The sequence below is a fragment of the Cataglyphis hispanica genome, chromosome 13, assembly GCF_021464435.1.
Source record: "Cataglyphis hispanica isolate Lineage 1 chromosome 13, ULB_Chis1_1.0, whole genome shotgun sequence".
Taxonomy (NCBI): domain Eukaryota; kingdom Metazoa; phylum Arthropoda; class Insecta; order Hymenoptera; family Formicidae; genus Cataglyphis; species Cataglyphis hispanica.
Genome location: NC_065966.1, coordinates 3,526,062 through 3,647,844, shown reverse-complemented (window position 1 = coordinate 3,647,844; position 121,783 = coordinate 3,526,062). Strand labels below are relative to the sequence as shown.

Here is a 121,783-nt window from a genome sequence, read left to right as displayed (position 1 = left end):
TATATATATATATATATATATATATATATATATATATTTTTTTTAAATCCTAACAGATAAATTATTATATGCAGCTTTATGCAAAAGCGTTAATATATAAAATGAGTTTTTACTATATTGTTAGATAAAATCCATTGGAGTCAACATCAATGACTTCCCTACGCGATGCGGCTAGTGTCGCAGAAATAGACAGTGAATGTGATCCGTCTTCTTAAAATACTATTCGTCAGGAAATAATTCGACAACCCTCCTTCATATTTTACATGCGGACAAAACATCTATTTCGTGTGAGAGTCTTCGACACAACGGAGCGACCGAGAACGTAGTTCTATCCCGGATTTAGCTGGGTAGCCCTCTCGACTTCAAAGGATTAGGCGAAGGCGATAGCAGGAAGCCGAGATGTTTCTCGTCCAGTTGCTTTCTCTCTCTCTTTTTCTCTCCCGCGTGTAGTTTTACATTTCGTCACATTGTTGCGCCGACATTTATAAATGCTGGTCCAGCGGCGGCCGATTATGATGACGAGCGGGAAGCGAAGAAAAGAGCACGGGGGACCGGAGATGACGTTAGTATGAATCGTAATGCGGTGGGACGAGTGTGATTCAGCGAAATCAATGCGTCTTCAGGAATACTGAAACGTTTATTAGTGCCGCTTCATCATTTCGCGATAATATTCGCGGTCACCTCGCCGATTAATGAGCCAGGGGCTCATCATCGTTTTGAATACGGTGGTATCCTTTGCAGAAGTCTCTAATAGCCGTACATCCTTCTTTAAAAACGTATTATAGAGCGCGAATCATCCGCGTCGAATAATATTTTAATGAAATACGAATTGAGTTGGTTGGTATCACGTTTTCATTTCATAAACAACGCGCGTCGGCTGCGAGATAAGCTAACACCGATACGGAAGATCGCTTTATATTGCATTATATAAAGATTTAAAAAATTTTGCAGTATAAAAAGACATATTGTTCAATACGCGAATACATGATAAAACCGAGAAAGAGATTTCCAAAGCTTTTCTGTATGTAAATTTTGTACAGATATAACGCGTATATGAATACAAACATATTATGTAATTAATTCAACTGATAGAGTTAATGTAGTTAACTATTTGTATTTGTAACTATTTATATATATATATATGCTTCAATGAGTAAACAATTAATATGTACAATTAACATATAGATTATTATGCGGCTAATCGCTGTTGAATTTTAAATGCAATCCGCTATTCATTGGTATTGATTTGCTTGTCAATTCTGTAAAGGATTACTAAAAAACATATTTGTTTTATTTGCAATTTGCATAACTTTATATTATTATCTTTTTAAAATATGTCCTCAATAGCGTAAAAATCTATTGAAAATTATTACAAATATAACGAGAATATTTTTTGCTACACTCATACTACAGATACCTTTTCATTAATTACATAATAAAGTCAAATCTAAAATGCTCATTCATTTTGTTTGAAAAAAAATAAGATATTTTTTAGTTATTTATAAATTATACATTAAGTAAATGGTGACGATAAATATCTTTTTATTTTAGGCAAGAAACGCGTGTCTCGGACACCTGTTATCTTTTTATTATAAATTTGAATTAAATCACTTTCGCTAAAACCGAAGAAAAACTCCGATGAAAACGTATAATGGCGCGCAAATATCAAATTGAAAAGAGCAATTGTAAAAAAGTGCATTCCGGTAATCGAACGTTCGATTCCAAGTGCGGATAATCGACGCTCCGCAACATCGTAGCGCCATTAATGGCCTTCCGCTGATCAGTGCTTCTTTTCTAAGGCCACTTTATATCCATGGCTATAAAACGCTTATACGATCCACCATAAAAGATCGAAACGCATATATTACGCGAACAGGGTGTATCGTATACATCGCGATACACAAAACACACACATGACGTTGAAGACCGTACGGTATCACCGGGACGTCGTTTTTATGATCAAATGCCATAACTACATTCGTCAGAATTATTGAAATTTCCCCACGTTTCAAGATATTAAAACCGGGATATAATACGGCCGTATTAATCATTCGTTCGCGTCAAATCTGTTGAAGCTTGAACGCGCATATTCACGCAGATCGATTTACGATTTATCGATGCATCAATATTCGCATCATTTCGGCATTAACAGATAATCGAGGCGAATCAATTATATTTTCGGGAGATTAACAGCGCGATCATACATTTCTATTTTTTTTTTTTTTTTTTATGATACAAAATATTTAATGTGCTAGAAGGATGCGAATAAGAATACTTTATTCATTGTTTCTTTTGCTATAATGTAAACTTACATAATACATAATTTTAATCTTATTTTCATTTCATTTATTTATAACTTTACTACAAAACTATACATAATAAAATTTACAATACAAAATTTTGATAACTCGTGTTATGTGTGAATTAACATCAGTCATGTATCATCGGAATCATATGATTCCGATAAATAGCCGTTATAATTGAAATTAACTCTTTTAATTGTATTTTTGATTGCTCGTTTTTACAGTGAGCAAAAAAAAATTATTAAAAATTACGGATAGATTTATCATATGAGTTTAGCTTCGATTTATATAGCATTCTCGGCTTTTACGCCGTGCGATCGCAACCCGTTTTTTTTTTTTTTACTTCGTGCAACACGCGCCCGACGATGCGATTCACGTTGCACCCAAGTTAGGTGTAAAAGCGAGACTTCCAGCAGCGTGCGTGTCGCCACCGGCCATCAGATACCCTATGAATGGACCTATATAACGCTCGGATGCTTTCTCCGTACGCTCACGATGACTGATAGACCGAGGAAGGACACTGACTTAAGCCTGTTTGTCGGCCCTTACCAGCCTCGGAGCAGCAGCTGTATCCCCTCTCCCCCTCTCCCTCGTTCTCGTTCGGGGCACCGGATCTTTTCAGGGGGCTCCCAACAAAAGCGGCTGTCGTATTTGGACAGTATTAGCGTTAAATTTGGTCAATGAAATGGTTTAACAGGAGACTGCCGTAGAATATGGTGCTGGGTAGAATCTACCTTTGATCCGAGAGAATTTCTCGTCGCCGATACGTGATTGGCACAATTGTGTTATAACAATGGAAAAGTGAAGCGCAGTAGTGACTCTTTTAACTCTAAAATACGATTAACATTATATTAAAATTAATTATATGAATACCAAGGAAAATTCTCGTAACGATAGTTTATTTTAAGAAGGAATGCAAAGAACCATATACTGTATGCACATTATCGCTATAAAGCGCAGCACAAGTGCAAAGATGAATCCGATACGACCGATGAAAGCGAGCTAATTAATCATGCAAATACTTCCGGCTTGAACACAAGAATAATTGGTTCGTTCAAGAAACATGATACGCGCCTTGCCTTCAAACAATTAAGAGCTCGTTACTTTATTCGGTTATTTCAATTAACTATTTTTTTCAGCCACAATCGTTATCGGTTATTTACAAAGTAAGAGATTTAAAAGAGTTACAATAAAAACATCAACTGTGTAATTGTAAATTTTTTATTAGCCTCTTTAAGCATGCGAGTAGATTTTTAGTTAGTTTACAACAGATTTTTCATATATAAGTTATAAGCAAAATCGTTCTAAAATTATATTCATTAACACGGATCTTTTTTTTTTTTGTAAGATCAAATAAATTATCCTCTAAAATGATGCAATTGATCTCTCTCGCTGCTATGTGGTGTAATTTTTTTTAGGAAATTATTTTGTCTCCAAGAGAAAAAAATATTTTTACATGAAAAAGCATTAGCATTAAAAATAAAAGTTTAAGAAAAGCAAATTACACCAAAATAAAATTTGACACGATATATGAATCATCTTTATTTTTTAACATTATGCTAATATGTACGAGAATTTGAATATAATATAATAAATTAATAATAATAATACAGTTAGGAGTAATTGAAGTTATCTGATAATCCTGACGCTATTGTATCGCCATGTTTTATTGTTATTACCGAGCGTTGTCTACGGATCGAGGGGACGGCGGACAGTAAAGGGCGCGGGGGCTGCGACACTTAAAAACAAAATTCACGCCGTTAAATCGAGCTGTACGATCGCTATCTACCCATCCAGCAGCAAATCTCGCACCCGCCGTAGCATCCCTTCCGACATGGGAGAACATTTGAATTCTCCTCTCTGCCTCCGCTCTTCTCTCTCACGCTGCTGTTCATATCGCGGATTTCTGACAAGGGTGCCAGAAACATCCGCCTCAACCAAATTATCCTAAACAAATTCTCCGTTACCTTGTCGCACAAATTTAATTCGTTTGTACATCGATGCATATATTATTATACTGGGAATAATAGAAGAAGATAAAGTAGCTCTTAATCAATTGTTATTAATTATAATGAATATATAATATAAAATTTTTATATCTTATGTTTTTGTTTATTTAGTGAAATATATAAAGATACTTGTTAAAAATAATGAAAGTTGAGCTTAAATTATTCTAAAAAAATTGTTTTTATAACAGAAAATATTGATATTTACATTTTCCTTTTTTTAAATTTTAGATTAATTAGAAATATTTTGGGAAAAAATTTATATACGTATATATATTATAGTTTTTTTTTTATATATATTCAATTTTTATTTAATTAATTAGAAAAAAATGTATTTGATTTTTATAAATATTTTAGTTACATGCTTTTGAAGTATTGTTTTAAAGTCGGTGAATATGTTTGTGTGGTTGATTACTTATAGAAAGAATGTACGTAACAATATACATATACTTTTTATATAGAGATTCAATTATTATGGATGAGCAATCATTCATCGGTTTTTTCCCTGACCGAGACGTGGATTTGTTACGGGCGACGCCATCGCCGTTATTATTATTTATCCAGTTTATTAATTCCTTAATTCCTCAGGCATGCCAGGGGGTGCGGCGTCGTACGCGCCGCGGAATAAAGACGGGGCCCTAATGCATCAATGTCATCGCGAGCAACATTGTTCCCGGCGCAACGACTCGCGCTCCTAACGACGTATTTATGACGTCACGTTGCGGCTTAAATAATAACCAGTCGGTGATGGATGGCCGCGGTGCGGTGCGGTGCGGTGGCCGCGTAGAAAACCGACATCATTATTGTGATCGGAGATGAGAAGAGAGAGAGAGAGAGAGAGACTCCTCCCCTCCCCCCCCCCGACTACGTCGAGAGTTCTACGGCGGATTCCTCGCGAGCGAGTATACAATGCGTTGCACGGCTAACAGATGCAACTAATCTCTCCGTATTAGCGAGAGCTCGATCACGTCCATCTCCCGCCGATCGCGCTGTCCTTCGTCCTTCTGGTAGCTCGCAGGACACGCCTCTGATCGCGCGATCTGGTCCTACACAGGGTGTTCCTGATCTAGCGATTTACCTTTCACACATGGACTAATTTGATCAATCTGGAATCGTTCTTGCCTTGACAAAAACGCAGAGGGATGAATAGCTCCTGCATTATAAGCGATTTCTCTGTATATTGTGTGTGAAAATTGTATTTTCTAAGGGAGAAAAAAGATGAAGATGTTTGCATATATATTTTTTAGTATATATGTGTACCGATTAAGTAGCCAATAATAAGATTTTGATTTTTAATAATCTTTCTATTTATAAAGTTACGTGAATTTTTAAATTAAGCATAAATTATATAACAATCTGCATCTGTATTACATATATATTTTCTTATTAACTCTAAATCAACTAAAGCAACCCTCCGCGACAGGAACCACTAGAAAATATGATGTACACTCGTGAAATCCAACGACAGGGCCCTGTGGGCGGGACCCTGGACAAAGCATAGTCGGCCGCAGGTTCATTACGATCTCGACAAATCGTATATATATACCAGGAGCTCGGGAATTCCCCGTATGATTTATAGCGCGCGTTCTCGGCCAAGGAGAGAACGAAGTGTCGAATAATCTGGTTTGCGCGGATGTGCCACGACCGAAAAGAGAGAGAGAGAGAGAGAGAGAGAGGAAATGACTCCCGCATTGACTACTCGTGGGAGGGAGCGAGGGACGAAGGGCTTTCGTTCGCGCTCTCTTTCTTCGCTCTGGCATTTATGTGCCGTGCGCCTTTTTTCGGGAGGCATCCGGACAAACGATTCCGGAGCTGCACTTTTTCAGTCACGGCATAGAAACGCATCTCACACACGGGCACAATGGCCGGGAGCGTCAAATTAGACGGCGCAGGTCAACTGCATGGGCGTCTCTCGGTCCCCTCGTCTGGTTCGTGACTTTTGGCCGAACTCACTGCGGGCCGAAACACATCGGTGGTGGCGATGACGGTCCTCCTCGGCGCGGGGCCCAAAATCAGGGTTCCTGGTGTTCCTCCCCCCCCCCCATCTCCCCCCTCCGGATATAGGGTTGCCCTCTATAATGCCATAATACAAATAAGCAGTCAGTCGAAGTCAGTCGCTACTATGCACCCCAGCCACGTATTGCCGCGCGTCGGTCTATTATATCGGTTCTTGATCTCTCTCCGGCCATTATGGCGTTCTGCCTCTCTTTCTGCAGTTCGTCCTCCTCCTCTTCTCCGGATAATACCCTTCTCTACTGAATCGCGTTGCAAAGTCACTCGCAGCGAGCTGTACTATTACGGTGTGCTGTGTAACAGTCGCTCCCTGCCTCTTTTCATCCCTCGCATAAATGTACACGGTGGATATACTTGGTGTTCCGTATATTCCGTTCTTCAAATTTAATGCTCGCTTCTCCGATGAATTTGCAAATCGTAAATACTTTTTGTGGTTGACATCTGAAGGAATCGTTATTTTTATAAATCTTAAATTAAAATTCTACTGATTGCAAAGTTTATTTAACTTAATATAATTCCTTTATTAATTATTTATCATTAAAGCTGAATCGCTTAATCTTGTAGAAGTTATTTTTCATTAAAAAAAAAAAAAAAAATTGTCGAAAAAATTTCATAAATTAGAGAAGCGAAACACCCTGTATATGCACGGACACGAGCGCAATCGCACCCATGCTGTACGTTCTCTTTGTGTGTTGAACAGGCTGCAGAGTCCCTTCGCTGCGCTTTCGGATCATCGTCGGTGGTTTCGCATTGATGTCCCTGCTCGAGAGCATTGCGATCAGAACTGCGACATGCTTAAAGACCCCCTTGTTTCTTCAACATCCCGATTCTCACGTTGCTCTTTGTAATAATGATTCGAGAGAGATTTCTCTGATTTGAGTATCATTGAGACATTATTAGCTTTTTACAAATATTTTTACACTCGGAATTTCATGTCATATTTTTTAGAGATTTGTATTTAGCAATTATTCTTAGACTTCAGATAATGCGTATAAAATGTTTAAACAAGATATTGTGAGAGTTCTGTTATATAATTTTATATTATATATTAAAAATCTTGAGGAAAAAAGAGAGAGACGAAATTTTATACCTGCATAATATTCAAATTCTTACTATTTCATATTCAATATAACACGACTTTTTTTAAGCTGATGATTATAGTTCTGAAATACAGGAATTGTTATTACAACTGCGTATTCGAAAAAATGCGATAATGTCTTTACGCTGTCGCTGTCGCGATCGTACGACGTAATTAACATGCCGTAAAGTTTCGAAAAGATCGGAAATCGAATGTTTGCTCAGCTCAGATCGAGCGAGCGCGCGAGCGGAGGGGATTAAATGAAAATTCATGCCTTAAAGTTTATAATGGAATTTACCTACCCATTTCGCCTTTTTTAACGAGAAACTTTACAAGCCACGGCTGCTCAACACGGTAATGCCCCGGCGGAAACTTATTTAAAACTCCTCATATTTCGATATGCCCTTCGCTCCTCCCCTGTACCTTTTTCTAATATCCTGAAATATACGCGTGACATGGCGTTAACTAGAGAATCTCGTTTTTTGCGAAGTAGGATATAAAAGATGTCTCAGATTCAGTCGCGCAATACGAATAAATTTCTCAATGATAGATTTTTCATGATAAATTTTTGTCATTAAAAAAAAAAATCAGACGTGAATTTTTAAAGTAAATTTTCATTTTTTTTACTTTTTTTTAGAAAAAAATCAGACTTAAATTTTTAAATTAAATTTCCACTTTCTTTACTTTTTTTAAATTTATCTTAAATAAGCTTTAAACTTTAAGCTCGAAAACTTTATCTTGCATCTTTAATGAAAAAGGAGATATTTTGAGAATTATGGGAATTTGATTAAATCTTAATTAGTATTTGTATTGTATGATATAGATTATGGATCTATCGATTGAGATGTTTTCAAATATATGTATACAGAATGTCAAATTGTATCCTTTTTGTGTGAGAAATGCGATAGATCATTTCACTAACAATTTTTCATCGCACAATTCACGACACAAAACCTCCAATTTCCGCAATACATTAGCTTTGCGTCGCAAAACGCATCCACTTACGCAAGAGACGCACCCCTTCCCTGTCCTTTCGTCGTGACAGACGGGGATAGAGACGGAGTAGGCAGAGATCTATCGGAGAATTAGTGAGATCTACAAGTTGCATCCCCGCGAGAGTGAGAGAGAGAGAGAGAGAGAAAGTGTATGTGGGAGCGGACTTAACTACCGAGCTCCGAGTGCGGATTTTCCCCCCATCTTCGCCCCGGTTTCACGGACGCATCCCGCGCCTCCCTCTTCAGGAACTCTCCCTCTCGCCATTTACCCTCCCCCTCCCCTTGATACCCTTGTTTCTCTCTCGCCGATTTAATCCGGGATTCAGCACTCAATTTGGTGCGTTACACGGCGGTTTGTATGCCTCAGCTCGCCTTACCAGCCACATCCGCTACATACACACATATACATATACATTTTCTCACCCTCTTCTCTCTTCCTATGCTTCCCTCCCGCGCGTATTACCTACCTATCTATCCTTCTCACACACGGGGACGTATACGCAAAGCACACATACATATATATATATATACGGCAACCCGCCCATATCCCGGATCGTCTCGCCTCTTGTTTCTACTCTGTTCGTCCTCGTTCTCTCGCGAGCAAAGACCGTCTACCCTCTTTTTCCCTGTTCCTCCTATCCTCTTTCTCCCTCCTTTTACTCTCCCCCTTATTCTGTCCTCGATCTCTCTATCTCTTTCTCCCTATCTTTCTGTCTTTGTCCTTTATCAACGTTTCTATATTTCCGTCTTTCTCTTTACCCTTAGTAGTCATCTCTATCCTCGAGAGCAAGCACCTCCCCCGTCCTCAAGCGCTCTTTCTATTCCTCTCTTGTTGTCCCGAGAGAGAACACTTGCCAACGCTCCTGATGTTTCCACTGTCCGTCTCCTCCTCCCCTCTCTATTGCCACCGACGCAAACGGCGTCGTCACCACCGCCGATGTCGCCTTCCCACCCCTTTCTTCAACGGCACTTGAATCCGACCTACGTTTTTCATCCCCCTATCCTCCGCTCCTCCTCTCCTCGGAACCGAGCGAGCGCAAGGCGTCGTCGTCGTCCCCTCGTTCGCATTTAAATTAGATTAGATAAGTTAATCAATGCGGTATTCAAAGTAAAACCCGGGATTTCGTGTCGGCCGGCGGACTAGCAGATGAGGGTGAAAGGAAGGAAGAGGGGAGAAATTATTGGCAGTTAGGAACGCGATCGCTCAATCTTTCGCGGGGGAAGGGGAGGAGAGCGAGAGAAGAAACAAGAGTAAATGGGGGTGTGGAGGGGAGGGTTAGTCGACCGATGCATGCTTTTACTTTTTCGCGTATCGAATCGAGAAAGACCGTAGAAATCCTGACTCGCAGTTGTCACGCGCTCGCTTATCGGAGTTTACTAGTGATCGAATCTTATCGCGATGATGAAGATTATAATAATCATTGTGATTCTCGGCTGAATTCGTTGCGTTTTTTTTTTGTGAATAATTTTTTGAACACTGGAGCGATATTAGCGGTTATTGTTGTCGAGATAATCATAATTTTGGGGGATGTTGCGGTTGTTAGAGATGTTCGATCGGCCGGATAATTAGGATGAGAAAATAGTGTACGTTATATTATTTGGCACATATATATTGAAGAGGGAAGAGTATGCATAATCGCATTATTATAATATCATAAAATCTCAATGATTTGTCACAGTAATTAAAAAAATCTTATTTTTATTATACATATACATGTACGCGCAGAATTTGTAATTAGATAAGTTAAATAATATTTCTTATTGAAATGAGATGATAAAAAATTGTTGGTATGCTACGGGACATTTAATGCATTTTTGAAATATAAATACGATCTGTTAAATATTATTATTTAATATATTTGAAAATTTTAGATGTAATTTAATATTAAGACTTTGATTTGATTTATCAATTTGAAATAATCAGAAATCCATTTTTTTGTAATATATTGTAATAGATTCTTTTATTAATTCTTTATAGGTGTATAAAATATTATTTTAATAATTTCTTAATTATCAATAATTTTATGTAAATTGATTTATGTGCATCTTATGTGATGCACAATATTATTGTTAATTAATTTTATAAAAGCTAAGAGCTATTATATTTTCTATATATTAAATATATTCATATGCGTAGAATGTATACGTAATAGAAGTAATAACTTGCATTTAAACTTGAGATTTATTTTTTGTCGCGTGAAACGAAGTTGGAATACAATCAGAATTTCTGATAAAGGCGAAAAGAAATCCGATTCATTTGGCCAGGAAACGCTTGGCCGGTTGCCCTAACGCGACACCCCTTTTAATCACCAGAAATGTCTACTAAAAGCACTCGAAGCCGCTCGAAAACATCGGGACGACCCACAACTTTAATCTTTCCTCGTTGTTAGTGCTCTACGAGTGTCTGAATGTTCGTTCTGTTTAAAAGTCATATTTGTTTCATAAAAGGAATGCGCTACGAATGAAAACCACACACTCTCTACCCCGATTTACGCATGCATCTCCGAGACGAGGGCGAGACTCCCCTAAATTTTTTCTACGCATGTATTTGCTGTGGATTTATAGAAAATACGCAGGTTATTCTTGTACTGTCAATCTTGCATTATAAATAATCCTCGAGCTTTAAAAAAATTGATAAAGATTTGTAGAATAATTTTAAGATTATTTATTATATTATAGATTCAATTTAATTCACTTTAATAAAATATTTATGTCGAAAAGATAATGGAAAATTTTGTTAAGGAAAAAACAGTGAATTTTTATTTTTCTGATTATTCTTTTTTTAATTATGTTGCAATTCGTATAAAATTTTCCTTTCTCAACAATTTTTTATTCTAGACACAACTTATTTCTCTTGTAATTATAAAGTTTACAAGTAAGACTTTGATTTAATTGTAGAATCGCATTTTCTCGCTGAATTAACTTACTGATGCGAGTTTAAGCGTGACGTTTGATCAAACTATGATTAAAGTTCTTTCATAAGAGAATTATATTTAATAACATTGTCGCAATCTCTTTAAATCAAGAATAAAATGCACACAATATTTCATCTGTTTTCTTTTTTAATAATATACTTTTTAAAAGAACATTGCGTGAGATATTTCGTTATAACAAATTTCGTTAAAAAACTACTATTTTCTTAACTAATAATATAATTGAACGCATCTATTTATGCGTCTTTCTGAATAAATAGCATAGTATATCTTCGAGATATATGCGAGGAACATGTGATTATTAAAATATCCGTTAATTTTCGAAATTTTATTGGCAAATGGGCAAAATCCGACAGGGTGCACGTGCTCGCGCGTCAGATCGCGTCTACTTTTGAGAAATATCGGTGGCAGATTGCGTGAAGTTTATCCATTGCGGTGGAAGACAAATCGACGCAGGAGGAAAAGGACCCTCTTAGGTACATCGGTGGCTGACAAACTGACCAAAGCCATCCTCCCGCGACCCTCTCGACCGCCACATTATCGGAAGCTTGTGGACAGCGGGACCATTTATACTGTTAAAAGTCCGACGATAGAATGGGGAAAGAGACCGTGAGACAAAGAGAGGCTAAAACGAGATGAAATCGTTCTCCATTTCGTAGCGATACGAGCGCAGTTTATTGCGCGTTTGCACAATGGCTGGCTTCCAAATCGCCAATAGCAATATTATCTATCCGTATGCGTTAGCTGTAATTCGTTTCATTTCAATCCGTTGAAAACTTACAAGTAATTTAAACAAGCGGGCTGTCTGTATAAAACTCTTTCACAATAATATCTTCTTTATTATATTACTATTAACGAGAAGAAATTCTTTATTCGTTAATGACATTTATTAATTATATTCAAAATTATCTAGAAATATCACCAATAATAATAATAGCAAAAGATGTTGTTGTGTGACAATGGTATTACAAATATGAAAAATTTGATTTAGACATTTTAAATTACATTATTTATTGTGTTTGAAGAACAAAGTATCATCAGTATAGCATATCAATGAATGTCAATCATTCATACTTCTCGTTACAATTTGCGCGGATAGTTTTATAACTTCGGAATGAGGCTTAGATTTTACAAAGGACTTTGCAAAGGTGATTCGCTTGAGATAATCAGCGAACAGAATGTATCCCAGGCAGTCCGCTTTAACCCGGCGGCAATATGGCTGAATGAAATGGAGTGGAATGCCTGCCTGGGTGCCGGATGGAGTGAGTACGGTCGGCGTAGTAGTTGGTGGGCTATAATAACGTATAAAGTAATTAAGGACATCGGGCGACAGCGGGCGGAGGTGGAGGACGACACCAGAGAGGACGACGAGGATCCGGACGCGGAGGGGGAGGGGCAGGCAAGGCAGGCAGGCAGGCAGGAAAACGGACAGGTTAGGGAATGCGACATTTACATAGTAATTAAATCGCGGGAGCAAGTGGGGCCGTTGGGGGAGATACCGGTGCTCGAGCAATTACAGACGCATTAGATTGCGGTAAGCACTTGTTTATGGCCCGCCCTGCCTCTCTCCGCTCTCTTCGCTCTCCGCACTCGATTCTGCTCGGTCGTTTCTATTGTCTAAAGCTGCTCTCTTTTCCTCCTCCTCCTCCTCTTCTCTTGCTCTTTTTTTTTTTTCGAGTCAACCGCTACCGCGATGCACTAGTTTTGCACTTTATAGCGAAAACACGTTTTACTTTTTTTTTTTTTTTCAAGTATTAAACGAACGCGGATTTTTAGAGAGTGAAAAGAACTTGAGGAAGGAACCGAAAATATACATCAGGCTGTTATGAAATTACAAGAATTGTCTTATCAATTTGTAAATAAAGAATATGTCAGTGAGGAGATAACATTTCTTAAGATTTGCTTTATAAAACTATCCATTATTAATCACATGTTATGATTAATATACAAATTTTTAGTTATTTTTCTTATTGATTTTATTGAAAATAATAATAGCTAATTGTTGATTTTAATTTTAAATAAAATAATGTAATTATAATAAAATAATATAAAATAATAAATAATATAAAATATAATAAAATAATATAAATAATATAATTTGTTGATATCTTAATTTTATATTAAAATAATTATCCTAAGATAAAAATTAAATTGCACCAGCAAGCGCTACTCTATTATTATCTCATTTTATTCTTTATTCTATTCTAATGTTTCGTTAATCGTTATGTATTCCGCTTGAACGATTTTATTCTCGAGAATCCCCGCCAGAATATATACTGATAGATACTGATACCTACTGATGTACGCACGTGTTAATTCACCGTCCCATGATGGCCGACACGGTCAGTCGCTGTATCCCCTATAACCCACCCTATTGCTGGCTCATGTTCTCCTTAATCCTGTGTTCTCGAATCAAATCGTTTGATCCTAGTTCGGCCACAAATCCCTCCTCGTGTCATTTAAGATTCAGACTTCGCTGCGGATTCAAATTTGATTTCAGATCCCGGCTTACTTTGAGTACGAATATCATTTGAATCTCAAAGTGCTACTCGGGAATCCGTTCTTGATATGGCAAAAGAATACCTTGAAAAAGATGTCGTCTTCTCTATAACAAAAGAGATAATGTCGAAATAAAGAAAATTGTACAAATAATGAAATTCCGAGTAAATAATCCCAATATTCTAATGTTAGAAAATTAGCATGCCTTGTTAATCCACGTGTATGTTATTGGGAGACATTTCTAATTAGACACTTGAATTTTTTTGGAAAAAATATGAAATTTAATAAAAATGAAAAACCTCGAGTGTTCTTTGTGAAATTAAATAAATTTTTCTTTGTTTTTTTTATAACAAGTCTCTAATTTATCTTTTCGTCTCGATTCGCGAAATTGCTTCCCCATCTCGTTTTAATGCTATCGATATGTACTGATGATGCGAAGTGGCGCTTAATATAAAAGCGCGCCGGGTGAGAGATGCCTGAATTATTAATTATAATGAACAACAATCGAGTGACGCCAGGCCACGGGCGGCGGTGGCGGTCGGCGGGTCGCATTTATCTTAATGACATCACGGCGTGATGCACGAGCGGTTGAAATGTTAAGTAACGATATTAATAAATAGTAGAGTCAGTGCGTGCAACGCGCGCGGCACAAATGGAGACGGGGAGGAGGAGGAGGAGGAGGAGGAGGACGAGGAGGAGGGGGGGGGGGCTCTGCAACCCCTCGCAACCGCGAATCCCGGGCGCGGAATCACGCACGCACTTACTCACGCACGCGCGTTCCGTGTGTATGCGCGCACCCCCGGGTGCGAGAGGGTGTCGTGAGTTATGAGCGCTCTGTGATATCGATGCATCAATTTGACTAAACGAAGGATTAATTTAATAACAAGTCAGCGGATGAGTCGTCGGATGATGTATAGAAGGAGGGATGAAAGAGACGTGTTTCGAGAGGGCGAGGGAGAAAGGGGGGGGGGATATATGGACCCACGACGTGGTCCTTTGTACCGCCCACTTATGGTGGGTGCTTGATACTATGTAAACACGCGTCTCATCCGATGTAGAAAAAAAGAGAAAGAGAGAGAGAGAAAGAGAGGAGAAGCGCGGATGGCTCATATGGCGAGATTTCACGCCCTCCCCCTCTTCAATGAGATTTTTGACGTTATTCTATTCACGTCCTGTGATTTAGTATCATAATACTAAACGTAGCATTGCGTTAGTCAAATATGTTATTATTTGATATGAACAGAGACTCGAATTAAACGAAGATATGAGTTATTTAACCGTATTAATGAGAGGGAAAAAAAGAGAAAAAAGATTTTAATGTTCTTTTATAATAATGTTTTCCTGTAACTTGGATACAAAAAAAATTAATACGTCCTATGTCTGAAGCAAAAATCTTTAATTTGTCGAAGAAAATTTCACAATTCTTTAAGAGGTTCGTCAAAAAAGAAAAAAATCTATAAAACACTTTTCATCTTCTTCATAGCAATCTATATAACATTTTTTTTTTTAAATAGAATAACGATTAATTAATTGTGTACATCTCACCGAGATACTTACACCATCTGCAATCTGCTTATTTTCTTTACCGCGGAAAATCGAGCATATTTTTGCACAACTCTTTTAAGAACTTTCGTGCTCTTTATGAAACTCGAAAGTACTGTCTTATCGAGGTGAACAGGATATTCCGTGTATACGATACGATAATATATAGAATGAAAAGTTTCCCCCTCTCCCCGGAACTGTTCTCTAATAATACAAGGAATCGAGCGTTCGTGCAATCCACTCTAAAACGTTTCGCCAATACGCGGAACAGCGGGTGGCGCAGAGAAGTAGCGACAGCGGCGGCATGAGAGGGAGGGTTGGAAATCACTTTCATCGCGACGTAATGTTACTAAGCGACAACTTCTCTCGCACCCTCTATCTGTCATGCCAATTAACCAGCCCTCCTCTCCAGCCGTCGTTTCCTATGGGCCTCTTTCTCTGTCTCTCTCTCTCTCTCTCTCTCTCTCTCTTTCTCTCCCTGTCTTTCTCTTCGGGAAAAGCTATCGGCTAGGATTTATGCGACCCTTCAGAGCGATATATTTTTCACGATTACGATACTTCTCGGGTCAATGGATTATATGATATTCCGAGTACGGGGTGCATCTCAAGGTGCAGCGGGAGAAACTTTTAATGAAGGGCATTAGTCGTCGAGATCCGTTCAAAATGGTGCAAAACTTGCGAGTGAGAAGAACGGATAAGAGGATAAGAGTGCCTCTTACATTTAAAATGGAAAAATGAGCCATACAGTTGCCTAAGTGTGTTAAATATGTTATTGCGAGAAAAATTAGCCTGCATATTTTATCTTTAAAAAGTTTGTCCTTCGGAAATGTATATTTGCATTTTTCCATTCTACAATTTTTTCAACTTTTTACAAAATTGTCATAGATAAATATTACTTCAGATCATATCAACATTATCCATTATTGTTTGGAATATTTGAAGCGACAGATACCTCATAAAAATATTAAATATTATAAATAAAGATTAAAAATATTAATTTTTTTAGAATGAAAATTTTCTTCATCCATAATAAATTTCAAAGATTGTACCATATAATTATATAGAAAAAGATAATATCATCGCTAAGAACGATCTCTAGTGGCAGGGAAGAAGGGGGGCCTAAAGTGTGACGGATTAATCGCCAAAGAATCTCTTCTTAGTCGCCATAAGGTGCGGGATAAAACACACGCGCACTCTCGCATCCCGACGATGACGCAGGGAAAAAAGATACAGGAAGCCATGATAGCGAAGATAAAGAAGCAAAGGGGAATAAGAGTGAGTGCCAAGAATGAGCGGAGAGAAGGAAAGCGAGTTGGCGGTTCGAGAAAGCAGGAGAGTGATATCGTAAAGTAAGTTCGTGACGTGGATGGCCACCTCGGGCTCTCCTAATGGACAATAACCGCGATATATCATCTCATCCCGCAGGATTCTCCTTTACTTCTCTCCCTTCTTTCCGCGTAACTGAGTGGCTATTTCCGTTTCTGTATCGCGATTTTCAGCATAATTATAAATACGCTGTTATATTTGTTCGACCTTTATTTTGTAGACAATCAGCGAATTAAAAAAAATCCAGAATTTGGAGTGTATTTTGCAAAGTTATGAATTTTTTTATTTTCGAAGTCAGGGATTATTTAAAAAATTTTAAAAATCTTCTATCGTCTTATGTATGTGTTCTTTTCTATATTATTTTTTATTTTTCTATTAAGTTCAAAATATAATAACGCAATCATATGTTCAATCTTGAGATTTATTACGAAATATTTGCTTTTTCCTATTATCATTACTTTTCATCAAGTTTTGTTATTACTAATACGCCTCTTTATTTATTAAGAGATAATCTAATATCAAGATCCATAAGATGATAGAGAAGCTTCTCGTTTCACGGTTTTTACTTCAGAAGAATGAAATTGCGTTAAATGGGATGCGTGCAGCGGTTTCATGAACGTTGGTGGAAGACGTCGCGACGCTCTCGCGCAATCGCAAACGCAACGCTAACAATGCGATCGTTTGAAATTCAGTTAAAGGGCGTCCCTTCAATTACGGGCGTCGGACGCCGGCGCCAGCACCGGCCGCATCAATAAAAGATAGACACGGCATATACGAGACTGCATCTCCCGCCGACGCTGCATTATCAGCGAACGTCAAATCGATTAGCGCGATTAATAACAGCAAGCTGCGGCACTCTTGGGGATGCGCGCCCTGTGCTCTCTCTTTCATTATTAAATCTCTTCGTAACCAGATGTGAAATTTCTAAGCCGTTTTGCCGTATCTTAAAGAGCGAAAACTTAATGTTTATATTTCTTTAAACAAACAGATTGTTTGCCTACAAATAAAAAGATATATTTAATAGATAAGATTATCATCGCGAAATAAGATGAGAAATATTCTTTGTTCATGCGTATAACGATTCGTACGAGATATCTGTTATTTTAATTTAAGCAATCCTCGTTCATTACGTTACATTAACAGATTAATGAGTAAAAATCTCGAAAGGAAATTCCTCTCGCGATATCCGCAGATGGAATTGCGCATTTAGTTTCAAGAAACGAGACAGAACGGTATCGACAGAGAACGTAGGATCCATCCATCGCCTTCGGCACTGACATACGACGAAAAAAGGCTCGTAAAAAAGGCGAATCAATCATAAAGTTAGCCTTTTATTCCGCAAGAGATCGAATAGAACGGCGCGCTCGCGCGCGCCACGGGCGGGTAGGGGGGGAGGGGGGAGGGAGGGGGAAGAGAAACGGAATATAAAGTTACGTCACACGTTTATTTCATTCCCGTTGATCCAATAAAAGTCCCAATAATAATTTCGGATGTTTTCCGATGCAACATGTTTGATTTAGTGTCGGACATTTTGTGATCGCATATCTGCCTCGTAAATCTCGTCGCGGTGGCGCCACTGCATAAAAATATCAAACGTCGATGTGTCCCGCGTTCAACCCCAATCCCGGGGCGGTAAAATATTGCCCGCGATTCCGCGCGACGGAAATAGCCTTTCATGCCCCGCCGCCTGATAATTCCAGAATTTCGCAGATTTATATCCCGGAAAGGTTATAGAAGATACGCGCTCGCTCGCGCCCCCGATCGCGCCCGTTATTATTAATCGCCACGCGTAACGATAAAGTGGGACGTTTAATTTTTAAAAATTGCCCACCCCTAACGAATATCTCTGGCCGTGCCGGCCAGCATCCACCATGGCTCGCAGCTCGCGCTGTCCGGAAAAATATACGTCAAGATTATGCCGGCCGATTCGAGTACAATGTCGCGATCGAACGGTCGATCGGGTCCGCGCTGCGTGATTGAAAATAAAAAGAGTAGAGAGAAAAAAAAAAGAAAGAAAGAAATTGAGAGAAAAATACAATCGCGCCACTTTGTGGCACGTGATTTTGATGGCGGGCGTATATCAGTGCTCTGATGGTTGCGATCGTTTACTCCCGATATGCCCATAATGGCAGCTGTGCAGTAGCTGTAGTTATGTTGTAGAATACGTTCAGGGAAGGGTAATTACAACATATCGTTTTTGGCATAATCTCTTAGAAGTAATGCGAAAGCTAATTTATAACGTAAATCGTTGCGAGTGTTGTACAATTGATATTTCATAATAAACGCATTTTTTTTTTTTTTTTAAATATATATTGTTTCATTGTTTGGCAACAGCGTCTTCTTCGGTAGACTCTCAGTTTTGCCAAATGGATCGAAATAATCCAATAAGAGCAAGAATAAAAAGATAAGCGCCTTTCTTCTCGATTCACGCAATGATACTCCGAAATGAAACGATATCGTGTACGGACTAATGCCAAGAAGAAAATTATCCCGATGTGCATCTGCGATTTTTACTTATTCTGAAGAATTATTATTCGCTTTTGTTCAAGCACGCTATATATCGTACACGACGATAAATTTCTTTTTCACATTTTTCGCCATTGCCAAATAATTAGAATTAAACTGTGTATTGATTAAAATTGTACACTGCGAATGAATCAATGTAATCGTGTAATGGAACGAGTATAATACTATTGCGTCTCTCGATGATAAATATTTCACGGCTGTTCTTTTTTAATAATTCTACGATTAACGAATTTGATTAATAGTCGTGATTTCTTAACGACTTCATGATGACTATTGATTTTATCATTAGACGATACTGCAACTCATTTATCCCGCTGTTAATTATTGCCGTTTATCTTATGTTCTCTAATATATCTTTTATTATCCAATCTTTATTATTCTATAACACTCATACGAAACGCTATTTTCTTATGCTTTTATTTTTCACGTAACGTAAAGACAGAGGAAAATGTAGAAGTTAGTAATAGAACATGTTAATAATGAAGAGTAAAATATAATAACCGTATTGATTGAGTCGATTACTCAGATATCACTGTTTTGGCAGCAACACTTACAGCTTTCGTAAGCCAACAGATGCGTTATATCCGTTGTATTCCCGACAAAAATTTAGCTCGAGCTACTTCGAACTCAAATAAACGGAGCACTCTTTTCCTGGCAGAATTCGTCGATGTTACACATATTGGCTTATATCCACATCGCACACTTAACGCTATATTTGAGGCATGAATGCAGATTCGAATAAGTAAAGTACGAGAGTCGAATTTCGCGATTCGAGATGGGAGATTCTGTTATTTAAACATCAATGATTTTCGTATACGTCTTGGCAAATCTATGTATTTCTTATTCATGTGTTAGACATCAACGAAAGGAACAAAGTGACAGCGTTTCGAAATAATGACAGCGACAAGGGTTGCTTAGATGCCAACTCTTAGGTGAAGATTATTGAATTGCACGAGACAATGCGAATGGAGCGCACTCCCATCGGAATATTAAAATAATCTGCCATTACTTTAATAAATCTGTCCCTCCGCGTTTTCCAGTACTCGAGTTACCTCTCCTTCTGCCTCATCTTCTTTTCCTTTTCTGTTCACCCTATCGCTCTCCTCGACCCGCCTTCTCGAGCTCCTTCGCGCGAGGCAGGCAGTCGCAGATGTCACTGTACCCCTAATGAGCGCGCTATTTTTCACGAGTATTTTTATCCCGTTTATTGGCTGCCCGCTTCACAAACTGTCGGCTGGATATTAATCATCCGGCTCTTACAACTCTGGTTTTATTTCCTCTAAGGATAAAGAATGGTAGAGGAGCGGCGAGGAAAATCAAGGGGACGAGAACACTCTCCCCCTCGTCTCCACCTTCTCTCCCGACCCCTTTCTGTCTTGCTCTTTTTCGCGAGCTGCTCCTTCATTAATGTTATTAAACCGGCCTCTACAGACGCTGCCTCGCTTGCCGTGACTTCATCTCGCGACTTACGACCGACCTTTCGCCGATTTTGGTGAATCGTAAACGATCAGAGCTTCGTGTGAATTATGAACGATGCAGTATATTTCGCTTTTACTTCCTACAAATTGCATCGACACGTCTAACATAAACGAGGTTTTCAATAATGCAGACGAAATATCGTATATATTTCGTATATTTTTTGTTTATTATATCTACATACACTTATCTATATTTTGCAACTAAATACATTTTTCTTGTTTATATAAAGAAGAATTTTCAACGTGGCATTGAAAACAAGATTATTATCTTGTTTCATAGATTAACATAGATTATAGATTAAAAGGCTTTTACATTATTTCTATATCTGTCATTGATAAAACTATCCTCAGATTTGTGTTTGATAAACTTATAATTTGAGATAACTCTTTGAAGTATCTTAAGAAAATGAATTCTTGATTCTTGATTCTCATAATTACATAATTTACGCATATTGATTAGGGTGTATTTTTTCTTATCAATTTGACAAGGAGATAAAACTAAGCAGTCAAGATAATCACAGTAAAGTGTCGCTTAATTATTAACAACAATAATTTTGACTCCAAAACAATTGCATGATAGTAATCGTAATGAATCTAATAAATGCAATTTGAAAGTGCTTATCATGATTATATAATTCGCAAGAAATGATGCCTTAGATTAAAAATGATTTACGATAAATTAATTTTTTACATTTATCTTTATAAATAACAATGGAAAAGTAAATGTATTATTCACCGTAAATTTTTTATGGCTATATATTCGTTGCTGATAATGAAGAAAATACGATAGTTTCGTAGTATCATGTGCGGGAATATATTCGCGATTTTATAGGTGAAAATAGACGCATCTCTTGCGGGTAAAGCAAAGTTTAACATTTTTCTTACCAAAATAATGAAGTATCCATAATGTTGTGGTTTCAGCACATGCTCGTACATAATTTTGATTTCATTCGTATTTTTTTGCAACGCCTAATCGTTCCACATATATTCCAATAGTTTCCTAAGTTGAAAAAATAAAATCGTAAGCAATAAATGATGTATTAATTAAAAAATATAATAAGAAAAATAAATCTAGATTAATCTGTGCGTTTTTTTTTATTAGTCTCTATCGATTAATATGCCAGTATTCACAACAATCGAGCATTTGTATTTTTAAGAATCTAAAATTTTATTATGACATATTGGTAATACAAGTGATAATAGATATCGTAACAATGAATGATTTAATTGCAAATTTGATAAACGCGCGCACGTACACATCTATTTATGAACAAAATTTGTATTTATTATTAATATTGTTTAAAAATTCTTTATGTCAGTATTTATACTGACAATAAAATAAAAAATCCTGTTAAATGTTAAATATTAGGAACGTGAATAATAAAAAAAAACATTTTCATCAATATTTATAAACAAATTATATGATAATATTACATTATATAATACTGTGTATAATAAAGAAAATATATATGATTATGAAATATACGTACTTTTACAATTACAATTACGTGAACAAATGCAGATGCTAAAATTAACGATTCTCATCAAACGAGCACTCCATTCGCTTTGATAAGGCCACAATAGAAGACAGAAACCGATAGAAGAAATCGATTCAACTAGTAATATTCTCTACGAGATGTTCCATTTATTTCGATGGATATAAATGGATTGATTGTCGAAATGAAAGTCCATCATTGATTGTCACTTTGTTGCTGCAGCAGTTTCACTCCTTTTTCCAGGTTTACTCAATTATTTTTATCATTCATTTCGTTCACTTTTGCGACATTATTAAGTGAATTATTTATAAGAAAAGTACACGGATTTGTTACAAAGCAAAAATTTTTCAGAAGCGTTCAGATAATCGATTGATAGTACATGTACAATATTTGAATAATATTATGATAAATATATGTGTGTGTATATATACACTACGATGTCGCGTTTTGTTAATCGCGCTATTAACACAATTATTAATAAATGCGATATACACAATTTTTTTTCCATTTTCGCAATAGAAAATATAAGAATGTAGCATATGCCGTCATTTAAATATTAATATTAAAAATTATTCTTTAAGATAAATTGCAAATATATATATATATATATATATATATATATATATATATATATTCACAAATAAATAACACTAACTTAAACTCATAGTATTCTAAGATAGGTTAATAAATCTTTAAATAAATGATGAGAAAATTATGCTTAAGATATATATGATAATTATTTTTTTTATTTTTATTATTAGAATACAAATAGGGACCGCATAATATATTTTAATTATTTGATTATTGTATTACTTTATTCTTATTTTTAATTTTTAATATTGTTTTATATTCTAAAATACTATTTTTCTAAAGAAGATTAACATAAGTTTCATCAACATAGTTGCAAATTTATTTTACTTATAATGTTACATTTATCTCATGTACACTTATTTACCTGCAGAAATGGCACTAATATTCTTTTCCTTTCACAAAGAAGAATTTTTGATTCGATATTAAAATAAGATTAACACATATTTTACATAATATCTTTGACATGAGTATTTTCTACGTTACAATTAGCAAAGATACTTTTATAATCGTTTAATAAACATGCAATAAGAGATCGCCATTTGAATTCCCTTCAGAAAACGCACATTATTTATTTTTTGTTTTTATTTGCATGTGTCGAATATATTAATATCTTACCATTCCAAAATTTTGTAAAGACATCACGTAAAATTTGCAGGCAGTCAGAACAAGCGGGTGAAGGCATCGTCTCATTATTAATAATAACGAGTTCTGCTCCGAAATAACTGCGTCATACCATGCAGAATTATATCTGCAAGATCAATTTTGAAATCATTATAACTATGTAATTGTCAAATAATAAAATAACGAAGACATTTCATTTAAAATAAATTTTAAATGAGTAAAAGTTTTTTTACATTTTACTAAAGAGAGAAATGTTATAATTTATATATATTCATGTATATATATTTTTGTAGATCTTGTGCAAATAATATATTTAATAGATGCATTTATCTTGCACATATATTTTTCATTTTTAATAAATTTTATTAATATCAATTTTTTTCTTAAATAGATGAATTTTATAATCAATTCACTATAAATATCATGTCAAATATCAAAAATACTTAAAAAAACGTTAATTATATATTATTGAAGAAGTAAATTATACTTACAATTTCTCACATATATTTGAGCTCATATCTGTTATCCTTTGTCCCATGTAATTAAATATGAATAAATAACACAACGTTGAAGTAACCAAACCGATAGATCTAAGAGCTACTTCCATGTTGCCGATAATGCTTGATAACTGAAAGATTTCATTTTAGCACTGTGAGATAACAATTCACGGTATAAATCATCTAATATATTTTTTTCTAATATATTTTACCAATCCATTTTCACTGTCAACATACCTGCGTTAACGTAAAGCTTAACACACTCACACATCCTATGAGATCTATTAGCAATGGTATTGTGTAACAAGTCTCGATTACATCAGTGAATCTTGTAAAAAGAATTTCTTATAGAAAAATTATATATGTACATATATAATATTTGTATTATATGATATAAATATTAAAATTATAATTTTAAAAGTTCTATTTGCATATAAAAATAAATGTTGCTGACTTTATACAATAATTTTTTTAATTATAAAATTAATACATGAATAATAATTATAATTTCTTTGTTTTTATATTATTATACTGTGTGTGAATCATAACTTATAAATAATATTTTTTAATATATTTAAAGAAATAATTTTAATATTATCTAATTTAATATCTAACGGATTTTTTTGTTGTTTGAAATCGTATAAAACGGACAAATACAAATAAAAGTATCATTATTCAATTATTTTTCAATTATTTTTCTTGTTTGCAAATCACAATAAAAATTTCTTCTGCATTACACTTATGAAAAATCAAATTACGCTTATACATTAAATAAGGCGTTAAATAAAAGTACGAACTGTATGATGTAGTAATGTAGCCGTATAAAAATTGCCAGGTTTCCACATCTTACTCTTCTATGATTTAAATCATTTTCTGCTGCATTTCCAATAACGTAAAATAAGTGCTCCGCGCGATGCCTATCAAAATAATCCCAATATTACTTCTATACTCTATTATTATATCCAAATTTGTTCATATAATATTTTTCTCACAAAATAAAGGATGAAATGATTAATTACTATCTATGAAAAAAAAGTAAAAAATAAATTTAAAAAAGATAAGAATGGATTCATGGACATTTATATAGAAAGTAGAAAGAAATGATATTTTTATCTACATGTATTTAAAAATTAATAAACAAATTGCATGATTTCTTTTTATATAAACTACTTATTTTTTCAAAATAAGAATTAATTTCTTACCCTAATAACTTGTACATTGCACAAACATGCTGCGTGAGAATTAGAAACAGAGTGGAATTGCCAACGAAAACTAATGGTGAGATCATTAGCATAATGGATATGTAGAATCGAATTAAGTAAAAATACCGCTCCTCATCGATAAAGAAATTATAATTAAAGGGGTCTCTTCGCGGTCGAGACTCATTCATTGGCGATATAACATCGAGAATTTCTGGCACAAACATCCACACGAAATACATCATCTGAAGTCCGTATACAGAAACTGAAAAAGTTGATAATTATAAATCTTTTAATATAATCATTATATAATATATAATCATGTGTATACAAGATATAAATTTTGGTTTTGAGATCACATTAATATTTGATTTCTCCATTTGAGAATCTTTGTTAAAGTGATATAAGGTTCAAGTGAATTAAAATGCAAAGCATAAGTGATATTTAAAGTATGATTAATTTTGAATAGTTACGAACATCATTTCTCTTATTATATTCAACTACAAATCTTTTTCTCTTTCTTGAGAATGTTCGATTTAATTATAATTCGATACAGAAAAAAATGTAAAAAGAATGATTGCCACAATCAACATATACAGAAACATAGTTTAAAATTCACCAGCAGAAATTTTTTAATAATAAACTAACTTAATATTTTTCTTACGTGCATAATAGAATGTAAATAATTTCGTCATTTCTGCATGTTGGTGCATAATCCTGATTTCATCGTCTGTTTTTTGCAAAGTCCAGTCTTGCCACATACAGTCGAATAATTTTTTAAACTAAAAAGCAAATAAAGCACTATAAATGGAAAGCATTATATTATAAAATGGTAATAAGAAAAGATGCAAGGAGATAATATATATATTTGATCTATTTAGGCATTTTGAACGTTAGTGTGAACATAATAATGAAATTTTAAAATTATACAATATTTAAAATTTTATCGATACTTAAAATTTATATATTGTTTATTTTTATTGTATGACTTTTTTTTTATTTTACGAATATTGTTCATAATATTGAATAATACGAAGAATAGTGTGATAAAAGCATAATTAGAATCAGACTAGTTATTTGTTTTAACAAAACATACATATCTAATAAAAACACACACGTACACTTGGCAATAGGAATGCCTGAACACATAAATTTAAATGCACGTTAAGACGTATATGGAAAATGCATATAAACTCCGAGATGTGCAAATTTATGTGTTAAAATGTTCCGTGTATATGTACATACACATGTAAAATTTATAAAAATTATATATTTAAAAAAAAATGTTATGTAATATAAGTTTTATATATTAACATAAAATAATGTCAAAAAATGCAAATAATTAATTCTTATTGAACTTTATTAAGGGTACAAATAATAATGACCAAGCTTACTTTGTCTAAATGTCCGATATGTGCATATATGTGGTATAAGATCCCCATTGTAATTATCAATGTTTGCATCATAAGCACCATGAATTCCCTTGTCATATTAGAGGTGAAAATGCTATTTAGCTGGAAATGTCATTAGTTTTTAATAAGAATGAAGGAATGAAGATATAATGATTTTTCAAGAGACATTTATCAAAATATGTTTAACTAAATTTCTCGCATAATTAAACGTTATTTTAAATTCAATAACAAAAAAAGAGGCTCCAATATATCAAATATTAAAAAAGTTCAAATAGTAATAAAATGGACTAATAAGAGCCGAGCGTCCAATTTATTTTAATGAACAGTAATATTTAATTATAAAATCTTAATTCTGTTGTATACTATTATTTAAAAACTTATTTGAAATTTATTAATTTGTAATATTTAATAAAAAATATAACGCTCTGTAATTATACCTGAACACATGCAATTGATAATGCAATGACAGTAGTAATGCCTCTAATTAAGCGAGCGCTCCACACGCTTTGATAAGGCCATAATCCATTGGCCAATAATAAAAATCGATTCAATTTGTAGTAACGCTTTTCAGGATGTTCCATCTATTTGAATGAACTCAAAAAGATCATTGAGGATGAGAATTCATATTTCCTCATTATTTTGTTATAATTGTTCCACTACTTTTTTTAAAGATTGCATTTGATCATATACTTTTATTTTTTCCGGTTTTCACTTATCGAAAGAATGTCATATTATATTAAAAAAATATGAAAAGTTTTTGGAGGTGTTAAAAATTAACAGTATATGTGTACATTTAGCTAGTAGAATGGAAAAAAACATAATATGCGTGAAAATGAAAGTCATAGTTAATTTAATTATAAAGTTTTAATTCTATGTGCATCATAAATTTTGTTAATTCTCTAATTTACTCTTTAATTTATATAATATTCAAAATAAAATTAAAATATCGTCAAAATCGGCAACTACCTGAACACAAATGATAGCATGATGACAGTGATAATGTAACCCTTATGAAACGAGCGTACCATTCGCTTTGATAAAGCCATAGTCCAGTAGTTGATAAGAGAAATCAGTTTAAATTGTAGCGCTCTTCGAGATGTTCCATTTGCTTCGAAGGATACAGGAGAACTGATTGTTAAGGGCGAGCTCATCATCGATCGTTACTTTATTACTATTATCGTTTTACCTCTTTTAGGATACACTCGATTATTTTCAGCTTTTATTTTTTTACTTTTTTTTTCTTTTTCATTCTACGACATTATCGGACGTATATTTATGAAAAATGCACGCATATGACATAAAAGCGAGATGTCTAGAGTATTGATTGGCAGCATGCATGTAATATTCGGCTAATAACATGAGAAGGAAAACACCAGTTTGCAAACGAAAATTGCCTTCATACAGTTAGTTTTTTGCATCCGCGATTATCCCATGCACGATGCATAGCGGGTAGCAGTATCGCTGCAGATATTCTTGGACTATTACAGAATAAGAAGAGCAAATAATGAAAAGGAAATATAATGTAAAGAATATACGAAATAGAAGAAAATATTAGTGGTATATTTTACACAATATACGGCGATAAAAAGCCAGACAAATTCCTCTCATAATAGAAAATGCAGAAACGAAATTCTTATTGTAGTGATAGATATATTCTTTAATATATTTTTAGTATATTTCTTAAAAATAATTCAAAATTGAGATATACCCTAGCAAATATTTTTTCCGAAAAAATAAATGAACAGATGAATTGATGTTTATCTATAACATTTATCTTTAAATTATAAAGGACTGACACATCGGAAGAAATTTTGCGTAAGACAAGTTAAAGTATGAGAATCTTGATTTAATGAAACTCTTTAAAACAAAAGTTATTTTCTGAAAGTTCTATTATATTTCTGAGACAACAAACAGATCGGACGCGAGATATTTTATTATTTCATAAGTAGCTCGTGCAATGAGATCTTTGCATACAGGTATATCAGTTTCATGTATAGCTTCTACGAATAGATGAATTTACTATGAGGATAAAAAAATGTGTGTGGCAAAAGAAAAAGAAAGACAAGAAAGATTTCCCTATCATCTCTTTCTTGTAATCTTTGTTTCGTGCGAGTTGCTACTTCATTAATATTTAATTAAATTGACTTCCATGCTACTGCGTGACTCGGCTTCACAATTTATAATCAATTTTAAAATGGCCATTCACGATGCGTGATTACTTCGCATGACAAAATTTTTTATTCCGCTATTGTGAAATACATGTTTCGCGCGAAAATCGTATTTTATATTCGATGTAACTTCGAGAAAGAGTTATAAACGCGAAGAGGAATATAAAATTAATGGATGAGGTCGATGCAAATCGTATTCGTCCTAACTCTTATTTCAGAGTATATATGTATATGTCTTTAAACTGTAGTGAAAAAGGAGATCGCGTGCTCAGCTATCTACATGTGCAGACATGATATGGCTACATCATATATGTTGCATATCAGATAATATTTGATATATTAAAATACTCAAGCCATATATTTTATAATACATAATAAAATAACGACAAAACTATCGACTAGATACATTCCTATGTAAAAATGTGTCAGGAATATTCTTAATTCTCATAACAGAAATTCTTTGATTCTTATAATATATTTTTTTTAAATCTTGGATAGAGAGAGGAAAGAGGGAGGAATCATAGTTAAAAACAATTTTCTATGGATTGATAGATATTTGGATACTTATATATTTATAGATTATAAAAAAATAAAGACGACTTCTTGCGAAAAATAAATCAACTTCAGATTCATCAAAGAAGCTGTCATCGAAATAAAATCCTAAATGGGTGTCGTGAAACATCTATGTATTTTTAAAATTAAAACAATGAACACTTCACGCTCGAAGCCATGAAAATGTTTTTTAATAATTCTGTAACAGTTCCTGAATGCGTTGGCACAGAGTAGAGAATGACGGCCTTTCATGACTGTCTTTATTCCAACATGGATATATTATCTGCCTATACACTTCTAGCGCAAGTCCGTCCGGACAAGGAAGGCGAATGCCGTGTTCCAGCGCTTTTATCAGATCATTTAAATTGTCGCCATAAAGTGTACCTATCTTAACAGCCTGTAGATTATCCGTAACATTAACCTTCAGATTCGGTTGCTGACCGAGACTGAAGATCTCGTACATCGTCACGCCAAACGACCATACGTCCGTGTGTGATGAGAATAAATTCTCCTTCATGCTCTCTAGTGCATACCTAAAAAAATCGTCCATTCTACAATTGAGCATACTACAGAAATTGGCACTCGAAAGAATAACTCGGTCTTAAAATCAGTATCTTTTATTCGCGGCGAAAAAATATCATGTTTGAAAAATTACATTATTTGAATATTGAAAAACATCGAAAAATATGAGCATAGTGAAGATTAATATATTTTCTTTTTTATTAAACTTACCATCTCATTGGAAGATGGCGGGAGGGCGTCTTGAGTTTATAATAATCGTTCTCTTTTTCTTGTGCAAGACCGAAGTCACTGATCTTCACTTGAGTTTCGCTAGCCACCAGGATGTTTCTCGCTGCTAAGTCCCGATGAACAATATTCTTGGAACTAAGATAATCCATACCAGTTGCAATATCTAATGCGTAAAATAGCAATTTTCGTGTGATCTTCGATACATTATTATAGTATTTCCTTTGATCGTGTAAAAGTTTTAGCAACGAACCAAACTCGACAAATTCCATGATCAGACATTTGTATTCCCATATACAGCCTAGAATTTGCACAATGTTTGGATGCTCGAGAGTCTGTAAAATAAAAAAACATTTTAGAATGTTTTCCATAATTGATTAATTATTTTATCATTCATATATATATAGAATTAAAAATTAAAATAATATTAAATATCGTTTCTCCAAAAATTGCATTATGCAAACACTCTCTTAGTTTTCAAAATTTTTTCATAAAATATTTCTATGCTAAGATATATAGAAATATTTTATTCTTCTTAAATTTGTTACTGTATGTATTAATTATTAATATATAACATGTAGAATGCAGTTTCAGTATTATAATGATGTATTACAATGTATGTTTGCATTTTGCATAATGCAAACTCTCTTGGAGAAATGATATTTAATTCTTAAGGCTTATGTGATTTACCTTCATAATGTTAAATTCTCTTTTAAAGTCTTTCACAAAGCACTTATATGGATTCGTATTTTCATTTTCATATATTTCGTCTTTGCTCGGTATTTTGTTCGGTATTTTGATGGCTATCCGCTGTATGTTCTTAGTCTTAACATGTATACGCGTACCTATGAATACTTTACCATAGAAACCTGAACCTATAGCATAATTTTTATGCACGAACCAACATTTGTTCTGGGAAATATCGTCCATCAGACCGAGACACGCTTCGCATTGCTTTTTACAGCACTGTATTTTATTATCTTTTAAATATACCATCTTATCACCACAGTTTTTGCAGATTAAGTAAGAACTGCCATCAGCTTCTTCATCATTATCATCGTGTGTTAAGTTTATGTGATCAAAGACTAAATTGCCATCAGATTTATTATCGTTATTATCCTTCAAAGTTACGTTCGTGCAATCAGTGTCAGTCAAACTGCTCTCGCACGATTCATTGTTCAATTTTTTCTCCTCTAAATCGTTGTTTTCATCAACATCAAAGAATTTTTTTTTTAATGTTATTTCCTCAACATCAAAGTATAATTTTTTAATCGTTGTTTCATCAACATCAAATACTTTAGGATATGGTGTAGCATAAGGACGACACCGATTATATGTTGCGTACATAATTTGATTCATATCTCGCGCCAAGGCCTGAGGTTGTTTCCTTGTGTTTTTTTCATTCCAACATTCCTTCATCAAAGTATAGATTGCATTAGGGCAATTAATAGGTCGCGGTAAATACTTTCTCTCCTTAAAAATCTGTAAAAAAATATCTTACTCAAATATTCATGCTGCAATTTGATTTATTTATACGAAAAATTCATCAGGTATAAATTAAATTAAAATAAATAATATAATGATTTGTATCAAATCGAAATATAAGATATAGAAAAACAATAAAAGTGAATAGAAAATTTTATAGAAAAATTTAGATCATAATATGTAAAAGCAATTTTATTTAAATAGATTATTTCTAATACAAAATAATAGTATAATAATTAAATTTTTATTTAGAATAAATGTACCTCCTTGACCATATCAATATTAGTATGTGCGATTAGGGAAATTCCTTTGGAGAATATCTCCCACATGGTTGTAGCCAGTGCCCATATATCTGCTTGAAAGCTTTTTTTTGCAGATGCTAAATCCGAGTAAAATTCTGGTGGTATCCAAGGTAGGCTGTATAAAATAAAAAAAAATCATAAAGAGTTAAAAGAATTATATTAAACATAATCAACAAGACTTTTATCTTTCGACTTACTCGGTGTCACTGTAAGTGAAAAGACCAGGATCCCCCAACTTAACAGTGAATCTATTATCTGTATGTTCATGTACAAAAACACTTGCACATCTTATCCTTCCATGAACTATATGATTCTCCTCCTATATCATAATTATGCTAAATCTTATTTAAAATATTAAATTATATATATCTTAACCAGATTATATAATCCGTCGTTTTATAAAACTAGGCAGTCTTAAATCATGGTTGAAAATGAAATATTTTACTATCTAGAATCTAAGAATTTTAGTCTTTTTATAAAACACTAACACGCGACTCGCCATATTATCAAACGCAACGATTTGTTTTAGATTCTAATTTGTTCATTTTTGGCATTTTATAAATTGTTTTTAGAACACCCATTTATAGAAAATTAATAGATAATTATGTAATATTAATGCATAACTCTGTATTTCTAAATGAGAAAAAGCTTGTATAAATACTTATTGTATTTATGAATATTTGTTGTATTTATTATAATTAAGGTCATTCATTCCGAATATATTCTCTTACCAAGTGCCATAAGGCTGTTGCCAGACTGGTGGAAGCTTCGACCATATCGTGTCCTGATATAACTTGAGAGTTACTGCGCAAATACTCGTCTAATGGACCTAACTTTACCAATTCGAATAACATCCCGACTGATGGAGCTACAGTTATACCGTATAATCTAAAAATGAAATACAAATGTTATATTTATTTTCTCTCAATATTGTTTTAAAATTTTACCTGATCAGAGTTTCCGATCGTAATTTGCCCCATTTGTCAGTTAGCTCTAGAAATTCTTTTGTATAACTACTATTCCTGAGTATTTTCATTACAATTTCGAGTTTTTTGTCTTTAGCGATTTGCCATATCGCTCGATGTACGGTCGTCGCTATAGTAGGAGTTAAATCTTTATTGTTTTTGCAGAACGCTTTGCATATCTGCAATTGATTCTGCGACACACATCGCGGTCCACCTTTCAATAAAGCGATTACTTCTTCATTCGCTGCTAGTTCGCTTGCAATGTTTTCCGAAGCGCAAATTAACAACGGTGACATATCTAAAGAAAAAACAAAATAATATATATAGAAAAAATTAAAATTTCGACTTTTTTCCTCTATAGCGTATGTTCAATTCATATAATTCAATCTATATTATCATGTACCATATTCTGAAGGTGGCAAGCATTCTACCAAATACCATGAACTGATGGGATCATGCAGTGAAGAAATTAAGTCGCCCAAAGAAGTATAGCTTTGTGTACATGAATCTAATCGAAAATCGTTTGGTCCAATCTGCTTCACTTTTGCCGATTGTGGTTTTCCAGCTATATTGCAAACATCTATATAGTAAACATCGTATTCAGTTTCACTCTCTCGAAGTATATAAGTTCCTGGTTTATTGGCACGTTTTTCCCTGAGTTTCGCATATGCAAACTCTTTTCTGAAATATTTTTGAAATGATTTTTTACTATATTATACATCACATATACAGAATTATAGCTCTGCACTAGTTTGTGGAAATTATCTTACCCAACTGGACCATGGCATTTTAACTTATATAATCTTGTCAGAGTAGGTGTGACAACATTTGTACAAAGATTGAAAGTCCACTTAATGGATAAACGATAATATCCATCCAACGCAGATACAAAAGACATTAACATCTTATTTGTACGTCCCTTAAATTTTAAATATGATGGTATGCCAGTCTTTCTTGAAATTTCCACAGTGTTATCCTCTCTAAAAAATTAAGAAAAAAAGTTAACTCATTGAAAATTTTTTATTACATATATAATCTTATAGAAATGAGAATTCAACATATATATATATATATATATATATATATATATATATATATATATATACCTTATAGAAATAAAACAAAGATCTTCTATAGTGCAAAGTGTTTTCCAATCATCAATGTCAGTCTCGCTGTATTTTAATCCCTCTCTGTTAACTCTAAGTAAAACTTGAGTTGGTGAATTAGGAATTTTATTCATGATTACTTTATATTCTTCAGACAGATAATTTGGTGCCATATTTTCAAATTGCTGCAAATATTGCTGCTTAACATATGAAGCATCAAGCTGCTCTTTAGATATTCCTGCCAGTGCATTATAAATAGGTTTCTTAACAAAAAAAGCATGCCTTTTAATACATTCTTTGGGAATATACTTCTTGTATTCTAATTCTACAACTTCTCGTGGTAATTGTTTCTCGAGCATTTCTCTGTAATAAAAATATTGCTATAGATCATTTCATTTATGCAACTATATGAAACAAAATCTAAAAGTTTGCAAAAAATTATTTATAAACTGAAATATGAAATTAGATTATATTCTCTTTAATTAAATGACTATTACCTATACATATCACTAACTCCCAAGCCAATTAGTTCATCTTTATGCTTTTCGTAGACAATATCAGATACTTTATTATTCATTATATCTGCACGAACTTGCTGAAAATAATAATTATAAGCCTGTTCATCTATCTGTTTCAGTTTCTTTATGCTATATGGTTTGAACCTCAAGCGAAACTCGAATTTATTCTTCTCTCTGCCTGTGAACTCATACCCATACGGAAACCACAGTTTTGAATAATAATTTTGCAATGCAAACAGATGTCTTGCCAATGGATTTATCTTCAAGAGTTTGCATATCTAAAAATTAAATTTTTTATTTATTGAAAAATCTAGAATATTTAAAATTCTGTGGAAGTATAATAAAAAATTAATATATTCAAGTATCAATAAAATATATGTATAATAATTATTAAAAGAATAATTAATATAAATTGAGATAAATATGTAATATTACATTTTTTAACAGTATAATATATTTAATATGTAAGAGATATAATGATTTCTGATAAATCTATTTTATTTTAGATGTCACTTTACAAGTTAATTTAATGATTATAACACTTATCATGTATTGTTGTTAACGGAATAATGCCATGATATAATTAATGATACAAAACACAACGTTTCGCCATTGGAAACCAGAAAAATTATTTTTTGTTACAAAAATGATGAAATTTATCTTTATCTAACAATAAAAGAAGAAACCATACATATACATACTTTGATACATAAATCTTCAATAGTCTCACCGACGAAAAACGAAATATTTAGTTGTTTTTCATCGGTGGCAACATAAATTATTGCTGATCGCTCGTTGCCCTTCATATTAATTAATAAAATATATCTTATAGATACATAACGCTCGCTTCTCCTTCGTTTGCACGACAATATCACAATGTAAAGTGGAAACAAATCAAAACGAATGAATCAGAGCTTCCATGAAATATCTCATATTCCACTGTTCAACCTCACAACCTCCTGTATGTGATCACATTTTCATTTAAGAGAAAAAATTAAATATAGGGAATTTCATCTTTGTTCAGAATAAAAAATTTCAATTGTATTTAAATATCATGCCTAGTCTTTGGAATATAGAACTAATATTTTTATTTATGTAATCCAACCAATTAGTCTAACAAGATTGTTTATCAAATGAAATATGAGTTTATTAGATTAACGTTTCTTCTTTTTTTTTTTTTTATAAATTTCCGTTCTTCGTGAGATGAAATATGAATCCGATTGAATGATCAGTACGCATTATTTATTAAAGGCCTATCCAAACGGATTTAAATAATTTTATATATATATATATAAAAGGAAATTGATTGATTCATTTTCTTATGTATTTACTTCTGGACCAATCAATTTCTTTATTCACTGTTTATATTTTATACGATTACGCAAATTTCTTTGGACAAGCCCTTAAAGGTTGTTTTCGAAAATTTACTCATCAGGTATAGTATTTTTTGATTGACCAACCAGGATAAAGAAATCTCTGGTTCTTCTGTCTAATTGGTCAATCAAACACTACTATATACTTCGATTGAATTAGTTTTGGAACACAACTCAGGAGAGAATATTTCAGATTATCCCTTCTTCCTTTTTCGTCTTTATCTGCGACGATCTTATCGAGTACCGTTGTGAACTTTGAGAAAGTCGTTTGTCTCGATCGTTTATCTGCGTTTCTTTTATCAAGAGGAGTGATCTCGATTGCGAATCGGTAGCTGTTAATCATCTCGATATCAGGTAAGCGTTTGGCGAACATCCGTTTCGAGGATAACACGCGAAAATCCGTCGCTGTTGGACCGGTTGGAAATTTCTTTCTTCGTCGAGGCACCGCCCTCCATTTTCTCGAGTCACGATTCCTTTCGTACCGCATCGATCGATTGTCCGTTTATACATATATTAGGTTCGTAATTGCAAGCCTCGAATTCTTTCTTTGTCATAAATATTATGACAATAACGCAATCTATAGCGTTAAATTTTATTTTATATCACATGTACGCGAGAATTCAAGAAAGATTAAAGATTTTTTATTTTTACGTCGTATAATTATGACGCATTTTGTATAAAATGTATTCAAGATATAAATTATACAAAACTTATTATACATAATTTATAAGATTTATATTAAGTAATTATAGCCGATTGTACTATTGTTTTTCTTCAAATCAATATTTTAGTTTGAATTGTGTAACTTGATACATAAATACTTTTTATTCTGCTAATCGTATAATGATTGAAAAAAATAACGTTTCTAATAAATTTACAATAGTACAAAATCTAATTTGTCTAAACTAAACCTATATATTTTCAAATATTTGTAACATGCAATGATTTTAATATGTAATTATTAGTTTTTCACTAATAGTAATACATAGATTGCCATCTGAAATTTAGATTGATGTTAATAAGATATAAATCTAATAAACCTAAAAAAATTAACTTTTTTTATAAGTTAGATATGTTTCTTTTATTCTAGATTCATCATGCAAATCTTTGTGAAAACTCTCACTGGGAAAACCATTACCCTTGAGGTAGAAGCTTCTGACACTATAGAAAATGTCAAAGCCAAGATTCAAGATAAAGAAGGCATTCCTCCTGATCAACAGCGCTTGATCTTTGCTGGAAAACAACTAGAAGATGGTAGAACTCTTTCCGACTACAATATTCAGAAAGAATCCACGCTCCATCTGGTTCTACGTCTTCGTGGAGGAATGCAGATATTTGTAAAGACTCTTACAGGCAAAACCATCACTCTTGAAGTCGAAGCTTCAGATACCATAGAAAATGTAAAGGCCAAAATCCAGGACAAAGAAGGAATTCCACCGGATCAACAGCGTCTGATTTTTGCTGGCAAGCAACTTGAAGATGGCAGAACTCTTTCTGATTATAATATTCAAAAAGAATCTACACTTCATTTGGTTCTGCGTCTTCGAGGAGGAATGCAAATCTTTGTAAAGACACTCACAGGCAAAACTATCACACTCGAAGTCGAAGCTTCTGACACAATAGAAAACGTAAAAGCTAAAATTCAGGACAAAGAGGGAATTCCTCCAGATCAGCAGCGTTTAATTTTTGCTGGCAAACAACTTGAAGATGGCAGAACTCTTTCTGATTATAACATCCAGAAAGAATCAACGCTTCATTTAGTTCTGCGTCTTCGAGGAGGAATGCAGATTTTTGTGAAGACACTCACAGGCAAAACTATCACTCTTGAAGTTGAAGCTTCTGACACAATAGAAAACGTAAAAGCGAAAATCCAGGATAAAGAGGGTATTCCTCCCGATCAACAGCGTTTAATTTTTGCTGGAAAACAATTGGAAGATGGACGAACACTTTCGGATTACAACATTCAAAAAGAATCCACTCTTCATCTGGTCTTGCGTCTTCGAGGTGGAATGCAAATCTTTGTAAAGACGCTTACTGGGAAAACCATCACCCTGGAAGTAGAAGCTTCAGACACTATAGAGAATGTCAAAGCTAAGATTCAAGACAAAGAAGGCATTCCTCCTGATCAACAGCGTCTAATCTTTGCCGGAAAACAACTGGAAGATGGCAGAACACTTTCCGACTACAATATCCAGAAGGAATCTACGCTTCATCTGGTCCTGCGTCTTCGTGGAGGAATGCAGATTTTTGTGAAAACTCTTACAGGAAAAACCATTACTCTTGAAGTCGAAGCTTCAGACACCATAGAGAACGTAAAAGCAAAAATTCAGGATAAAGAAGGAATTCCTCCCGATCAGCAACGTCTCATTTTTGCTGGTAAGCAGCTGGAAGATGGCAGAACTCTTTCCGACTATAATATTCAAAAGGAATCTACACTTCACTTAGTCTTGCGACTTCGTGGAGGCACACGCCTTTGAAGCTGCAAATAAAGAGAAATACCACTAGTCGCAAATTGCGTAGTAGTAGTATCAGTAGTGCGTCAATCTTTTTTTATTTACGCTTCAAGTCTATACTCGCGTGCGTGCGATTTTTATATTATTTTTCAAAAATTATTATTTGAGTCAAAATGCGCGACAAGAATAAATTGTAATCTATCTAAATAGATACATTCTCATACAATTTAAGCATTAAATTACGTTCAGAATTGATTCATCTTGAATGATTTTTTCCTGACCTTTTTACAGAATGATTGCTTTAAAACGCAATCAGAATTTAACTTCATAAGATTTATGTATAATTTTATAAATATCATAGTTCACACGATATTATAATATTACGAATAATATATCATAATATTACGAAATAAAATACTGAGTGCGTTTTAAATATTTGTATTTTACTTACTCTTACATACTGATCACATGATATTTAATCTGGTAATGGATGAAAAATAAATATCAAGATATATATTTTATACCAATATTATTTTTAAATGGTATATATTACTATAAATTATTTGAATTCAGCTATTGATTTTTCATCAAATATAAATATCAATATTTTTTAATTTTTAGTACCAAAAAAGTATAGTATGTAATATGTAGAGAGAGAGACTTTCTTTTTACCAAGAAAAATTTATGAAAATTATATTTCGTAGATATAATGAGTAAATAAAAGATTTGATGAAAAATTGCGTTTTGATTCGCGGTGATCACAACCATACAGTATGATAGTCACATTGATTCATGCATAGAGAACTATGTATTCAGTCTAACACAATATCGCATATATTAAAAAATATATAAGTGTAATAATAAGTTCAAATTCTTTTCATAGACTTATAATTACGATATAATTTACGTGCACTACTTATGCTGCTAATAAAATATCTAGATCAATGCACGTGACGAGTTACTTGGGATGATCTTTTAATTTCCATGCATTCTTGCACTGTTATTTCTCACAGGTCCTATAATAATTATCATATAACTAAATGTAAAAAAATGTATATAATAATTTTAAATGACTGGATTTATATATATATATATATATATATATATATATATATATATATATATATTTTACTCACCAATAAAACTTAATAATACCGGTAAAAATATTAAACCGTGCGCTGCGCCAAATAAAACGATTCCTAGATACATTCTGAAATAAAACACTCGAAAAATCTGCGATTTCGCAAATGCCAACACGATGATTCCCGCGAATTTGGTCAAAGTGATCCCTGAGAATACCTATGAAATGAGAATATACGAATAAGTTTGATATATTTCATTTATCTAAAAAATGAACTTTTTACAAATTTTGATATTACGAAATATATATCGCTTTCATTTCTCACGACATTTAATCGTACTTACAGAACTTCCCGTAACAGAAAGTACTTCCGATGTTTTAGCTATCCTCGTTCCGGCTGTAGAAGTAACGTAGGCGTGTACTATATGACTGCAAAATTCTACAGAGATACCAGCCGCCTGTAAATATTTTTTTTATATTTTAGCCTCCAACCAATATTATATAAAAAATTAATTATTTTAATAAATGAAAATATATATTTATATGGCATTTATATATTATATAATTATATTATTTAACATTAATATAATGATAAAATTGTTATTCAATTATAATATGACAGAGATTTTCTCACTAAAAAATAGGAAAAAAAAACACAAATTTTACAATTTAACACGAACCATGACTAGATTTACGAGAGAAACCGCGTTCAAACTGATGTTCCACCAGTACATTAGGCCTGCTAAATTGACTATCGTCATCAATACAGTAACAAGAACAATCACAGCGGAGAAAAATGATAATCCTGTGAGAAAAAATGTTACTACAAAAATCACGACGAGGGACAATCCTATTGACGACAGTGTTTCCCTCCAGATGGTTAAATATTGTTCGTAGTACACGTAGAAAATACTAAAAACACAGTGAAAAATTTAATTAATAATATATAATATTAAAAAATATAAATTAAAAAGGTATTATAATAATTTATTTTGTGAGATTTGGTATTTGTTTTATAAATTTTGAATTTCTTCTTATAGCTCTCATCTATATTGAATGATATTATACTTACCTGTATGGAAATACTTCGACTTTTTGTTCGGATACGTTGGCATTGTTAATCATATTTGTAATATTTTCAGATATTATCCTGGCAGCACGCAACGATTCGTACCAATCTGATGATTTTTTTAGAGGAGCATGATAACCCATAAAGTACGAATCGCCCGCATTGGTCAGATTAACATCGACAAAATTTATTGCCTATTTAAAAATAAGAATTTTAATAATTAAATTTTTTATATTTTTAATATTTTTAATATTTTTAATACTTTTAATATTTTTAATTTTTGCATTTTATGATTTTTCATAAATTATGAAAATTGACAAGAATTTATTTGGGCGGAACAAATGTTCTCTTCATAATTTATTGAAATAAATTTGTTTTTAATAATATTAACTCACGTCGAAATAAGCAGCTTTTCCGGCTTTGGCACACATGGCGTCTGGAATATCATTTATGAAATAAGAAATATATTTTCTAAAGTCTTGTTCACTTGGACGAGAGGTAATATTGTCAACAGGAATCTTGCATTTCTTGCATTGTCCTGCATAAATAATATTATTTTCAGGGAATCGTGTATTTAATATATTATTAATGCAATATAATTGATAAAAGACAAATAAAAATTTAACAGACAAAGGTTTCTCAAAAGTTGAAATTATTATATATTATTGTGTATTTATATTAATTACTTACTATTAATATGTGGACAAAATGATTGATTGTTAGCATAATATGTGCAACAACTACTAATTGTCGACCAATCGAGATAATCATCTATCCAAGACGAAGCTGCTTTAGATAAATACGACCTGCAATTATATATATTTAAAATTTTTCCCGTGAATGTATGTTGAGCAATTCTCTATTGGAAAGAATTTCCGGAAAAGATCTTATAATCTTCAAAAATTGACTAGCAATTATATTCCAATAAAACATAAAAGTGAAATAATAAACAAAATATTTCGCATTAAAATACAAAAAAAAATTAGATATAAAGAATTACTTTATTAATTTTACATGTAACTTGCAAAAATATTTTTTCGAAATTTCTAAAAATATACGAATTGAGAAATACAAACACGGAGGACTGTTTAGCAGCTGAATATATTTGCGTGTATAAAGAATCTGTGTTGCATCCTTGCCCGCCACATATGATATTTTGCACTTCCGTTTTGCTATAATCTAGACCTTTTTTTAATACGAAATATACTGGTGGACCCATCGATAAAAGATCGTCCATGTACTATGCAAATAAAATATAGCATTTAAAGTTAGATAATACATATTATAGTATTGTATTGATTGCTCAATATTTATTAATTCCTTTAGTTCCTTTAATTATAATTAAATATATATATTTTTCTGATATTAAAATATCACAAATACAAAAAAAGATCCGAAAGCTCTAATTTTAAAATAAAAATCCTTAAAATTTCTTCATTAGTTTATTTTTAAATAACGTATAAATGATTAATAAATGATTAATTAATTGTATCTTTTAATTCGATAATCACAAGATATAGATGAATTTCACTTTTTTTTCTTTTTTTTTTTACCTTAAAGTATTTCAGAACATAAGAGTCTTCAGGCATCGAGAGCTTTTGATCCAGTCCGATCTCGATTTGCGGTGTGACTACAACGTGCGTAGTAAGAGCGGCAACGAAAATTACTAAAATAATAATTCGAACCGGCATCTTCATAAGAAACGGTGTGTAGACCCGTTCGAAAATCGTGTGAATCAAACCCTTGTAATTGTCGGTTTCTGAATTTTCCTTAGTAGAAATGCAGCAGAAAACATCCAGGCGATTGTTCTAGGAATGCATATCAGTCATTATATTAATTATTTTCAGAATGTTATGCGAGAGAGTCAAATTCCTGTTAAAGTTCCAGTATTAATCGTAACATAAGATAAATAATAATAAATTGATATAATTATAATTTGCAGTTGTGCATTATATGTACATGAACTGTTATGTTAGCTTCCTTCATAGAAAATTTCTCGTAATCTTTATCTTAATATTCATATTAAATTTGTGTAAGTTACCTCAATCCTTCGCGAGTCGAGAGATAATAAAGCGACAAAAGCCGTTGTCTGGAGGAGAAAATTAATTAAGATTGATAACGAGGCGTACATCGCGAAAGTGTTAACAGCCGGCATTGAGGAAAATGCTCCTAAAATTTTCATTTCTCATTATTAAGATATTAATTTTTTATATTAATTTTTTATTTATATTAAAAATTTTTGATATCTTGTACTCGTACCTATAAGAAAACAAAAACACTCGGACATGCTAGTGAGTAACATCGAGGGTCCCACCGTAGCCATAATTGTACCAATGTGCTCGGCGATCGATTGATTGCCGCGTCGAGGATTCCTTTGATAGCTTTGTACCAAGATGAAAATGTTATCAACTCCTACAGCCAGCACTAAGAAAGGTATTACCTAGATAATGATTTGCTATATTGTAGATTATTATTTTTGTATAATATTTTTTAAATATGAGCTTTTAGATCACACTTATATTTGTGTACATATAATTGTTTTTATATAATAATTTTTTTATTTAAATATTAGAGACAATTGTTGAATTTAGCTATTTTAATTTTGCGAAATTACACGCTTTACTTATATATATATATATATATATATATATATATATATATATATATATATATATATTCAAATTTTTTAATATACTTTTTTAATAAATATAATTTTAATATACTTGCGAAATTTAAATAGATTTTATACGATGGTGTAAATGTTAACATGATTTATATAAAGTTCCAAATTAATAATATTACCTCGATTGTAAGCAGAGTAGTTGGTACGCCAGCATAGCCGAAAACCCCGAGAGAACAAGCAACCGATGCTATAACTACAATGATGCCACCGACGCTCAATACGATTCTGCTTTCTCTCTGAAATATTATAATTGAATTTCTTAAGATTCATTATACGTTTATTTATAATTTTGTGATATTGATAATATAAAACTTACAAAACAACTGACGAGAGAAACTTTGATTTTTCCTAAAGCGAGAGCGATATAAACGAACATGACCAGATAACTGATGACCATCGTTATCACTTCCGCTTTCGAAGTTCTATCTAGTTCATCCTGTATCGATTTCTCTGTCGTCCATGCGACATCCATGAAGCTTGGCCGATCATCTTGGTCCCATTTTGCCATAAAATCAAGAAAGCTAAAATTTAAATAAATCATTGCTTAACAGATTGGACATACATCTATAACGTATTAATAATTATTTTTAATGGATTATTCGGTTTTAGTTTTCCTTTCCTCTTGACTCTTGCGTACCGTTGTTCCCATTTTATAACTGGCACGAGATCCTCCTCCTTGAGTGAATTTCTCACCAAAAATGTTAAAATTAATCCTGTCGCTTTACTATAATCCGTAGAATCATATTCAAATTCGCCTTCTCTCAGAAAACCTCCGGTGGCTAAGGCAGGTATTATGGGTCCTTTATACGGCGCCATACAATTCTCATTAAATGGATTTCTGAAAATTCAATTTATTATATAAAAAAACTATTATATTATATATAACTAGAATTTAGAATAAAATTTTTATTAATCCTTATTATGTAAAACATATTTAAATTATTTATATTTATTTATCTATATTTAATTATAACAATTTATAAACTATATATATATATATATATATATATATATATATATATATATATAGAATTATTATTTATTAAGAAAATTATTATTATATGATTTATTAAACAATTGAACAAAACAGAAATTTATAAAGTTTTCTATTACTTACTGCATACATTTATACAAGCGATCTAGATAGTTACTTTCATATTCCTCAAAGATCTCTGTCTTATTAAATTCTTCGATGCTGTTTTGAAAGTACCCCCATACACTTTGCACCGTGCAAAGATCAAGGGTAACTGGCCCAATGAATTCATTTTGTACAGGGGCATAGCAGATCTTTTCCAATCCTTCGTCGGTTTCTTGACCTAACTGTGAATATTAATTGGCACTATCTTTAATTATATCCCGCGTATTTGATGAAATTATATACTGACGTACCTGAAGAATTTGTTGCTGTAGATCGTATACAGCTAGTAGGAAGTCCTTATTAAACACAGGTCCGAAATCTATAATTCCGTTTGGAGTTTTATGCTTTATCTATCATATAGGGAAGTTTATATCAGAAATTTATATATTAAAAATCTCTATTAAATATTTTTACTTTAAATATTTTGGATATTATCTATTCAGATGCAAACATTAGAACTATCTGATCTATATATATATAATATTGTACTAATTACTACCATAATTATTACAATAAATATCTTACGTTGTCGAGATCAACGGATTTGATAAAAATCTGCTCGGTCCGATAAAATGGCTGGAAGTTATTATCGAAATAATCCTTTTCTATTCTCGATCTACTGTTTGGCGCCGCCCATATTTCTATAGGGTTTACTGTCACCGATAGATAATGAATTCCATAACTGAGACCGAGAACGATGTACGAGATCACAAACAAGTTGATGTCAGGATGCTTGGCGAATGCTATCGATAATATTAAAGAGAAACTTTTTATTTATAAACATCGATTTTTTGTATATTATTTTAACATATAATTTTGTGTAATAATATGACAAAAAGATATAATTATTTTAATCTTTAATATTAAAGATGATAATTTTGGCTTAAATATAATTGTAGCTATTCGACTGTACGATGTAATCTAATTTTAAAAATTACACTATAAAAGAGAAAGATTATGTCGTAAAATTTTATTATTAAATTATATAATATTTTAGATAATAAATTATATCATATTTTTGAAAGAGAATTATATTTATATAAAAAACATGTAATTACCTTTACCCCATGCGGCGAAAGCTTTTTCAAGAATTTTTTGGTACTTCTGACTACAATTTCGTTTTTTTTCCGGTGGCACTTCAGAGGAACCTAGAAGCTCAAATATATTGCAATAATGAGCAACACAAATATGAAACAAAATTCGCAAAAATCCCAACATTAATAAAAAATCGATTTCTCGAAAAAAATTATTTATACCTTTCTTACAACAGCTCATTAATAAGCCATATAAGCAGTATACAAAACTCGCTAAAATTGTGAGTACAACGATAAGTATAGCCGCTATAATGCCGTAACCATTAAATTCGCCGATCATAAAGGTATTGTCCGAATCAATTTTTAATTCCACAAAGGGACACGCGGTAGGACAATCGACGCAGCTGCAGGCTCTGGATGAATTCTGATAAAACATAAAGATGATTTCAAATTTAAGATGAATAAGAATAACAAAAAGAATACTTATGACTATTCAGGCGAACTATTTAAAGAGCTTATTTTTCTTGAACTTACATCATAAGCTTCGCTGCATTTTTTTGTTTTTGGATTCCATGGCTTATCCCCCCATTGATCAGGTATGTCATAAACGTAGTTCATTTGTAATGGTACGTAATCGTTTCCGGCATCTCCCATGAATTCGTACCACCTTTTACGAATTTTTATGAAATGCATACATCAAATTATATTAACTTCACGATTTACTATATCTCTCATATAATTATATACGTGCACATTTTCATTACTTACAATTTAGGAGAACATTTACTGGCTTCAAGCGAGCCACAAGCCAAGTCCATCGCCAAATTTCCACTGCTAGGAGAGACAACATTTTTACAGGAATCGTATGTCTCATTTATAAATTCTTCCGTTACGTGAACCTGAAAAATGCCCCAAAAAATTTAAACTCTCTTTTGTTATAATTTTTAATTAATTTATTTTTATTTTCTCGAAGCAATTTTCATAAAAATTTTATAGTTACCATAACAAGGAAAGAAAGAAAGAAAATACAAACATATATAAAAAAGCGTTTTTATAGCATATACATTATTTAATATATATATATATATATATATATATATATATATATATATATTAACAATATTTCCTTTTAATTATTTTTTTCTTTTATTAAATAATCTTTTAAAATTTTTTAAAACACTTGATTTTAATTTTATGTGAGTCATATATGTTACTTTATTTAAATTTTATTATTTTCTTATGCTGCTTTATCATTTTCTCGCAAAAACAATTATATAATTAATTATAAATTATGTTTATATTTATAAATAAATATTTTCTTCATTAGCTTTTAACAATTTATTTTTATTAAAATTTAATTTTTCACAGAAATTATAAGATCTGCGTAAAAATAAAAAAAATGCACTTAAATTACCTCACATTCATCGACATACTCGATGTCATTCTTTATGGCGCTCTTGGTGACCTTTACGAATTGACTTTGTTTGGGACTGCAGGTGATGTCGCAAATCAATCGAAACATATTTCTTATGCAAGTCGTGCATCTACTGAAAATACCCTCGGCGGAGACCATACTTTGGTCCATCGTACTGATTTGCTCGGCTGAGCAGCATGTTTCTGGCGACTCTACTAGAGTTGTCACATTTCAATTAGCGTTTGAGCGTTAATTTTTAATCGCGGAAGAGCGATTAAAAATTAACGCTAAAAATTATTTAGCGATTGAAAAATTGCTTCGCCGAACACAAATGCAAAAAAATTCCTTAAATGAATAATCAAGATACAAACCATCGTTTTCGAAAAAATGCGGACATCTCTTTTGTAGAATAGCTTCGGCCTCCGTGTTATTAATCGGCTGGGCGGTAATATTTATTGCCACACGAGGCCGTGGAGGGCTCATATCTGATATTTGATCATACCAGGCACAATATTGCTCCTCTGCCGAGATTAAAACGCCACATAGCACAAACAAAAGGCTGAACACTTCCGGTCGCTTCATTTTACAAGTGCAATTAAGGATGGCTATTAGTTGAGAGATTTATTCTAAAAAGGATGCTCACAGTCTTCCAATAACAAGTCAATATTTTGTGACAAGGCGAGAATTGGATTCAGATTGTTATTTATTATGTTACACACTTTACAGATGATAGAGACATTTAATAAATGCTATCTCTCAACAATACACTTCCTCGGGTAAATCTTTATATAATGTTTGTATTTTTTCTTACTTATATACAGTAAATCTCTTAAACTCGATTACATTAACTGTTTCAGTATAACGAATAATGCAATTTCTTTGTTGTAATTTCGCTCGATTTTATCTTCGGACATCATTTCCACGCGCATTTCGTCAAAAATATATCACAATAAACATATAAACACGATACAAAATAATCTATGTAGTTTTATATTAATTAATGTAGCTGCCTGCGAATAACATACGATCTCGCTTTTCTTCACAAATACGTTGTTCTTCTTGTCACTTCCCAGATTTATTTGCGATCAATCTCTCGAAGTGTTGGTTATATTAATTTTGAAATATTTAAAATTTATTGGATATGACAAAATAAAATAATTTATCGTTTGTATCATGTGACGATTATTTCGAGCCGTCACTATTCGCTCCCCGAGATCGAATAAACGACTATGAATCCGGAATGATCGACTAACATACCAAAGCAAATCAGTCATATCAGGCCATCTGATGTCCAGGTGGCTTATCGTACAGGTGAGAATTTGAAGAGTTCTCTTATCGATGACAAAAGGTAGTTTAGACAATAAATATGTGATGTTGTGAAATCCTTTTAATCATTTAATCAAGATGAAATTAGAGAAATAGATACCGAGAAAATTCGTCAAAATAGAACGCTGAATAACACAAGTTTTTTTTACATTTCTTTTATATTTCAGGAATATACAGGATGTCTCAGGATTAAACATCTTAATTTAAAATATACGAAAATTTTAACCCCAAAATAAATAAATATTTTTCTAAAATAAATATTTTTCTAAAAATATATCCGCAAATGTCTTTGTTTAAGACATATTGATATCTGTTTTTTATATGTTGAATTTTCTTATTTATTTCCTAAATTTTTATATCTTAAGTTGTATTATTTTTAAAGCCGTTTAATTCTAAAATTTCCTGTATATAACATAAGATTATTGCGATATTCATTCATTTTATTCTAAATTAAATTAACGTTATAAATCTTTGCAAAATTAAGATCTTCTTTAAACACTCGAGAGATAAAGTAAAATTTTTCAATATATGTAGAAGATTTACGAAATATTATTTAAGAATTAATTCTTGTATTTAACTAGCTTAATCATTTAGCTTACTCACCTGCAGTATTTTTACTTATCACGATTCAATCAGGGATTATCGAACACCTGCGAGCTATCGATATCTCATGGTTTATATTTATATTAAACAAGGAGATAAAATGTTTTTAGATCTGTTGCATGTCTTGGGTAATATTTGCTTCGAGAAACGAGACGGAAGTAAAATATTGTAATCCATGCGGGAAATATCTGTTAATAAATATCTAGTATAAGTTTTATCGATTTTTTAAGATTTTTCTGTTATTTTATAAAAAACGCAATATTTATTATTAAAAATTTAACATTTGTCAACATTGAAAAATATGTTTATAATGATAACAATAATATAGCTTCATACAGCAGCGCTGTAACGCAAAACAAATTAAATTCTCTTACAATGTTAATTGAAAATTTGCTCGTGCATTTAAGCTATTCCAATGAATTATTTGATAATTGATAATACATTGCATAGATAATGTCAGCGCGATAATTCCATACGAGATAATAAGAAATTCCGAAAAATTAATTTTTATGTTGTCGATGTAATGGAGGTAACAGGAAAAAAGGGAGCGAAAAATAAAGAAAACCAACGCGACCGCTTCCATAATGAATAATCATATTTTAATGACTCAATGATTGTACAAATGGATCACTCTTAAACTTCTCCGCATACAACCGAGGAACAATAACAAGAAATAGAGCAATCATCGTAATCATAATATACATATCCATTATTAACGTATATCGTTTACGTAATAAGTGAGAAAACGTAAAGGGTTTTTCTTTTTTCTTTTTTTTTATACTCTCTTGCTTACCATATATTTCCGCTCGCATACATACAATATTTAATCTAATTCTTGGTTCTCCCTTGGTTTTTACGATTTCACAATGCAAGGAAGAGATTCTTTTCTCTCTCTTTTTCTTATTTTATATCTCTGCCCTCTCTTCTTTTCTTTTCTTTCCTGGAAAGACTCGTTACATCATTATACACTATCTTTTTTTATTTTATCATCCGCCCCCGCTCTTTCCCTTGACTGTGTGTACCCCTCTATAACTCCCCCTTTCTTATATATATATATATATATATATATATATATTTCTATCAATCCCGTTATTGTTTTTTTCAATCTCCCTTTTATCTTTTTCCTTACTCTTCCTTTTTTCTCTCTCGATTTAGTTTTCTTGGTGTCCCCAATAAATACCGAAGGTATCGCCCTAATCATATATCCCCAAATATTATTATGTTCAACGGTAGCGATAAAGTTTATATATCTATTTATCAATAAAATTTCTGGAAGAATGTCAATAATCATACAATAGACGATCAATCGTTCGACGATTCACTGCATACCCGGGGTGGGGGAGGGGGCGAAAAATATGAAACTTGATACTAGGCCAACTATTGGGATACGTCTCCGAGCTAGAGTGTCTCGACCCTGTTCGATCTTTTATTCTCTGCTACAATTCATCAAGAAAGTGCGTAAATGGAGATAAATCGTTAAAATCCTAAATAATTTGACAGTTTACTTAGCGTTTTTAGATCCGCTTTCAGTACTTATTGAATAATGCAATTTACTAATAAGAGGACCATTTAATTTTTCGATCAAATTTGCTCGAATTGATATCTGGTATTACAAAAATTTTAAGTATTTTGTGATTTCTAGATAATTATGTAATCGTTCCTTTTTTGTGGAGTATGACATTATTATTTTTTTATATTGCCTGAAAAAAAGGTTTATAAAAGAATACACATGAAAGATACGATAAAATATAACATGGTCTACATGTCTTCAGCGTTCTCTTGTTTAAAGCATTCCTTATTTAATTTTTAAATATATATGTAATATATTAAATAAATTTGGGAAACTATTTTTTATGCAAAATATTTTACTTGTTTTTCTAAAAATAGCAATTGAGTGAACCTGTATTCTATCCTGTTTTTAAAATTTATATTTCTTAAGAGATAAGATAAAAAATATGAGACGCATTATCAGCTTAAACTCGATTAAACTCCAACTAGATAACACTTGATCGCGATAAAGTGATGATGACGAAACACTTTTCGGCACATACACATGTATACGTGTATAAATAAAAGCGCTTACATTTCAAGAGATAATCGTACAAGAAGCGATCATACCTCCTACATTGTCTTCCATTTGTATCTGGGCGTTAATTTACCAGAAGTTTAACAGAGATTATTTAACAGAGAGACAAGATAAAGATAAATCGATTTATTTGTATCGCATTTGTTGCAGAATCTGAATGAGAGGGCATTCGCGATGATCCTAAGACATAATAGAGAATCTTTGTAGAATTATATGAGAAGCGATTTGATATTGTGATAGTAGCTCAATTATACGCGCAAAAATGCATTCCTCAGTTACGCACTTTCCTCTATCTATTTGTGTTGTGTATCTCTCTCTTTCGAATATTCTCGTAAATCCAGGAAGGTATGAAGGTCGAGGAGAAAAAGAAACATCTACTCTCGCTCGGAGACGCGCCTCGACAGAATTTATATAATAAAATTTATATTTAGTAGACAATGCAATAATTCGAGCAACAGAAGGTCCTCCATAAATTCTTAAATCTGCACGTGTGTGTTCTCGCCTATAATAATTAGTAAGTAGGTATCTTATTATTTTTTTTCGCTGTCAGATCTTAACCGATGTCTTATTAGATATATTTTGTGTCTTTGTGTATATGTGCGCGTGACTGTATGTGACTGTATCTATGTATATATGTATATGTATACATGTATGTATGTATCTGATTATTCCTGCCATTCTCTTTAACGAGATTTGTCATGTCAACGAGATTCCAAGCAATTAAAATAAAGTCAAACTTTAAAATTACTGAAACAATTTGTTTTCCCTCATGAATGAATCGTAGAAAACGTAATTTTTTGCGTAAGAAAGATTATCATCCCGATATAGCTTTTCGTATCATTATTAAAAATAATTATAATCTTTTCTATATGTTCTGATTCTTTCCATTCAGACATTAATTTCACGTTCCAAAGAACTTCTTTGATACAATAAACAAAATTGTAAAATTTGCGTCTTATCATAAATAATCACTCGCAGAAATTTAATAATAAGTGCAAAGTCACAGAGTTAAACTGCTCAAATCACTCAAGATAAAAATTTTATCGCTCTCTTTTTTTATATATAATTTTAAAGTAATTTACCATCCGTATAAATATATTCATCGTTTATGTATTCTAGCGCAGTAATTTTCGGAATTTGTATGTGCATAAATTGTGCTTTCCTTGGTGTTGAGTATAATATCATGATCAACAATTATATATCGTTTATTATTAATTGCAAACACGCGATAATCAATCGTGATATTCCAGCGATAAATCTTTCATTGATATTTCACTTTTCGATAAACTCTTGAACACTTTATTATAAGTCAGTCTGATATTAATCCTACTAATTATTGCTATACGACAATTTTGGCACCATATTCGTCATGCTTTTCCGACACATATTCTCGATAAATAAGAGAAAAAGGAGATATCCGATTTTCTTCCAAGGAAAACTTTTCTTCGAAGAAATTCTTTTGCTCGAGATAAATTAACGTCTATAAATATAGCAAATTACAGTTCAATTCTCGTTGACATTTTCATCTTTTGAAAGATTCTTAGGATGGCAGATCTTTCGCATATTCGATTTCAAGTGGACAAAAAAGAAAGAGCTCATTTTTGGACGACTCATCACATTCGTAGTTTAAGTTAAATCTGTCAAGATTGATCGACTTTTCAGCATAAAAAAAATTTCAGCAATAAAAAAAGACAAAATAAATTTTCATATTCTTGACTGCCTGTAGTATTTTTTCTTTTGATAATATAGTACTTTCAGAGATAATATATCTTCAATTTTTTGTATTTTATTGTGTAATAAGGAGATAATTTGTAAAATGTGTAAAATAAACAATTTTTAAAAATCTATCGATTATTACTAAAATTATTTAAAAAAATTAATATTGTATAAGTTTATTTAATTTAAATAAAGATACACTCGACAAAAAAGATTATTATTGAGAATTTAATCAATAATATAAAAAACGTAAAAAAAAAACATTTTAAAATTATGTCGATTGACAGTCAAGAATCAAGTGTTAATGAATTTTACCACTTAATGCAATTTCAGAATTTTGTATATATGTATCGCGGAGATCATAAGAAATTTGTTAAAGCACGCGCGATTATATACGTGAAATGCGTATATCGAAAGATGGAAGCAATATTACAGCATAAAACATTCGTAAATATTATGGATAAAATTCACGCGATTCGTACAGTCTGTTACAAAAAAGAAAGAAAAGCTTACCCGTTCTTATTTACCAACTATATAAACACTGTACAATGCGTATAAATTTTCATTGGAAATATATTAATAATTGACGTGATTCTCTCACGAATGTCAACACGAAGATCAACACGACTTTTTGTTGTTGACTATCGATGTGATTGTTTTTCTCGACGAGCATTAACGTGGAAAATTCTTTGTTTTTTACGTTAATATATGAAATAGTCGATCGATTTCAGATTTTCAATATGATCTCTTTCTTTCTTTTTTAGATGTTACGCGTAACATTTGTGGCACGATATCTCTCATTCGTCGATCATCTTATTATATAAATATCATCGTGTATAATATTTTATATCATTGTAATAGTATAATATTGTAGTATATTACGCTATTATGATATTAAAATATTATATTATGTCAGATGTTTTTTCGCTTTAAAAACGGAAACGCATGTGTTCGAACCGTAGATCGACACACCGGACGACAACGGAATGTGTGCGTGTGTCGGATACATTATTACACTATCAAATCCCATTAATCGGCAATTAAATCCTTATTTGTCCGTCGGACGACGATCGACGACTCGAAACGTTGAACGAAGACATTAACGATCTCTGGACGATAAGTCTGAGATATTATTAGTGTATTTTTATGATACACGTTATTTTATTCCCATCAAACTTCAGTAATTTATCATTTCAGATATTATTTCGATGATTATCAGAAGCAATACCGATACTTGTAAGCGCAAATAAGCGCAAATAACCGAAGTTTTGTCATCTTTATTTCAATAGGATCTACGTAGCTTGAGGCATCGTCCTCGATTCTAACGAGATTAACATCGAGTCTAAGTTCGCAGTTTATGATTCCCGGTTCGCCAGTTGGATTGCAATGATTAACGTTAACTCTCTAGCTGAACCGTACGAATCATAAAAATAAAAGGAAGATACCAAAGATACAAAGTTTGGAGATTCCTCGAGCCGAAATGCATCCTTCGTGAAAAAAACCAGCATGTCGAGATGATGCCCGAAGTATTGTTAGATCCGTTCCCTGTTTATTGTCCTCTTCAGGAAACACAAGTTCATCACAGAGACTCGTAAACGTTTCCGTTCGATAGAAGATCGAATCGTGAGATCAATTATGTCACGCTTGCAACATCCACTTTCCTCGAATATCATTCATGATGATGCGAAGCGGGAGAGTGTCTTTTTGGAATCTATTCTCGAAAAATATTTTGACTTTCCAAGAATATTTCCCAAACATTTTCACCCTTGGGTGAAATCTTTTTCCAAATCTATTCTCTAGAATATTTTGAGAATATTTCTTTCTCAAAATATCACCACTTTTGCATCATCAATCGTTATGTGTCTATATGTTACGCGCGTGTACGAGTGTGTGTGTGTGTGTGTATGTGTGTATATTTTTTTTTATTTATATATATTTTTGGTTGTAGGTATACGTCTATGTGGATACTTTCTGTCGTCTAATTTACACGTATTAATCCCTCGATACCATTCTTAATTTATCGTTAATATCCATTAACAACGCGGTACATGTGTCGGATTATGTGAACGATTCCTGTCACCGACACTATCGATGCCCCTCGATACATCGTTCGCCGTCCCTAATCAATGTATATACGTTTAAAGTCCGAGTGTGCGCCTCTCTTTTTTTTGCATCTTTCTCGCTTTTATCCTTACGGGTCTTGAATGCATCTCATCGTTACGCCGACGCATCTCACCTCGTAGCTTCGGTCTCGAGCACTCTGACCGTTTCTCACTCTTTCTCCTTCTTTCTCTCTCCCTCTCTCTCTCTCTCTCTTTTTCTCTTTCTCTCTCAAACATTCTCTCGTTCGTTTTCAAACGCTCTCTTTTGTATCTTAAGTAACGTTAAAAATAAAGTCTTCTATATTGGCGAGGATGCTCGATCCTGAAAACAGGTTAATACGCGGCGAAACGTTTTTTTTTTTTATGGGGGAACCGTGGACGACGTTACAATGTAATTCCAGAACTTCTATCTCCTCTCTTCTCTCTCTCTCCTCTCTCTCTCTCTCTCTCTCTCTCTCTCTTACTTTCTCTCTCTCTCTCTCTCTCTCTCTCTCTCTCTCTTACTCTCCCTCTTTCGCTCTCTCATATAATATTTCATATTATATATGTATACATATATTCTGTGTTTCATCTTAATTGATTTCCTTTAACCGCTAATACTTACTCACTATACGCACGAATCGTTTTTTCGATTTTTTTTTTTTTAAATACGGATTTTAAATTTCTCTCTTTCTATCAGTTGCCTTTACGTCATCCGGCGATCGTCAATGCATGGTGCGTGACGCGCATCACGACAGTTTTATATAATAATAAAAAAATGGGGAAGAGGGGTCACATGATAGAGAACGATGAGAAACAACATAACGAGCGCGCTACGCGCGAGCGCTCGATCGCGATTGATAATTATAGTGACGATAATATCATTATTACATTATATACAGAATCGATAATTATCTCCCCGCCGATTATCACGCCGCCGTCCACGCGGAAGAGATCGAGTGGATCGAAGGACGGAGCCTCGATCACTGGCAAGTCTCGAAAAGGCGATCATATTGCGTCTCGTTTATGTTGATTAAAATTATATCATTGAAACATGTTAAACAAGAAAACGCAGAATATATTAAAAACAATCTTGTGTGATTATTTAATCTTGCACTACCTTGGCTGTTCTTTTTCAAATGTATTTATAATGTAAAGTATATTCTAAATTTGTTTCATATACGAGAGAATTCTTTCTAATTTCCTCTTCGAGAGATTTCTTTGTCAATTTAGAATATTTTTCCTTAATATTTTACATTAAGCTTCGAAAATGTAAATGTATGATAACAAAATTTTATGTTTTATTTAATGTTAAATATACTTATTTTTAAAATTATTTATAAAATTGAATGTTATATAACTATATATAAAATTATTTATAATATCAACTATACAATATAAACAGAGAAATAAAAACAAAATCAAAGAATAAACTGCTAACAAAATTATAACACTATATAAGTAACGATCCATAAGTTGAATAGTAATTTCTGGAAGAGAACATTATATACATTAATAACTGTTATATTAGTATCTAAAATCACATTAACAATTAATAACAATTAATAATCAGAATTAAAAAATACAATTTTGACTGCACTTTCTTTTATATTTAAAATTAATTAAATAAGGAAAAAATTGGAGCATACGTACAAGACGAATAAATTTATACCACTTATTAATCAAATGTTTGAAAATTCAGGTTCTTGATCATTTTGAATCTTTTGAGATCAATGTAATGATTGGATATACATTAATGATTCAATATTCGCCATCGAATTATTCAGCGATCTGCTTGTCATTCTACATCTTTGGGATCATCAGATTTACAATCTACTAAAAATCTTAATTGTGTAATCTTAATTATAATATTTTGTAACTTTTTGTATCTTATATATATATATATATATATATATATATATATATATATATATATAATATATATATATATATATATAATTAATAACATAATTTTACAAATCACATTTTTAATTTTTTTAATTGTTTAAATATATTAACTATACAAAAACGCAACAATATAATTCATAAAAGCAAAAAAATTTTTTTTAATTCTATATAAATTTCACCCATAAAATGAGGTAGAAGATCGAGCATCTCGCTATCTCTCATACATTCCTTTCTCACGCAAGCAAGCACATATACACGGATTTCTGCTGGAAGACAAAATGAGGAAGAGAGAAGAGGGAGAAAGTGCAGTTTTTTTCATAAATTCCACGTGAACGGCAGACGCGTATCTCTTGCGTATCGATATCATGACAATCGCAATAATTGGACAATTATCTCTGTGTATTACGTTTATGGTAATGGTTGTAGTGGTGGTTGGTTGTGTTTAATGATGATGTGATGGAACTTATAACGATATTACCTCGTTAGCGAGTCAGCCTCGATATTATTCAACTTAAACATGATTATTAAAGTTAGGTTGTTGAGCACAATTGTTGATTTCTATCAGAGATTTTCGGGAGGCGCTGTGGCTCGAGCTCATGTCCGCGAACTCGCTGGCGGACTTACCCTTGCGCGGCAATGTAGTAGCCTCCCCCAGAGAAGGTAGCTCCCGTGGTTTCCAGATCGGCGAACCTGCCATCGCAATATATTAGAGATCAATTTTTTTCGCAACATATTTTTTGAAGAAAAATAAATCCTTTTATAAAAACATGTTGAAGCAAAATTTGAAAAACTATCAAGTACTTGTATAATTAAAATATAATTATTTATTATTATCAAACTCATTGCTAGTTGTTCAGAAATAACTCTTAATTAATAAACAATTGAATAACTTTGTGACGATTATCTAGGAATAAATCACTCTTGTTAGAGATAAAAAAAAATATCGATAACCAATATACGCACCAAGTTCCTTGACGGTAATGGGCTGGTAATTCTCAGGCTGATGGGAGGACTGGATCAATCTAGCCTGGCTGCCAGTGCTTCCCGCCGAGATAGTCGACGTGGTGCTCAGCGTCAGATGATTTGGTGTGCGGCCGAGATTTGTCTTCTTCTCGCCTAAAAAAGCCTGCGAGTCTTCCTCACCTTCCGACTTCGTACCCGAATCCATTTCAACTTTTACTTCACCTAAGCCCCAGACAAGATAACACCGTATTCAACAATGACATCTTTAATTATAATCAGAGTGCACTTTTTTTCCTCGTATTTTATCAATTTTCTTAAAATTTATTTTTTACTTATATTATAATAAATATTTATATTATATTTTATATATATTATATATAATTTTATATATATTTTATATTTTTTTATAATAAATGTACAAAAATTAGTTTAGCTAATATTTATAAATATTAGTTTATATATATAAAACACATAATATACTATTATAACAAGAGAATATAACCATAAAAATTTCTCTGAAACTAAACTTAAAAGATATAAGCCGAGAAAAAGCTTCGTCTTACCGGAAGTGTCACTTATGGTTTTGCTTCTGGAGCGAAACGTGGTTTGCTGCTGGACGACCGGCGCATCCTCCTGGTCCTTATCTTCCGAGCTCTCGTGTTCCACCGTCTGTTTGGAATGACTGTACTTGCGCTTGTGCGAATTTGCCAACAGTTGCTGCTTCATCGCCTTCTTCGAGAGCGTACCTGTCGCCATGACCACGCTGCCGTTTCCGTTTTGAACCTGTCCGATCTGCTGCTTGTCAAATTTTTCCACATGACCGGTCGACATGCGCGGCGCCATCGACATCGGAGCATGGCTCATATTCTGCTTTGTCGAGGGTATGCTCATATTTCTCACCGACTCTCGGATGATCTGCCGGATTGTCTTTAAGAACGCGTTTCGAAATTCCGTCGTACTGCAAGCAAAATATTTGATAAAATAGTCACATTTAATCATTTATATATTGAGAAAAAAATGTTGTTTTGAACAATCTTCAAAAGTGTGCAAGTATATAAAAAATCAATTTCAAATGACAATTTGAAATTGATTTATTTACTTCAATGACAATTGAAGCGCATATTAAAAAAAAATCTGTAAGATAATTTCTAAATAAAAGAGAGAAAGAAAAAAATACACCATATAAAAACTTCTTTCATTGTGAAAAAATGACAGAATATTGATTTGCGAAGAAAATTTAATCGAAACGTTGTCACGAGTTAAATGAAACTTAATCTCATTTATTCGCAATTTATTTCCAATCTGACAATATTATCAATTTTCGCGCTCAATCAATAAAGTAAAATTGCGTTAGCTACGATATAATCGATTGCAATCATGTGCGATTATAATAATTGTCTGTCACACAGTGAAGTGAGTTTATTTTATTGCACTTTTACATCTAGTTTAAATAAATTATGATGCAAAATAAATGCGTAAGAAAAATATTTTATTCAAATTTAATATCTATGATATGTCTTAAAATATTTATTGGTTTATTTATTATACATTGATTATTATTTATTATATATTAAATATTTGTTTTAATTTAGACGCTTATAAGTTAGTGATTAATAGATCAAAATGATAAGATAAAAATTACCTGTTGGAGAGCACGTATACTTTCTCCGATCTCCTCTGTAATTGACTTCTTAAATGAATCAGTTCCCATAAAAAGTGGGACTCCATGTCTTTGGCAGAGCTGGCTCTGACCTGAACTTCCGTCACTGGGATCAGCACTTGATAACGAATGATTTCTACCTCACTGGAGTTAGCCTTGGTCGAAACTCCCTGAAAATTGCATGACACAATCTCTTCAATGTCATGAACGTTGTAAGAATTAATATAAAGAATTAAATTTATGGGAGCTCACCATAAGTTTCTTCTTCTGTCTTAATCTTTCTTTACATAGAAACACGACAGCCGATTTAAATACGAAGCACATCGCGTGCAATTCGAGACCCTTCTTTATCTTGCCGAGAAAATCGGAAATATTGAGCCATTCGACGCCTCCGTAGTATAAAAGATCGCCTGGACTTAAGTCAATCGGCTGCCAAAAAATAAATGCGTTAATTCGAGATATCCTAAAATCATTCTAAAATCACATTATTATTTAAATAAAATAATATAACAAAAAATATAATATTAAGAGTTTAATATAAAATCTAGAAAATAATTATTAGATATCTAGAAAATAATTATTATATAATTAAGAAAATATGATATAAAAATTTTCAAATTTTGTTTGTAAATATTATATTAATTATAATTATCTATAAATATTGAAAGGTAATTTAAAATTATTCATTTTTTATTTCTCTGAATAAATAAATTATTGTATAATATTTATTATATAACACCTTATGTTTAAAGAAACGCGAAAAATTGACTTACCTGTTTGCAGGATTTTTGGTGTTGTCTGAACAAATGATCGAAAATAGCTCCGTACTCTTCGTGAATTCTTTGCATCTCGTTTATATGTTCCGCCACCTTTTCCATGCCTTTAAGCGCCTCTGCAATTTATACATTCGCGACTAAATTCGTGATGACGCTTTAAACTTGTTCATTACATTAATCGTACGATATCACTGTAATTACCGATCAAATGTTGGTGTTCTTCGCTTCGTTCATCGGTGAGATTCCTAAGTTGCTGCAACAGCAGCGGATACTTGAGTATTCTTTGTATAGGTTTTATCAAGTATGATTCTAAAGTCGACGAGTGTTGCTGCCGAGGATTTCTCGCTTGCAAGAACTCTTGTAAAGCTTGATTTCCCTCGTCTGAAATTGTCAATTACCCTTGATAATTATCAGGAGATTGCTTCGTGTTTCATCAAGTTTTACCATAATTATATGAAACGCAATTTGTATTAAAGAAAAAATTGACTCGAGTCAGAAATGTGCATTTCTGAGATATATTGTGCCCAATTATATATATTGCAACGAATATTATAAATAATAACGAGACAAATATTTTTTGTTCCGTATCATACTAGATTACACTTTAAAATGAATAAATCAATAAACGGATATAATGTTTAATTAGCATATTAAAGTTTTAAACGACGAAATAAAATTTCAAAGAATAATAGATACGTGTACCGTGGGACATGGTCAAATAATCTGTTTTAATTTAATATGGCGCAACCTTTACTTATGGTCGCAAAAATGTCACTCATTCGCAGAAGGTTGAATAATAAATCGGCGAACATATTTATAGAGAGTGACGAGTGAGGTTGGACATAGTTATTTCTGGCGACTGAATTATCGATCGCGAAAGATCAGACATGTTTACGTGGAAGAAGAAAATCGTCGAAGGTCGACTATTGCGAAAGAGTGTACTTTAAGAGAAATCTTACTTGGGTGTAAAACTTTCTGAGCCTTCGAGTGACTGGCGCAAAACGAGCTGTATAGCTTGAAGTGATTTACGTAATATAAGAAGGCACTTCCAATGGAAAACAGGACTCCCTGTAACAGCCGTAAGAAATATACATATAAATTTTGACCGGAATGCATTCTTGTTCACGTTATCAGTTTTCGATATTATTGATATATTTCCATATATTTTATTTTATTAAAATCCAATGATAAATTTTCAAAATCAACGAGTTTCATATTTCGAAAAGTACGAGATATAAAGAACGTTCTAACACAGAGAGAGTATCTAATATATAACTTTATTCTAACATATATATTATGCTATAACAAAATAATAATAAGATCTAACAATAAATGTTATATTGCTGCAAAAATATGATAAAAAAAAATTTTTTTTGCTAATTTTATTTTTTATAATCCAATAATATCATTTTATTTAATAGCTTATTTAATTCCAGCTGGTTATTAATAAGCGATCAAGTTACATTAGATTAAGATCGAAAGGCGCGTACCTTAAATTGACTCGGATGGTCGAAGTTATTGAAATCAGCCTCCATCTCGATGGCATGATCAAGATTCTGCAGGAACTGTCGTTGAAACGTGACGATTTCCTGAATATTGCCAAATAGCGCGTTGATCTCCGCGTTCGACAGGAAGGTCTCACGTTTAAGGGGTTCCAAATAGTTCTCCAGCAAATTATTTAAATTCTGTAACAAAAAAACAAACAAAAGGGACTCGATTAGATGCAATATATATATATATATATATATATATATATATATATATATATATATATATTTGTATTCTTGTGTTTATCAAGAAATATCTCTCATAATCTATTATATAATTATATGACAATTACTATTAACTATTAACTATTATCATTACCTTTACGTAAGTCCGTTCAGTCTCAATCAGTTCTAAAATCACTTTCTTCAACTTCTCAGCGTCGCTTAATTGCCGGCTCGGTGTGTTGAGGGCTTGCGAATGGGAACTGACGACGCTTCCGGTGGGACTCGATTTCCTGGTCTCCCCCGGCGAACGACAGATCCCTGTCACCTGTTCGGCAGTCTTCAAAAGATTTTCGATCTCGAAGGAATTGGTGCGCGAGGTCTGCTTGTTCTCCATGTGAGCGGCCGAGCATTCCTGCATAATGTTTTCCTTACCTGTGTAGCACAGTAAGATATGCATTATGTTGTAGCAGAATACGTCATTGTCACAATAAATTTATAAAATTTATAAAATTTAATATTTATTAATGATAATATCAGCAAAAATTGTATTACTATTTACAGGGTTTAATTTATTATTATTAATATTATTGTAAAAATAATATATAAGAAATTATTTATATTATAAAAAATAATACGTTAGTGAAAAGATTTTTGTAGTAAATTAATCTATGTAATTTAAGCGAATTTAATTCAAGCTGCATTGAAAAATCGACTTTACAATAATATCTAACAATACTTAATATTATCACTTTTCATTATCTATATATTTATTATATATATCTATATATTTTAGATTAGAGATAATAAGATTATATATTCATATTTACGGTGTGATATATATATATATATATATATATATATATATATATATATATATATATATATATATATATAAATTGCGCCGATTAGAAGTGGGAAAATAATTTCTACGGCTTGATTTCTGCGATTGAGATTTATTCCGATTCAAGGCCGATGCGTCTTTCTGTAATCGCGATCTACTTTCGCGCTTAATCCACATATTATTTATTTAACAAACTCATATATCCAGAAATAGAATACCGTTTTTAATATAATGAGTTCTCAAAGGATAACGCAAAAAAACTCACTCCATCCTGGTGCCGGCACAATGAGACCGGAAATCATTTCTTCGCTGATGACTGGTGGATCGGTAGGTGGCGGCGGGCAAACCAGACTCTCGATTATATCGTCGGTGACTCGCATAATACCCGTGAGATCCGGTGGCTCTGTCCTGGAGGATCGCATCATCATGCAGAGACCTACCTCCTCTTGTAAAACGCTCTCCAAGTACATCATATCCAAGTCGCTCACAATGGCGCCGTTGATTACCATAATCTCATCACCCTTAATGATTCCTGAAAGCAGAATGGCGTCGCCGAGAGCATGAGGATTTGAAGAAGGATTTACATCGGAAAGGAATTTTTCCAAGTATAAAATTATGCATTCGTTATCAACAGAAATATTTGTCGCTGTGACGAAAAACGTCATAGATTAAGAGAATCAGCGAAAGTACGATTTGTTATCGCATTTATTTTAATGTGAAAAAATCTCAAATTATACATGGATAATTGTCCACATATTTTTATCACTCTAATTCTTGACTTATTGTTTTCGCAATGAAGTGATAAAAATTAATTAGCACGGCCGCGACTACTGTTTTATGTTTCTTAAGTGACTTTCAATCCACTTCGACTGACATTCATCGCGTTTGCTTTGCGACCCGTTTGCGTAGACGATCATCCGCTCGGCTCGGTATCTTTCGCAACTATAATAAGTCGCTCCCTTCGGTCGTGCTTTACCAGTAAGCTGTCAGGTAAATTTAGACATACGGAAAGGCGGCGCTAAAATGTCATGCTGATTCGTTTGCGCCTGCGGCCCTAAGACCATCCCACCCTTGTATATATATATTTTTATTATATACGTATTTCTTCTTTTACACACGTTATACGCGCTTCATTTAACCGTAAGCACGAGACTTTGTTCAATGAGCGAGCGACGAGGCGCGGAAAATCGATGACTTTTCAATGGCGTCCTTGCGCGTTCTGACACCGACACGGTCTAAAAAATTAATACGGTCAGACTTCGCTGTAGATCGTTTTCTAAGATTCCCAAGAAGTTACATCAAGAATAGAAAAGCGAGTTGAAATATCATGTAACTTGTAAAACTTTTGTAAAACGCGATACTGGTTTTTATTTTCTTGATAAAATTTTACATAAATAAAACAAACAGTAATAAAACAAACTTATTCCATCAGATTTACCGGGCAAAATTGATTTTTTTCTTTTCTGTACAGTTTTAATAAAAAGAAGATTAAATGCTAAAAACTTTTTGATTAATTTAATACATTACTTTGAGATTATCATATAAGATTAATTAATACAGAAAATCAATAGCGTTTAAATAATAGAGATTGATAAAAGTATATAATGAAAAATATAGAATAGCTCTAATAAATAACCAGAAATAAAAAAACCTTGTAACGATCGAAACTTTTAATTGTTACACTCGAGGGACGTTTATTTTAGTTATACATTGTCCTAGATAAGGGATGCTTACCATTTTGCATGGCGACACTCTTGTCTTCCACTCTGCTAACATAGCAACAGAGTTCGTCCTGTCTGTCGGAGTTTTCTATGAGCTCGGCCTCAACGGAGAAGCCCCACATTTGCTCTAAAGTATTTCTTTGCAATTCCACTTGATATAAAATCTTGGCACAGACTTCCACGATTTCGTGCGTATGCAACTGCAGCAAAAATAAGATTACAATTCACAATATTCACAAGACGAGTAATAACATTTTTTTCTATTTAATAAATTTATTCTATAATTATATTGAAGAGTTAATCTCTTTGTATATATTGTTTTTAAATAAATTATTTATACATTTCACATTGCATCAAATTGTGTTCTTAAAAATTTACAAAACTCTGCACACAAATCAAAACTAGAGAAATATTACAATTAGTTTAATTATTATCTCCGAAAAAACATAAAAATTAATAATATTTTATTATACTCTAGGAGAAAACTCATAATTTCTTTTAAATTAAAGATAAATTTTAATTAAATTTTTTAGTGTTTGACTTACATAGGTTTCTATCAAATCAGTCCTGTGTGGCACAAAATAGTTGTGGTCCTCCATATCTCGGCGTTTTTTGACACGCACAAAATGCTCCATCGGATTAAGATTTTTCCTGGTGCATGCGCTTGCCAGAAACTCCTCCACGGTCATGGCATCGCGCAGGAACACCGACACGAGCTGAAACAGCGAACGGGAAACACCGGGTCGCGTTCTTCTTATGCTTATCTTATTCTAAGTGTCTCGTTAGCACATAGAATTTCGATCAACTCACCCGATGTCCTGATGATCGTACCTGATTTTCCGGCACGGACACCTTGACACTCTTCTCCTCGTCCCTAGACGAGATCTGCAGCGAACGTCTGCTGGAACCGCTATTCGACCTCGACAACAGCGGCGGTCTTCTCTTTGTCGCTCCGCGACCCGCCAATAAATTATTCAGCAAGGATGGACTACGCGCGCAGATAAACGCATGGAAGGACGATACTGTGAAGACGCCCAGCTTGTTCAACATCTGCTTCGTAGCGCGAGATACGTGCGTCAATAGACTCTGAGGGAGAAATGAGGGCAGCGTTTATTTAGTACCGTCATCAGCTGATTGAGCTAGGTCATTTGTCCTCAAGATATCACCTTGAAAAATAAAATCTTTGAAAATTGAATCTACAAAACCTAATTTAATTATAGAATGATTAAAAATCACGATATATGAATATTACATTAAAAGATCTTTAAAAAAAAGAAAAAATATAGTTTTTAGATCGTAAAAAATCTAAGATAAATTATATTTATGAAATATTAGTGATAAATTATATATAGTATCTATACTATATATTGTTGTTGTTTAAATAGTTTAATTGCAGCGAGAATGTTAATTTATTCAGACCATCGTACGAACGACTCTTGTTTCTCGCGCAACGATCGATAACATCATTGCACGAATGGCGTAAATTAGATACTCGCGATGGATAGCTAACGAATTCTGACTGCGAACGGGAGAGACGACCCCGCTTTTCAGACAATTAAAGCGACTGAGTGGACAATGTAGCGAGATTGCAGCGCGTAATGTTGTTTATCCACGAGAAATCGAGAGAACGAAATTTTCCTATGAAAGCTACAATCAAATCACGGCGTTCTGTTCGATTACACAATTAGAATCGATATAATACCTCGACTTCTCGTCACATTCGATGATTGGAAAAATAGAATCGATGCCACACGGTATTTAGTAATTTCTCGAAATTATTCTCAAACAATATTTACGCGTACATGTGTTACGCGTGGATTAATAATATTATACAATCATATAAAAATAAACAAATATATTATTAATAAAAAATATTTATTAGTAAAAAATATCGATGCTAGAGAGATGATCTTTTTGCAAAAATAATTATAATTATATTCGCACAATTAGACAATGTCTTTTGATTGCATAGTTTAGTTTGCATAAAGTATTAATATTTTATGTTATATTTGATACTTACTTTCGGATTAGGCAGTTCGCCACTCTGCAAACTAGCCATGTAGCACCGCAAACGGAATTGTTCGCAATGTAGACGTTCCAGATTCTCTTCCCATTGTACTATTTGATTGTTGATTTGCTGCTTAGTGTCGACGTCGGACACCACTGATTGCTGGAGATCTGCCATGTGTTTCATCTTGTGGTCCTGTAAATAACCAGTACACAAATCGATATTATTTAATGTATCTTTCTTCATCTTTTTCATGAAAAAAGCATTCCGTCAATATGTGAAAATGTATAGTAATTAAATATATATTCAAACTCTATTAAAAATATATTTGTAATAATTTGAAATAAAAATCTAATAAATTCATGTGTGTAATTGCTTTTTCTTACATCTTTCTCTTCGATATTTAAAATAAATCAAACTCAATAAAATATTATATCGATGATATTTTCTTGACATACCGATTCGATCGCCTTCTCCAAACGAAAGATCTCCTCTTGCAGAAGATGCAGCGTGCCGGTCTTGCCGCGATGACGCGCGAAAGCGGCGGCACACGCCGAATGAATACTATTCACCCAATTTTCCAGCTCCACTTGACATGGCGCCTAAAAAATACAGAGGTTTTTTTCTTGTAAGAGAGAATTAAGATCTTCGATATTTAAGCATCGGGAAATTTTGAAAGCAAATCGATACCGCCGCGAAGCAATGTACATAATGTCGCTCACATTTTTTATTTTTTATTTATATACATTAAAGTCGTGACAAGCTTTTAAGTAGGAGCCGCAGGCTATTAAAAGTTTGCCGTTGCGTGATCAAGAAATGGAAGTTCGTGAGACGGAATTAATTAAATACAGCTGGTTAGCGATTCGCGCGGTTCATACACTCTCGAGCTGCCAAAGTGTAGAGATCAAACTAAACCGAAATTATTCGAATTCAACTTTATCTCAAATTGTTCGCCTCACTTGTCGATCACTTGCTTCGAGTTTAATTGGCGTGTCATTTGCAAAGATATTCAATGCTTATTAAGAAGTTCACAAAACTGTTCGCAAAACTGTTAATTAGCTGTAAAGAGCGGTTTATCTCGTAGAGATCTCGTAGAGATCTTTCTTCATATATATATTAATATTAATATATAAATTAAATATATATATTTCTTTTTTTACATTAATTTTGATTGTCAGAATAAAAAAATTTTCTTTACCTGGAATAGATAAGCATCTCCGAAAGCGGTGCTAAGGCAAAATATATAATCCCTCTTCGGATGTTCAGGAATCGGCTGCATAATCGCACCGTCAACAATGATTAGATGTTTAGGTGCCGCTTCCATAGCTCTGCTTTCCTGGGAATCGCAAGGGTAGAAGAGGAGTGTAGTGCCCTTCAGGCAGACCCAATAACCCTTCCAGCCTCTCTTTCTAGCTAGCTCGATCTGATGCTTCTTGCGTAACAGCCATTTCTTCACACTGAGAAATCTAAAATTTTTGATGCATCGTCATTATATCATTTTTCCTCTTATATTTAGATTTACATTTGTTATATAAAATATAAAAACAAATAATTTTCAATATATCAAAAATTTATCATTATATTATTCCTATGATTTTTATATTGTTTATTCTATGTCACATTTAATTTATCTTAAAAATCTCAAATTTCTTTATTTTTAAAATATATAATGACTAATATTTAAATAAAAACTATAAAATTCTTCTCTTATTAATTTATAAAGTAATTTACAAACTATATTTTTTAAAATATAAAGAAAATGTGATCTAAAAGATAGTTCTTTGTCCATAGCCTTCTATGTATTTATCTTAACATTATTATCCGAGAGATATTTATATACAGGCCCTCAAGGCTCATTATCTTTATAGAACAAAATACAAACGACGTACCCTGCTTTCCGAACTGCACCGGTGCAATTGAACGAAGCTGCAGCTGTACCAGTCTGCTTTCCACGATAGGGCGAATTTATGACACTCTCGCCGTCGTCATCGTCGCTGACAGCGGTGGTGAGTGACATTCTATCATCGTCTGACATCTGAAAAGTACATCAAATATTATCTTAAGTCGCGACAAACATCATGTTTATCATTGCAAAAATCAAAACAAATACGGGCGATCCCACGTTAAATTTGACGATAAATAATCGAATATCCTTTGCTCTTCACGAATTTTTTTTATTCTTGCAAATGCACGTGGAGTCACGCATATATGTAAAAAAAAAAGAATGTATATGTATATATATGTATATAGAGAAAAGAGAGAAAATGTGCATAGAAAAAAATGTATTGTGCGATTATAGTAAAATAAAATAATGCTGATAAAAAATGATTATATGCAAAGATAAAAGTCTAGTCTATTACTGACAATGACAAGATGCTTTATATGTACATAATTAATTGAGGATGTTTCATCTATCTAAGAGTGCATATTTAAGAATTGCAAATATGGGTTGCGTTTTATTGTTATTTACAATAAATATGTTTATATATATATATTTTTTTTAATAATTAACTAATTACTTTTTTGTGCTGTACATTAGAAATTGTAATATATTAGAAATATTGCATTAAGAATTATAATTAGTGCAGAGTTTATAATGTAATAATTTACTGAGATTTCGTTATCTGAGTTTACTCTAATAATTTGTTGAGGTTAATGTTTAATATAATTTTAATTTATAATTATTTTAAACATTTAATTAATTTTTGATAAATACAAGTACACTAGCATTATTCAATTAATTAGTATTATTGCAAATTAATTACATATTAAACAAAAAAAATATTACATCGAAGGGAGACATTCGCATTACTAATAATCAGCAGTGGAGATGCAAAGAAATCTTAATTAAGGCTTTACTCGAAACATGCTATTTAAATGTAGCAACTAGTTTTAATGCAACTTTAGCAGGCCAGCTTAGAAGCCCTTTTAGTTAAGAAGATTATGTCACTTTCAAGAGATTATTTCGACGCGATCATACATGCCAAAATATTATATTGCAATTGAAATCTCTACTTCACAACAAAGAACAATCATATTGCAAATGCGAAGGTATTTTGTCTGGCAATTCCACTGTTTTCGTTGTCTATCCCCTCGTTATTTTCCATCATGTTAAAAGCGCGATTATAAATTTTTAACTTGTAGATACATGTAATTTTAATATGACAAATTATTTTTCATTCTATATACGATATTATGTTTAATGATGTTCATGAAAATGAGATGCAATTCTGAGTGCGAGAATGAGTGCGAGTAATTGGGGGGAGGTCGACGAACGAAAGTCCAACGGAAACGGAACTCGACGCAGATTTAATTCCTTTCCCTCCCTCTACCCTCGCTCTTGCCCGAAGCGCATGCCAAGTGATTGGTATCTCACACGCGGGTGGTATTCTCGACGTGCGATTGCTCTTATACAGATATAGGCAGGGAAATATGTGTATATATATATATATATATATATATATATATATATATATTCGGGAACAATATACAATATATCAATCTGAATATATCAAGAGAAACATTCCTCCACAAGAGAATAGAGAAGATTCGCGATTCGTGTCCTCTACCTTTTTCGTAATATTGGTCATGCCGCGGAGCCTCTCGCGTATTCCCCTGAGGCTCTCGCCGGCCCAGAAACTTACGACTCTTCTAAGAAAATCGGCGTTGCACGCGTCCGCCGTCATATGCGGATGGTAGTGGCAGTAGCAGCCCTCCTTGAGCAACCTCATGTTGTTGTCCGCGCTACCGTTGATCTTCAACATAATTTCACGACGCGCCACGCTTAGGCCGTCGATGTAACGTTGCGCCCAGGTGTTTAACGCGCCGTTTACCAGACGCAGTAGCTTATGATAATAGCCCTCGCCCGAGCCGTACGTAACTTTTTCCTGGACGTTCCGGCAGTTGAACCAATATAATTTGCGCGAGTCGTTAATGCATATCACGCTTATAGTGTGCCTGCGACACCAGCAAAAGTACTTCCAGCAGCGTCGCTGATGCTGCGTCTTCAGGTCCGTGTAACTGTCGTCGCTCGGATCCAGCAGGTCCAGGGTACTATTCGCACACTTGATCGACCATTTCGGCTCTACCATTATTCGTCGTTCTTCCGCCGGCGGTGACTTAACTTGAGGAAGAGACGTTGAAACCGTCCGCGACTGGACGATTCCTAAGGGAGGGAGAACTGTCGGACGGGATCTTTGACTTCCCGATGACGGGGCAAAAGTGTCATTGCGACGCCGACCACGACATCTCGCTTCTTCTCCGATGGCATTATTATTGTCTCGCGGACGGTAGAAGAGTCATCCACGTGGCTTGGTGAGATATTCTTTCTTTACGATCGATTGTCGCGATGTATAAGCTCGATGATATCGCTTCGCAAATGTTTTGTACTTCTTACGGCTCTTAAAGTTTTCGTCCCGGTTATACATCAACTGTTCAATTTTTCATTTATCAAACGTCAATGACGCGTCGATAAGTATACTAGATGAAATATTAATGATGCGTAAATATTGAACGGCTCACGATGCGACCATCGATTACCAAGAAGAGCGAAAGTTGAATGACGGCAGAACAGCTGTTACATTACGTTTATTCATATAGATTCATTTAAATTTATGACAGTCTATTTCAAACCCGAAAAAAATTTCCTCGAGTTTATTAATAAAGTCCTCTACTTAAGGCAAACGTCTTTTGCACTATTAAGAAGGATGCGTCAAGTTTCTTAATGTTAACTTTACGAGACTACAATCTAATTATCTCAAGAATCTCTAAAGTTATGGGTGATGACGCATGAGAAAGCATGAGAGCGGCAAAGAATCGCCGCAAGTGTCCGCAGGTACTTATACGCAGAAGAAGAATTCTCTACTAAAATTCTAAGAGACTTTCCCAAGAATCATTATTCATTCAAGAAGCACACAAAGCTCGCAAGATCGCCGTCAACGATGCTGGACGATCGAAGATGTCGTAGATGCCACTTCAACTCTTTTTTTGCAGCGAGGAATGAGAAGTGATAATATATAGGATATTTTCTCTTTCTCTCTTTTTCTCTCTTTTTTTTATATGCGTAATAGAAACGAATTTGCCATAGAAAAATATTCTCTTGTTCTGCTTAAGTATACATATAGATATCTTTTCTAAACGTTGATTTTTGCTCCTCTCCAGCTGATTTCCCTTCTTTCCCACACATCGCTATAGATGTCTTCTTAAAGCATCGATTTTCTCTTCTCTCGCGAAAAAGTGCGCTGTAAACCGTTACCCTCTTTTACCTCGCACCTTATCTAATCTCCAACATCTATCCAGAATATATTACTTCAACCTCTTTAACCAATCTTCGTTTTTTTTTCTCCCGAGCTTATTTGATTTCTTTTTCTCTCTCTTCGTTAAATGTATTCTTTGCGTAATATTTCAATAAAGTATCCTCACCTTTTCTTTAATATATCGGTAAGCTAAAATCAATCATTTGCCAATTGCGATTGACCTGTTTTCGATTCTCCGGAAATCATCCCACGGCGGAAATCAGCCTCGAGTTGATCGCAAGAAAAGAAGAGGATCCAGGTACCAGTGACGATGTTGTCATCATCGAAGTGCGCCGCCACGTCGCGACGCATTTTGCTTCGATCTTGCACGCACGTGCGACCAAATCTCATCTATACACAAATCCTTCAAGTAAAAATCGATGCGTTGTAATCACGCATTTTAACTTCTGATCCGCATCGTGACACGAGGATTCATTGTCTATTCTAATGACATCCTGCAGGAATTTTCTCTTCACTGTTTCAATTATTGCGCAATTTCAAGAAATCAGAGAGTGTATTTTGCGTTCTCTACAAACAAATTCTTCTAGTATAAATCCTATTTGTCGGATTTATTGGAGTCTGATGAACGGCGGATGCACTTCCATACTTCCGATTCACGTTTCAATGATTACTCTAAGGATATTACCCCTAAGGATATTACTCCTAAACGCGTGGAAACATTTATAGCCTCGCGCGCGACAGGTTGCACCAAATCCCTTTACGCTCGGTGCAATCTCCGATGAATATTCTCTTCGCGATCGAGGTGCGCAGTTCGAACACGCGACGAGATCGGATGCGTTTATGCAGAAACGCGCGTTCTCCGGCAAACGGGTGACAGCCGTTGGCGCCGCTGCCGACGTGTCGTCCGGGGATGTGTCCCGCGCGGCTCGACGACTTCCGGCGCCCGCGCATCGGCGCATCAACGGCGCCGTTTTCTCTCTCTCTTTCTCTCCCTCTCTTTCTCTTCAAAAGCGCCCGACTCGGTGATGCGAGTCGCGGTGGATGCTGCGAGACAGGGAGAAGAAGCTGCGTCGTGCCGCGTCGCGCTGCCACCGTCCGTCCGTCGGTTCTCCACGAGGTCGAGGTTCTCGTGTACCGCGTCTAATAAACGTCCGTCGATCGATGGGCCCCGTTTCACTCGGGATTGCGCCGTGGCGCGGGATCGCTGAGGATTCTCGTCATCGCCATGGAATTTTATCACCGCCTTCGGCGGAAAACAGCGGTATCGGCCATTGAATCCGGCGTGAATAAGATATCCTCGGGCAAGGGTCTCTTTATTGTTTTTCTTTCTTTATTCTTTCTTTTTATCTCTGTCTTTCTCCCCTTCTCTTACGAGCGAATGTCACCAAGTCCGCAGTCGCGAACGCGCTTCGCTCCGGACTGCCGCTGGAGAACAGGGAAGAAGAGCTGCTACCGCGAGGGGAATCAATACCACGGTCCTTGTGGTGGTCGAAGGGGGATTGCAGGAGGAGGGCAGAGCGGAGAAAGCGGCAGGGAGGGATGCCACGAAGAGAGAGGGTGGATGGCACTGGGATATAGTCAGTAGTAGTTCCCGCAACGTGAAATAGGAGAAGGGGGAGTTACACTTTGTAAGCGAAACGAGCAAAAGGGTTGATATGCAACGTCGAGGGTGCTGGAAGGGAACGCGACGCGCTGCATGATTGTCAATTGGTAACAGTTAACAGCTGACAGCTAAACGTTTCACGATTGTTACTCCGCCACCCTGCACAGATGAATTCGATTTGAAAGAAATGATTTTCAAAAAATCGGGTCGCAAATCTGCATTGATTATTTAAATATATTTATATGCAAAATTTTATATGCCGATTTTCTGAAGTTATATTGCATTAATTTTATTTTTCAATATTAAGAATGATGACAAAAAAATTATTATTAATTAAAAGATGTAAAAAGACTCTTTAGATTCATTGCTAGCTATTGTTTTGCATCTACTTTTCGCATTGCAATTTTCTTCAGCAAAAGAAACATATAGTTTCAGAATTTTGTCAAGATTTTTTCCAGTATACAATTTCCTTTAGTATAAGGAGTTTTTTTTAATAATGTATTTTCTTATTTCGTAATTAAAATGAGACAATTACATCAAGACTCTTTGGTATAATGAAAAAGTAGTCAACAGCTTTAACATGTATTCAATTTGTAAAGTACAATTTTATGCGTAAAACTTGAATTACTCTCGTATCAATGAATCAAATGTACCGATCTACAGCTGTTATTTATTCATAGCTCTTTTATTCTGCGCTTTGCGTCACATATATATTTCGTTTTTTTTTTTGCCAATGGGGCTCGGGGATTAAAAAAATAATCCTACGCGGATTATATATAACGGGTTGGCGCGCATGCGAGCGACGCGAAGTTTTATTGAATTTTATGACATAGTTTCCTTGCGCGACGAAAGAAGATAAGAACAATCGGTCGTTGTAAAATTTATCGTTGCAAACAGTATGTCTTCTGTATCAGAACAATAGGTTTGACTTATACGCGGACAGTTAAACTAAATATTTATCACGTACCAATTAATTATCTTTCCGATTCGCGATCATACTTTAATCACGACAAGAGCAAAAAAAATATAAGGGAAAAGAAGAAGAAAAAAAAAGTCACAGAAGATGCTGTGCGTTTGCGCATGCACCTGTTGGTGCAGGCTGCTGCTCGACTTGTGCAACGACAGGTGCAGGGATGCTCGATTCTCTTATTTACTCTCGAGCAAAGGGTTCAGTCCGCTAATCTCGGCGCAACCTATTAACCCCTAAAACGCGTATCTTTGCTCACAACGTCATAAAAGCACCGACCTTTATGCAAGACGTATTTCGAGAATTGTATATAATTTCTCAGAGTAGAATTTCTTAAAACTTTTTCACATGTGAAAAATAATGTTTGAGAATCTCGCCCCAAATAATTTCTCAAAATAAAACTTAAATATAGTCGCTATAGATAAAAAATAATATCTCGATACAGTATTAAGTTTTATTGTTTTAATGAATTAATTATAGATTTTTTTATATGTAATTTTGTTCTTTGTAAACATATATAATTTTTTACATATAGAACTTTTATTTTATACCTTTTTGCGTTTGACATGCAAAAAATAAAATTAATTAAAATCGTACAATGGAAATTGCTGTTTGACAGTTGGTCGACCGCGGAACGCGAGAATAAAAGCCAACGCTTGCGTAAGCTTGTGATAATAGAATCTCTCCGTTGCTCTGCGGTTGGTTCTCGTAACGGGCACTATCGCGTAACACGTATACATATATATATATATATATATATATATATATATATATATATATATATGTATATATCTTTGCGAAAGGGTAGGTTTGTACATACATATGTACGCAACGGAATGCGTTCAGATTCGCATGACCTCGACTCGTTCCACCCTGTTATCTCCGCATCTATACCCATGCACCTACACATTTCTATTTGCGGTGCAAAATAATCGAGAGACAACGAGGAGCTTATACGAATAGGGCGGATTAGAGCAGCGGATTTGAGCGGCTAGCGAACGCAAGACACAGGGTCAGTAGGTTATCGATGTTTGTTGGCCACGTAAGCGTCCTTCATACGTAAGGATCATGCGCCCGCACATGCATGTCAAAAATTTTAACTTTTATGTTAGTTCGGTATCATTACGAGAAAAATAAAAAAAAAATACGGAAACAATCGTACTTTTGTTAAAACGTTCGGACTTTGAATCATGATTATCGACACATACATGCATTTCCGTCTCCTCGATTCGCGTTGACCTCTTTTATAACATCGTCGTTACACGATAGGCGTGGCCGATGCGAAAGCGCAATTTGTGCAACCAGAGGTTGCGCAGTATTTCATAATCATTAGAAATAAAAATATCATTTCTGACACGTTTGCAAAAGATTGACATTGTGTATATTAATATCTCGTTAAATTGATATATAAATTAAAAATATAAATTTTATGTAATAGAAATATAATACAAATATACATATAAAGTTTTATTTTTATACATTGAAAGTGTAATGAAAAATGATTGACCATCTGATAACAAAAATAAATTCTATTATAGATTATTATAAATTCCTTTTAAATAATAAAAAATTCAATTGTTTTATAAAAAGGCTATTTAAAACAATTATATTAATTTATTAAAATATATATATATATATATATATATATATATATATATATATATATATAATATATATTTATATTATATATTAATATTGTCTTTTTTAATATGTTTGCAAAGCGTTTTAAAGAATATAGTTTCTTGCGTCTTAAAGTAGATAGTAAAGTGAATTATAAATCAAAGCAAATAAAGGAGATATAAATTGTTTTATGCAAAAATGCGTTTTCATCTTTCTCTTTTTTAACGTAGAATAGAAAACTTCAAAACTATCAAGAGAAGAATTTGCGCCATCGTTTTCGATTCGTTTTTGCGAATATAGTAACTGGGTACTTTATTGTTTTAAATCACAAATATATGGTAAGTGTAAGCGAAAAAGAATCTTTTCAAAGGGCTTTAAAAGTAATGCGCCGCATCGCAAATGCGCCTTTTTACGTTTTGTGTTGTGTAGAAAGTAAAAGAAGGAAAAAGAGAGAGAGAGAGAGAGAGAGAGAGAGAGAGAAAAGCTAAACAGCAATAAAATCCAATATAAGCGCAGCGCCTTTTTCTATAGAAAAACTGATATTGTCATCAGAATATTTAAATTACGATTGTAAAATATTTAAGAAAAATTACAAAAAATTATAATAAATCTAAAATATTAATACACTTTAAAAATTTTAACAAAAAGAAAAATAGATTTATTATAGAATCTACGAATAAATATTTCAAAAATTTTATTTTATTTTATTCTATTTTGTCTTTTATTTAATTTAATTTATTATCATTTTAATTTTTAAAATATGTTATATTTTAAAAATTAATATGATAATAAATTATATATATGTATATTCATACATATATTGCATACATATAATTATTCTAGTTATTGAAATTAAATGTCTATTTTTCCAATTAAATTAATATTTGCAATTGCATTCCATGAGTCAATGTGCCCTTCGTCGCGCATTTAATTAAAAGACTGCGGATAATTAAATTTAATATTTAACACGCAGCGTGCTCACGATTCTTAAGAACAGAATCAAGTATTAATTTTGCAGTAAGTACATATCAAGTAAATTGTGAAAGTCTCAGATATAGTTTCGTGATTATTTCTGACATAGAATTATTTGGCACTAGCATGCAAAGTCGGTGCAAGAAATCGAAACGAGCTTTCGTATATTCTATAGCCGCACATAGTATGAATGCAAATTGTGCTACAAAGGCATCATTGAGTGGCACTTGGATGTATCAAACTGATAAGGTCAACGAGTGCTTGGATAACTTACCTCGGAAGACGTCAAGTAGCAAAGCCTTGAGTCGGTACTCTCCAATGAAGCTTGTTGAACGATTCCGTATCTGCCATCCCGGTCGGACATGTAATCGGATCTGACGCTGTCTTGTCTGTCAAAAGTACCTCTGGAATATGCAACACATTTAATTAAATACCGTGATATCCCACAAATGTATAAAATGGATATCTTCTAATTACAATCTTTTTTACGATCTTTCCTTTAATCAGAAGCCATTACAAAATTAATTTCTAATACATTCCTCTTTTTGCATCGATAATATTAATTTTTTATGCATATGATTTTAATTATATGCTTTATAAGAATATTAGGAAATAGAACACTATATTTTTATGTTTTACATGGAATTCATTTTTAAATTATTTCAAAGGATATTTCTATTTATATAATACTAAAGTTGATATGATACTAAAATACGTAAATAATAATTGAGAGTTGTATCGAAAAGAATTATTTACTAGGAAAAGAAAGAATATTTTGTGACAATCAAAAATTACAAAGTTAATTAAAAACTATCATTAATATTTGTAATATAATGTAAATAAATTATTTTTTTATAACAATATACACATACTGCAAAAAGCCAACAGTTGATAAAGATCAATATCTCGTAATTTTAAGAGGTTAAAACTATTTTCAGGACCAGAATATAATACAGAGGAGTCGAGATGTGCGATAAAAGTAAGAAGAGAGCGAAGAGAGTACAATGGAAATATGGAAGACAATGCCAACAATATAGGACAACAAAAGATGGGTGGTGAACTGGAAATCAAAAAGGGACACTAAAGTATAAGTACGCATTGTGCCGAAAAAGTTCATACTTCTTTTTTACTTTTAGTTTGGAATATTTATATTTTTACTGTGCATATCTGTCTTAAACAGTATTAGAGTACTTTTGTATATTATTTTTAAACAGAAGTTTATATTACATTATAAAATATATGGAAAATAATTTTTTATTAAAAAATGGATATATTCAATTTAAAGATAATTTTTAACGATTTTTTTTGTAATAAAATTAGCTTTAATATCTTACACTTTGTCACTAATTATGCATGTACAAATTATATATATATATATATATATATATATATATATATATAATTAAAAAATTTACGATAACAAATATAAATAATAAATATGGCATAAATATATTTATTTTAATACTTACATTTTAAAAAATTGCAAATATTCTCTCTTATTATATATCTTTTTGCTTATTTATAATACAAAAACTGATTATATATTTTATTTATTTTTTAATTATTTATGCTTAGAAACTTATTTTTACTTTAATTTTTACTTTAACGTAACAAAAGTAAAAATTACCCCAAACTTATCAAAAAATCTATCATATATTAGAGACAATTTATGTTGGAATTTTTCAAATATATTACACAAGAATCAATAACGAATTTGCTTCCGATGCAAGGAATCTACTTCCCTTACCTTTGTTCAAGAGAATCAGTCCGGTTGGATTTATATCCACTGTCGTTGAGGCTGCCCTCGTGTCTTAAAGAAGGAAGAGAATCCCAGGGTGACTCTCTCTTATATCCCGAATACCCTGGATTTATCGAACTCGAAGCACCAGAGCCGAGAGTTGAGCTGCCGGATTGCCAACCGTCAGAATGCCGAAACCATTGTGCACGCGCGGATTCCCCGATGCAGCTGGCGCATCTGCAAACATCATGTTACAAATCAATGTTATGTACAATACATTATTAATATTATTTATCAAAGTCATTTAATAAAATAATTACTTTAATAAAAATAATTATTTATATATATATATATATATATATATATATATATCAATTTGTATAATTAATATAATGTTGATAAAACAAGATATCTTTTTACAAGATTATATATGTTCTTATTAATAATAATAATTAATTAAAATTGTTAATAAAATAAATTTTAAGCTTAAATAATTTATAATTTTGTGTCATACCATCAAGATGGCTTGAAATTATTAAAATTTATCAAGCTAATATTTTATTTATCGTACAATACAATATTTTTATATTGTAGAAAAATCAATCAAGTTATCGAAAAAATATATTTTGATTGTGTTTATTTTATACAAGATATCCGAGTTAAAAACATTAAGTGTATCTCCGCGCATATTATATACGGATGTGCAATACCGTGCAGGTATAGGCGACAAATCCGAGCATGGTATGCCTGACGATATCTTTGCATCGTCATCTTCTCCGAGCAATTGAAATTTCACATGTTTCTTATTCTGAGTTTGATCTCCGGATCCATCATCCAGAATACGATAGAAAATTTTTTCCGGCAACTTTGGCATTTTCGGCATCTTTTTTGGCTCTCGCCGCCTCTCGAGCGATCGGTAGTTGCGCTGTAGACTGTAGCTGTAACTCATTGTTGCAATTTTCAATGTTTCAAATCGTCTGTTAAATCAGTATTTGTACTGCGATTACAATGATCAGCTAAATAATCAGTTTGACATTTGCATTCGGAAACGAAAAGATGATTATCGCCGATGCATGAAAATGATCGCTGTTTGTGCTCGCACAGCAAAATAATTATTTCCTCTCGTTACAATTTTCGCGCGACCAACAATCACGTGCGACGCGACTGAATAATTATTTTTGTTGCTCAAAGATATCAATGTTTGCATACAGCCGTGTCAAACAAAATAATTATTAATTTACATTTTCACGCGATTTATCAGTTGCGTTGATTATCCTCGTTGTTTCAGAGATTGAAAATTTTCTCTATCCAAGTCTTTCCTAACGATGAGATGAATATCTCATCATTTTTTTCTTTTTTTGCACTCTTTTGAAAAATTATTACTATCTATAATTAATAACGGCGAGATTAATATCTTCGTTTAATCTGATTTCAAAATCATTTTTGTTTAAATATTTTGACACTGAGATAATTATTATTCATCAAAAAATATCTAAGCGTTATTTGATATTTATGTTTCTACTATAAATGTTTCTACTCTTTTATAAATATTTCTACTCTCAGAGTTGATAATTTTTTCAGTTCACTTTCTTTTACTTCACACTTTTATCACCATGTAATATACACATAACTACATGTGCGATTTTGTCGGAGCGATTAAAGACATCGATGATTTATTAACGTTGCCTTTTTGTACTTCACATGTGCGTTTACTAGAAATTCATGCGACACATAGTTGCACATAGCGCATTTTTATATCGCAACGTGATTTGCTCGGATAATTCATCATTTCGCACTAGCATAATTATATTCAGACAATGGTATCACGCAGGAAGTGCGCAATTTTTATTCTTATCGCAAGATCAGATATCAAGTCTTTCAAGATGCGCTTTGCACTTTGATATACCGGCAGGAACACACGCAAAATCTCGTCGCGCGTTTTGCCGTTTCTTTCTCATTTACGCGATTTCGAAAAACACTCTTTTTCCCTTCGTACTCCCTGGCCAGCTGAGAGCCGAAGCCCACTTGCGAGATTTCTATATTTACTACGATGCGGCTTGTTGCTGTCAATCGCCGCCTTCGCTGACCCGTAATGCACAACGCGCCGGCGGCCGGGGATGATGATGCATGCGCCGAGCGCTGTATCGAGAGGCGTATACCTTCGAGAAGACTTCGATAAACGCCACGCGACGCGCGTCGCCTATCGATATAGCTTCACAGCGCACGGTGTAATATTTTTTTTTCCTTTCTTTTTTTATCCGCCCGCGCGGACTCTATCGATAGACGATAACTACATCCGGTGATATTATCCAGGTCGTCCTTAATGAACGAGAGCACGTTTCATCGACCGTCACTGTTCCTCTGGTCGGTGGTCATAGAGCACAACCCTTTAAATGTCAAAGTCTCTTGACGATGACTTTCGCGCCTTTTTTGATACGGACCCTTCGAAGGGTCAGTGGTTATTATCGCGACCGCGTTAATTAACGTTGTACTACTTGGCAAAGGAGATATTTCAAAGGAAATAGAAAGCGTCAGCGATTCAATTCCACAATTAACTCAAATCACATAAAAATTTAAAAATACTTAAAAAATATCATTAGAATGATTACGAAATAATCTACAAAAATATATATTTTTCGTTTTTGTTTTTGTTTGTTTTATTTATTTATTTATTTATTTATTTTTTTTTTTTGATCTTTTCTTCCGTTTTTTGTTTGATATAAAAATGATTTTAAGTATAAAATATTTAATCCAATATCTGTCATTGATCATCTCATATTTGTTGTTGAAAATATTTTTAAATAATATGTTAATATTTTTTAATATATTGTTAAATAATTGAGTAAGAGAATAAGATTTTATAAATTTTATGCTACTTTACATGTGAAATTTAAATTAGATATAATAAAATGTATATAATTCAAGGATTTATGTTCAAAATTATATGTAAAGAATATTTTGAAGTTGAGAAAGCTTATATTCTCTTATCTGATTATAAAAATATATTTGCATGAATGAGATGTGTGTGATTTATTTATTCTTTGCACTATTATACGTGCACTATTAAGATATAAAAATGCAATAAATTTAATTGAAATTTTAAATTTTTTTACGAAATTCTAATGTTAATTTAGAGGAAGATTTAAGCAATAATTTACCTAGAATTGTAGTCGCTAAGATAGCCGCGATCTCGATCAGAGTCTCGCTCTCTCTTCTCTCTCACCATCTCATTACGATCGCTATAATAGCCGTCTCGATCCTTGCTGTTTTGTCTTTCATTGCAATAACGATACGATAGCGGCAGAGTCGACGATTTGTTGGAACTGGAACCTGCAATCACGATAATTTGATTACGAACAAAAAATTAAAAATTCCATCCAAGTGTATTTTTAATTTTCAACATATATTTTAACTTACGTCTTCGCGAAACGTGAGGTGTACGCTGAACATTCAACGGTATGTTTTCCGCAAATTCTAAAAAATGTAAAAAATTTGCTTTTTAATAAAATTGCTATTTATAATTAATAATTTCTTATAAATTTTTTTTAATACTTCAATAATTTTATCAACTTATTATGTTGGAAAGGTTAAAGCTAAAGTTTAATTAATCCGTTCACTTGAAAAGAACAAGGGTCGGTGAGATAAAAATTATATGACAACAAAACTATATTTTTTTATTATACTAAAATAACATATAATTTATTTACCCGAAATTTAATTCAATAAATTCAACGATACTAAAATATTCTTAAAATCAAATGTTATTTATTCATTCATTGTTTTCTTACAAATAAACTAAAACTCTTAAGTGAAACTTCGCATTAGTCAGCAATTGAACTATTAAAAAAAATAATTTTTTATCTCTGAATAAAAAGATTCTAAAACAATATAAATTTCCAATTGATATAAAATCTCTATACACTCTTTATATAATTCTTTATTACAAATATTAATTAATGGTTTATAAATTTTATGTGACTGCTAAAAGATTATTTGTTACAATCATAATCTGGTTTTTTTATTATCTTAAAGCCATAAGCTTAAACGGAGTCTTACCTAAGTTTTCCATGCTCTGCGTCAGCAGAGCCTCAAATGTACGCAGGCTGTAACTTTCCGCATCCATACCCTTGGCTAGAGTATTCCTGAGATGCATCTCGTACTCGAGAAGCAACCGACTGGTTGGGCTGCCTGGAGTCGACACCGATTGCATATTCTGCTGCTGATATGTCTGGCCCCCGTTGCAACGACGGGAGTTGCAATGATTCGGCTGCTCCATGTCGGAGTTGCCGTTCGACGAGCTCGGCGTGGTCGCATAGCATTGGTTGTCGAAAATGACATTGTCCGAGGGCGGCGACATGTCACCTGTGCACCGATTACGTTCCGAATCTAAGTACGTCCTTCCTCTGCCGCCTGCGAGCAGAGAGGTGCAACCAAAAGTGCAAGATGGAATATGTGATGAGTCGTGCGGTGGTCCGCGCTGATCAACGGACAAAGGAGACGTATGTTAAGTTAGTCAGACTCAGCGAACACGTAACTCGAGAAGTGGTCCATCCGCGAATGAGCCATGAAACTGCCGTCGAGCTGACAGGACGATCACATTGTCGACCCTTAGTGCGCATGTTATGTAAGAAGGTTAGAAGCAAGACAAAATGTTAGGGGTGCCGCAAGTGGTGGTGGATGACCCTATGACTTTCATCAAGGTGGAACTGGCTGATTACCATATTGTGGTTTTCTCTGTGCGCATGTTAAATTATGCCGAGGATGTAGTTAAAGGTTAGAGGTATACCGAAGATAAACGTCAGAGATCAGTTGCTGGTTAATTTTAGAAGACTTCTTACGGTGTTATGCGTTCGCCGGAATTATATGGGGACAGGCAGAGATATCATGTACAGAATCGATCACGTAATTTCCAGTATAAACTTTGTCATTTTGTTAGAAAAATTTTTAAATTATGTTTAAATTTTATCATTTTTTGTGATGAATAAAAATCACAACATGACAATATCTATCGCGTAAAAAAACCTGTAAAAATTCCTTTTTTTATAAGAAAATTATGTAATCAATCTTCTAGTCATTTTTTAACGTTTTCATTGTTAACATATTTTTGAAAATTTTACATGTTTTATCTTTATCTAGTTTTAGAATTTTAAAAGAAATTTTTATTTAAAGCAACTCGATATTCTACATTTGTTAACAATAAATTATATAAACAATGATAACGTTATCCCATTCAGAATCAAACATTCTACATATGTACATATATATGTTAAGAATTATATGTTAGATATAGAATATGTTAAGAATAATCTCTACATTATTATAATATTCACAAATCATAATAATGATTAAATATTAATCCTTTAGATTAACAAACTTGTTATAAATTTAAATAATTAAGGAACCTTGTAGAATAGACATTTATCGATTATAAACATGCATAACAAAAATTAAAAAAGGCACGAGGATATTATGAAATAGTAAGAAATTGTTGCACCTTAAAAGATTGTGAATAAAAATTAATTATAATAAGTAATATACACAATAAAGCAATATTAAGCAACATTAATGAAAAAAAATCATACCAGTATATTGTCGGCTCATATCGTGAACGCTTCTGGATCCCTGAAACTTATTATTATAGGGCGCGCGATAGGGATGCGCATAATTCTCGTTGTCAACCTCTTGCATCATGTACTTCTGATTGTTATTGCTCGGATGATAATGATAGCTATGGTGACTGTGACGTTTCCTCGTCATTTCCGGCGATGTTACCGGGCTGTCAATGCTCGGCATCGGCTTCAACATGCGCTTCAAGGTATTCGAATCCAGGCTGATGCCGCCGTTCTGCGCATTCTCGATCCGCATGTCATCGGTGCTCTTGCTCTTCGATCTGTGACCGTGATTGTTATTGACGATGTTGAAGAGATTACCGTTCTGCATCTCCAATTCGGTATAGTCGGCCGACTTGGTATGGTGCAGCTGCTCTTTACGTAGCAACTTGCTCTGCAGAGTACCGCCAGCCTGGGTGCCCTCTGATTTCAACATCTCAGTACCATTCTGCTGCGTGGATGTGTCCTGGCTCTGCTTCTGCGATTTCTTCGGCGATATCGTAGAACCTTTCTCATCGGGACTGTCGATCTGTATGAAAAATCAACGAATTAATAAATTCAAAGTGTTAATTTTTTCAATTGTAATAGACATGCTAAAGTTTCTGCGAAATAATATGATTTAATCTATTATAAGATTTTGCTAATATATGTATTATATGATATAAAATAATATATATTATTACCAATATAAAACCAATATAAAAGAAAAATAACAAAAAAAATTGTTTTTCCGAAAAATAAAATGCTAGCTAAATGTGGAATAAAGAATAATATATTTTACCATTAAAAAATAATTAAAATAAAAAAATTGATCAAAAAAATGTATTATATGTTATATCGCTGTAACTATTGCTTACCTGCGATCCCACCGTAACAGTTCCGATTCCAACGTTGGCAGTCTTTGGGGTTGTCTGACACGTCTCATTCTGCTTATCCTTTTGTTTGGCCGATTCGCCAGTCTTTGGTGTTTTCCCAGGTGTCGCGCTAGGATTGTTGACGTTGTCGTAGAGAGATGCGCTGGATGTGGCCGCTGTTATCTTGTCTCGTCCCGGTGTCATTTCCATCTCCGTGGATCGCGCCATGGTCCGTGGAAGCGTAGACGGTCCTGAAATAACATAAATAGTTTTAATAAAAACGCGAATTACGGAAATAAATAAAATTAATTTGTGTTAAATAAAATTTATACGAAATATTATAATTTTGGCTATATAAAAAAAAATATATTGATCTAAAAATTAAATTTATTATTGTTTTTACATGTAAATTAAAACACTAAAAATTAAAAAAATTAAAATATGAAGATATAAATTCTCTCAATGGATCTTCTATTTTTCCTTTATCAAAATTAAACACATCACGAAAAAAATGAAAAATAAATTCGTAAATTTTAAAAATAACAAAGAAAAAAGACTTATTTTAATTATTTTAATTTTAACAACACAGATTAAACAAATAAAAAATAGAAATATATATGAATATAAATCTTTTTAATATAATTTTAAATATATATTCTATAAATCACACATACCACACGGGCTTCGATATCTGGGATCTTGGCTACGTAGCCTGGCAAACTGCTCCGGTGTCATACAGGTACACTGAGGTTCTCTGGATCGGCTCGGTGAGGCTGGTGTCGACAGTGGCTTTCGGCGTGTTTTGATCTTCTGCTTGTTCGGTGGCTCGAGCTTCAACGAGTAAGAAGAGGACGCTTTCCTTGAAATCTTGAACGACGGTGACTGTATGGAAAATTAACTAGTGACTGCAAATGACCTAAGAAGTCGAATTGGACTTGTATCGGACTTGTTGTGTGTCGCCCCTAAATCATCTCCGCTCAACTTCCTCGCGCGCGACCCAATAGGAGAAAGGAAATAGGCGGAGACCTCGTGAGAGTGATAGCGAACAAGGTTGTGGCACGATGTGGTACGTATAATGTAACGACATGTCGCGGGTGTAGTATCACTAAACTTACGCAGCATTCTCTGAATTGCTTTGCGTCTATGGGAGATGTAAAGTTCAGCCCCCATGTATCATTTGTCACTGTGTCCTTCCAGTAAACGAAGCATTCTGACGCTTGGCCGATGCGCGTACCTTAAACATAATTACATAATATATTAATTGTTGAAAAATTAAACTCTCATTAAGCTTTCGTAATCGCGCTACTTTTATCTTTATATTTTATACCAAAAATAAAATTAATTTGCAAAAACTTATATTTTTATATATCTTTACAGAAATATTATTCTTTGTTCTCTCACAAAAAAAACACATTATCTTTAATTTCAATTATGGTTTACCTGGCTGGACCAACCGCACGTCTAGAATCTTATCGACCTGGCTGTTATATGCGGTGATATGAAAGACGCACTCCGGCGAATCCTGGATGCAAGTGATGTTTACCGGGACCAGATCTTCAGACACCTGCTGCCATTTGACGGTGCCAGCTCCGCTCGAATTTACATGGAACACTTCGGCCCATAGCCTAAAAACTCTCGTCATTACATCATGTGTTGCAACAACATAACTTTCGAACATCGACACATCATTAAGGAAAGTTTCTAAGGAGAGAACGTGTGATAAAATAGAATAGTTGTGATATAAAATGAGAGAATAGAAAAGTAAAGATCTATTACTGAAAGTAATCGTTGTTCGTAATAGATATAATGCCGATCGATACCACACTAAAAAGTACATAAAAAATATCATTACATCACGTAGATCATAATATCGTTCTGTATCTTAAAAAGAATAAAACAGAAATCGTGCATGGAAAATCTCAATTGTATTATACATTAGGAGCACGTAGTATTCGCCGAGTATTTACCGACTAAATACCGCGTAAGCTCTTTCAGCATTAAAATTATAATACGCAAGTATTTGCCTTTGAAAGTTTTAAAACGGATAAAACTAGACGGTATATTTTCGAATTCATCGAATTAGATTAGTGTGGACGAAAAAGTAATGACATTCTGTGCTAAAAATACTAATAATCATGCGAAGCATGTGTATAGATGAAATGTAAAATAGACGAGAGTATAGAGATCAAAGAAAAATATTTGAAAGAAAATATTTCACAAAGTAAATATCCCATTTCACTTTAAATAAAATGTAATTTATTATCGCAAATCACATAACAATAAAAATTATTACTTTTGTTACATTCAAGGATATGATATGATAGAAGCGTATAACTCAATTTATATTTAGTTAAGTAAAGTATACATTAAAATTGCACTAATATTATTCCAAGTTAATTAAGCGTATCGCATCCAAATAAGAAGAAATTATCGATCATGATAAACGAATTACAAGTTTGATCAACTAGACAAAAAGTTGAAGAGAAAAATAAAACGAAACGGTCAGGGTTAAAGAAGTAAGCATAAGCAAATAAGATGACGAGAAAAAGAGACAGCGAAAGAGATATAAATGAAGAAAATGAATGAATAAAAAAAATGCAAGACAGTTTAAGAGACGGAAATAAAAAGCGACAGTCCGATGTATAACCGCAGCACGAAGTAGATAGTCTCATCATCAGACGCTACAAAATAATATATAAGTTCAGATCTGAATATATTGCGTTTTGTAGTAAAGCATTTTCATATTTCAAAGCATTTGCTAATATAAAATTAATAATAACATTGTGATGAAATATATAATGGTTATACTTATGTATGTGTACAAAAATTAAGATGTGTTAAAATCTAATAAAATTGTAATTTAAAGTAAAATATAAGTAATCCCATCCATTAATTTTTTTCTTGAAAGGACTTTTTTTATACATGTAGAAAAAAAGACCTTTCTCTAATAATTTTTTATCATTATAAATTATCATTATTAGATAAATTGCATTCATTTAGTTTTACTATCTATTGTATAATTCATGCATAATCATCATGCAAAATTAATGCAGAGATTCTAATTCTCGTCACCCAGCGCTGCTGTTATCTATGCCGCTCATGAAAAGTAGAAGCAAATAAAAAAAGAAAGAGAAAAAGAAAGAGAGAGAGAGAAAGAGAGAGTCAGCATAATGCATGTCAGTCAAGTGTACGAATGGTAATCATCGAAGAGAAAGAGTGGCAATATGGTCGAATGGAGAGTGATTGAATGGTTGAATGGTATGGTATGCGCACCTCTTCCTCTCTCTTAAGCTTCCGCACCTGAGCAAGTGGCCAGTATCACCCCTGCGTCCTCCGGCGCCGCCCATTCCGCCCCTGGCACCGGCCTGCCATGGGCTGTCCTCGTAACGATACGTCTTTGATCTAATCAGGGGTGCGCAACTGCAAGAAAGCTTGTTGCCCATTCTAACTGCTCTTATTCCGGCTTAAATCCTGCCACCTGCCTTGCCCCGCCACCACCACCACCACCACTCTGCGTCACCACACCACTCTCTGTACTCGTGATGCTCGTTTGTGTTTCTGACACGACACGCCTTAACACGCTTCTGACCTCACGTATCCTTCTTTTCACCCCGTTTCTAAGGATATCCGTGTCTGATCTTCCGTATTACGTTTATATATCTTTTTCTTTTTGTCTCACTTTTTCTTTGTTTTTCTCTTTTTATCTCTCTCTCCGTTCCACCCTGCGTTCAATTCCTCTTTGACACACTTTTGCGGGGTTGGCTCTTATAGCTTGTCTGTGTCGACTTTTGGCACCGATTTCCAACGACGCCGACCACGGCCAACGGTTTGGCGTTGCTTTTTTGCGCGTAATCCTCGGATCGTGTGTGTTATTGGGAAGCACTGTGTGTAATAGGGAGGATCCCCAGTTAGCAGAGAGTAGGAGGAGGTAACTTTATTGTCACATCATTGCAGGCGTCGCAAAAATCATCACCTTGTCTCTAACATGATCGCTGCGAACATATGTGAGTCGATTAGCTGTGAGAAACATATATTTCAAACATGCGCATAATATACAAATCTTATTTACTTTGTGTAAAAATATATATATAAATTTTTCGTAAACATAGTCATCTGAAATATGCAATTAAAAATGCATATTTTAATTAAAACAATACTATAAAATGAAATATGAATCAAATAAATAATCAAAGAATTTATACGACTGCATAATGTTATGCAAAATATATGAAATATATTTTATAACATAAAAAAAATATATAATGAAAATGATTTTTTAAATTAATATAAAAACTACATGCGCTATGTATCTAAGCATAAAAAGTTAAGAAGATTTACGACGAGACTGATCATATAAACATTGCAATAACTCGAAGAAACAAATTCGCTAACCAGATTTAAACAAATTATAGATTTATTCAACGAGCTTATCATGTATTGATTAATTAAATTGAATCTTTCTGCAAACTAATTTATAATATTATCAATATTATAATAGCTTTAGGAATGTGTCAAGGTTCAATTAAATTTCTGATAAATTCAACGCTTTCGAGCGAACTTTTAGAAAAAAATATAAGCTATCATTCTTATTGCTTATCGTAACTTTAATTTCGCAATCAATTAAATAAATCTAGCAACGCTCTCGTCCAATGATTTTTTACACGTTATGGCTTCATTCACATTTCTCGTGATGGATTCTTTCGCAACGTACTATCGATTATTGTCATTGCAAGTATTTTAGCCTAACGTTTTGCCGAAGCCAACATCACGGAGGAGGTCAATAGCGTGAGATATTATACAGATATGTCGCGGATAATAAAAGGGGTAGCGCCACCGGAGGGTTACTGAACCGTCTTTGTCGGCCATGTAATACATCATTTCTCTCGGAGATGTTCTCGACAATACCGGGGTATCTCTAGGCTCTCGTAACATTCATCTCGCAACATCCATCACGAGAAGCTAGGGGAGGTTCCGGGGCTTTCTGGCTCGAAACATTTCTGCGAAAAACACCAACACACAGTTGCCTTATATATTTTCAATCCTGTACTCGTTCTCCATAGTTACACGTAAAATTGGCACACAAACAATTGTTCCAGTAATTCTAAAGATATGTTCAGCGCGAATATCCAGCACGTTGTATCATTAATTCTCTTGATAAAATTTTAGATTATCACGAGTGAGACGATGTAAATATATATAATAATTGTTACGATAGCTCTTTATAATATAACTATACGTGCACTAGAAATACATTTTACTGTCAAATAAATTAGTAAATACATAAAAATATTTCTTAAAAAGATTAATTAATTGGTCATCCACCTTTGCGATCAATTAGATCCGATAAACTCTATATCGTCGTTTCCGAGTTCGATCGCGGAGACTGAGCCGGAGGAAAATTATTTTCAGACCAGCGGCTGCCGTTATCTAAGCTTTTTTACATAATCGGGCCTTCGTCTGGACAAAAGCGCGGATTCACCAGCGACGTATATATGGCGCTTAATTGGACGAGGGATAGCGCGAGAGTGGATAAATGTCAAACGGTGCGTGCACCCATGACTACCGGGGTCTCAAAGGATTAATTATGGGCGACGGAGACGGCGGAAAATCGCGGTTGTGTCTGCCGTCTGCAAAAATCCCAACAACATTGTTATTGCCGACATAATCGACACGCACGAGCAGACGATATATCGGAAAAACGGGAGTTTGTAAATCGCCAACGGTTCGCCCGACATCCCGCGATAATTACGTAGGTGTGGAATCGAATGAAGACACGTAGGTAGGTAGGAAGCCTTAGTCGAGCCCGGGGGTCCGCTCGTCATCCGACACGAAAGCCGGGACACGAAAGGTAGGCGTACGACCGGCGTAGGCGTGGGTGTGAAGAGAGAAAGAGAGAGAGGAGAGCTTTCTAAACACTATATCGATTTCGGCGGCGAGATGCGGTTACTTGTTCGTGGCTAAACATGAATGGTGGGTCTACGAGTGCCCTATGTGTGAAACTAAATTCCTCAATGTCGAAGAATGTCGTGGGGAAGTCCAGATGAATCTAAGGAGATTACTCGTTCTTACTGTGTCTGACTATGTTTGACCGGTGGATGTGCTGTAGTAGAATAGCAGAATTTACAATAGTAGAATTTGTAGTTAAACTTACTGAATGAATCAAATGCTGTTTGAAGCGTATTTAGATTCAAAACAATGAATTAAATTATTCACATAGAAATAAATAATATTTACTACAATCAAACAATAAATTAATTTAACATAATTTTGGAAGATTCAGAAATAAGAAAAAAAATATGTCATATTATGTATAAAAATTTTATCATTTTTTTATATAAATTTAAAATTAATCTTTGCAATAAAAATTTCCATCAATCAAACATGATTAATGAGAATAATTTATTATAATAAGCATTTTCTTTCTTTTTTACTCATTTGACTTTGACATTTTAATTCAACGTTAACAGTGTAAACAAAGAATTATAGTTTACCAATATAAAACATTTCATGAAGATAGCAAAAAAATTACATACACTTTTTCTCAAGATTGACGAGAAAGAAAAACAGAATCAATAGCTTGATATTTTTCCGTGATCAACTCACCAAAGCGATATATGTACGTATTCAAAGTTGATTCCAGCTATATCAACAATAAACAAAATGAGATACTATATGCATATATATATATATATATATATATATATATATATATATATATATATTTATTTATCTTTTTTCAGAAAAATTGTGTTTTTCACAATTTGTGTAAGTAGATCCATTAAAAATTTAAAAAGAAAAGTCATTATTTTCTATATGATGCAAATCAAAATAAAAAAAATTTTGTAATGTCCTGTGAAAATTTCTCTTAATTTGACAAGATAATTTCATCAATAATCATTGAAGGTAAAATATAAAACAAAAACTATTGAAAAATCCAATGTATACACTCGTATTGTTTCCGTATGTAAAAAATAGTATGTTTTCCAAATTGAATATTTCACAAAACTGGTGACGAAACTCCGCACAGGACCGCAAAGGAATCATAAAAAATTCATGCACTTGCTTCAAAACATACGAAGAGTATCGAAAGGAGAGCCAACGCCTTTATGTCGCTTTGCGAGTTTTATCGACTGACGAATTTATTCGCGAACGTATTCGCAAGAGAATTTTTTTGTAGTTAATTTTATAAGAGACAAAATATATCAAAACATTTTTTTAGCAGATCAAAAATATCGAGAGATTTAGAATCTCTGTCGTATTGTGATACATTTCCGTATGATTTATTTCCATATCTATGTTTGCAAAATAACGATGATATCTTTGTCACTGGCGTAATCAAACTATCTTTGTCACTGTAGAATCGAACAAAATTTTGCAAAGTTAGTCAATCAAAAAATCATCGAGGATGTATGACACTTGTTTCTACAGAAACTTGGACGCAGAAGCGCGAGATGAGCCAACGCCTCTTATCTAGTCTCGTAATCGTTATTGACTAGCAGAGTTGGTACCTGAGACAAGTTCTTAAGTGAAGATTCTTCCAAAACGAAAATGCCAGCGAAGAAAGATTAAGATATATATCACAGCGGTATCCGGTTCTCCACTTTAAGGGTGGAGGCTGCTCGGGGCCGCCGCGGCAACGCCTTTTCTAACACAAACGTCAAACGGTAAGTAGGAGAATTAAGTAACGTAGATACGCAGAAAAATAAAGAGCGGGCCACGATTAGAGATATACGTCGTTCCTCATCGCCGCTCCTTGATCGCGAAGCGGTCACGAAAAGACGCGAAAAGCGGAAGCGGGAGCGCGGACGGAGAGGTGCGACTCCGCCTAGTCGCGCGCGCGAGAGGCACCTCACCCTGGGTAAACACACTGCGGGATGCACCACCACTACTACCACCACCACCACTACCACCGCCACCACCACCACCAATCTACCACTATTACTAATGGCACCGGTGTGTGTACGATCAACGCTCCGCACCACCCACCGTCTCCTCACTGACGAGAAGATAGACGTCTCTTCTGTGTTTTCTGGCTTCCCAGCCTTGTATACTTCCGTTCAGTTTCTTCTCCAATCGGCGTCTCTAATCATATTTTTATCTATCTCTTTCTATCTATTTATTGCATCTTCATCCTTTGACCACTTTGCCCATCCGCGTGACGATGACTCACACTCACCGACACAGCGACGCTTTCTCTTCAGTTTCCTGGAACTCTGGATAAAATATACCGGCGCTTTGGTCAGACGTTTTTCCCAAGAACGAACGCGCACTCTCGGCCGTGTAAGCTTGGCTTGGATACCACGAATGCGAATCTTCGCGACGACACCACCGCGACGGAAAAAGGTAGACGGAGAACAGTCGGAGAGATGCTGGAAGCGCCGCGCGCGACAGTCAGAGAGGAGATCGTGGGCGGCGGCGGTGGTGGCGATGACGACGACGACGGGGAACGGGGGCGGCAGGGTTGAAGTTACGTGTCCTCCGTATTAGCTTGCGAGAAGATGGTTTCTCGAAGTAAACAAGGAATGAGCACGATATCCACCTTATTCTCAGAAGGACCAATAGAGAAAGAAGAGGGTGAGATTTTCGTGAGACCCACCGAATTAAGACGCCGACAAAATATCGCCGAGAAACTATCCGGGTGCCGCTCTCGACGGCACCCTTGTCGCTTATTGACGTCGCTGTTGTCGCTGCTATTGCCACCGCTTCGTCGTCCGCTGCTCGTCGCTTTGTCTCTCCTTTTTTCTTTCCCTCTTTCTCTTTCTATTCCCTATAGCTGGGCGACGGTCGTCGCCTCGCTGTGCGATCACGCTTCCGGTATTTCGCGGGAAATCCTCGCGGACGACGTAGCCATGGATACTGCAGGATCCGACAGGGAGAGGCGACTGCCCCGTCGCGCGCGCATCCCCTTCCTCCTGTCTCCACCACGACGCGCTCTACGACCGAAAATGTCAATATCCTCTCTCGTGCGCGGCGCCCGTGATGTGCCCTCTCACCCCCTCGTATACCCACCTCTTGCCGTACCAATGTGCCCCCTTATATACGCGCTTTCCATGTACCGTTCCCGTTTTCCATTCTCTCGTTTTCCGCTAACCCGTTTCGACACTCCCGCGGACTCTTTCTCTTCGTTCCTTTCTACTCCGTTTTTCTGTAGCGATCTTTGTCGCTTTCTCTCTCTTTCTCTCTTTTTCTCTTTTTACTCGCGTCTCTATACCTTCTCAATTTTAGGGATGAACTTATGATCGTTGAAGGCCCCGCGTATTATTAGAATGTAAAATTTTGATTAGTAACAAGAAATTGATGACAAGAAAATATTTCGTTACATATTGATTTTTATTACTAGATAAACATTGATTCAGTTTTATTTTAGGAAGGTTGCTGCTTCAACCCTTAGCTGCACATTAATAATAATTTGTCTTAAACGTGACTCTTTTGCGTTGCTACTCTAGCTGCTCATTTTGTTTTTCTTTGTTAATTTTCTTTTTCCTCGAGATAAAAGCAGATCGTGACAAAAGATTTCTTTTAAAGATTTTCTCTTTTTTACCCTTTTTCTCATTCTTATACATTAGATACATACTCTCACCTCATAGCATATGATCTTTTCAATCAATTTTGCTTTTTACTTACCATGGACATGTGCAGGGCGACATCCTCGTCGTCGTCGTTGGCATTGTTGTCACCATCGTCGTTACGCCAAGACGTAACCATAGAAATCAGTGATCGATGTCGAGCAGGCGCGTTTATTTGAAGAGGCTTTGCAATTCCCGCGATTTTATCATTTCAATATCTAATATCAACATCTGCGTTGTTCCAGTGCGTGATTCCGCAAGCATATTTCCTAATACAATAAAGATATAAAAAAATAGAATTAAATCGATTAAAAAGCAAAATGCATCATTATAATATAAATATAATTTACCCATATATTTTTTCTTCGTTCTTTTATATCAGTCACGATAAACGAATGTAACAATCGAACTACGTATATAGTCATGTCTGATTAAAAACGTCCTCTTCTACTTGCAGATTTAAGAATGTTTTATGCCACTCGCCGAAGTTACTGTCCCAAAGATCGCGCTGAAAATTTAAAGTAGAAGAGAATTATCATAATTATCCAAGTTATATCAATTTAAAAAATCCAAATTCCCAAAATTATTTTATATTAGTTAGAAGAACAATCAAAAAAATTTCTAAGATTATAATTTGAATTTCTTGAATTTCAAATGCAGACTTGCAATATATCTTTATCGTAATTGCATTGAATCATATTTATTAATCTTTATATCTTATTCTGTATTTGTTTATTTATTTGATATCATTTTATTTATGCAATGTATTTTCATGAAAAAAGTAGCAAATTTGGAAAAGATGCATCACATTTGTATTGCAATTTGTCTTGTAACAATCTAGCATGAACGTTATTTCGCGCAAAGCTGTATAAATATATAAATTTATGTACAAATTCTTGGAAAGCAAATATATTAATCATACTCACTCAAAATGCAGCTGTATTTTTCGATATAATCTTTTTTATCATCTCTCCGGCAAGAAAAAAATAATGAATATAATGTCGAAAATTTAATCAAATCACTTAGTTATATTTCCTACATTTTTCGCTTTTATTTACTTATCCCACTTCGAATGAAATAGATGCAAAGAATGTAGCCAAAACAGAGAAACCGTTGAAATATACTCACCACTTGGCATTTGAAATCTTTGCTACTTGAATGCTCTGATTGGTCAATCAAGCATTTATCGTAACATCATGTCGTTCGATTCAAACGACATACGAATTTCGCGACAAACTGAAAAAAAGAGCTTACTTTGACCTGCTTTTATCAAAAAAATTTCTTTATGACTCCGGGCAATATTATTAATTACAAATATCGCAATTATGATATAATTCTTCCTTTATATCTTTGCGGTAAAACACAAATTGCAAATATGCGTATTTCACGGCTACTCCGCTAGAGGTTTCTGTGGTGTCTCTTGTTCTGTGATCTTTAGGGCTTATACATACGCTCAAAAAATCAACCAATCACGCATCTAATACGTAACATTCTTTCATTGACTTGATTGGTCAATTTCACTATGTGACTATGCAAGTTGGGGATAAGCCCTTAGTGCATAGTCATGTTTACATTCCTGTATGATATATTCAAATGATGAAAATATAAAAAAAAAGTACATAAATAAAAAAAATTGTTTATATGTATTTATAATAACATTGTACAACTTGAGAAATTGATAAAGCATTTTACAAAAATGGATATTACGTGGACAAATACTACTAAAGCATTACAGGATTTTGCAAGTATCTTGGTTTGTGGAAAATGGTAATTACATCAAAAATTTCTGTTTGTTAAGGATTATTTTGATCAAACTACAATTAATTATTATTAATAATTAATAATTCTTCACATTAACAAAATATAAGATATTACTGACAAATAATTATTGATTAAATCAGAGTTTTAAAGTGGCTCAAAGTGGCAAATATATCAAATTATTCATGATTTTTTTAGTGAAAGTACTTTTTATAAACTTTATTCAGCAAGTGTTGCTTCTATAAATATTTTATTTACATTTATATCTTTATTTTAGACTTCTTATATTAATTATATATCAATATCTTTTTTCAGTGGATCTAAACCAATATCTCCCGTAAGACTCACAAATTGTGGACATTTTTTTTGTCAGAATTGTGTCAGGTCTGATACAATATGTGTTAAATGTAATATACCTGTGCAACCATGCGAAATTAATCCTGATTGCTTAGTATCAAATCTTATTCAGGGATGTGATACTATTGCACAAATTATTAAAAGGTTTGACTCGATTTTCTTTAAATACAAAATTATGAAAAGTTGAAATGATATTATGAAATGATTACTATTATATCATATCAATATGTATTAACTAATACTGTATAACTGTATATATATATATATATATATATATATATATATATATATATATATAATTATTAGTATAATTAATAAATTAATAAATATATTAGGGAAAATATATGGGATAACATTGTGGAAGTATCTAATATATCATTAGACAATACGGTGTCTGAAATATTTAATACACCAAGAAAACATTCTTATATTAGGAAGAATATAAATAAACCAAATGCAAAAGGAGAAACACAATTGCATACTACATGTTTAAAGGTATATATATTAAATACTCTCTTTCTTATTATTTTCAGTTTAATATTATAATTATTTTTGTATCCAAATTAAATTACTGTTTTATATATATATATATATATATATATATATATATATATATATATATATATATATATACGTATATTGCCATATATTAAATATAAATTACAAATTATAACATTATTTATATTTATATATGTTATATATATTTATATATGTATTTATTATTATATATCATATCATTTACTATAGAGAAATGCAGAACAAGTTAAATATTTGTTGATAGCTGGTGCAAATCCTAACACAAAAGATAATGCAGGTTGGACACCATTGGTAAAAAATATTTATATTAATTAAATATATTTATATTTTTATATATTATATTTTTTTTACTATACTTCGTGCCATTTTGTTCAAGATTAAATAATTCCATCTTTCTGTATAATATTTTAGCAAGAGATAGTTAATTATGGATATATTGAAATATGTCAATTACTATTAAGTTGTGGAGCATTGCCTAATATGTCAGGTTATAAAAACAGAACTCCACTGCATGAAGCTGTTGAGTTTGATAAAATTGAAGAAGCTAAATTATTGTTGGCTCATCAAGCTGATAGGAACTTATGTGATCAATATGGCAAAAAACCTATGTATGTATATATACATTATAATATTATAAGATAGAAAGATAATTTAGAAAGTTTTATTTCTCTTACATATTTCTTAATTTGACTGTACAGAGACTATTGTAAATCAGAGAAGATGCGACAACTTTTAATGGATGTGCAGCCCTCATCTGAAAAGATATTGGACAAAAGTATTAATCAAACGCTAAATACAACTTTACATGTAAGATATGATAAATTTGTGATTTATGCCTCAAATTTAAAACATGAAAATCAGAAATTGCTTGGTGTCATTGCCACAAAACATAAACTCAAGATTTTGACTACATATAGGTATAATTTTTCTTTCTTATAATTAGTGACAAAATATCTTAGCATATGTAATTGAATCTATATTTCAATTTTATATATATATTTCAGATCATCTGTTACTCATGTTATAGTAGAGGTAAATGAACGGAATATTACAAAATTGACATTAGATGTTTTATTCACAATTATCCATGGCAGTTGGCTTCTTAATAGTGAATGTAAGATAAAACAATTATGTATTTGTAATCATTATTTTTATAACAATTTGATAATAATTTATTTAAAGGGATTAGACTAGCAGAAGATATGGATGACATATCTAATATGGATTTTGAATTGTTTGAAGTTAATGGCGCACCAACTTCTGATGTCCCAAAAAGAGCGAGACAAAATGCGGAAAATCAGAATCCACGTCTATTCAACAACTGTTTCTTTTATTTTGCTTTACAAATAGATATAATTTATCAGATTGGTGATCTAGAATTAAGAAAAGAAGATTTGATACGACTTGTGAAAGCAGGAGAAGGAACAGTTCTCACTAGAGAACCAAATCCAGAAGATCTAAAGGATATGATGCAAGTGATACCTTTTCACATTGCGAATAATTCATCTCATCCTTTGTATAAATGTACGCATTATATTATATATATGCCAGGCAAAGGTGAACCACGTATTAAATACAAAATGCCTCATATCAAGAGTCTGCCACTTATATGGCTGATTGAATGTATAGAGAAATTTACTTTGGTTAATCCGGCTCACTTAGGATTATCCTAAATATCTAACAATGCATGCTATCATGCAATATTACTATAAAATATAATTATTCTAATTTTTCTTTATTCTAAATAATTTTTTTATTTTTATTTTATTTCGGTAACATGAAATAATTGTATATAAATCTTTATGTCATAAATGTTAAATTTAATTTAAGGCAGGTTTCAGAGAAATTGTAAAATTTTATTAGGAATTTGTAAAATATAGTTAATAATATTAAAACATTATAAAATATTAAGAATTTTATATTTTTGAGGATAAACAGAAAGGTAATTAAATAATTTTATTTAAGTTTTTATTTAATAAAAATAATTTATATAATAGTCTATTCAAAAAAACAATTCTTTTGCGTATAATTGTATCTATTTGGCTCGATTATTTTTTTATCGGCTTACCTGTGGTGGATATCAAAATTCGCAGTTACTTTGTATAAAGTGCCTGCAAGAAAAGAGGAAGAAGTCGTATGTAACTTCTTGAAATCAGTGGCAATATTCCTTGTTTTGATTGGTCAAATTTTACAGTAGTAATTCACGGATATGCTGAGCTGTCTCATTGGTGGATTTATCGACGCGCTTTCTCGTGGAATCGAAATTTTTTAAATCAGCCAATCAATTCAAAGAAGTCGCATGAAATCTATCGAAAATCGCTAAGCAATTCTCGAATATTTGGCGCGGAAATTAAAATCATTGTTAGTGGATGTAATATGAAGTATCGAAAATTAATATTTTTTTTTTTCAAAATCGCATAGAAATCGAATTAATATTATTATACGCATTCGAACGAGACCTCCGATTGTTTCTATTGAGTTTCTATTGAGTTTTACATTTTATGTAATGCATATTCAAGAATTTGTAAGACAAATATAGAATAATATATATAATTCAATAAATATTTTTATTGTACTGTATTTCACATTAATCTATAGTTATAATTTATAATTATAATCTATAGTTATAATTTTTATGCTTTTGGGGCAAAGAATATCAAGTTTATAGTCACGTTTCGTTTTCAAATAAATAACTATTTCAGGTATCTATTTAGCAAAAAATAGTAATGTCATCATAACCAAGAAATTTGTTTACACATTTCTCTGATCTTAAACATATTCTGACATGAATATATTCAATATTTAAGGAGATTCAATAAGAAATGTTACAGAAAACAATTCTGCGATTAAAATGCATCGCACGATCGATGCAGCTTCGTTCTCTGACGAAGCTATCAGTTAATTTGGAAGAAAAATCCAACAAGATGCAAGCTTGGCAGATACATTCATATAATGGTTTAGAGGATTTAAGATTGTCTAATGTCAGAATACCAGTGATCATGCAGCCAACAGATGTTTTGGTAAAGGTTGAAGCTGCTAGTGTGAACCCCATTGATTTTGCGATGACAAGTAGGTATTCTATCTTTGATTGTATTGTGTTCTTTGTTCTGAAAGTGACATGTAAAATTTTTAATCAGCACATACAAAATTATAAAATAAAATATGACACTCTACATTTTTTGCCAAATGTGTATAAATTACAAACATATATTTATAATATAGAAACTGTATAAAAATTAATGCTATTATGTTTTAATAAATTTTTCATTCACATTATTTTTGTAATAAAAAAAGCTTATTTAATCCTATAACTAATAGTTACAAATTTATTAATAGTGAAATATCTAAATGTTACAATAAAAAATCATATTTTATAGATGGTTATGGCACAACTCTTTTAAACTTTATGCGCAAAGCTAAAAATTTGACTGGTGGAACATATGATGGATTAGACTTACCATTAACATTAGGCAGAGATTTTGCAGGGGTGATTGTGTCAAAGGGACATGATGTGGGAGACAGACTCGAGTTAGGCAAGGAAGTTTGGGGAGTAGTTCCAACAGAGCAACAGGGCTGTCATGCAAATTATGTTGTGGTTAATAGTAACTTAGTAAGCCATATTTCAATTCTTAAATATTATAAGTATTATAAAATATTATCAAGCAAAAAACCTGCAATTACATATTGAATAATATATTTCTTTTCTTGCAAGGTAAGTCCACGCCCTTCGAATTTGTCTCATATAGAAGCTGCAAGTATTTTATTTACTGGACTGACTGCATGGTCCGCACTATGGATTACAGGAGGGTTATCTTATAAAACAGCGATAGTCACAAGACAAAATAAACGCATCCTGGTTATGGGAGGTTCAGGTGGAGTTGGAACCTTGGCTATACAGCTACTAAAAGCTTGGAACATGCATGTAAATTTTTCATCACACATATTGCATTAAAATTTGCAATTTATAAATTTCAATTTATTTAGGTAATTAGCACGTGTAGCAGTGATGCCATGGATATGCTACAGGGTTTAGGTGCCGATATTGTTATTGACTATAAGCAAGATGATGCAGACATAAAAATTATTTCAGAAGGACCGTAAGTAATTTTATATTAAACAAAAATATATTGTACTCATATATATCTATATATAGTTATTATATACATATATTACATTTGTAATTAGGTATGACATAATCTTAGATTGTGCCAATCAAGGGCCGGAATATGTCAGAATGAAAGGATATCCACACAGTACTTACATAGCACTAAACTCGCCACTATTGAAAAATACTGATCAACATGGGCTAGTTATAGGAATGGCAAAGAATGTGCAAGATTTCTTAAAGTTCAATATTCCAAGGCAAGAAAATAAAAGCTGTGTAAAATGGGGATTCTTTATACCATCCCAGACGGGTATTAAAGTCCTTCAAAAACTTGTGGAAAATAAAGAAGTATGCATTATTGTCTAGAAATTTTTAAAATGTATTTATTCTGTTAATAATATTGCATATAATTTAATATTTTCCTGCAGATTGTACCTGTCGTTCAACAAGTATATACTTTTCAAGATTTGCCATTAGCATATGAAAAGATGAGGCAAGGCCATGTAAGAGGTAAACTGGTCATTGATATAAGATAACACAACATGCATCATTGAATTAAATAAATAGATAAATATCTATATAAATACTATTTTATATAGAAAAATTGTATAGTTTATTTATAACAAATAGTTGTATTTTACATGATGTTTGCAGTGCTTGTTATATTTTTCACTTCCTGTATTATATCAGTACCAAGAATTTTGCTTTCAACTTCCTCGCAACAGTTTGTCGCAAGTTCTGTCGCTCTTTCTGCGCCTTTTTTCAAAATTTCATCCAAATAAGCAGGTTCTTTCATTAATCTCAATATATCCTTACGAATTGGAGACAATTTTTCTATCACTACATCCGCCAAAACTAATTTGTATCTATTAAATTAATATAAAAAGAGAAACTTTAAGAATTTATATCAATAAATCTTAAACTTTACTCATCAAATAGTTTACTCCAGAAAATTTGTATGTATTCGTACGTATAAGTAGAAAAAAAATCTATATCTTTTCTTCTAATAAAAATTATATACATTTATACTCACTCTCCTGTATTTAAATCTACAGCTTCCTTACATATTTCATCTGGTGTCTTCCCAGTAAACAGAGAATGTATATTAATTAAATTAGACACTCCTGGTCGTTTTTCCGGCTCATATGTCACTTCAGATGTGAAATCAGTTTTAGCCTTCTTTATTTTTTCCAACAATTCATCTGATTCATCCAAGATGTCTAATCTGGACTTGGGATCTGTATGTGACTTTGACATTTTCATCTCAGGCTCACGTAAGGACTTGATCCTTTGGTCTGGGCCATCTAAAAATATAAAAATTTGTTAAATGAAAGATCAGATTACAAAATCAAAATTAACTTGACTGAATTATGAGACTTACTATCTTAAAAGCTTACCACTGATAAGGGGATCTGGTATTGGAAAGGTTTGCCCAAACTTTTTGTTAAATGTACGCGCTAATTCTCGTGTAAATTGTATATGTTGAGCTTGATCTTGTCCAACTGGAACGTGTGTTGCTCTAAATAAAAGATCTTCATATATATAGTTGCATTATGTATAAACATTATATATGTAATATAAAAATATTTACTTGTATAATAATATATCAGCTGCTTGTAAAACAGGATAAATGAACAAGTCTAGCCGAGTATTCTTTAAGGTTTGTCTTTTTTCCTTGAATTGTGGTAAGTGCGCTAACCTTGGCATAGTTGTGATACTACTTAAAAACCAAAACAGTTTTGTGTGCATAGGTATTTTAGATTGTTGAAACAAGATACTCTTTTCAAAATCTATACCACAAGCCACCAATGTTGCAGTCATCAGCAGAGTATTTTCCCGCAATTTCTTGGGATCCTGCAGCTCACATATCAACAGATTATTTCAATAATAATATAAGAATACTGGACAATATAAGAATATTGCTATATTTTTATACTTGTAACGAAGTTAGTGAATGTAAGTCTGCTATAAAGCACAAAACTTCTTCGCCTGAGTTCTGTAATTCTACCCATCTTTGAATAGCACCAAAGTAATTGCCTAAATGCGCGCTTCCAGTGGGTTGAATTCCAGAAACTATCCTCTTTGGGTACTTGATCTGTGATGTCTACAAAATAAAATATACATAGCAAAAATAATTTACAATCAATTTATCTAAAATGTGATAATAATTCATGAAATGCTTGAAACTAATAATTAATTACATAATCATTAAATCTCCAGGAAGTTAAATAAATCCTTTAAAAACAAGTTTCAGAAACAAATTGTGGTTAAGACGAAACATGATTGAACCTGATAACTATATTCTTTTATCCTTTTAGGTTGCATCATTTGAGCTGTTTCCAAACGAACAGCATTTTTAAATATTTTCAACATATTTCAAATAAATATATAAATGTCAAAATAATTAATCCTCTGAATGTAAGGTTAGATATTATATTACGATAGTTCGACTTTATTGACACACGAGACACGTGACACATGGAGCAGAGTGAATTTTTCTCCTTTTGTTCTGATTGGTCAATTCAACACTACTTTCCCCTACGGATAAGATTTTGAACGCACTCTTAATAACTGTAATACGTTTATCATATAAAAAGATACAGAATAAATAATTTTATTTGTAAAAATAATATTTATATAATTAATAAATGATTTTATTAATATATAATATTTTATCAAATTGTTCATAATTAATTTGTTTCAAAAGAATGTAATAAAAAAGAGCGGGTAATAGTATATTATTCCCCTTCCCTTCATTCTATACAAACTTCATATTCCATCGGATGGAATAATCACATTTTTTATTGTACATTGTACTAAATATAAATGTTTGATTATTAAAATTTAATCATGGTTTCTACTATGAAAATATTTGATATTACTATACCACAAAAAAGCGGTCTTTCTTGTGCGATTTGCAAAATCATCAACTCCGAAAACATTCTGATTTATTCTAAATTTTGTGCGAGGATGCTCAAGTGCCGGTAAATAGCAATTATTAAAAAACTTTATTGTTCTCCAACAAAATTAATAAAATAATATCAATATTAGCGTTTCTCGCACGTAAATTAAAAGTAAAATTGCTGGCAATTAATTTTTTAAAATAAACTTCTATTATCTCACAAACCCTTCTCCTCTAATATATTTTTTTGCGTTATATGTATGTACATGTACATGTATGTATATGTTGGATTTTAGACAATTTCTTCAAGAAACTCCTCAAGCAATGGCTGCTCCAATAACTACTCGAAAAATACTCGAATCTGGTGGTTCTATCTACATTATTGTTATGAAAGAGCTTTTCGAAAGCTACGCTTTCCAAAATCATTGCGACACACTGAATATACAAGTGGTATGTATTCGCGCGATCCACAGAAGAGAGAGAGAGAGAGAGAGCGCGTTCTAAATCTCTTTAAAATAAATTTCTCGCAAGAAATAATTGATATTATTTGTCCTACTTTATCTGATGCAAATTATACAGATAGAGCTGTTAGAGCCCATTCCAACTTATGTTTACAAGGCGTGCCTACTTTATACCATGGAATATAAAATGGCACCACAGTGGAATAAAGTCGGGCCATACCTTGTTGAAGGACAAGATTTTCTTAACTCGACAGGAAATGTCAATGCAGTAATGTTGAATATTAAAGAAATTCACGGTATAAAATTTGTTTTGGTATTATAATCAAAAACTTTTAAATTACTATAATGTTAAATATATATGCTATTTATATATTTTAATGATATATAGAGTCTTTTATGTGATATAAGGAACGATTTATTAACGATGTTAGATTTAAATCGAGATATTATAGTACAGATATAATTTGTAGATAACAGCGCTCAGCTTCTTATAAAATCAGTAAATCTAAAAATACCATTTGTAAGACTGACTAAGGCATGCTCGTCTTTACAATGTGATTTACAGCCACCAGTACGTGTATTACCAAGGTAAGGTATTAAAATTATGAATATTATTAATCTACTATATAAAATCGCAAAACTCTATGTCAATCAATTAATCACTTAAATACAATTAATTAATGTTATTTAATAATTTTATAAATAGTATGAAAATGGCAAATGTGATTCGCATATCAAAAACAATCAAGTGTCTGTTTAAGGATTATGAGGACTTGCGTGCATATTGGAGAAATATGGTAAATCTCTCACTCATCATTCACGAAAACTAATTCTTTTTTTAAATTATTAATTATATCAAATTTTTGTCTTCTTATTTATATTTCTTATTTTCTAAAATAAAAGTCAATAATATCAAAAATAATTAATTCTTCACAAATAAAACTGATTAAATTATATTTGGATATTATTAAACCAAATAAAATAATTCTGTAAATTATAAGAAATATTATATATTTTTTATGTGCTTATTCTAGCACGGCTATATGTTACCAGATTACAAAGATGGATGCTTATTTTATGATATCGAATTCTTCTACTTTAAGTCAAATGTTTTTCTATATCCTGAAATGTGTTTAACCTCAGGACCTTTAGAAATCCTTCCATTTGTGATGGATCCATTGTCAGGAATTTACAAATTTATAGGGGATCTAAGAGAGAAAGTGGCTAAATTATGCGAACAACAATTAGATATATGTTTGAAAGTGAGAAAACAAAAGCTTTATATATATATCTTATAATTTCCATTTTTATCGAATTTTCTCAACCAAATTCTTATTTAATTCTCACATTAATTATTTTCTCTGCTTCAAATTAATATTTTACATATAATAACATTTTAATTGCTATGATGGCTTATATATGATATGTATATATAAAAAAAATATCAGATATATATAAAAATATCAAATATATTTAATTTTTTCTAAAATACATTAATTATGAGTAAATTTTTTAAAAATTATTTGTAAAAGATTCTAAGACATATTATTTTTAAATCAGAGAAATTGAATCAATATACATATCTGATTATTGTAGTCACACTGTATTACTTAATATATAATTTGTCTCGCAGACTACGTTTCATACAGCGGATCTAGCTTATACTCCAATATTACCAAGAGTTAGACTTCCAGCCTACGATACAGGATATGGCACACAATCGAGAAAAATTAGTACTGTAACACCCTTACTTCGAATGCCCGATACCTGTGATATTCCTACAAAACGGTCGCGATTATCATTATCGAGAACTGATTCACTTACGTGCGCGACCGAAATTGATAATTTTGATATAAAGTCACGTTTCACAAGCAAATTTAACTGGCTAAAAACTGCTGGCAGCATTTCGACGTTATTATGTGACGTAAATAATGATATAGTCGACAAATCAATTGTACAAAAAGATGAAAGTAAATCGTATTATTTTAGAACTGAGGAACAAGAATCTGAGAATAAATCTTTCATGGTAAATATGTTGCACATATATAATAATTTTTTATAATCTTTCATAATAAAACAATGTTGAAAAAGATAATATCATGTTTAAGGAGCTGACAGACAAAGAAGAAAAGCCCGATAAACTAAGTTTAAAAGAAAAATTGTCAAGGAATTTTTAAGAAAATATTCTTGTGAATTACTCTTTCAATAATAGTTATTTATTATTATTCATTTCTCTTTACTTAAAACAGTTAATTTATATAAAAAGAAAGATATTCCTATAATAGAAGAATTAACAGAAAAAAGAAAAAAATCAATGCTTATTCAAAATATAAAAATACATAAATAATAAATTAGTTATTAGTTATAAAATAAAATTTCAAATTTTACAAGTTATAGATAATTTATCTTAAAACTCATAAACAAGAAACATAATAGTTTAAATTTTTTACATTCAAATAATTACTGTATTCGTAATCATTTATAAATAAATATTAAGTTTTAATATGTTATATGATTTGTACATTCCTCTATTGCCTCCAGCAAAGCATGTCTGTCTCTCTCGGACTCGATACCAATTTCTATCAAATCTTTATCCGTAAGAATTAAAAATAGATCGCTGTCCACCTAGGATAAGATCATAAAAAAATAAATCGTATATATAATTGAAAAATTATAGCAATTAGAAGGACATCAGAATTAAATTGGGATATAAAAGAAGATAGCTAAACAGAATTAAATAATTAATTCACTACTATAATTTTGCAAGAAACGATATTATCACTTATCCGTTTTTCAACAAATTTGATGCATCCTAATACAGAAATAATACTTACTTCCTGTTCAAGAAATATAGGAATATATTGGCTCAGTCTAAAACGTCTTAGTATTGAAATCATTTTCGTCTGCGACCAATTCAGAAGCATTCCTTTTGGTGGCGTTTTGCAGCGCGGCGGTGTCGGAGTATTTTCGCCAAATACGTTCTCCTCATTAATATCTGGAGGTACATGGGGTGATTTCGGAGGGCTAAATTCGGGTGTAAATCCAAGAGTGACATCAGGATCGCAAGAGAAATTCTTTGTATCAAAATCAGTAAGTTGTATCGATTGAAATCTACAAGAATTTGTTTTTTAAAAAATAATGTTATTTTTTAAATATTTATTTATTTATTTTACAAAATTAATTTAATGGAAAAGAGATGTTTTAATTTCAATAAATAATTTCTTAATTTATTATATATTTATTCTACCTTTTAAGTACAACAGAAGGTGATTCAAACTCGTTCGTTGTGCAATCTTTTTCCATTGTTTTCTTGCTTTCATCTTTATTCTGAAAAATTACGTCTGTTTTCTTTGTAAGATCGTTTTTTTCAAAATGAACAGCATTCGGGGATAGGACAAATGTGTTGTACGTTAAGTTTGGTGATATTAAATCTTGCTTGTCGAATTCTGTAGCTAGAGATAAATGCAATTTATTTTTGTGTTTTTCATTTTTATTTTTTGAAATTAGTTTAGAATCTTTTGTTGTATCGTCAATATTCTCCTCTATAACTTGGATATTATCTGATGTATCGTTCCAATAATCATCCATCGCAGAATCTGCGTTCACCAAAGCGGTTATCTCCGGTATCGTAGAATGTTTCATTATGAGACGAGTGTATTCATCTGCGCTCAATACAAATTTGTTCTTTTTAATTACAATTCTTACATTTTCTATATTTGAAACAAATAAATGATAAAAAAGAAGAGAAGTATAAAAGAATATATCTGATAAAAACAATAATTTTTTTTTATACAACTTGAAATTTTCCAGTATAAAGTGATCAACATTCTGTTGGATCTTCACTTAAATTATTGAAAAATTCTCTTACTATCAGTCGGCATGCCCAATTCCAACAGTCTAAAAAAGAGTTCCTTATCGTTTTTCATAGCAGCAACACATAAGGGAGTAATGTCATCATTAGCCGCGTTTACTAAAGCGTCCGGACAAGCATTGTATACGGTTTCAAACATTTCTTTGTTAATCGCAGCAGCTAATCCGAGAACTGACATACCTATAATAATTAACTATAAATCAATAAATAAATAAAAAAATTTCGTTCCATTTGTTTAAAGATATTGTATATAGTAATATATATATATTTCTAATTTCGAAATTATGCAATTCCGTAACAATATATGGTTTTTGTAATTTTTTTGAAACAATTACAAAATTTTATAACATTAAAAAATTTTTATTTTATTTACTGTGCTGGTTCCTTCGCCTATCTCGGTTTGTTTTGAAAAATTTTTATGTAAGTATTTTTTAGAATCATTATTTTGATGACAAAAATTAGACTATGTTGAACGATTACGATTTGTTTATTTACCGAGATAAGTCACTTTGTTAACTTCGACGTCCTTCTTTAAAAGCAATTTTACAGTATCGATATTTCCATTACGAACTGCTTGCATCAGTGGAGTCCAGCCAAATTTATTCTTCCTATCTATAACATGATAGTTTTCCTTTTGGTTTAAAATTTCCTTCACGATTCGGAAACAATCATTCGCTGCGCTTATATGTAGCAAGTTCTCATCATAACTATTTACAGCATTCAAGGAGTATCCTTGAAAAAAGTTATTTTATATTTTACTTATTTTTATAATAATAAAATATTTATACATATAATGTGAATTTTTTATTAATTTTAATGAGACGCCAACACATAGTATCTTTATATATGCGAAAATAAATGCATAATATTTTCGCGAAATAAAAGACTCATAGTTTAAGCATCAATTATTAAATACAACAATTATTTTACATTAGTTAATTCATATATTTAAAAAGAATGCTATTACCTTGCTTCTGCATCGCCGTAATCACTTGCGTTTCGACAGTTTCTTTGACATTGTCGTGCGATTTTGTTCTCTGCATTATCTCTATTCTGATTATTTGTGTATTTATCAAAATTTATTCACATCATTTAGTAAATCTCTCTAATTTAATATTTTTAATTATATATCATTACTCATATATTTTGTAATCACTCACATTAAAATTTGTCTATTTTTATATTTACTTACATTAAACTGATGATTATAATAATTCTTATATGTGTGGAAATAAACATCAGTTCTGACTTCCATATAATACTCGGCTATGTTATTATTTACTTAAATTATATATATATATATATATATATATATATATATATATATATATATAAGAAATATATACATATGATGTATATATGTGTGGCGTATATGCGTATATATGCGTGCGTGTGTATATATTTTATGTGCTATATTATAATTAATATGACCCATTAGGTAAATGTTTCCTTCTTTATACAGATATAGTTTATCAGATAATAAATTTTTTAATCCATAAATATCACCCCATACTAAGAATATTTGTATTAATAAAAATGTAAAATATAAAGACAAAAAATTTACAACAAATAAATATGTATTTGTATGGCTTTTTATTTTCAGGAAAAAAGCGCTTTTGTACGACGGATGTATTAATTAGGGACATAATATTAATTAGGGAAAATAATAATATGATAAATGCATGGCTATATAGACTATTCCGTTCTCTTTGAGTTTTACTCGAAAAATAAGATTAATCAAATAATAAAAGATATAATCTTTTTAATCTCTTAAAAAGCAAATTATAAAAAGTAAATCCGTATAAGGAAACATATGACCCAACATTTCCGCTCCCATATACAGCTGGAGTTAGAGAAGCCAAGTGACAAGTGATAAGTGACAAAGTCCCGTCGATCATCATCGTCTGTCATCGCTCACGAAAATCCCTCTGACGGTGTTCATTCCAAACAGAAATTCATTGAGTATGCTAGAGTGCATTCAGAAATTCTATCCGTAGGATAAAGTAGTTTTTAATTGACCAATCAAGACAAAAGAAGCAAACATTTCTTTGTCTTGATTGGTCAATTCAATGCCACTTGTACTCCATGAGTAAAATTTCCGAACGCACTCCTGGCTCTAAGGGTATGTTACGTATTGAATGCATTGCATCGCATTAGGGTTAACTGTGATTCTCTCGTGCACCGCTGCCAAGGTATACATCGTCGACGAGAGAGTCGATACTGCGACAGCAGCGAGGACACGGTTGTGGGAAATCACAAAATTGCCCAATAACCTCCGGGGAATCGCTCGCTGTTTGCTTTTCTCGTTTCCGTCTCTCCCTTTCTAGCTATGCGAGAACTGCTTGACCTATAAAAATTACACCGTCAAGATACGAAATTTTTTTTTTTTTACACAAACACGCGTTCTAATATATTACAAATTCGCGAGATTTATTCCTTGAGACTCGTCTCGGCTGCATTCTATTAAATAAAATAATATCACTTGATGTATAGAAGCAAATGTGCAAAAATATATTTTTCAGACTTTTATAACACATTGTATGACACTTGTTTGCATTTTATATCGAAACTTTATAATGGAAAATAAATGCAGCTTTTAGTGTTAGTTTGCATTAGATGTTTCCGAATAAAATTAGAAATCTTAAGGTTCTTCAGATTAAACTAATATCTTTAACATTTGTTATCATCCACAGGAGGAGGAGAAGGTCTTATAATGTATCGTTTCTGAAAAACAATTAACGGTTCTGCAAAGACAACAATGACTGAAAACAAATTTTCATTATCCATGTTGGACTAAGGTACATATTTTATCTAGAAAGATTTTTTTTTATATGTTGTACAAATATGAATTTTGAAACATTTAAAATTCTTCTCAGATTTACATTTTCCTCCATTATGTTGGTTATGCAATTATTTAATTTAATTAGAAATTCAATCTCAATAAATATATCCATCAATAGTCAACGAATATATATCTTGGATATATTTTTATAAAGGCATAAATACAAAATGCTGGTAGTTTAGTGATGTGCCTTTATCTTCAATATTTCAACTTTATTATGACGGTAAATATTACAACAAATTTGATTATATTTAATTTTTATAAGCAATAAAAATGTTTTCAAAGAATCTGACATTTGCCATAAAGTTTTGTTTCCTTCTTTTTGTTTCTACAGGAATCATCTTGACATTTTGAAGAAAAATTATATCCTATAAAAATATAAACTTTTTAAAAGTGTAGCTACATATATATAAAGATGGATAGCTCAGAATATGAAATGGTCAGAAACATGACTCTTCTCTTCTTCTTTGAACGACTGATGGACAAGGGTGGTCCACGTACATTACATGATCTAAGCTGCCAATTTGGAGCAAAAGGATTCACGAAGGAAATGCGTCAAATAGCAGGAGGATCGCAAAGTGGCCTTAAAAAATTTCTAGCACAATATCCGGCACTATTTTTAATTGACGGTGATTATGTGTCTGTTAATACATTTCAACCAGTTGTAGAGGAGGAGAGCGGAAATAAATCTGGTAAACGTGACTATGCCCGCGAGGCTGTAGAATACTTTACGAATAAACTATTGCAATACGGAGTGGGCACCGAAGTCCCTATCAAAAGTCTGCTGGGTCATCGATCACAAGCTTCACCAGAGGTTAGGCACATATCTGGTCAACATTACAAGGAATTTCGTGATTTCCTTTTAAAGTATCCTGATGCATTTGTAATCAGTGAGGATAATGTAATATTGAAGCAATACGAAGGTATAAAAGCAGAACCTTTTCATGAACTGGAGCCAGATATCCCAATAGATCCAGATGTTACAGCCAAGCTGTTAGACTTTTTCTGTATATGCATTGAACGGAAAGGCTCAATTCTTATAGATCAACTATTTAATATGGTTAATGAGAAATTCTCACATGAAAATTGGAAAAGTATATTTAACACGCCACAGGATTTATCTACTTTTATAAAAATGTTTCCTGATGCTTTTCAAGTGCAAACCAATTTAGTGACATTAATAGGTCGACCGAAATCTTCTATGATGGAGCCTGCAGTCGCGAAAGCGAAAACTACGAGTGGCAATCAACGCAATAGCGTGACTCATACCAATAATGCAGTGCCGACCGTTTCACCGAACAAGATTCAATTTTCTCAATCGTCTTCGAATCAATCAGAGAATATCTGTAATAATGCGACGTTTCAATCTAATTCGTTGCAAAATGCATTCACATCGCCTGTCGAGAGCAATAATAATTCGCCGCCCGTTAGTTTGCAACAACAGAGTCTCAAGCAAAGATTCAATACAATTGTTATGAGAACTCTGGCTGATAATACAGAGCGGGATCGCAGTTTACAAACTGCCCAGATGGGCGACGCATGGAAACTGAAAGTGTTGCAACAAACTAGAGTGATAGCAACACCACGGGAAAGTCTTCAAGTTATAGAGGATATAATAAATCCTCGAAAGCCTCCTCCCGATGGTAAAGTGGTCGTGTCTTTTGATTGCGAGGGCATAAACCTCGGTGTCAAAGGACAATTGACACTTGTACAAATTGGTACAATGAGTGGTCAAGCATATGTGTTTGATTTATTCACATGTCCGAATCTTGTTCAAGCTGGAGGTCTTCAGAAATTGTTAGAACATCCTCATGTTATTAAGGTAACGAAAATATTATTAAAGTAATAATGGAAAGAAATATATATGTTGTATATAATATTACATAAAATTGTTTTTACTTTTACAGGTAATTCACGATTGTAGAAATGATAGTGTCAATTTGTACAATCAGTTTAAGATAACATTGACGAACGTTTTTGATACACAGGTAATATTAATGTTTCTTGTTCCAAATTAGCATTATAATATATTGCTACAAATGAAGTATGTAATAATATGAAATAAATATCTTGTATTAGGCAGCACATGCAGTGCTTCAGTTCCAAGAAACAAGAAAGCCTGTATACAAAGTTAAAAATGTTAATCTGAACACCTTATGCGATCATTACGGTGCTCCATGTAATCCTCTTAAGGAACAATTGAAAAATATTTATCGTAAAGATCAACGCTATTGGTCTCGGCGGCCCATGACGCGAGACATGCTGATTTACGCGAGCAGTGATGTTTTGAGCCTTGTACCTCAAGTTTATAATGCCATGTTTAGGTATAGTTTTATTTACTATTATCTTGAATAGTCAAATTTTAGATAGATTTAATAACAGCAAATTTTATATATGATTTCTCTAATAATGATTTCTGTATATTATTAACAGACTTATAAAGCCGGAAGTACAAGGTCTTTTTGCAGAATTATGCGAAGAACAAATTCAAATGCATATAAGACCAGCAGATGTAAAAGCGCGTAAAAAGCAGCGAAAAGTGGAAACTGAAGTAGCAGATCTGAAAAAAAGAATGGAAGAAGCGACAAGTAAAAATATCGTACTAAGTAACCGCGAGATTCGGCTTCTTCGCTATTTGGATCTTACCGAGGATGAAAAAGAAAAGCTTAAAGGAAGTTACAAAGTTGCGAGAAAACTGGAAAAATTAGAGAATATGGGTCAGGATAAAGCTGACAGTAGCGATGACGATGATGAAGATAAGACAGATGATCCTGAATATCAGAGTTTGGAAAGTTACACATCAGAAAATTCTCATTCTGGTAAAATTAGTACAACATGATCGTTTTATGTTTCGCATTTCAATTAAAATAAAAATGTTTCTGATTAATGAAATTTATTAATTTTGCATAATGAGTTTAATGATTTGGACATCAATTTTTCTAGGTGGTATATTATCTCCGCGAAATGTTGACACCCCAAGCTTGACCGAGTCGATGCAAATGATGGATGAAATACTATCAGATGGGCGGATGGATAAATTGGAAAAAATAGAAAAATTGGAGGCTATATTATCAGCTGTTACCAGCTGCACGACTGATCAGCTTCCTGCCAACAGTGCTGATGCATCACCTACCAAATGCGTCTGCATGTGTCAAAGTGACAATTCGCGGACAGATCGCCAAGCTGCTGGAACTAGTGTGGCTTGTCAAACGCTTAGTACAGGTGATATAGTAATTACTAGAATTTTTGTCAGTGAGGAGGAAAAAGAAAGAGTAAGATTACAGAATTCGCCAAAAAAGTAGATATTACAGCTGCTGTGAAAGTAGTAGAAAAGTTGCCATTTATAGGTTTTTTTATAAAAGGAAATGAATGCATAAGAGAAAAAAGTAATTAAAATTTATCTATTTTATGTATTATAATAAGAATCATAGAGATCAGAACTAGCAAAATTTACAAAACATATGCTTTCTGGCATCTCTGCCCCTTTAAAAAGTGTCTTAAATGAAGCAAGCCTTGTTATATATATGCCTTTTCAAATCTGATAATGAATCAGATTTCTGAAAAAAGGTAATTAATTTTATACGAGGATATCGTTTATTATTTGTCTAAAGATTATCTTTCTTTTACAAGCATTTAAGAAAGACCGAATCGTGTTTAATGATAGCTTTTTATAGGCAGACATGTGATTTTTAACAAATTACGAATTGTGACATTTTATGTTTATTTCGAAATTAAATGATTAAAATATAAATAAAAAATGCTATTTTTTTTAAGCAATATATATACATATATATATATATATATATATATATTGACAGAATTGTCGTACAGTTTACATAAGCATGATGATTGCTGATGCTATTAACAGTGTTAAGAGAAATTAATAGGATGTATATCATGCTTAAAAATTTTTTTATGTGAAGTACTGCATTAAAATCGCTAATTTTTTAAAGTTTTGTACGGCCTACTTTGCATCACTTATTAAAAGGAACGAATTACCGGTAGAGTATAACAGCGATTTATTTAACAAGCAAATGCTTTTTCCCTATAGAATTTAAATTTGTGCACACAAGATAAATTTATGTAGATCTCTTCTTCCTTACATCGATCCAACTTACATCGATCTACTTACAAATACAATTTATTTATATATATAGCTATATACACAAGTGCCAATTTAATATAGAATATGTACAGTAAATTGATTAACAAATAGATATTTTATATTTCTATGTAATTGTGTGCTTGATAAATAATTATGCTTGTACTTTCAATAAGAGATTATAATTTAATAGCATTAAATAAAATCTACTCATTATTCATCGTGTAGTATCACAAAGATCTGCTTTCATATTCTTGTAATACAACATATTATTAATATATGAACTGCCAGATGAAATGTCTGATAAAATGACTATTGCAAGAGACTTATGTAATTCATTACTACAAATTGAAAGTGTTTTTAGTGCAATACTTTACACATGCGAAAATAATACATGTTTATATAATATACATATCAATCGCGCATACCATCTTTTTTAATTAAAAATATGGAAATATATAGCCAAAAGTACATAAATGATTCATTGATGAATCATTTTCATTACTGTATTAATAAAGGGAGTCTAACAAAAAGACTCAAGTATAAAATTATTCAACTAAAAATATGTTAAAAATTGTTACAATATATATCTGGACAATCTATATAAATTTTTTTTTATATAATCAAAACACTAATGCTATATATACCAGCAATATCTTTTACAAATTAAAAATTGTTAAGAATATGAGATAAGTATATTGGGCGTTTTTTTGGTTCTTTGGGTGTTATTTTGATGTAAATGTTTTAAATATTATATTTTTCGTTATATTTGGAAAAGCAAAATTATAACAAAAAATAATTATTTAAGAACTTCGTTTTGTGGAATTTATAACTGCATTGTTATTAGAAAGTGCAATTTATTGTATTGCGCGTGTATAGAAATATTATATTTGATATTCAAATTATTATTCCGGCAGCTCTATTTACGCGCGTTATAATATTATTTTATATTAACTTAATCTTGATCATATTACGAATGATATTCGATATACGGGAACTTTATGGAAATGGCAACATCATATACACATACAACATTGCTATATATAAATTATATTTAGAATGAAAAAACTTGGATAGAATTTTTCATATATGGGAATGTAAAACAATCTATGTAAAATATCTTTATACAGATTTGGGTTTATTTTTACTCATGTTATCTATCCGTTTTTAGATATATTTTAAATTCTTTTTTAATCTCTAGTAATATTTATATCATAATACAAATTTTTATAAATATATAATATAAAATATATAAATATTATGTATTTATAATTTAAATTTTTTTTTCTGTATATCGACAATCATCCATATTTTTGTTCTTTGCACTCGTACATCGATTTTGAAATACGCTTATTATATAGGATTATTGAATTTCGAATTAAATTAATTACTGTTAACTTAAATTATTCACTATTTGTTAAGATCTAGACAGTATGTAAAAGAACTGTCTACTATAAAAGTCAGTCCAATTTAAATCAGATGAGTGCAAAGAATTGACAGAAAGAAGTGTACAGTATTTGCTTGGTGATAATATAATTTGCAAGTTTATTAACTGATTTATTATTTTATTAATATTTACTATTTTCGAAAAAGAAAATTTTAATGTTATTTTATATTTATTACTACACATTTTCCTTTATAATTATCCGAATGATTCTAATTATCTGAATATAATGTGGGCAATATTTTAAGAATGGATCATCTGAATTATTTTATAATGCATTTATATCAAATTATATAATAATTATACTAAAAGCAAGGAACATCACAAAAATATTTATACGAATGCTAATTCACATAATTATTAACAATGACTAAGTTGTTGCATATTAATGCAAAATAAAATCTAAAACAAATATACGTAATAAAGAGAATATTATAAAAAAAAATATTTACATTACTTTCCTTTTACATTTTAATTTATACATTTACATATTTATAAATAGATTGAAAATGAGATGAATTCTTTTTTTTTATATCATGTAAATATTTTCGTTTTAAGAAATATATAAAGATGAAAAGAATATTTAAAAATACAAGTATATTAGAGAATTTATTATTAATATTATTATATATATATATATATATATATATATATATATATATATATATATATATATGTAATTAATATTAATTTATAGAATACACTATAATATACAATTATCTAATTATCAGCTTTATATATAAAAAAAACTGAATAATAAATGATAAAAATATTGTTTCTTTTTATTGTTTTTCTAAGATTTTAATATGTAAATAAAATCATCAGTCTTACGCAATTATAATAAAATCAGTCTTTAGGTTTTATATGTATGCTTCATGCATTTATGCTTTAACGAAAAATTATGGCTTAGATTATTATATAAAAATCATTTAAGAGGGTGTACAACTTGCTTGGGTAAGCTAAGTTGTGTATATGATTTTGTACATTTTTCAATTAAATTTCCTCCTGAGAAAAATCGTTTTATATAAGTTGAATACTGTGTCCCACATAATCTTGATTCTAAATCCGTTATTTTTTTATTTGATAGCATATTAATAACACCAGGAGGTATATTAGATGTTGCAAAGATATTAAAATATGGCGCTATGTTGTAAAAATTTTCATTAAATATCACAATAACAGAATTTCCAGCAAGTAAACTTTGCGTCAATCGAAAAAATAAAGTATTTTCATTTTCCTCTTTAAGAATAATAATACCTTTTGATTTGCGAGTTATTATTAATTCTGATTTTTCATCTCGAGCGCAATGTCCGTTTGAATTTTCATAAAGACTTACGAATTGTATACATCTTGATACTAAGGCTGATAGTAGAGAATGACTAAAAAAAATATAATAAAAGATTATAAAGACACTGAACTAATGCAAATATATACATATACATCTATATATATTTTTATTAATTTAACATACCCATTGTATTCTAATGTTTCTACAAGTGCAAATAATACTTCTATTCTAGAAGCAACGGAAACAGCATGCCAAACTTCGAATCCTTTCTCTGCTGATTTAACACATTTTCTAATATCCTCGCTACAATAACAATAAATTCATTACATATTTAATGTGTTTTATTAAATTACGTTTTATTAGTTTTATTAAATTTTTTAGATCACAAAATTATATTGTAGTTAAAAAAGAGATAAAAGAATGTATTAATACTTCGTTGCATGTGCAAATATTTCGTTATTATGTTTCCAATATATGCCTTCCACAGGTTTTTGCCACATGCCATCATAAAACAGATTATAAATTGCAGAACTTTTTTGGTAATCTTCTGAATCTATTTTTATATTCTTATAACATGGTTCTATATCATGTATATGTGAATTTGTTTTGTCGATACTATTCATAATTATATGATCCATTAAATTGTCAATTATTTTCGCAAAAGGCACAAACAGGACGCCTCCATTAAAATCCATATGTGTATTTATGAAGAGGATATCTCTCTGAATAACGAAAAAAAAACCTTTTAATAATGTTGAAGATAAATTCTTGGCGATGCTATATTACATAATTTAAATGATGTACATCTAAACACGAGGCTAAGTTTTTTGCAGCTACAACATTCTCTGACCATATAGATATGATGTTCATTATGGTACCATGAGATGTACCAATAAGTGTAAGTAATTCTTTCTGTGATCGAAATGTATAAATGGAACACTTTAAACAATTAAGATATTTTTGTGAAAGCATTAGAAATTTTTGTTTTATAGATTCTTGAATCCAAATTTTATTTAATTTAAAGTCATCTATTATCATTAAACAGTTAATAACTGCATACAAGTCTGAATCTTCTAGAAGTATCATGTCATTGTTCTGATCTGTATAAATTTAAGAGATTCTATTGATAAGATAAAAAACAAATTTTTACATTACATTAATAATACATCTTCCTTACTTGAATTTATTATAATCTTAATATAGTAAAAAAAAATTTCACTCATAATCAATGCTGAATCGTCTCTAGAATATAAAAAAACAACATATTAGATATGTGTATTAGATGTGTGTTTAATTTATAATATTTTAATGTTAGAAGTAAAACATTAATTAAAGATCGTATGTAATAAATATAACAAATATATATATATATATATATATATATATATATATATATATATAGTCAAATTTTTAATAAATAGTTACATGATAGCACGTTCCAAAAATAAAATTATTTCTTTTTTTCCACACATACTGAAAACTGTAAGCATTAATGACATAGGTATATAATGTTCCTTATGTGCATATTCTGCCTCGTCTATAAAACAAAAATTTAAAGAAAAATAAATATACTTAAAAGAATAAAATAAAAATAAAATAAAACATAAGAAAATGTAATTAAAACAATTTCAATATTTTACAATTGCAAAGATAATATCACACATACCGTAGTCTTGATTTAATATAAATTCGGCACCATAATATTTTAAATATTCAACAATTGCAGTAACTACATCTACATGTTTACAAATAGATACAAAATAAAATAAGTTTGCTTCTATTATAGTCGCTGTATTAAAGAATCTATATAAATACAAAAAGAGAAGCTATTAAAAAATAGTTATAAAAATAGAATCTTAATATTGAATTTTTATTTACCTCTCTGACAAATTCTTAATACCCTTATTTTTTATTTCGTTGGATAAATTAACTATTTTTGTTAGTACTTGCTAAAAATAGTATAGATTAAGGATTTTTATTTTCAATATTGATATTAAGTTTCATATTCTACCTTAAAAATACATTTTTATTTGTGTTATATATTCACATATACTCACTTCTAAATTGATAGAATTATATTCGATATCAGTATAATATTTGTTTATAGCTCTTACTCGTTCACCCATGATTTTACCGGATTTTACGGAGTTTTTCGCAACGGTAAGATATATATAATATGTACTAAAAATATTAAGTAAGAACGTCTTTATTCTTGTACATATAAAATTTTTAATATTGGAACAACAAACTGATTATTGATTATGTATTCACAAAAGCAATCTTTGTAGTCAAATTAATATTTTCGTACTATTACGTACTGTATGTGTGAATATAAACATTAAGAAAGGAAAAACATAAAATGTAAACATATATATACATTGTTTACATCATGGGGACATCATTTGTGCATATATGTTCTACATACATAAGTTTTTGAATAAAAATATTATTTTCTTTTTTTTCTATTATGTCATCAAACGCTTTATATCCTACAAAACAAATAATTATTACGGAGAAATAAATTTTAATTAATTATCTTAATTGATTACTTAAAATTATTGCTGCAAGTATTTATATTTTATTATGATATGATTTAAATATGAAATATAAAAAAATTTTCTCCGTTATAATGTTTTACATATAAGAAAGGAATTATAAAAGACCGATATATATCATATACAAAAATCGAAGGATTAATTATCGGATAAAGAATTTTTTAGAATTTCTATCGTGAGATTTTAGAATTTTTTATTTTATATCCTACAAGTATAATATCATTCTAAGAATGTCATTTTAAATAAAAGAGATGTATCTGCAAAAATGTAAAGAACAAAATAAATCTAATCAGCCAGCCATAGTTGAGGGCATAGATATATAAAATACATAGATGAGACATTTAGTTGCCGATATTGACAAGTGACAAGGGAGGGAAGAGGTTTCGAGATAAGCATCGAATACGATTTTCGGTTTCTTTCGGGTAAATTCGATTCAGTTATATATCTATAATTAATAAGTATTCTGCTGTCTGGTGTTCCATCTATGCATTTTATACATCTATGGATCATTCACAATATGACATAATTTATGTTCCCTCATGGACCCTCATGAATGTCCATGTGTCTCTATTTATGTTCGAAGAACGTGAACTCGTACATAATTTATATATCAAAAATTTCTGAAAGATTTTTTATATGTATATAATCTCCGATAAAATAATGTTACATTGCACAAATATGAAAACAATCTTAAATCTTTTCATTTTTCAAACATCCTCTCCTACTCTAGTATAAAGAAAAATAATCTCTAGCGAAAGCGAAATCAATGTGCATGCAAATGTCACATTTCGATAGTATGAATGTTAATAATCGCGAATTTTCTATATAAAAAAAAATATAACAATATGTTGAATATCAATTTTTCATCGCGTGTAATAACAAAATATTCGTACTTTCTCACAATATTCAGAAGTAATGGAAAAACGCGTGAGGTAACCTTTTGGAATCGTACGTATCATGTTCGAAAAAGAAAATTCCATTCAATTCGAACCAATGGTCCATGGAATGTATTATTTTTTGGAACGGATAACTTTGCTCTCGAAAGCTTACAAAGTTTGTATAATGAATAGTTAGTACTTTATCAGTAATTATTTCTTGATTTTATATTTTATGGTTCTATTTAAAAAAGAAAATGCAAAACATCTTTATAAAAATGTTTATGTAGCAGAACAAAAAAATTAGGCCGATTAGAAGTTGTATCAGCATATAAAGGGAAAAAGAATATTGTTATACAATATGCTGAGGAAAAAGGAATCAATGTTAAACGATGGCCTCTTGAAAATGATCCACAAGATTTTCATATCGGGATAGTTGTCTCCTTTGGTCATTTAATACCATTAAATATTATAAATTCTTTTCCACTGTAAGTTGCT

General features: G+C 32.2%; 11 protein-coding genes, 1 long non-coding RNA gene and 1 pseudogene across 22 annotated transcripts in view; 6 read left to right on the top strand and 7 right to left on the bottom strand.

The window, feature by feature from the left end:
* Window positions 1-23,286: 23,286 nt before the first annotated feature.
* On the bottom strand, window positions 23,287-28,586 carry LOC126854087 (uncharacterized; annotated as a pseudogene).
* Window positions 28,587-29,409: 823 nt separating this feature from the next.
* Window positions 29,410-35,352, bottom strand: LOC126853920 (tyrosine-protein kinase hopscotch). Its single transcript, XM_050600108.1, has 12 exons — window positions 35,060-35,352; window positions 34,338-34,636; window positions 33,841-34,203; window positions 33,505-33,714; window positions 33,138-33,415; window positions 32,717-33,032; window positions 32,501-32,657; window positions 31,967-32,088; window positions 31,731-31,884; window positions 30,673-31,464; window positions 29,968-30,317; window positions 29,410-29,768 (listed from the first exon to the last, which is right to left on the bottom strand). Exons 1-12 carry the CDS (start codon window positions 35,162-35,164, stop codon window positions 29,426-29,428), a joined length of 3,489 nt encoding a protein of 1,162 aa, XP_050456065.1. The 5' UTR covers window positions 35,165-35,352; the 3' UTR covers window positions 29,410-29,425.
* Window positions 35,353-35,926: 574 nt separating this feature from the next.
* On the top strand, window positions 35,927-38,439 carry LOC126853947 (polyubiquitin). 2 transcript variants are annotated; one of them, XM_050600179.1, is made up of 2 exons: window positions 35,927-36,085; window positions 36,822-38,439. In XM_050600179.1, exon 2 carries the CDS (start codon window positions 36,829-36,831, stop codon window positions 38,206-38,208), a length of 1,380 nt encoding a protein of 459 aa, XP_050456136.1. In that variant the 5' UTR covers window positions 35,927-36,085; window positions 36,822-36,828; the 3' UTR covers window positions 38,209-38,439. The 2 variants fall into 2 exon arrangements, with proteins under 2 accessions (XP_050456136.1, XP_050456137.1); XM_050600180.1 differs by lacking the exon at window positions 35,927-36,085 and adding an exon at window positions 36,103-36,248.
* Window positions 38,116-47,809, bottom strand: LOC126853917 (NPC intracellular cholesterol transporter 1 homolog 1b-like). Of its 2 annotated transcripts, none has more exons than XM_050600099.1 (23): window positions 46,975-47,809; window positions 46,604-46,818; window positions 45,958-46,088; window positions 45,724-45,856; window positions 45,412-45,613; window positions 45,214-45,303; window positions 44,681-44,898; window positions 44,407-44,505; window positions 44,135-44,337; window positions 43,655-43,855; window positions 43,334-43,538; window positions 43,137-43,253; window positions 42,594-42,774; window positions 42,376-42,503; window positions 41,888-42,142; window positions 41,411-41,574; window positions 41,025-41,140; window positions 40,730-40,872; window positions 40,338-40,528; window positions 39,946-40,177; window positions 39,610-39,723; window positions 39,321-39,483; window positions 38,116-39,200 (listed from the first exon to the last, which is right to left on the bottom strand). In XM_050600099.1, the coding sequence occupies exons 1-23, from the start codon at window positions 47,183-47,185 to the stop codon at window positions 39,160-39,162; spliced, it is 3,753 nt and encodes a 1,250-aa protein (XP_050456056.1). In that variant the 5' UTR covers window positions 47,186-47,809; the 3' UTR covers window positions 38,116-39,159. The 2 variants fall into 2 exon arrangements, with proteins under 2 accessions (XP_050456056.1, XP_050456057.1); XM_050600100.1 differs by having other exon boundaries at window positions 46,604-46,815.
* Window positions 47,810-49,109: 1,300 nt separating this feature from the next.
* On the bottom strand, window positions 49,110-56,389 carry LOC126854007 (uncharacterized). The gene is made up of 2 exons (XR_007688053.1): window positions 54,901-56,389; window positions 49,110-54,842 (listed from the first exon to the last, which is right to left on the bottom strand). It is a non-coding gene; the product is annotated as an uncharacterized LOC126854007 (long non-coding RNA).
* A 63-nt stretch (window positions 56,390-56,452) lies between these two features.
* Window positions 56,453-95,252, bottom strand: LOC126853912 (protein still life, isoform SIF type 1). Of its 4 annotated transcripts, XM_050600084.1 has the most exons (33): window positions 95,115-95,252; window positions 94,539-94,696; window positions 94,247-94,457; window positions 87,923-88,614; window positions 86,063-86,247; window positions 85,738-85,856; window positions 85,297-85,504; window positions 84,626-84,873; window positions 83,742-84,297; window positions 82,216-82,569; window positions 81,577-81,633; window positions 81,318-81,489; window positions 78,870-79,097; window positions 78,169-78,396; window positions 76,696-76,825; window positions 67,894-68,039; window positions 67,203-67,470; window positions 66,463-66,606; window positions 66,017-66,199; window positions 64,807-65,082; window positions 64,542-64,712; window positions 64,010-64,196; window positions 62,541-62,807; window positions 61,589-61,866; window positions 61,213-61,407; window positions 60,682-60,790; window positions 59,924-60,103; window positions 59,720-59,838; window positions 59,199-59,375; window positions 58,929-59,116; window positions 57,850-58,244; window positions 57,287-57,508; window positions 56,453-57,013 (listed from the first exon to the last, which is right to left on the bottom strand). In XM_050600084.1, exons 4-33 carry the CDS (start codon window positions 88,063-88,065, stop codon window positions 56,835-56,837), a joined length of 6,312 nt encoding a protein of 2,103 aa, XP_050456041.1. In that variant the 5' UTR covers window positions 88,066-88,614; window positions 94,247-94,457; window positions 94,539-94,696; window positions 95,115-95,252; the 3' UTR covers window positions 56,453-56,834. The 4 variants fall into 4 exon arrangements, with proteins under 4 accessions (XP_050456041.1, XP_050456042.1, XP_050456043.1 ...); XM_050600085.1 differs by lacking the exon at window positions 78,870-79,097 and having other exon boundaries at window positions 87,896-88,614; XM_050600086.1 differs by lacking the exon at window positions 78,870-79,097 and having other exon boundaries at window positions 64,828-65,082; window positions 87,896-88,614.
* Window positions 95,253-95,736: 484 nt separating this feature from the next.
* On the top strand, window positions 95,737-98,828 carry LOC126853944 (BRCA1-associated RING domain protein 1-like). The gene is made up of 8 exons (XM_050600165.1): window positions 95,737-95,955; window positions 96,262-96,447; window positions 96,639-96,798; window positions 97,051-97,131; window positions 97,252-97,448; window positions 97,539-97,757; window positions 97,845-97,954; window positions 98,023-98,828. Exons 1-8 carry the CDS (start codon window positions 95,885-95,887, stop codon window positions 98,511-98,513), a joined length of 1,515 nt encoding a protein of 504 aa, XP_050456122.1. The 5' UTR covers window positions 95,737-95,884; the 3' UTR covers window positions 98,514-98,828.
* Window positions 98,829-99,556: 728 nt separating this feature from the next.
* LOC126853958 (reticulon-4-interacting protein 1, mitochondrial) lies at window positions 99,557-101,515 on the top strand. Its single transcript, XM_050600224.1, has 6 exons — window positions 99,557-99,909; window positions 100,218-100,450; window positions 100,553-100,762; window positions 100,825-100,937; window positions 101,026-101,293; window positions 101,374-101,515. The coding sequence occupies exons 1-6, from the start codon at window positions 99,663-99,665 to the stop codon at window positions 101,479-101,481; spliced, it is 1,179 nt and encodes a 392-aa protein (XP_050456181.1). The 5' UTR covers window positions 99,557-99,662; the 3' UTR covers window positions 101,482-101,515.
* Window positions 101,516-101,582: 67 nt separating this feature from the next.
* LOC126854001 (uncharacterized) lies at window positions 101,583-109,408 on the bottom strand. Its single transcript, XM_050600315.1, has 10 exons — window positions 109,147-109,408; window positions 108,675-108,911; window positions 108,177-108,359; window positions 107,556-107,970; window positions 107,143-107,419; window positions 102,882-103,049; window positions 102,537-102,799; window positions 102,343-102,464; window positions 101,979-102,249; window positions 101,583-101,811 (listed from the first exon to the last, which is right to left on the bottom strand). Exons 1-10 carry the CDS (start codon window positions 109,220-109,222, stop codon window positions 101,583-101,585), a joined length of 2,241 nt encoding a protein of 746 aa, XP_050456272.1. The 5' UTR covers window positions 109,223-109,408.
* On the top strand, window positions 103,796-106,485 carry LOC126853954 (uncharacterized protein C18orf63-like). The gene is made up of 8 exons (XM_050600218.1): window positions 103,796-103,929; window positions 104,144-104,297; window positions 104,427-104,604; window positions 104,779-104,896; window positions 105,015-105,105; window positions 105,343-105,570; window positions 105,942-106,334; window positions 106,417-106,485. The coding sequence occupies exons 1-8, from the start codon at window positions 103,796-103,798 to the stop codon at window positions 106,483-106,485; spliced, it is 1,365 nt and encodes a 454-aa protein (XP_050456175.1).
* An 825-nt stretch (window positions 109,409-110,233) lies between the features above and the next one.
* On the top strand, window positions 110,234-114,794 carry LOC126853926 (egalitarian protein homolog). Of its 2 annotated transcripts, XM_050600120.1 has the most exons (8): window positions 110,234-110,371; window positions 110,873-110,977; window positions 111,056-111,244; window positions 111,356-112,843; window positions 112,929-113,009; window positions 113,101-113,345; window positions 113,455-113,840; window positions 113,965-114,794. In XM_050600120.1, exons 4-8 carry the CDS (start codon window positions 111,437-111,439, stop codon window positions 114,321-114,323), a joined length of 2,478 nt encoding a protein of 825 aa, XP_050456077.1. In that variant the 5' UTR covers window positions 110,234-110,371; window positions 110,873-110,977; window positions 111,056-111,244; window positions 111,356-111,436; the 3' UTR covers window positions 114,324-114,794. The 2 variants fall into 2 exon arrangements, with proteins under 2 accessions (XP_050456077.1, XP_050456078.1); XM_050600121.1 differs by lacking the exon at window positions 111,056-111,244.
* Window positions 114,795-117,316: 2,522 nt separating this feature from the next.
* On the bottom strand, window positions 117,317-120,141 carry LOC126853942 (uncharacterized). Its single transcript, XM_050600160.1, has 9 exons — window positions 119,913-120,141; window positions 119,734-119,804; window positions 119,522-119,658; window positions 119,281-119,392; window positions 119,033-119,097; window positions 118,660-118,955; window positions 118,288-118,577; window positions 118,039-118,158; window positions 117,317-117,946 (listed from the first exon to the last, which is right to left on the bottom strand). Exons 1-9 carry the CDS (start codon window positions 119,979-119,981, stop codon window positions 117,493-117,495), a joined length of 1,614 nt encoding a protein of 537 aa, XP_050456117.1. The 5' UTR covers window positions 119,982-120,141; the 3' UTR covers window positions 117,317-117,492.
* An 830-nt stretch (window positions 120,142-120,971) lies between these two features.
* LOC126853961 (methionyl-tRNA formyltransferase, mitochondrial) overlaps window positions 120,972-121,783 on the top strand; it is a 2,651-nt gene continuing 1,839 nt past the window's right edge. Inside the window, exons 1-3 of one of the 5 annotated variants that reach the window (XM_050600231.1) lie at window positions 120,972-121,212; window positions 121,321-121,463; window positions 121,576-121,773. Coding sequence is in view for 1 of the 5 variants with exons in the window: in XM_050600227.1 (XP_050456184.1) it covers window positions 121,211-121,479; window positions 121,576-121,773 (467 nt within the window). In the remaining 4 variants the exon portion in view is untranslated. Of the gene's footprint in view, window positions 121,480-121,575; window positions 121,774-121,783 lie in introns of all 5 variants that reach the window. The other 4 variants (XM_050600230.1, XM_050600228.1, XM_050600229.1 and 1 more) reach the window with 4 other exon arrangements.

What these genes read in the sequence shown, in the direction of transcription:
- LOC126853920 (XM_050600108.1), bottom strand. Translation starts at nt 35,164, where the DNA reads ATGAAGGGCAACGAGCGATCAGCAATAATTTATGTTGCCACCGATGAA. An exon ending in TTGAAGATTTATGTATCAAA is followed by an intron (nt 34,637 to 35,059) that starts GTATGTATATGT and finishes TTTAATTTTTAG; the next exon opens with ATATGCAAACTCTTGAAGAT. An exon ending in CGCCATCTTCCAATGAGATG is followed by an intron (nt 29,769 to 29,967) that starts GTAAGTTTAATA and finishes CGATTTTTTTAG; the next exon opens with GTATGCACTAGAGAGCATGA.
- LOC126853947 (XM_050600179.1), top strand. Translation starts at nt 36,829, where the DNA reads ATGCAAATCTTTGTGAAAACTCTCACTGGGAAAACCATTACCCTTGAG.
- LOC126853917 (XM_050600099.1), bottom strand. Translation starts at nt 47,185, where the DNA reads ATGAAGCGACCGGAAGTGTTCAGCCTTTTGTTTGTGCTATGTGGCGTT. An exon ending in AATCCGTTGATCTCGACAAC is followed by an intron (nt 44,506 to 44,680) that starts GTAAGATATTTA and finishes CCTATATGATAG; the next exon opens with ATAAAGCATAAAACTCCAAA. An exon ending in ATGTTCTGAAATACTTTAAG is followed by an intron (nt 41,575 to 41,887) that starts GTAAAAAAAAAA and finishes TTATTTGCATAG; the next exon opens with TACATGGACGATCTTTTATC.
- LOC126853912 (XM_050600084.1), bottom strand. Translation starts at nt 88,065, where the DNA reads ATGGGCAACAAGCTTTCTTGCAGTTGCGCACCCCTGATTAGATCAAAG. An exon ending in ACCAAAAATCCTGCAAACAG is followed by an intron (nt 59,376 to 59,719) that starts GTAAGTCAATTT and finishes ATTTTTTGGCAG; the next exon opens with CCGATTGACTTAAGTCCAGG. An exon ending in CATTACCGTCAAGGAACTTG is followed by an intron (nt 57,014 to 57,286) that starts GTGCGTATATTG and finishes TTGCGATGGCAG; the next exon opens with GTTCGCCGATCTGGAAACCA.
- LOC126853944 (XM_050600165.1), top strand. Translation starts at nt 95,885, where the DNA reads ATGGATATTACGTGGACAAATACTACTAAAGCATTACAGGATTTTGCA. An exon ending in CAATATGGCAAAAAACCTAT is followed by an intron (nt 97,449 to 97,538) that starts GTATGTATATAT and finishes TTGACTGTACAG; the next exon opens with AGACTATTGTAAATCAGAGA. An exon ending in AAGATTTTGACTACATATAG is followed by an intron (nt 97,758 to 97,844) that starts GTATAATTTTTC and finishes TATATATTTCAG; the next exon opens with ATCATCTGTTACTCATGTTA.
- LOC126853958 (XM_050600224.1), top strand. Translation starts at nt 99,663, where the DNA reads ATGTTACAGAAAACAATTCTGCGATTAAAATGCATCGCACGATCGATG. An exon ending in CATTGATTTTGCGATGACAA is followed by an intron (nt 99,910 to 100,217) that starts GTAGGTATTCTA and finishes CATATTTTATAG; the next exon opens with ATGGTTATGGCACAACTCTT. An exon ending in TAAAAGCTTGGAACATGCAT is followed by an intron (nt 100,763 to 100,824) that starts GTAAATTTTTCA and finishes CAATTTATTTAG; the next exon opens with GTAATTAGCACGTGTAGCAG.
- LOC126853954 (XM_050600218.1), top strand. Translation starts at nt 103,796, where the DNA reads ATGGTTTCTACTATGAAAATATTTGATATTACTATACCACAAAAAAGC. An exon ending in GAATATTAAAGAAATTCACG is followed by an intron (nt 104,605 to 104,778) that starts GTATAAAATTTG and finishes TATAATTTGTAG; the next exon opens with ATAACAGCGCTCAGCTTCTT. An exon ending in CCAGTACGTGTATTACCAAG is followed by an intron (nt 104,897 to 105,014) that starts GTAAGGTATTAA and finishes TTTTATAAATAG; the next exon opens with TATGAAAATGGCAAATGTGA.
- LOC126854001 (XM_050600315.1), bottom strand. Translation starts at nt 109,222, where the DNA reads ATGCAGAGAACAAAATCGCACGACAATGTCAAAGAAACTGTCGAAACG. An exon ending in CTATATTTCTTGAACAGGAA is followed by an intron (nt 103,050 to 107,142) that starts GTAAGTATTATT and finishes TTTATTTTGTAG; the next exon opens with ACATCACAGATCAAGTACCC. An exon ending in ACCAGATCCCCTTATCAGTG is followed by an intron (nt 102,250 to 102,342) that starts GTAAGCTTTTAA and finishes TTATATTTTTAG; the next exon opens with ATGGCCCAGACCAAAGGATC.
- LOC126853926 (XM_050600121.1), top strand. Translation starts at nt 111,437, where the DNA reads ATGGATAGCTCAGAATATGAAATGGTCAGAAACATGACTCTTCTCTTC. An exon ending in CGAACGTTTTTGATACACAG is followed by an intron (nt 113,010 to 113,100) that starts GTAATATTAATG and finishes ATCTTGTATTAG; the next exon opens with GCAGCACATGCAGTGCTTCA. An exon ending in ATCAGAAAATTCTCATTCTG is followed by an intron (nt 113,841 to 113,964) that starts GTAAAATTAGTA and finishes CAATTTTTCTAG; the next exon opens with GTGGTATATTATCTCCGCGA.
- LOC126853942 (XM_050600160.1), bottom strand. Translation starts at nt 119,981, where the DNA reads ATGGGTGAACGAGTAAGAGCTATAAACAAATATTATACTGATATCGAA. An exon ending in ATTAAGAATTTGTCAGAGAG is followed by an intron (nt 119,659 to 119,733) that starts GTAAATAAAAAT and finishes GTATTTATATAG; the next exon opens with ATTCTTTAATACAGCGACTA. An exon ending in GAAACATTAGAATACAATGG is followed by an intron (nt 117,947 to 118,038) that starts GTATGTTAAATT and finishes TATTTTTTTTAG; the next exon opens with TCATTCTCTACTATCAGCCT.